General features: G+C 50.8%; 4 protein-coding genes across 8 annotated transcripts; 1 reads left to right on the top strand and 3 right to left on the bottom strand.

Annotated features, from left to right (window-relative positions):
- Nucleotides 1-560: 560 nt before the first annotated feature.
- Nucleotides 561-38,355, bottom strand: USP22 (ubiquitin specific peptidase 22; the record flags this gene model as incomplete). The annotated part of the gene is made up of 13 exons (XM_080712184.1): nt 561-603; nt 1,205-1,354; nt 1,686-1,748; nt 2,841-2,932; nt 5,313-5,439; nt 10,465-10,623; nt 12,520-12,625; nt 15,866-16,013; nt 18,790-18,959; nt 20,248-20,349; nt 21,961-22,074; nt 32,011-32,143; nt 38,185-38,355. The coding sequence occupies 13 exons, from the start codon at nt 38,353-38,355 to the stop codon at nt 561-563; spliced, it is 1,578 nt and encodes a 525-aa protein (XP_080568310.1).
- A 23,603-nt stretch (nt 38,356-61,958) lies between these two features.
- Nucleotides 61,959-73,798, top strand: DHRS7B (dehydrogenase/reductase 7B; the record flags this gene model as incomplete). Of its 5 annotated transcripts, none has more annotated exons than XM_080713667.1 (6): nt 61,959-62,133; nt 66,586-66,695; nt 71,423-71,639; nt 71,920-72,012; nt 73,009-73,161; nt 73,593-73,798. In XM_080713667.1, 6 exons carry the CDS (start codon nt 61,980-61,982, stop codon nt 73,796-73,798), a joined length of 933 nt encoding a protein of 310 aa, XP_080569793.1. The 5 variants fall into 5 exon arrangements, with proteins under 5 accessions (XP_080569793.1, XP_080569790.1, XP_080569789.1 ...); XM_080713664.1 differs by having other exon boundaries at nt 61,980-62,133; nt 66,598-66,695; XM_080713663.1 differs by having other exon boundaries at nt 61,980-62,133; nt 71,429-71,639.
- Nucleotides 73,799-81,856: 8,058 nt separating this feature from the next.
- On the bottom strand, nt 81,857-98,476 carry TMEM11 (transmembrane protein 11; the record flags this gene model as incomplete). Its single annotated transcript, XM_080713583.1, has 2 exons — nt 81,857-82,373; nt 98,412-98,476. The coding sequence occupies 2 exons, from the start codon at nt 98,474-98,476 to the stop codon at nt 81,857-81,859; spliced, it is 582 nt and encodes a 193-aa protein (XP_080569709.1).
- Nucleotides 98,477-112,927: 14,451 nt separating this feature from the next.
- Nucleotides 112,928-121,151, bottom strand: NATD1 (N-acetyltransferase domain containing 1; the record flags this gene model as incomplete). The annotated part of the gene is made up of 3 exons (XM_080713364.1): nt 112,928-113,044; nt 113,791-113,909; nt 121,058-121,151. 3 exons carry the CDS (start codon nt 121,149-121,151, stop codon nt 112,928-112,930), a joined length of 330 nt encoding a protein of 109 aa, XP_080569490.1.
- Between the last annotated feature and the right edge of the window lie 745 nt (nt 121,152-121,896).

The following is a 121,896-nucleotide window of genomic DNA, read 5'->3' as shown; positions in this document are numbered from 1 at the left end:
TGGAAAAAGAGAAAAAAGGGGCAGGGATAAGAAAATGCCTACTTCTAGAAAACCTAGAGACAACATCTGGGCTGATGCTTCCACATGCAGTTGATGCTAAGTTATCTGCAGGACAGACGTGCGTGAGGCCCACGGGAGCGCCCTCAGGTCCTGGGCTCGGGGGCTGCTTCACAGCTGTACAGAAACAGAGGCTGGGAGTTGGTGCAGGCAGGCCGCCGCCCTTGCCCATCACCGCCGTCTGCTGAATGGACCCGGCGTTTCCACAGGGCGGGCGCATGGGGCGGCGGGAAGCAGCACCAGGCAGTGGGGGTTCCACGCCAGAGTGCGCTCTGAGCCCCACAGGGTGAGGAGCCCAGGAGACGCTGGCGAGGAATCCCCGGGCTCCCGGATGCGCGCTTGTTGTCTCCCACGTGGCTCCCAGGGTGCGTGCCGCTACGACACTGCCCAGGCGCAGAGCTGCACGTGGCACGTCACATGAGAGCGCTGGCATGGTGGCGGGGTCGTCAGGGGAGGCTTGCCAACTCGTCACCCTCCTTTTCTCTGACCAGCTGTGGGTGTGGCTACTCGTATTCCAGGAACTGCTTGTGGTAGAAGAGCAGGTACCTGAGGGCAGAGAGTGGCGCACTCACTCCAATCCCAGACACCAAAACCCAACGCGCACCGCCTGGGCTGGGAGAACAGAGCAGCCTCTGCTGGGTCTCATGATTTTCCAGGGTGGCCCAGCCACTGTTCCAGCTGCCCCAGGCCTCCGGCAGCCCTGTCACGACAGCTTTGTGGCAATCACTGCCTTTGGGGGCCTGTTTGCTAGGGCAACCATAATAGTGTGGCCAAGCCCCCCACCCTGGCGGCTGCCCTGGACACAGGTCTCCACAAGCCCTCCCAGGTGCTCAGCATGTCCTGCCTCAACCCTGGGGCCAGGTGCCCTGTAGCCCTGGCTAAGGGACTAGGGGAGCTCAAGGTGAGTGAGGGGCCCTCTTGGTCCCTGGAGTGGCCAGAGGCACAGAACTAGCAAACTGGGAGGAGCAGTGAAGAGCTCTTAGCGCGCCTGGGGTGGTAGGCTCCGGTGCACCCTGAGTTAAAGCAGGCACGGGACCTCAGGTCTCAGGCACGCTCCTGTCCACCACCTGTGGGTCTGTACCAGTCCTATCGGTGGTGACGGGCAGCCGCGGGCCCACACAGTGCTCCCTCCACTCGCCACACGCACCCCTCGCTGTCCAGCACGTCCTTGATGCTGGCCTTGGTGATGATGGCATCATCGCATTTGAACCACTGGTCTTTGTGCTGCCGAATGAAGCTGGTGTAGTGGCCGCTCTCCAGGGTCCCCTGATGGTTCACGACAGCGAACAAGGAATACCTGGAAGGAGGGAGGAGCGGGAGACCTGCTAGGAAACGTGGCTGGCCATGCCAGACCGGATCCAGGGAGCTCCAGCAGGGTACGCTTCTGCCGGGCCCGCGCGGCGAGAGTGGGGGAAGTGCAGCGGGGTCAGCAGAGGCCCAGCTCCCAGCTCATTCTGGCAAGAACAGCGGGCAAGAAATGGACTAAGGCAAGAGGAGAGCCGGGCTGGCTCTTACACGGGGAGGAAGCACGCAGAGAAGGGGAGCAGCCTCTCCTGACGGAGTGGGGGTGGGGGGCAGACGCCGGCAGCCCCAGGGCTCCCACCCCGCGCTGGAGGAGGCCCACATACTTGTTGTCGTTGTTGAGGCTGTCCGTGGGCTGCTGGTACTGCCCGTTCATCCTGCTCTCTTTGCTGAAACAAACAGTAGTGGCAGTCAGCATCACTTAAAGCAGCTCCAGAGACACGAGGAGGCACTGCGCAGGGGTCTGCTGCGCACCCTCCTCCAGTTCTTCCAACAAGTCTGCCCCAGGCAGACACCATCCCCATGCTGGGGGTGAAAACAGGCTCAGGCTGGTGAGGGACCGTCCTAGGACGCCTCTCACCAGCTACCCCAGACGCTCTGAGCAGGCTTCTCCAATGGTGAAAGTCCTTCCCCGAAAGGTAACCCAGACAGCTGCTCCCTCAAGAGAACGCTGCTGCTCCTTCATCCACCACCAGCACCTCTGCCAGGCAGGAGGGGCCCGTGTTAGAAATGAGGGGTCGGTGCTTTGCTTCTGTGCTCGCTGCTGCAGGAGGTCTGGAACCCTGTGGTCAGTGTGTCTCACTACCTCCCTGGAGGCCGTACACTCTCCCAGGTGGAGCCGTAGCTCTGAGGAGCCTGTTTTATTTAAGACACTAACTATGGACCCACAGACCAAGTCACCACAAGAATGGACACCAAGCTGGGCGTGGTGGCGCAAGGCTTGTAATCCCAGCCTTCAGGAGGCTGAGACAGGGGAATCTCGATTTGTGGACGGCCTCAGCTGCTTAGGCCCTTTGCAACTCAGTGAGATCCTGTTTCAAAATAAATAATAAAAAATAGGACTGGGGGTGTAGCTCAGAGGTAGAATGCCCCTGGGTTCCATCCCCAATACCAAAAAACAAACAAACAAACAAACAAAAAATATATAAATAAAAGAAACCCAGAACTACAAAATCTACTGCATCTGTATTCCAAAGTCAGTTCCATGAACTGAACCTCGCCTTTGCAATGACCTAGCCTTGATGAATGTCCAGCGTGAATACCCAGCTGGCCGAGGCCTGCGAGAAGAAAACTCTGGGCTCAACTGCTGGAGAAGAGCAAGGCCCTCAGCTGTGCCTTGGGAAGGAGGGTCAGGGCCAAGAGCTGGATTTGTGGGAAGTCCAGCTTCTGTGAAGTGCGACAACTGTCTTGTCCTGGAGGCCTGCTGCTGGGCAACGTTGAGAGGACCACCCCAACCCCACGGGGTGAACAAAGCCTCATACCTAGAGGCCATGAAGGGCGTCATGTCCAGCTCCAAGGGGAAGGACACGTACGTGGTGATCTTCCGCCTCAGCTTGGCAGAGTGCTCAAACCTCTACAAGAAAAGGAGAGGGAAAGAAGGCCGGGAAGGCAGACCAAGCGACAGCGGCTGGCCAGCTCACAGGGACGCCACCCACTGCCCTCCTTCAAGCCTTTCATTTCATTTTTTAAATTGCTTCTGGCTACACCTAGAGCTCATGGCTCAAACCACCACACTAATCTACACAGATCTAAGGGGTGCAAGCCTTGACACGAGAAAGCTCTGTGACAAACACCAGTAGCACAAAAAGCAACTTCACGGCAGACCCAGCAAGGAACAGAAACCCAACAATGGCAGGTAACTTGTGGCATCAGAAGGAACACACGAGCCGGGTGCAGTACTTGGGAGGGTGCGAGAGGATCGTGGGTCTGGGGCAAGCCTTGGCAACTTAATAAAAACCCGGTTTTCTTTTTTCTTGTGGTACTGGGGATGGAACTCAGGGGCATTCTACTTCCAAGCTATACTCCCAACCCTATTTTTTATTCTTTATTTTATTTTTTGGTGGTACTGGGGTTCCTGGAAGCCCTTCCACCTCCAGGCTATACTCCCACGGGCTACACTCCAAGACCTATTTTTTAATACTTTTTTATGTGGAAACAGGGTCTCTTAAGCCAGCGTGGCTGGCTTCGAACCAGCGCAATTCTCCTGTCTCCGCCTCCCAAGCACGGGGATTACAAGCGTGCGCCACCACGGCTTTTATTCCTTATTTTGAAACTGGGTCTCACTCAGTTGCGAAGGGCCTCACTAAGTAGCTGAGGCTGATGATCCTCCTGTCTTGCCCTCCCAAGCACTGGAATTACAACCCTGCACCACCACACCTAGCTCCCTGTTTTCAATTAAAAAATAAATAAATAAAGAGCGGGCGTAGTGGCACATGTTTATGATCCTAAAACTTGGGAGACTGAGACAGGAGAATCAAAGCTTTGAGACCAGCCTCAGCCACTTAGCAAGACTATATTTCAAAACCAAAACTAAGCCGGGCGTGGTGGCGCATGCTTGCAATCCTAGCATTTGGGAGGCTGAGACCTGGAGAATCGCAGTTTGTGGACAGCCTCAGCTACTTAGTGAGGCCCTCTGCAACTCAGTGAGACCCAGTTTCAAAATAAAGAATAAAAAATAGGACAGGGGCTGTAGCTCGGAGGTAGAATGCCCCTGGGTTCCATCCCCAGACCTGCAAATAAATAAATAACAAAACAAAACACCAAAACTAAAATAAAGTGAGGTGTGGCTCAGAAGTAGAATGATCCTGGGTTCAGCCCCAAGTACCAAACACACACAAACCTGAACATACAGTTACTTTTGCCAAACAACTATATACCATATCAGGAGCCACCAGGTACAGCTCTTGAGTTAAAAACCTTTAAAACTGTGCGTGCGTGCGTGTGTGCGTGTGTGTTTATGGGGGTACTGGTACTAGAGATTGAACCCAGGAGCATTCTACCCCTGAGCTCTAACCCCTTTATTTTGAAACAGGGCCTCAAAAGTTGGCTGAAGCTTGCTATGAACCTGCAATCTTCCTGTCTCAGCCTCCCAAGTACTAGGATTACAAGCATGCACCAAAATGCGCATACATACATACATACATACATACATATACTTTTTTGTGGTACTGGGGGTGGAACCCAGGGGCTTTCTACTTCTGGGTTATACTCCCAGAGACCTATTTTGTACTTTATTTGGAAACAGGGTCTCACTAAATTGCTCAGAGCCTAAGTAGCTGAGGCTGGCTTTGAACCCGTGTGATCCTCCTGTCTCAGCCTCCCAGGCTCTGGGATTACAAATGTGCGCCACCACGTCCAGATACTTTTTTTTTCTTCTTTTTAATATTTTTAAGGGGTAAGCCGGGCATGGTGGCGCACGCTTGTAATCCCAGCATTCGGGAGGCTGAGACCAGAGGATCGTGGTTCGTGGGCAGCCTCAGCTACTTAGTGAGACCCGGTTTCAAAAATAAAGAAAATAGAGCAGGGGGTATAGCTCAGAGGTGGAATGCCCTTGGGTTAAACAAAAAAATTGTTTGTATGTATGTATGTATGTATGTATGTATGTATGTATGTATATATATGTTTTTTAAGGGGTAATAAAATTGAGAACATGCAACACAGATCCTACATGGCCGCCGAAACCTCAAATGCTTCTTATATGATCCTTGCAAAGCGTGGCCTGCCAAACCCCAGGCCAGGTCACCATGCTCAGGGTCCTCAGGTAGTAAGAGCCTCGGTGAAGGGGAGGCCCGGGAAAGCGCGGAGTCGGCCTCACAGCAGCCCCCTGCTTCTCTGGCGTTCCTAAGCACGGGCTGCGGCATAACAAATTGGCTCTGCACTGAGACCACTGGCTCGCGTGGGACTGCGGCCACACGCACGGCCTGTTCCTGCTGCGCAAATGCCCAGAAACTCACTTTGAGATGAAAGCAGGCCACGATGGGCAGCTTCTTCATGGTGAGCTGCTTGGTGGACTCCTGGTAACTATGGCAGCCACTGCATTTGATCTTGGCACTGCTTCCCAAGTGCTCTGGTCTGGTAAATCTACAAGAAAAGCATTTTTTGGTTGCTACTAAGGATGGAACCCAAGGACATTGTACCTCTGAGATATGCCCCTAGCCCTAGTTTTTATTCTTTGACTTATTTATTTACTTATTCTGCGATACTGGGGATGGAACCTAGGGGTATTCTAGCTCTAAGTGGCATCCCCAGCCCTAATTTTTTTTTTTTTTTTTTTTTTTTGCGGTACTGGGGATGGAACCCCAGGGGCACTTTACCTCTGAGCTGCAACCTTAGCCCTAATTTCTTATATATTTATTTTTAGTGATACTGGGGTTCCTGGAAACCCTTCTACCTCTGGACTACACCCCCAGACCTATTTTTTTATATTTTTTAAATTTGGAAACAGGGTCTCCTAAGCGAGGCTGACTTCAAACCTGCGCGACCCTCCTGTTTCTGCCTCCCAAGCACGGGGATTACAAGTGTGCACCACCATGCCCAGCTATTTTTATTTTTTTGAAACAGGGTCTCAATGATTTTCAAGGGACCTCACTAAGTAGCTGAGGCTGTCCGCGAACCGCCATCCTCCTGTCTCAGCCTCCCAAATGCTGGGATTCCAAGTGTGTACCACCTGGCCTGGATTCCCTAACCCTATTTTTTAGACATTTTACTTGTGCGGGGATTACAAGTGTGTGTACCACGCCTGGCTTTTATTTTTATTTAGAAACAGGGTCTCTTAAGCCAGCAAGGCTGGCTTCGAACCTGCACAATCCTCCTGTCTCCACCTCCCAAGCGCAGAGATTACAAGCGTGTGCCACCACGCCTGGCTTCCGGCTCCTATTTTTTGAAACAGGGCCTCACTGAGTTGTGGAGTGCCTCGCTAAGTAGCTGAGGCTGTCCGAGAACTGTGATCCTCCGGTCTCCGCCTCCCAAATGCTTGGATTACAAGCATGTACTACCGCGTCTGGCCTAAGAAAGCATTTTTAAGATATGGTTATAGCCATGCAGAGTGACAAACACCTCTAAAGCATGCCACTTAGGAGGCTGAGGAAGAAGGACTGCAAATTTGAGGGCAGCCTGAACAACTTAGTGCCTACTTCAAAAAAAAAAAAAAAAAAAAAAAAGGGCTGGGATGTTGCTCAGTGGTAGAACACTTGCCTACCATGTGAGGCCCTGGGCTCAGTTCCCAGGATTATGAGAAAAAAAAGTGTGCATTGTTTTGTGGCACTGGAGATTAAACCAGGAGAATTCTGCCTGACTCATATCTCAGCCTTTTTTTTTTTTTTTTTGGTGGTACTGGGGTTCCTGGAAGCCCTTCTACCTCCAGGCTACACTCCCAGACCTATTTTTACATTTTCATTTTTGGAAACAGGGTCTCCTAAGCCAGCGCACGCGGCTGGCTTCGAACCTGCGCGATCCTCCTGTCTCCGCCTCCCAAGCGCGGGGATTACAAGCGTGCCCGCCATGCCCGGCATATCTCAGCCTTTTTAAAAGTTTTTCTTTTGAAACAGGGTCTCACTAGTTTGCTGAGTCTTGCTAAGTTGTGGAAGCTGGTCTCGAACTTGTGATCCTCCTATCTCAGACTCCCAAATACTAGGATTATAGGCATGTACTGCCATGCCCAAGATAAAAGGGGAAAGGTAACAGACGGGGAAAGAAAAAAGAAATGAAGGGTTGAGGTCTGGGGAGAGGCGGGCATGGTGGCGCACGCTTGCAATCCCAGTACTGGAGAGACTGAAACAGAATGGCAGGTTTTTCCTCTACATGAATTGCCACAGCAATTTCATGTAGATCTTGAGAAAGCTCGATCAGGGGATCCACAACGGTGTAGATCCCCCATGAAGTATGTCTGGCATTTCTTTCTTTCATAAAATTATTTTAGGAATATTTGGATTAATATGTATAATTGGAATTTTATGTATAAACATTATAACTAAAACTGATGGGGAGCGGCTTGTGAGAGACTCAGGCGGCAAAGATATCTTCCCAAGGATGAAGATATTGGGCCAAATATGAAGTTCAAACTGACCTTAGTTAGAGCCACTGTATATGACTAAGTTTGAGACAGCCTTGTGAAGGGAGACAAAATATACTATGTCTAGCACCCTTGCCCTAAACTTTATAACAAATAATTTTTACTGTCCTTGGCCATCCTGCTTGCATGACTATGCTCTTGCTTTTCTGCCAAAAAATAAAGTATAAAAACTGTAACAAATCCTGAATAAAATGGAGAAGATCGAATCTGAATCGTGTGTCATCTTTCTCTCATCAGCCTTGGTTTTTCCCCCTCACCTTCACACGAACCCCGACCCTGCTAGGGCTGGACCCTGGCAGGTTACACTCCCAGACCTATTTTTATACTTTTTTTATTCAGAGACAGGGTCTCTTAAGCCAGCGCGGCTGGCTTTGAACCTGCGCGATCCTCCTGTCTGCCTTCCGAGAGCAGGGATTACAAGCGTGCAACACCACGCCCGGCTTTCCCTAACTTTAAATAAAACTTTCATATTTCTTGTTTTTTTTTGTGTGTGTGTGGTACTGGGGGTGGAAACCAGGGGCTTTCTACCCCTGGGTTATACTCCCATACCTATTTTATATTTTATTTGGAAACAAGTTTTAAGAAAGCCTCACTAAGTAGCTGAGGCTGGCCTCGAACCTCTGTGATCCTCCTGTCTTAGCCTCCCAACTACCGGGATTACAAGTGTGCACCACCACTTTAAGACTTTTTAAAATTTTTATATTTCTATACCCTTTGCTAGTCCTTGGACTTCATTCATCAAGATCCAGTGGAAAAGGACCCTAATAAGAGGAAACACCCCTTTCGCCAGGATTGTTTGTAGTAGGAAGAAAATACATGATGGCCACACCGCCCAGACAACCTCCAGGGACCTGAGTGGGGAGAGCTGTCTCCAAGGCCACGTGGCACATAGCTCCATTCACACAGCACTAGCATAACAGCCGTCCTCCTCGCTCGGGTGACAAGAGCAGCCGTGCGTAGGCTCATGGCTAGGAGCGACCCCATGAGCACAGAGATGCTGTGCGCCTGCCGGTGCCAGGGCCAGTGTCCTGGCTGTGCACTGGTATTGGGCTTGCTTCACACTATTTCTTGGACCTGTAGGAAAATCGACACTCATCTCAATGTTAAAAGGTTTAGTTTGGCTGGGCACGGTGGTACACACCTGTAATATCAGTAACTGGGAGGTGGAGACAGGACAATCGTAGGTTCAAAGCCAGACCCATTAATTTAGTGAGACACCATTTCCAAATCAAAAATGAAATAGACCAGGAGTGGTGATGCATGCGTGTACTCTCAGTACCTGGGAGGCTGAGACAGGAGGATGGCAGGTTCACGGCTACTTGCAGCAACTTGTAAGACCTTTTGAACTTAGTGAGATCCTGTTTCAAAGTAAAAAATTAAAAATCACAAGCCAGGCGTGGTGGTGCACGTTTGTAATCCAGCATTCGAGAGGCTGAGACCGGTGGATTGCAGTTCACGGACAGCTTCAGCCACTTAGTGAGGTCCTCTGCAACTTAATGAGACCCTGTCTCAAAGAATAAAAATATGGCAGGGGGTGTAGCTCGGAGGTCAAATGCCCCTGAGAATGCTCCTGAGTTCAATTCCAAAATTAGGTTTACTTTAAGAACTTGAGGTAGGTGAGCCGGGCGTGGTGGCACGCGCTTGTAATGCGGAGACAGGAGGATCGCACGGGTTCAAAGCCAGCCTCAGCTACTTATTGAGGCTCTCAGCAACTTAGTGAGACCCTGTTTCCAAATAAAATATAAAAAAAGGTCTGGGAGTATAGCCCGGAGGTAGAAAGCCTCTGGGTTCCACCTCCAGTACCACCAAAGAACTTGAGGGAGGTGAGGAATGGTGATTTCTTACATTCAGCAAGGGCCTGTAGGATGGGCAGAAAGCTGGGTAGGGTGCATCAGTGGGCAATGAAACCTGATGCCCCATTAATATTTGGACCTATCAGTCCAACAGTGTTGATGGCCTGTTATGCAGGCTTTGGATGAGCAGCGGGATGACCATCAGAACCATCCCTCCTCTTTTTTATTTTTTTTGTGATACTGTGGATGGAACCCAGGGGTATTCTACCTCCAAGCCCCATTTTCTATTCTACATTTTGAAACAGAGTCTCACCGAGTTGCAAAGGGCCTCACTAAGTAGCTGAGGCTGTCCGCAAACCTGATCCTCCTGTCTCAGTCTCCCAAATGCTAGGATTATAAGTGTGCGTCACCACGCCTGGCTTGAACCATCCCTCTTCTGAGGAGGACTTCCTCTTGGCAAGGACCCTCCGCACAGACCACTAACCAATGCAGGCAAAGACACCCTCAATCTTACTACTTGACCCAAGCCTTGAAGTAGTAAAGGGCAATTTAAAAAGACGGTCTAGCTGGGTATGGTGGCACAAGCTTGTAATCCCAGCATTCAGGAGACTGAGACCGGAGGCCCGGTTCACACACAGCCTCAGCTATTTAGTGAGACCCTGTTTCAAAATAAATAAAAAACAGGCTGGGGGTGTAGCTCAGAGGAAGAATGCCTCTGGGTTCCATCCCCAGTACTGCAAAGAGAGAGAGAGAGAGAGAGAGAGAGAGAGAGACAGACAGACAGACAGACAGACAGACAGACAGACAGACATTGATTGAGATTGTTTAAGTGCAGACTACAAGTATGTCTCAGTTACTGTGAGAAGGGGCCGTGGGAGGGGCAGGGCTAGCTGCTAGCTCATGCTGTCGTGCAGATTAACAGCCACACAGGCGAGGGACGTCCAGTTTTCTCTGGCTGTAGGTTCATTCACCAGGTGGGTAGGGATCAGTGCTACCAGGCAAAGCTGGTGGACAGAAATATCTAGTTGTCTTGCAAAAAAAGAGATCAACTGGTAAGAGCCCTGGGGTCCTCTGCAGCCCACCGCAGGCCAACGCTGTGTCTTCTTCCAATATTCCACTATGGACAGGGTAGGAAAATGCCACCCAGCCGGCCCTGAAGTAGGGCTTCCTAGGCCCGCTGCAGCTCCTGATGGCCTTCTTGTGGAAGATGCTGACGCTCCTGCCAGGGCTGTGTGGCCTTACCTCCGCAAGCAGTCCGTGAGCGTGGTGGTGCCCGATGGGTGGCTCTCCCCATTCACCACGCTGCCCTCGCTCCCCGGGCTCAGGGGCCAGAACGGAGTGGAGGATCCGGGCAGGTCCAGGCTGATGTCCCAGAAGGGGTCGATGGTGGTAGAGACGCCGCTGTGGGGAAGAGCAATGCTGAGGACCGAGCCTGCCTGGCTCCAGAGGCAGCTCCACTGCCCACACTCCACCCTTCTGTCCCCAGGGCTCTCAGGCTGGACAAAGCAGTGCCCTGCCCACAAACCCTGGGTTCCCGGCTGGCCTGACGGGAGGACATGTGCAGGCAGGGTATGGCAGGGGCTGGCCCTGAGAGACTTGCCCTGGGAGAGCATCGCCTCACCCAGGGAATCCTCAAGAGCATCAAGTCCTGGGGCTCCAGGCTCAGAGGCGCTGGAGCCACCCTGACCACATGAACTAGAGCAGCAGCGCTACCCAGACGGGCGCTGCCAGCCTAGCTAGTAACGAAATTCCTGCGTGTACCCTGGAAGTGAAGCAATCAGGCTCAGCAGCCCCCATGGAGCAAGCACTGGATTTAACAAGGCCAGCTCCTGCCTGGAGAATTAATTTATAATACTGAAAAAGTAGAACTCAGCTGGGTGTGGTGGCACATGCTTATAATCCCAATACTTGGGAGGCCGAGACAGGAAGATTGCAAGTTTGTAACCAGGCTCAGCAATTTAGTGAGACCCTGTTTCAAAATAAAGAATATAAAATAGGGCAGGGGATGTAGCTCGGAGGTTGAATGCCCCAAGGTTCCACCCCCAAACCCGCAAAAAAAGAGCTGGGGTGTCATTTAGAGGTAGAATGTTCTGGATTCCATTCTCAGTACCGCAAAAAAGAAAAAGAAAAACACCACCAGAGTGCACTGAGGTTGGGGAAAGAGGGCTCTGCTAATTTGAAGAAAAGGGATCCTCTTTCTGGCTCTTAAACTTGAAGTGCTAAGCAGAGACTAAGACCACACCTGGAATGGATCAGGAACACTACCTTGGAGCAAATGGAAAAGAGAACCATAGAAAATTAGAACTTAAGCCAGGTGTGGTGGTGCACGCTTGTAATCCCAGCATTCGGGAGGCTGAGACAGGAGGATCGCGGTTCGCGGACAGCCTCGGCTACCTAGTGAGGCCCTTTGTAAGTCAGTGAGACCCTGTTACAAAATTTAGAAAAACAAAATAAAATAAAATAAAATAAGGCTGGGAGGGGTGTGTGTGTGTGGCTCAGAGGTAGAATGCCCCGGGGTTCCATCCCCAGTACTGCCAAAAAAAGAAGAAAATTAAAACTCACATATTTTGGAGCACTATATATCAAAAATATGCTAGGGGTGACTTAGCCCTCCTTGAAGGAGCTGTTTTATCTGGTTCTGGGTGTCAAGGACTGTAAAGAAAGCAAAGAAGCTGGGCGTGGTGGCGCACGCTTGTAATCCCAGCATTCGGGAGGCTGAGACCTGGAGGATCGCGGTTCGGGGACAGCCTCAGCTACTTAGTGAGGCCCTCTGCAACTCAGTGAGACCCGGTTTCAAAATAAAGAATAAAAAATAGGGCAGGGGGTGTAGCTCAGAGGTAGAATGCCCCTGGGTTCCATCCCCAGACCCGCAAAAAAAAAAAAAAAAAAAAAGACAAAGAAATGCGGGGAGAAACCACAACACACCCTGCTGGGTGTGAGCAGTGAACACATGCTCTGCTCCCCTCTTGAGGGGAGGAGGCCCTGCCCCACAACCCCTAGTGCTCAGGTACCCGATTTCGTCTCCTGTGTTTTCCATCAGAGCTGTATCATATCAACAAATGACCAGAGCATGGCTGTTTAAATAAACCTTTGTTTCTAATCTGGTGGCTGGTGTGGCGCCGCACCCAGAGAGCCAACTGACCCGGCGCCCCTTCCCCAAGCAGGCGACACGGGCAGTGCTCACTACGCTTTAGCCTCAAGCTCGCTGTGTCGACTCTCAGTCACAAGGTCCTGCTGGTGGAGACACCGACGGGCTCTGATGCTGCCGGCAACCGTGCCCGCCACAGCCACACTTACTGGCAGACCTGGCAGGTGACATCGGACTGCAGCCCCCCCGTGAAGATCTGGTCGATGATGCAGTTGCAGTGGTTGGGGTTGTTGGCCTTCTTCCCATTGTCGTCACCTGAGACAGAGCCGGCTTTCTGTTAGCACTTGTGGGCCACCAGACGGCACAGAGGTTCCCACGCTGCCCAGCAGAGAAGGCAGGCACAAGAAACACCCAGCACTGGGGTTCCCAATGCTCCCCTCCTGCTGAAGATCTCCTTGGCTTCTGCCTTGGTAACAAAGTATACCTGATGCCCAAGACCTTAGGGGAGTGGCTAATGCCTTTTATAATATACAGAAGAAGAAGCACTTTCCCAGCAAGTTAGCCCCTTGTATTCTGGGGCAGACATGCCAAGAACGCACGTCCCTCGTCTCCATTGGGTGAGCAGAGCTGGGGCGCTCCGCAGCACCCCCCGGATCTGCCTCTCTTACTGGGAAACAGCTGTGCCTTCCAGAAGTTTTAGCTACAAGTCCGTCCCCACCCTCTCTGTTCAATACATGTTCTACTCACATATTTGTCTCCCCAACCTCATGCGTGTCAGGTAAGGTCTCCACTGAGCTATACCCCCAGGCCATGCATCATTTTAAGAGAACAGCTATTCCAAACAGAAGTGTCCGGAGTCGATGCCAGCGCCTGTGATCCCAGTACTTGGGAGGCTGAGATAGGAGGGTCGCAGGTTAGAGGGCAGCTGCAACAACCAAGTGAGACCTTACTTCAAAATAAAAACAAAACAGGGCTGGGGTATGATTCAGGTGGAATGGTCTTGGGTTCAATACAAACATAAATAAAAGATGACACTGCTTCCAGGGTTTTTGTTCTATGAACATCTTAATAGCAATTTATCTCTTTTTTTTTGCAGGTCTGGTGATGGAACCCAGAGGCATTTGACCTCCGATCTACACCCCCTGCCCAATTTTTTATTCTTTTTTTTTTTTTTTTTGGTGGTACTGGGGTTCCTGGAAACCTTTCTACCTCCTGGCTACACTCCCAGACACCCTTTTTTAAAATATATTTTTATTAGGAAACAGGGTCTCTCTCTCTCTCTCTCTCTTTTTTTTTTTGGTGGTACTGGGGTTCCTGGAAGCCCTTCTACCTCCGGGCTACACTCCCAGACCTATTTTATTTTTGGAAACAGGGTCTCTTAAGTCAGCGTGGCTGGCTTCGAATCTGCGGGATCCTCCTGTCCCAGCCTCCCAAGCGTGGGGATTACAAGCGTGCGCCACCACGCCCGGCAAACAGGGTCTCTTATGCCAGCGAGGCTGCCTTCGAACCTGCGCGATCCTCCTGTCCCAGCCTCCCAAGCGCGGGGATTACAAGTGTGCGCCACCACGCCCGGCCAATTTTTTATTTTTATTTTTTTAATTTTTTATTCTTTATTTGAAACAGGGTCTCACTGAGTTGTAGAGAGCCTCACTTAGCAGCTGAGGCTGTCTGTGAACCATGATCCTCCGGTCTCAGCCTCCCAAATGCTGCGATTACAAGCGTGTGCCACCACACCCAGCTCAGAAATTTATTTTGATACGGTTTTTAAAAAAAATTTTCCTTGGTTAGAGGCTTCATTCTCATCAGATGTTTGGAGTAATTTTTTGTTGGCTACTAGGGATTAAATATATAGGCATTCTACCTCCATGCTACACTCTCAGCCCTATTTTATTTTTATTTGGAAACTTGATCCGATCCTCTTGTCACAGCCTCCCAAGTGTTGGGATTCTAAGCACATGTCACCACTCTCAGCTTGGAGTTTTTTCATTCATTCATTCATTCATTTTTTGGTACTAACCCAGGGACATTTCTACTTCTGAACTAGACCCCCAGTGCTATTTTATTTTCCATTTTGTAAGAGGGTCTCACCAAGTTGCTGAGGTTGGCTGTGAACCTGTGATTTTCCTGACTCACTTACTCAAGTACTGAGATTATAGGCATGTGCCACCACTCCTGGCTTAAATAGTTAGTAATTTTTCTATTTGTTTGGTATACATTACACTAAAAAAAAAAAAAAAAAAAAAAAAACAACCAGCCAGGTATAGTGGCACACACTAACAATCCCCAGTACTTAGGAGGCTGAGACAGGAGCACCAGGGTTCGGGCCAGCCTCAGCTACTTAGTGAGGCCCTTTACAACTCAGTGATACCCTGCTTCAAAATAAAAAATAGGGCGAGGGACATAGTTTGGAGGTAGAATGCCCCTGGGTTCTATCCCCAGTACTGCAAAAAAAAAAAAAAAAAAAAAAAAAAGGGCTGGAGGTGGAATGCCCCTTGGTTCAATCTCTGGCACCACAAAACAAAACCAAAAAACAACCTTACCTAAGCTAGTCAACAACTTATTTGGGTCATACAGCAAGCATGAAAAGGCACAGGCTTTCAGAAAACAAAAATCAAATATTCAGGAAACAAAACCCTGATCCTAAGCCAGTGGTGCCTGGGCCAGAAGCTTGAAGCTCCAAGGAACTGCTGGGAGGTGCAGCCACACCCTAGCAAAGCCCTACCCTGAGGGCACAGGAAAGCCAATACACTCAGGCACGGGGGTCCAATCCCCTGTCTGTCTGTCTGTCTGTCTGTCTGTCTGTCTGTCTCACACACACACACACACACACACACACACACACACACGCACGCACGAACTATTTAACTGGGTGAACACCAGCTAGAACCATGTGCCAGCCGAGAGCTCAGGTAGCCCACAGGTGGCCAAGTCCCCTCATGCCACACAGTGTTCTTAGGTGCAAGATCTGAGCCTGTCCTTCGCCTGCGGGTCCTCAAACCAGGAACCACTGTGAGGCGGGAAGAGGGATCTGATCCCTGTTCAAGCCACTCTGTACAGACCGCCTACCTCCGGACCAAGCTGTTACAGTGTGCCTTGCTCTGGGGCCAGGCTGTGGGGTGATGCTAAGGGGAAGTCACATCCCTGAAACATCCGGAGAGACGTCAAAAAAGAAGGCTGTCAGTCAGAATCCGAAGAGGCTCGACTCCAAGCCCGGCACAACCAGCAGCATGGTGAGTGGCCCTCGCAGGGACCCCCACCCCGGGTGAGGGTGTTGATGACGACTGGTACTCACGCCTCAGAGTAACCCCAGCGGATTCTGCTGTTTGCAGTGACAGGTCAGGAGGACATTCCCCCCACAGTGCTGTGCCTCCTCAAGGAGGCAAAACTACTCACGTAGCCATGAGAGACCTCGCTGAGATAATCATGGCATTTTTGTTACTGGAAGGAAATATGACTACGGAGTCCATACAGTACAAATCAAGCCCGTTGCCATGGCTTCCCATGAGCGCACACTCCCTGGGTCTGTGCTCTCCTGGGGAAAGGGGCGCCATATACCTTTGCAGTGGCGGTGGAGGACATCTAGGGCCGCAATGAGGAACTCGTGCGCATCTTGCTGCTCGTAGCCCGCAAGGTGGCGTGCGTGGGTCCACACCAGGTGCAGCAGCTTGTATGGGATGTGAGGGGACCGGTGCCCGGAGTAGAACTGCACAGAGGGGAGGAAGGGAAACACATGGAAACAACACTGGACCTGAGCAGCAGCGCGTGCGCACACACAAGTGCTGACCAGGTGCCTGGGCTAGACGATGCTTGTCTGACGAGAGAGAGAGAGAGGAGAGAGAGAGAGAGAGAGAGAGAGAGAGAAGAGAAGAGAAGAGGAGGGGAGGGGAGGGAGAGAGAGGGGGGGGGGAAGAGAGAGACAGACAGACAGACAGACACAGAGAGACAGACAGACATGCGCGATCCTCCTGTCTCAGCCTCCCAAGCGCGGGGATTACAAGCATGCACCACCACACCCGGTTTAGTCTTTTTATTTTTGAAACAGGGTCTCACTGAGTTGCAAAGGGCCTCGCTAAGTAGCTGAGGCTGACTGTGAACCACGCTCTTTTGGTCTCAGCCTCTTGAATGCTGGGATTACAAGTGTGCCCTACCACACATGGCTTTTTATCCTTATTTTGAAACAGGGTCTCACTAAGTTGTGGAGGGCCTAAGTAGCTGAGGTTTTCCACAAACAGCGATCCTCCAGTCTCTGCCACCCAAATGTGTGCCACCACGCCCAGAAGAACCTCAGTTTTATTTAACACTGAAAACTGAATGGGACCCAAACGCCTCTGAGCCAGTAGGTGGCCAGCCACATGGCAGTTACCACCTGATGGAATCAAAGCACTGGCACAGGTGGGGTGGGGCGAGCCTCAGGACCCTGCCCTATGGAGGCTCGCCAGGCCCAGCCAGCCCAGGAAGGACTGATTCTGCAGCACTCACACACACGTGTTGAGGTATCCCAGGGTAACATGCTGCACTCCCGCCCACCTGGCACAAGTACTGAGAGGAGGCCGAAGGGACAAGAGATTGGAGCAGCCAGGGCTGTTACTTGGAAAAGGGATTTTCAAAGGTGATGTAACTATTCCTTCAACGCTGGCAGTGGTTACACAACTATACATTTGTCAGAATTCACAGATCTACATACTAAATGGTGAATACTGTATCTGAACTATACTTTAATACACCCGTGTAAAAAAAAAATCTAAAACAGAAGCATTTACCACAGTAGCCCTCCAGTTAAAACAAGTGACACACGGCACGCACATCTCTGAATCACACCCTCATTCCTTCTACTTTGCTCAGCAATACAATCTCACAGTTACCAGCATGTTGCAGGTGTCAAAACTATGTTAGGAGCCGGGCGTGATGGCGTTCACTTGTAATCCCAGCACTTGGGAGGATGAGACAGGAGGATCACACAGGTTCGAAGCCAGCCTCAGCTACTTAGTGAGGCTCTCTGCAACTCAGTGAGACCCTGTTTCCAAATAAAGTATAAAGTAGGTCTGGGAGTATAGCCCAGAGGTAGAAAAGCCCCTGGGTTGCCCCAGTACCACCACACACACACACACACACACACACACACACACACACACACAAAAAAAAAAAAAAACTATGTTAGGTCAGGATGGGGCAACAGTAAGTAGCTTCAGCTCTGCAGGCCACAGGGTCTCTGTCCAACTCCTCACCCCGTGGCAGTGTCCCGAGACGGCAGGGTGCCTGACACCGGAGCACACCTGGAGTGAAGGGGCAGCCCACCTCTGGGCCGGGATAACTGAGTCCTTTGCTCTGAGGACCTGGTCTGGGGCTGAGCTGATGGGTCCTGAGGCCCCAGCTCCGTCTCGCACTCATCTCTGGTTAAGGACAGGCACACGGCGAGTGCAACTACAATGAGACCGAGGAGCAGAGGCTCCCACCTGGAGACAACCGAGTCCCTTGAGTGAAGCAGCAAAGAGGGTGCAGGCCGTTCTGAGGCCACGCAGCGCACAACATTGACAAATGTCTCCACAACAGAGACAAATGCCTCCACCTGCTGGCTCTGCAATGGCTCCTTTCTGAGTCTGCACTAGCAACGATGTTTCCAAAACTCATGCCCACAATCTCTTGTCTTGTGATCTATTAGGAAAAATATTAAGTATTCCTCTATTAACTATTTACTTACTACATAAAGTCCTTGAAATTTGCCTTTTACTACTATGGTCAGCCTTTTACAATTTTTTACTTAGCCGGGCGTGGTGGCACACGCTTGTAATCCCAGCATTCGGGAGGCTGAGATCGGAGGATCACGGTTCACAGACAGCCTCAGCTACTTAGTGAGGCCCTCTGCAACTCAGTGAGACCCGGTTTCAAAATAAAGAACAACAAAAAAGTAGAGCAGGAGGTGTAGCTCAGAGGTTGAATGCCCCTGGGTTCCATCCCCAGACCCGCAAAAAGGTAAAAAAAAAAATTTACTTTATTATTATTTTTTGATGGTACTGGGGATTGAAACCAAGAGCATTCTACCTGTGAGCAGTACCTCCAGCTGTTTTTAGTTTTTGTTTTGAAACAGTGTCTCATTAGGTTTCTGCAAGTCTTGCTAAACTGCTAGGCCTGCTCTTAAACCTGTGATCTTGCCGGGCGTGGTGGCGCACGCTTGAGACAGGAGGATCGCGCAGGTTCGAAGCTAGCCCCGCGCGCTGGCTTAGGAGACCCTGTTTCCAAATAAAAAAATGCAAAAATAGGTCTGGGAGTGTAGCCCGGAGGTAGAAGGGCTTCCAGGAACCCCAGTACCACCAAAAAAAAAAAAAAAACAACAAAAAAAACCAAAAAAAAAAAACCTGTGATCTTCCCAATTTAGCCTCCTAAGTCGTGGGGTACAAGCATACACCCCGTGCCTGGCTCCTATTTTTTAAACACAGAGAGGAAGCAGCTGCAGAAACGTTCGCAGCAGCAGCCGCGCTCACCTCCTGGAAGAGCGAGGACATCTCACAGACCAGGCAGGAGCTGGGGCTCTGCATTTCGCACCGGTGCCGGTCGGACAGGAAGAAGTCGCGCAGGAGTGGCGTGTGGGTGAGAGCCTGGACGATGCAGTTCATGAAGCACGTGTTCCCGAGGTTGATGAGCCCGCGCAGGCCTGCATGGGAAGACAGAGCGCGTGAGTGACGCATGCGCGGCATCAGGACGCTCACCACTGGATCCCAGAGGGAGGCTTCCGTTAGATCTGTATCATGTCTTTTTCTCTTATTCATTCTTTCAAGAAATGTCTTCTTTTGTGGCACTGGAAATTCAACCCAGGGGCACTCTACCTTCGAGTTACATCCCCAGCCCTATTTTTTAACTCTTAATTTTGAAACAGGGTCTCATGAAGTTGTGGAGGCCCTCACTAAGTAGCTGAGGCTAGGCTCGAACTGCGCTCCTCCTGACTCAGCCTCCCCGGAATGCTGGGATTACAAGCGTGCGCCGACATGCCCAACTAGAAAAAGACTTTTTAGCCAGGCATGATGGTGCGCGCTTGTAATTTCAATACTTGGGAAGCTGAGACAGGAAGACTGCAGTTCGTGGACAGCCTCAGCTACTTAGTGAGGCCGTCTGCAATTTAGTGAGACCCTGTTTCAAAATAAAGAATAAAGAATAGGGTGGGGATGTTGCTCAGAGGTCAAACGCCCCTGGGTTCCATCCCCAGACCCCCCCCCAAAAAGTCTTTTCCTAATTTTATATCAACTGTATTGAGAATTCATCACCACCTCCCTCCCTCTATGGCCATTATATTTTCAAAGAATTACTCAAATTCTTTTCTTTTCTTTTCTTTTTTTTTTTGGTGGTACTGGGGGTGGAACCCAGAGGCTTTCTACCTCCGGGCTATACTCCCAGACCCATTTTATATTTTATTTGGAAACAGGGTCTCACTAAGTTGCTTAGAGCCTCACTAAGTAAAGTAGCTGAGGCTGGCTTCAAACCTGTGCGATCCTCCTGTCTCAGCCTCCCAAGCGCGGGGATTACAAGCGTACGCCACCACGCCCGGCTTACTCAAATTATTTTCAAAAAATAAAATAAAATAAAATAAAATAAAAAAGACATAAAAAAATCAGAGCCCCTAATAAACCAAACTTTTTTTAAAAAAAATGTTTTAAAAGGCATTCCACGTCTTCAAGCACCCAGTGAACACACTCACAGACACACATCATCCCTCTCCCTGGAGGTCAGTACCCAGGACCCTCAGCACAGGCAGAGGCCACAGGGCACTGGCTGGGACCATCTCCACGTGTTCCTCTGGACCTCAAGCCCCGGGTGGCACCTACAGAGCACAGGTGCTCCAGACCCAGAGGCTAAGTGAGCCGCGCGGGAAACCTGGGCAGGCTAACAGAACCCACTGGCTGAGAAGCCCCAGAACAAGGCTGGCTCGCTCGGCGCTGCGCACCCACCGATGGTGCAGTTGGAGGTGATCTTCCTCCTCTTCGGGTTGTGCTTCAACAGCTCCAGCTCCCTTTTGGTTGGTTCCCAAGTGGAAAACTTCTCTCCAGCGCCTGAAGAGACGTAAGACGGTTTCAGCTCAACTTTCATCATGGATGTTTATAAACAAAAGCTGTAGTGTTATTACTCAGCAGGTATTTCAAAGAGGGGCATGCTGTGGATACAGCATGGAGGCTTGCCCATGTGTGTGGTGTAGTGGGGACTGAACCAGGGGCATTCTACCTCTGAGCTTCACCCTCAGCGTGTTGTTTCCTGCAACATGGAAAGCAGCACTGCCTGCTAAAGCTGCCCTATCTCCACCTCCTACATCCTGGGTTTACAAGTGTGTGCCACCATACCCGGCTCTACCAACACACTTAACATCACCAACTGGTTCAGAGCTTTAAGACATTCTAGCTAATTTATGGTTTTGTTTTTGTTTTTTTGTTGGTACTGGGATTCCTGGAAACCCTTCTACCGCCGGGCTATACTCCCAGACCTATATTTTTATTTGGAAACAAGATCTCTTGAGGCAGCGAGGTTGGCTTCAAACCTGCACCATCCTCCTGTCTCCACCTCCCAAGCGCGGGATTACAAGCATGCGCCACCATGCCCAGCATCATTCTAGCTAATTTAATCAGGAAAATACTCAATCTTTCAGGAAGGAACTGGGTATGTTTACTTTTTATTTTTTTGTAATATTGGGGATTGAACCCAAAGGCATTCTACTTCCAAGCCACACCCCCAGCCCATTTTTTTTTTAATTCTTTATTTTGAAACAGGGTCTCACTGAGTTGCAAAGGGCTTCACTAAGTAGCTGAGGCTGTCTGTGAACCACGATCCTCCTATTTCAGCATCCCAAATGCTGGGATTACAAGCCTGTGCTATCATGACGTGTGTGTGTTTTATTGTTTTCTGGTGGTACTGGGGTTCCTGGAAGCCCTTCTACCTCCCAGGCCTATTGTTTTTATATTTTTTATTTGGAAACAGGATCTCTTAAGCCAGTGCGGCTGGCTTCGAATCTTTGCGATCCTCCTGTCTCCACCTCCCAAGCGCAGGGATTACAAGTGTGCGCCACCACGCCTGGCTTTGTGTATTTTCGGTACTGGGGATGGAACCCAGGGGCATTCTACCTCCAAGCTACACTTCCAGCCTTTTTTTATTCTTTATTTTTAAACAGGGTCTCACTGAGTTGCAAAGGGCCTCACTAAGTACCTGAGGCTGCCGGCAAACCACAATCCTCCTGTCTCAGCCTCCCAAACGCTGGGATTACAAGCTTGTACCACCACATACTTATTTTTAATGCTAATGCAAAGATCTTGTAGAATACCACAGAGCTGAGGGCAAAGTACTCCTGAGGGTTTTTGGGTGTCGAGGCCCAGGTGAGATGGAGCGTGGCCCTGCTGGTGCTGGACAAGGCACAGCTACAGTTCTGCAACATGCCCTTCACTGCAAGAGCGACCGTTTCTGTTGTGTGCGCTTCCTTCCTGGCCTCGCACACTGCGGCTGCAGACTCTGGCTGATGGCCAGGGCTCTCCATCAAACCCCACCTGAGCAGCGTGGGTGGGCCGCAGCGCCAACTCTCATTCACCCCGGGGATTTCCACCCTCACTCAACAGACCTGAGAGGACTGCAGGACGAATAGAGCAGATAGAGCAGTTAGGTAAACGCCGGCAAAACCCAACCTTGCATCTTCCAAGCCTTCCGTTGCTCCTCCTTGGCAATGATCTCCATGTCTTTGTCGTAGATGTAGTCCTGACACAAAAAGCAGTATATACCGCCATAGGTGAGGTCGATGGCTGCAAAGAAAACGGAGAAAAGAGACTTAAAATCCAACAGCACGAAAAGGCAATGCTTACAGGCTCAGTTAAACATGCAAATTTTTCAGACAAAGTGTGAATTTTTTTGGTAGCACTGGGGATTGAACCGACAGGTATCTACCTTTGAGCTGCATCCCTGACATTTGTGTGTGTGGTACTGAGGATTCTTACACTCCCAGCCCTATCTTATTATTTTTTTGAATCAAGGTTTCACTAAGTTGGGGAGGGTCTCACGAGGTCGCTGAGGCTAGCCTTGAACCTGCGACCCCCTGATCCTCTATCCCAGCCTCCCAAGTACTGGGACTGCCTTGCACCACCACGCCCGGCTGAGCTGCTCGCTCGCTCCCTCCCTCCCTTTTCTTTCTTTCCTTCTTCCTTTCTTTTTCTTTCTCTCTCTCTTTCTTTCTCTATTCCTTTCCTTCCTTCTTTCTGTACTAGGGATTGAACTCAGGGACATTTTATTTATGAACTAATCCCCCAGTCCTTTTATTTCTTTTTTGTTGTTGTTGTTTGGAAATGAGGTCTTCGCTAGGTTGCTGAGAGTCTTGCTAAGTTGCTGAGGCTGGCTTTGAACCCGCAACCCTCCTGGTCCTAGTCTCCCAAGTACTGGGATTACAGGTGTGCACCATCATGCCTAGCTCAAGATCCTGTTTCAAAAACAAAAACTAGAGCCAGGCGTGGTGGCGCACACTTGTAATCCCAGCACTCGGGAGGCTGACACAGGAGGATCCCAGTTCGTGAACAGCCTCATCTATTGGGCGAGACCCTGTTTCAAAATAAAGAATAAAAAAATAGGGCAGGGGATGTGGCTTGGAGGTCAAATGCCCCTGGGTTCCATCCCCAGACCTAAAAAAAAAAAAAAAAAAAAAAAAAAGCCAAGCATGGTGGTAGACACTTGTAATCCCAGTATTTGGGAGGTTGAAACAAAAGGATTGCAGGTTTGCAGCCTGCTGCAGCTACTTAGTAAAGCGTCCTGCAATTTAGTGAGGCCATGTTTCAAAATAGGGCTGGGGATGTAGTTTGGAGGTTGAATGTTCCATCCCCAGTACCACACACACACACACACACACAGAAAAAAAAAAAAAAAAAAAAAGGACAGAGTAAAAAGAAGGACTGGGGGTATAGCTCAGAAGTAGAGTGCCCCTGATCAAATCCCAGTACCCCAAAATACAAAAATAAAGCTGGGGGTTGGCTGAGAGGTACAGTGCCCCTGGGTTCAACCTTTAAAACCAAAAAAAGAAAAGTAAGTCAAATCATCGATCTGATATATCAAATAAACAGAAGGTGGAAAACCCACATCACCATCTCAATTGATACAGGAAAGCATATGACCAAATTTCTTTGACTAGAACAATGGGCATACTAGAATGGAAGGGAAGTCATTCAACATGGATACCCAGCTCAACGCACTCATTCAGGACGGACAGCAAACTGTTCCTGAAGAGCAAGAGGAGACAAGGCCATGCTGTGCTGTCATGGGCCCAGGCCGTAGCTGGACCCTGAGCCTGTGGCTCAGCCAGCAGGTGGCTTATCTTACAAGCTGTCTTAGCGTGATGGTCCACGCTGTAATCCCAGTACTGGGAGGAGGAGACAGGAGGATCACAGGTTCTGTTCAGCTACTTAGTGAGGCCCTCCAAAACTTAGACTGTAAAGAATAAAAAAAATAGGGCTAGGGGTATAGCTTGGAGGTAGAATGTTCCTGTGTTCAACCTCCAGTACCACACACACACACAAAATAAAACAAACAATTAAAAACTGACTTTTAGCTGGACGTGGTGGCACAAGTTTAGAATCCCAGCATTTGGGAGACTGAGACAGGAAGATCGCAGTTCACGGCCAGCCTCGGCTACTAAGTGAGACCCCATTTCAAAATAAAGAATAAAAACCAAGGCTGGGCATGTAGATCGGAGGTAGAATGGCCCTGGGTTCCATCCCCAGTACCACCCCAAAAAAATAAAATAAACAAAAACTGACTTAAAGCGGGTGTGGTAGTACATACTTGTAATCCCACTACTTGGGAGGCTGAGATAGGAGCAGCAGGTTCACAGGCAGACTCAGCCAACTTAGTGAGGCCTTCTGCAACTTATTGAGACTCTGTTTCAAAGCGTGGTGCCACATGCTTGTAATCTCAGCATTTAGGAGGCTGAGACAGGAGAATCGCACAGGTTCAAAGCCAGCCTCAGCTACTTAGTGAGACCTTTCCAAAGAAAGTATAAAATAGTTCTGGGAGTATAGCCCAGAGGTAGAAAAGCCCCCAGGTTCCACCCCCAGTACCACCAAAAAAATAAATAAATAAATAAAAATAAAAAATAGGGTTGCTGGTGTAGCTCAGAGGTAGAATGCCCCAAGTTTCATCCTCAGCACCCCTGTCTCAAAAAAACCCTGAATTTTAGCCAGGCATGGTGGTGCATGTCTGCAATCCCAGTACTTGGGAGGCTGAGACAAGAGGATTGCTGGTTTGAGGACAGCCTCAGCAATGTAACAAGGCCTGAGCAATATAATGAGGCTGTCAGCAACCTAGCGAGACTGTTTCAAAAAATAAAAATAAAATAGGGCTGGAGGTGTAATTTGGAAGTAGAACACCCTTAGGTTCAACCTCCAGTATCACATATACACCCCCAAAACTTTTTTCTTCTACTCTCCCCCTTAGCAAGTAGCATCTTCTCAGTTTACTGGTTTCAGGAGTGAAGAACTGGCAAGTTCAAGGAGCCTCAAGGACACCATGTGCACATGGATTCCTAAGCCTTAGAAGAGCCACTCTTCCTCTGAACTTTGAAAAATGAGCCACTGCTCCCTGGAGTTTTCCTCTGCTAGCAAATCAACGGAAGCTTTCCCTGCTTTCTAAGCCTTGTCTGTGAGTATTTAACCACTCAGATAAGAACCGTGACCACAATACCACTGCTACCCAACATTGCACTGCAAGGTCTAGTCGCAGCAATTAGGTAAGAAATGAACATTAAAGGCACCCACATAATAGGGATATCCGCATTGGCAGAAGGCTTGACATCTGTAGAAAATGCTAAAGATCCCACCCTTCCTAAAGAAAAACCTGTTAGAGCTAATGCAAGAATTCAGCAAAGCAGCAGGGCACAGAAAACACAAAAATCAGCTGTATTTCTATGTAGCAGCAACTAACAATTTGTAGAAGTTAAGGAAACAGTTTCACTTAAAATAGTATCAAGGCAAATTAAACACTCTGAAACAAACTTAGCCAGGAGGAGAAAAGACTTGCACACTTATTGCTGAGGTAACAATACTACAGGAGGACAGCTGGAGACCAGGAGCTCCAGGCCAGCCTGGCAATATGGCAAGACCTCAAACAGCACAAAACAAAACTACTCAAAGGGATGCATTCAAGGCAATCAAGGCACAGCTCCAAACGATGTTTGCGGAAAGAGAAAATCCGCCTAAAATTTATAGGGAATCTCAAATACCCAGGTTTTGTAAAACAAAAGAAAACAATGTTGGAGGACTCATGCTTACTGACTTGAAAATTTACTACCCAGCTACAGAAATCAAAACTGTAACGCTGGTAAAGGCAGCAATACAGACCCGTGGAAGAGAGTCCAGATATAAGGCCTCACACACACAGCCAGGTGACTTTCCAACAAGGGTATCAAGACCTCCTGGGGAAAGAACAGAACTTTTTTTTTTTTTGGTGGTTCTGGGGTTCCTGGAAGCCCTTCTACCTCCAGGCTACACTCCCAGACCTTTTTAAATTTGGAAACAGGGTCTCTTATGCCAGCACGGCTGGCTTCGAAACTGCACGATCCTCCTGTCTCTGCCTCCCAAGCGCAGGGATTACAAGCGTGCGCCACCACGCCCGGCTAGAAGAGAACTTTATAAAAAAAAAAAAAAAGGCATCAAAGACCATCAAAATCAGCAGGAAGAAGAGCTAAAATTATAAAATGCTTAAACGGAAAGCCTTTCTGACTCTGGACTTGACAATGATTTCTGGCTATGACACCAATAGCACAGGCAAAAGACAAGAGAAAATTTTGCTAAATTTTCTTCTCTGTGGGTACTGGGAATTGAATGCAGGGTCCCTCGTGTGCTAGGGAAGTGCTGTGCCACTGACTTACATCTCCCGCCTTATCAAGTTGCAGTCCACAGTACTCTTGTCAGGTGCAGGATCATACCCACAATCCCAGCCATTGAGGAGGACAGGCAGGGAGACCACAAGTTCAAGGCAAGCCTGGGCAACTTAGTGAGATCCTGTCTCAAAAAGGGCTGAGCTGGGCGTGGTGGCACACCCTTGTAATCCCAGTGCTTAGGAGGCTTGCACAGGTTCGAAGCCAGCCTCAGCTACTTAGTGAGGCTCTCAGCAACTTAGTGAGACTCTCTTTCCAAATAACATAGTAACATATATATTATAGGTCTGGGAGTTAGCCCGGAGGTAGAAAATCCCTGGGTTCCACCCCCCTGTACCACCAAAAATAAATACATACATAAATAAATAAATAAATAGATGGATAGATAGACAGATAGGGCTGGAGATGTGGTTCAGTGATAGTGTGCCCATGGATTCAATTCCCCAGTGCCAGAAAAGAAAAACAACATTAAAAAAAACAAAGTACTAAGTTCTTCCTTTCTCACATAAATGTTGACACTGAAAAGTGACTGAAAATTTGGTTTTAGAACCAATAATTTTTTTTTTTGGTGGTACTGGGGGATGGAACCCAGGGGCCTTCTACCTCCGGGCTACACTCCCAGACCTATTTTATATTTTGTTTGAAAACAGGATCTCTTAAGCCAGCTGAGGTTAGCTTTGAACCTGTGCAATCCTCTTGTCTCAGCCTCCCAAGTGCGTGGATTACAAGTGTGCGCCACCACGCCCGGCTTTAGAACCAATAATTATATATTCTATAAAATGGAAACTAACAGCCAGGCAGCCAGGCATGGTGGCGCACATCTGTAATCCCAGTGCATGGGAAGCTGAGACAGGAAGACCATAAGGGAGCCGACCTCTGCAATTTACCAAGACCCTGTTTCAAAATTAAAAAAAAGCTTGGAGGTAGAATGTCCCTAGATTCAATCCCCAGTCTCCGCCCACACACACTAAAAAGGAGACTAATGTGGTTGTTAACTGGAAGAAAAATTTATTCAACATAAATAAAGTTGCAGGTAGCTGGGCGTGGTGAAGCACACTTGTAATCCCAGCACTTGGGAGGCTGAGATAGGAGGATCACACAGGTTCAAAGCCAGCCTCAGATATTTAGTGAGGCTCTCAGCAACTAAGTGAGACCCTGTTACCAAATAAAATATAAAATAGAGCTGGGCATGGTGGCACACGCTTGTAATCCCAGTATTTGGGAGGCTGAGATCGGAGGATCACGGTTCGTGGACGGCCTCAGCTATTTAGTGAGGCCCTCTGCAACTCAGTGAGACCCGGTTTCAAAATAAATAAAAAATAGGGCAGGGGGTGTAGCTCGGAGGTCAAAAACCCCTGGGTTCCACCCCCAGATCTGGGATGTATATATGTATATATATATGTGTGTATGTGTGTGTGTGTATATATATACATACATATATATATACATACATATATATACACATACATATATGTATGTATGTATGTATGTATGTATGTATGTATGTATGTATATATATATATATATAATAAATAGGTCTGGGGAATGTAGCCTGGAGATAGAAAGCCCCTGGGTTTCGTTCCAAGTACTACCCCCACCCCCAAAAAAGGTTGCAGGTGAGCCAGGCATGGTGGCACACACTTGTAATCCCAATACTTGGGAAGCAGGAACAGGAGGATCACAGGTTCGCGGTCAGGCTCAACTACTTAGCGAGGGCCTTTGCAACTTAGTAAGACCCTGTCACAAAATAAAGAATAAAATAAGGGCTGGGGGCATAACTTGGGAGATAAAATGTCCCTGTGTTTTGTCCTCAGTCTCACAAAAATAAATTAATTTTAAAAATTGAACTGGGGGCCGGGTGTGGTGGCGCACACTTGTAATCCCCGTGATTGGGAGACTGAAACAGGAGGATCGCACGGGTTCGAAGCCAGCCTCAGCTACTTAGTGAGGCTCTCAGCAAATTACTGAGACCCTGTTTCCAAATAAAATATAAAAAAGGTCTGGGAGTATAGCCTGGAGGTAGAAAGCCTCTAGGTTCCAACCCCAGTACCACCACCAAAAAAAAAAAAAAAAAAAAAAAAAAAAAAAAAAAAAAAATTGGGCTGGGGATGTAGTTAGGAGTTAGGCCACCTCTGGGTTCAATCCCAAGTATAGATAGACCCTAAAAAGAGGCCTAGAGTCAAAAGATGCAGGTAAAGCCAGGCGTGGTGGCGCACGCTTGTAATGCCAGCATTTGGGAGGCTGAGACTGGAGGATCGTGGTTCGCGGACAGCCTCAGCTGCTTAGTGAGGCCCTCTGCAACTAAGTGAGACCCTGTTTCAAAATAAAGAATAAAAATGGGGCTGGGAGTGTAGCTCAGAGGTAGAATGCCCCTAGGTTCCATCCCCAGTACCACAAAAGATTCAGGTACAGCTAAGTAGCCTACTTATTTATTATTATTATTATTATTATTATTATTATTTTATTTATATATTTTTTGGTGGTACTGGGGTTCCTGGAAGCCCTTCTACCTCCGGGCTACACTCCCAGACCTATTTTGTATTTTTTTATTTGGAAACAGGGTCTCTTAAGCCAGTGCGGCTGGCTCCGAACCTGCGCAATCCTCCTGTCTCCACCTCCCAAGCACAGGGATTAAAACCGTGTGCCACCACACCCAGCCCTAAGTAGCCTAACTAATTTTCTGGGATGCTCTCTTTTATTTTTTTTTTTTTGTATCAATGTGGTGTTCTACCTCTGAGCTACATTTCAACCCTTCTTATTATTGTTATTATTATTATTTATTAATTAATTTTTAGTGGTACTGAGGATTGAACTCAGTGGAGTTCTACCTCCAAGTCATAACCCCAACCCAATTTTATTTTTATTTATTTATTTATTATTATTATTATTATTATTATTATTATTATTATTATTTTATTTATTTATATTTTTTTGGTGGTACTGGGGTTCCTGGAAGCCCTTCTACCTCCCAGCCACACTCCCAGATCTATTTTATACTTTTTATTTTGAAACAGGATCTGACTTCGAACCTGCACGGTCCTCCCGTCTCCACCTCCCAAGTGCGGGGATTACAAGTGTGTGCCACCACTCCCGGCCCAATTTTATTTTTATTTTGAAACAGGGTCTCACTAGGTTGCCGTTAAGTCTTGTTACTGTGTTGAGGCTATCCTTGAACCTGTGATCCTCTTAACTCAGCCTTCCCAGTACTGGGATTACAAGTGTGCACCACCACGCCAGGCTTTTCTTATTTTTTAAGACAGGGCCTATGCTGCTGAAATTGGCCTGGAACTTGCAATCCTCCTGCTTCAGCCTCCCAAGTCACTGGGATTACAGGCACACACCACTGTGCTTGACTTAACTTCTAGTTTTAACACCTGTAGATGTTCTTACTCTAATTTAAGGGCAGAGTTTACTAATCAGGTTACTAAAATGAATTAACAAGACAAATTCATAAAGTGATTCTATCTCTAAGCTACACCTCCAGCCCTATTTTTAGCCTTTATTTTGAAACAGGGTCTCAATGAGTTACAAAGGGTCTAAGTAGAAGAGGCTGTCTGTAAACCATGATACTCCTGGTCTCAGCCCTCCAAAACCACCACACCCAGCTTATTTATTAGTACTGGGGATGGAACCCAGGGGCATTCTACCTCAGAGCTACAACCCCAGCCCTATTTTTTATTCTTTATTTTGAAACAGGGTCTCACCAAGTTGCAAAGGGCTTCAAGCCACTATCCTCTGGTCTCAGCCTCCCAAATACTGGGATTATAAGCATGCACCACAATGCCCGGCTTTTATTCTTTATTTTGAATCAAGGCCTCACTAAGTAGCTGAGGCTGTCTGCAAACCGTGATCCTCTAGTCTCAGCCTCCCAAATGTTGGGATTACAAGTGTGCGCCACTACGACCAACTTCCATATACTTAAAATTATTTCTAGATTTTTTTTTTTGTTTCAGCTGATAGGTCAGGTTCCTTCTGCCTCCCCTCATGGGACCCAGCAGCTGGGACAGGAGGCGGAGCCCCGGAAGCCAGGAGCAGAATGGGCAGACTCTGGATGTCGTGAGAGGACCAGCATTCTCCCGCGCCTCTCTAGCTCCTACCCCAAGAACCCAACTACCTAAATACCCTCACTTCCTCTCTCGGGTGCGACTCTGCTGACCGAGAGACCCCCAACTCCCCACAATATCAGTCTACCTTGTCTGGGAGAGACAATTAAAGGGGCCTGGTCTCACACGCCTTTGCTGGATTTTGCCTCCTTTGCGACTCCCAACTCAATCTCAATGTTACATCAGCCTCCCAAGCCCTGGGATTATAGATGTGCACCACCAAACCTGGCTTCTAGATTATAATGCTTAACACAATGTATATAGTATGTAAATAGTCATTTTACTATTACTTAGGGAATGTAAAGAGAAAAAAATCTGCATTGCTTAGTACCAAAAAATAATTAACTAACTAATTAATTTGCAGTACTGGAGATGGAACCCAGGGGCATTCTATCTCTGAGTTACACCCCAGCCATATATTATTATTATTATTATTATTATTATTATTATTATCATTTGGTGGTACTGGGAGTGGAACCCAGAGGCTTTTCTACCTCCAGGCTATACTCCCCGACCTATTTTATTTATTTATTTATTTTGGTGGTACTGGGGGTGGAACCCAGGGGCTTTCTACCTCCGGGCTATACTCCCAGCCCTATTTTTATATTTTATTTGGAAACAGGGTCTCACTAGATTGCTGAGAGCCTCACTAAGTAGCTGAGGCTGGCTTCAAACCTGTGCGATCCTCCTGTCTCAGACTCCCAAGCGCGGGGATTACAAATGTGTGCCACCACGCCCGGCTTCCAGACCTATTTTATACTTTATTTAGAAACAGGGTCTCACTGAGTTGAGAGCCTCATTAAGTAGCTGAGGCTGGCTTTGAACCTGTGCAATCCTCCTGTCTCAGCCTCCCAAGTGCTGGGATTACAAGCGTGCGACACCACACCCGGTTCTTACTCTTTATTTTAAAAGGGTCTCACTGAGTTGCAAAGGAACTCATTAAGTAGCTGAAGCTGTCGGCGAACGGCAATCCTCCTGTCTCAGCCTCCCAAGTACTGGGATTATGAGCGTGTGCCACCACACCTGGCTTCTAATTTTTCTTTTTTAAATATGCTTTTATCGGTACATTACAGTCTCACATCATAATCTAAATCATGTTGACAGTGACATAAATGCACATAGCATTTGGTACCCCCTCCTTTTCTGGGTGTTTCTATCCAAACAGTACTAAATTTAGGATCTCTCTTTCCAAATTTTTGCTTACTCTAGTTCGCATGTGTTTCAAACAGAAAGATGAAAGTCTTTAGCAGAGAAAGCACTGAAGATTTCACATCAGCATTTCAATGAAAAGGTAGCTGATCACAACATCAGGTTAGCTGTCTGCGTGTGTTTGTGTGTGTGTGTGTGTGGGGGGGGTTGCTGTGGAATAAACCCAGGGGCATACTCTATCTCCAAGCTATACCTTAGCCTTATTTTATATTTTTGTTTTGAAACAGTCTCACTAGGTTACTGAGAGTCTGGCTACGTTTCTCAGGCTAGCCTTGAAGTTGTGATCCTCCTGTCTCAGCCTCCCAAGTACTGAGATTACAGGCATACACCACACCTTGCCTAACTAGAAGCTGTCACTTACCACTTAAGGTTGTACAAAATGATAGTAACTTAAAAAAGCTTTAAGGCAAACAGCACTTAATGGACTTGGTTCATCCCCTTCATTCCCTACAATGTCTCTCTCACAAGGAGGACACACACAACTGCCGTGCCCACCTCTGGGGGCGCCTTACCCAGGTTGTGCCGCTTCGACTTGGCATGCTCATGGATGTGTTTCTTTGTGAAACAGCCGAAGAAGACGCAGTACAGGCAAGAGTGCAGCCGGTTCAGGTGGACACCACACACGTGGCAGACGCATGACTTGGCCTGAAATTCAGGGAAGAGAATTAGTGAGCAGAGTGGATGCAGCCACCTTCTCAAAATGCCCAAGTCACACAGCCCCAGCGAAAGGCAATTTCACCTTCGAGACCTAGGACTCCAAAAGCCCACTCTGCTCATTCTTTCCATTTTCTAAAATAGACTTACTTCACGTAGCTCAAAACTACCACCATAAGCAGTCCACGCCAGGCGTGGTGGCGCACACTTGTAATCCTAGCATTTGGGAGGCTGAGACTGGAGGATTGTTGATTCGCTGCCAGCATCAGCTACTTAGTGAGGCCTTGTTTCAAAATAAAGAATAAAAAATAGGGTTAGGGGGTAGCTCAAAGGTAGAATGCCCTTGGGTTCCATCCCCAGTACTGGGGGGAAAAAAACAGGGCTGGGGGTGTAGCTTGGAGGTAGAATGCCCTTGGGCTCCATCCCCAGTGCTACAAACAAAAGAAAACAAAACAAAACTGGATTAGTAGGTCAGGCTTGGTAGCAGACACATATAACCCTAGAAGGAAGCTGAGATTGGACTGCAGGTTCGTAGCCAGCCTTAGCTACTTAGGGAGTTCCTCTGCAACTTAATGAGACCCTATTTCAATATAAAGAATAAAACAGGGCTGGGGTTTATCTCAGAAAAATATCCCTGGGTTCAAAATCCAGTACCAAAAAACAAAACAATGGATCTACCATATGATCTGGGTATCATCCTTCCACAGGACCGAAACCAGAGAACTACAGTGATGTATGTACATCCATGTTCCTAGCAGCACAATTCAGAATTGCCAAATGACAGAACCAACCTCGGTGTCTCTCAATAGATGAATAGATTACAAAATTATGGGATAGCCACATAATGGAATTCTACTCAGCAATAAAGAACAAGATTAGGCAGGGCGTGGTGGCGGCATGTGGGAGGCCAAGATAGGAGGACTGCAGTTCGTGGACAGCCTCAGCTATGTAGTGAGGCCCTTGCAACTCAGTGAAACCCTGTTTCAAAATAAAGGGCTGGGGTGTAGCTCGGAGGTAGAATGTTCCTGAGCTCCACCACCAGTACCCCCACAATAATAATAATAAGGAGGCCGGGGGTGTAGCTCTGAGGTAGAATACCCCTGGGTTCCCTCTCTAGTACCAAAAAAAAAAAAAAAAAAAAAAAAGGAACAAAATCATATCATTTCCAGGAAAATGGAAGGACCTGGAGAACATTATGTTAAGTGAGATTAGTCATGCACAGAAAGTGAAGGGTTGTAAGTGTTCTCTCGTGTGCAGAAGCTAGGACTCAATTCAGACTCCAGAGGGACTCCAGCTAATGGAGAAACCTCAGTGGAGCTAGGAAGGCGGTCCAGGGGAAGAGGGAGGCGGAGGATCACTGAAGGAATTGCTGCCAGCAGCTGTGTGTACATATGAGAAAACAGCAACGTTAATCTCAGTATTATGTTCAGAGAAGGGGAGATGGGGAGGGAGGGACACTAAGTGCCGTGTGCATGTATACCACTGAACATGATTTACATTATGATGTGAGACTATAACGCACCAATTAAAGTATATTTTTTAAAAAATGAATTTTTACCTAAAGAGTTAATTTAGGCCCCAAATTTTGTGCTTTAGAAACATTCCTGCTGCCAGGCGTGGTGGCACACACTTGTAATCCCTGTGCTTGGGAGGCGGAGACAGGAGGATCACACAGGTTCAAAGACAGCCGTGCTGGCTTAAGAGACCCCGTTTCCAAATAAAAAATATATATATAAAAAAATAGGCCTGGAAGTATAGCCCAGAGGTAGAAAGGTTCCATCCCTAGTACCACCAAAAATTTCTCCTGAAGAAAGCTGCCATAAAATTAAGAGGCAAAGAAGAGTGGGCGTGGTGGTACACACCTATAATTCCAGTACTTGAGAATTTCAGAGGATCTCAGGTTTAAGGCTTGTCTCTGCAATTTATGCAGACCCTGTTTAAAATAAAAATAGCAGAGTGTGGTGGCACAAGCTTGTAATCCCAGTACTTGGGAGACTGAGACAGGAGGATTGCAGGTTCAAAACCGGCCTCAGCAACCTACAGAGAGCCTGTTTTAAAGTTTTTTTTTTAAAAAGCTGGAGCCGGGCATGACGGTGCATGCTTGTAAATCCCAGTGCTTAGGAGGCTCTCAGCAACTTAGTGAGACCCTGTTTCCAAATAAAGTATAAAATAGGTCTGAGCGTATAGCCCGGAGGTAGAAAAGCTCTGAGTTCCACCCCAATTATCACAAAATAAATAAATAAATAAAATAAAAAATTAGAAAACTGGGCATAGTGGCACATGTTTGTAATCCCAGTACTTGGGAGGCTGAGTCAGGAGGATCACAGGTTTGGGACCAGCCTCAGCTACTGAGGCCTTCCACAACTTAGTAAAAACCTGTTTCAGAATAAAGAATAAAAAATAGGGCTGGAAGTATAGCTAGGAGGTAGAATGCCCCTGGATTCAACCCCCAGTTCCACAAAAATAAATAACTAAAGCCAGGTATGGTGGCAACCGTGTAATCCCAGTACTTGGGAGGCGGAGACAGGAGGATTCCATGTTCAAGACCAGCCTCAGCAATTTAGCAACACTTTCAGCAACCTAGAGACCCTGTTTCAAAACAAAGTAAGTAAATGAGCCAGGTGTGGTGGCCCATGCTTGTAATCCTAGCATTTGGGAGGCTGAGACTGGAGGATCAAGGTTCGCAGACAGCCTCAACTACTCAGTAAGGCCCTCTGCAACTTAGTGAGACCCTGGTTTTTTTTTTGGTTTTTTTTTGGGGGGTGGTACTGGGGTTCCTGGAAGCCCTTCTACCTCCGGGCTACACACCCGGCAAGTGAGACCCTGTTTTAAAAAAAGAATAAAAAATTGGGCAGGGGGTATAGCTCGGAGGTCAAATGTCCCTGGGTTCCATCCCCTGATCCGCCAAAAAAAAAAAAAAAAAAAAAAAAAAAGGTAAAAATAAGGCCAAAGATATAGCTCAGAGATAGAATGCCTGAATTCAATTCCCAGTACCAAAAGAAATAAAAATATAAATTGATATAAGGGCTAGGGGTGTAGCTTGGAGGTAGAATAGCCCTGTGTTCAACATCCAGTACACCAAAATAATAAAAATAATAAGCTATAAATAGAAAAAAAAAAATCCTAAACCCATCTTTTAGAAAATTAGGTAAAATTAGCCAGGTGTGGTGTGGTCCCTCTAAGGTGTGGTCTCACTAAGTAGCTGAGGCTGGCTTTAAACCTCCAATCATCTGGTCTCAGCCTCCCAAATACTGGGACTACAAGTGTGCACCACCATACCCAATGTAGAAATTATTATTTTTGCAGAAGTAGAGATTGAACCCAGGGCCATTCTACCTCTGAGCTACAACCTCAGCCCTATTTTTTTAATTCTTTGTTTTGAAACAGGGTCTCGCTAAGTTGCTGAGGGCCTCATTAAGCCTCAGCTACTACTTAGTGAGACCCTGTTTCAAAAATAAAGAATAAAAAATTGGGCTGGGGGTGTAGATTGGAGGTAGAATTTCCCTGGGTTCAATCCCCAGTACCCCCCCCACACACACCTGTTCATCTGACTTTAGTTCATCCTAAAAGATAATGATGCTCAGCAACATAAAAACAAAAAGAAAATGGACATTTAACATGGCCTACAAACTCAGTGGATATTACTTTTCCCATTAAGAAATGTTACTCAAGGGCCAGGCATGGTGGTGCAAGTTTGTAATCCCAGTATTCGGGAGGCAGAGACTGGAGGATGGCGGTTCGCAGACAGCGACTCAGTGAGACCATGTTTCAAAATAAAGAATAAAAAATAGGGTTAGGGGTGTATCTCAGAGGTAGAACGTCCCTGGGTTACAACCCTAGTACCACACAAAAAAATAAAAAATAAATAAATAAATAAATAAATAAATCTGGGAGTGTAGCTTGGAGGAAGAATGCCCTTGGGTTCTATCCCTAGTACCACAAAAAAGAAAAAAGAAATGTTACTCAAGGTGGAAACTCTTTACTCTCAGATTCCTCTGTGTGTTGTTTCTAAGGATTGAACCCAGGGACATTCTACCTGAGATACACCCCCAAACCTATTTTTTTTGGTACCATGCCGGGCTCCCCAACTGTGTATGAGGAGTGTGTGTGTGTGTGTTGGTGCTGGAGATGGAAGCCAGGGACATTTTACCTGCAAGCTACACACGGAGGCCCTATTTTATTCTTTTATTTACTTATATTGCTGTACTGGGGATTAAATCCAGGAGCATTCTCCTTCTGAACTACACCATCAGCCCTATTTTTATTCACTATTATATCTATATCTATATCTATCTCTCTCTCTATATATATATATATATATTTTTTTTTTTGCGGAACTAGGGATTAAATGCAGGTGCATTCTACCTCTGAGCTACACCCCCAACCTTATTTTTTATTCTTAATTAAAAAAAATTTTTTTTGCAGGTCTGGGGATGGAACCCAGGGGCATTCAACCTCCAAGCTACACCCCCTGACCTATTTTTGATTCTTTATTTTGAAACAGGGTCTCACTAAGTTGCGGAGGTCCTCACTAAGTAATTGAGGCTGTCCGGGAAACGCGACCCTCCAGTCTCAGCCTCCCAAATGCTGGGATTACAAGCCTGTGCCACCATGCCCGGCTTAGTCTTATTTTTTCAAAACAGAGTCTCACTAAATTGCAGAGGGTCTAAGTAGCTGAGGCTGGCCACAAATTTGTAATCACAAGTACTGAGATTACAAACGTGTGCCACTATGCCCGGTTTTTAACTCCCCATTTCAAATTACCATCCGCAAAATCGCGCTGAACTGTAAAAACTAAGTTCATTAAGAGGAAAGAATAAAGGTATAACCTTATTTCCAAATTAATAAACCAAAGTGCCTGGATAGACGTAGGACTGGAAAACGTAACACCAAGTATTTTTGGAGCCTTGGTTGAAGACTCCGGATCACCTCCCCCTCCTCTCCTCCTTGCCTCAGAGCAGAAGGCATAAACCCCGCCTTCCACCAGCACAATCTTTTCTTCTCAATCCACTCCTCCGTAGCTACAGCACAAAGAGGTGGTAGTAGAGGTGGTAGTGACTGCGCCTCTCCACGGCAACCATACTGTTTCCACCAGCCCGCCTTGCTCTTCCCCACTCTGTCCTGTCCACAACAATTATTTTTCTATTTTTGCCTTTATATTTTGCAACTGGGGATTGAACCCAGGGATATTCTACCTCTGAGCTACTCCCCAGCCCTTTTCCTTCTGCTTTGAAACGGTCTCACTAAATTGTCCGGGCTGGCCTCAAATCTGCGATCCTCCAGTCTCACCTTCCCAAATCCTGGAATCAAGGCGTGTGCTACCATAGCCGGCTCACACCCTATTTATTTATTTATTTATTTATTTATTTAGCGGTTCTGAGGATGAAATCCAGGGGCATTCGATCTCCGAGTTGCACCCCCAGCCCTATTATTATTATTATTATTATTATTAATTTTGAAACAAGGTCTCCATGAGTTGCAAAAGGCCTCGCTAAGTAGCCGAGGCTCTCCGCGAACTTTGATCCTCCTGTCTCAGCCTCCCAAATGCTGGGATTACCAGCGTGCGCCACCACGCCCGGCTTCTCACACCCCATTTAAACCAACCAAAGAAAGGGCTGACGTCCTTGGGCCTGTCCTAGCCGACCCTGACTCAGGGGACGCTCTGTCCAGCACCCCAGGAACACCCTAACCACCCCGGCCTCCGCGCAGGCTCTGCGCCCGACCTTCACGGATGGACACTCGGTGCAATGGACCCCCCGACCGCAAACGACCCCCGGGGCCGGGAAGCCGCTCCGGTTCTTTTTCTCAGAGCCCCACCCCCACTCGGTTCTGCAAGGGTCCTGCGGGGACCGGGGCTGAGACCCTCCCCCGCAGGCCGAGGCTTCCCACGCACACCACCCTCAGCGCTGGCACCCGCTCCGCGAACCCCGCCCGGCTCGGTGCCCACCCCAGGGCCCGGGGGAGGGGGCGGGGGTGCGGGCCCCTCCCCCACCGCCGGCCCCCACCCCGCGGGGCCCCGCCGAGGGTCGCACCTTGCGCTTGCGGGCCTCGGCCGAGCCGCTCCACACGAAGCACTGGTAGATGGCGCGCAGGTTCTGCTTCCAGTTGTCCACCTTGAAGCTGCCCAGGTGCGAGCAGCCCGCCGGCGCCACCGCCAGCTCGGCGTCCATGGCCTCGCCCTCGGGCTCGGGCCGGGACACCATGGCGGGCAAGGCCCGGCCGCGCGCGGGGGCCGGCGGCGACGGGGGCGAGGACGACGCCAGCGCGGCGGCGGCTCGGCGGGGGCGCCGGGAACAAAGCGGCGGCCGCGACGCCCGCGGACAAAGGCTGCTGCGCGGACTGCGAGGGAGGCGGCGGCGACGCAGGCACCGCCCCCGAGCCCGGCCGCCGCGGGCCGCGCGCCAGCGCTCTCCCGGCTCGCGGAGGGCGGCGCGGGCGCGGGCGGAGATTACGTCACCCCTGGCCGGCGCACCGCGCATGCTCCGGCCGGCGGCAGGCTCCGCCCCCGCCGCCCCAGCTGCTCGCGCTGCTACTGGCCACCGGGCGCTGGAGGGGGTGGAGCCTACAAAGGCCCGCCCTAGGTCCTACGCCATTGGTTGTTGTCCAGACCGCGGCAGCGCCGGCCTCTCTCATAGGCTGGCAGGCCTGTCCGTCTGGCTCAGATCCACCCCCGGAGACTGGGCGACTTGACAGTCTCTGTCTTCCCAGGAGAACTGGGAAGCCGGGGGCGGGGCGGGTTGAGGATGGAGTATCGCGGGATGTCCGTCGGGTCGCGGAACTGGTTTGCACCGGTCTGAGAATTGCCGCAGAGAGGCGGAGCGAGGATCCGGGGCGGGCGGGCGCTGAGCCCGCGCTTTCCTCCCCGGTGCGCTTTCTCCAGGTTCCCTAGGTTGGCTGTGGGAGCTCCTCTGGTGCCACTTTTGCAGGCTCCTACCACCTTCGTAGCCGAGGCTGGCAAAGGCGCGGGTTGGAATGCTTTCCTGCTGCCTGGTGCTAGGGGCCCTCCCCGCCAGGAGCCCGCAGTCCTGGGAGAGCCTGACTGGTGCTGTGCATTTGAAACGCGTGCCGAATTTTAAATTTTATAGTAGCTACTTTTTTGTTTTGGGGGGGTTCTGGGGATGGAACCCAGGGATATTCTACCTCCGATGCACACCCCCCCAGCCCTATTTTTTATTCCTTATTTTGAAACAGGGTCTCACTGAGTTGCAAAGGGCCTCACTAAATAGCTGAGGCCGGCTTCGAGCCTGTGATCCTCCTGTCTCAGCCTCCGGGATGCTGGGATTACAAGCATGCACCACCATGCCTGCCTGTAATCCCAGTATTTGGGAGGCTGAGATATCATTAGAAGTAAAATTGGGCTGGGGGTATAACATGCAGGTAGAATGCCTCTGGGTTCAATTCCCAGTATCCCAATAAAAAATAATAGAATAACAGGCTCAGGGTATAGCTCAGAGGTAGAATACCCCTGGGTTCCACACCCGGTACCCCCCACACACACACACACAAATAAATAATGATGATGATGACATCTGATGGCTGCAGATTAGCTCAGAGGTGGATCTTAGTCCTGGAAAAATGAAAGACAGAGTGAAATGTTATAGGGTGAACCAGAGGAGACCACTCAGGCTTGGTTTAAGCTGAATAGAAAGTCTTCATTAGCTGGCTGCAGCTACATTGCAGGGTGTTTGGCCTTTTCTCAGGGCTCCCCCCACCTTTGGTACTGGGGTGGGGATGGAACCCGGGGTCATTCTACCTCCTCATTTCATACCCCCAGCCCTATTTTTTACTCTCTATTTTGAAATAGGGTCTCACTTAGTTGCAAAGAACCTCGCTAAGTAGCTGAGACTGGCCTCGAACCCGTGATCCTCCTGTCTCAGCCTCCCAAGTACTGGGATTAGAAGCGCGTACCACCACGCCTGGCTCTGGAGAGGTCTTGCGAGGGGATCTGCACTTAGTAGCTTCTGCAGTGAGGAGATTAGGCTTTGGCCCTTAGGTAAATATTTAAGGAATTTGACTTAGGGCTGAGTCCAGTTTCTACATGTTTAGGGACATGTTTGATGTTTCAGTGTTTGGAGCAAGGATTTAAGCTGTTTTATCAGTGCTTGGAAATGTTCAAGGCCTGGCTTGAGCTTTGGCCTGAGGGGAAAACCTGCAGCCTGTAGGGTCACCTGGCACTCAAGCCTGTTTTTCCATCAGGACTGAGAGAAAGGGGGTGGAGAGGCAGGCACTAGGGGATCCTAAACATATATATGCTCACCATCCTCTTTGCTTGCATTTTAATTAATTAATTAATTAATTAGATACTGGGGGGTGTAACCCAGGGGCATTCTATCCCCAAGCTATATCCTCATACCTATTTTTTTTTTTTTTTTTTTTTTGCGGTACTGAGGATGGAACCCAGGGACATTCTACCTCCGAACTACACCCCCAGCCCTATTTTTTTTTTATTCTTTATTTTGAAACAGGGTCTCACAGAGTTGCAAAGAGCCTCACTAAGTAGCTGAGGCTGGCTTCGAACCTGTGCAATCCTCCTGTCTCAGCCTCCCAAGCGCAGGGATTACAAGCGTGCGCCACCGCGCTGGCTTGCTCTCCGCACCCTGGTAGCCAGGCCAGGTCAGTGTTGCCTATAGGAAGCTGGAGATGCACCAGGACAGGTGCTCCTTGGGATGCCCGGCAGGCCGGCAGGCTGATGACGTCACTGCCTTGCAGTCCAGCAGGTCCCACCCCTCTCTGAGTGGGACAAGAGAGGAACGGAACCGGGTTCACTGTGGAGAGGTTAGTGTCGTTTGTCCAGCCAGCCACCATGGGGAAAAGCACCGTGCGGGTGAGCAGGCCGGGCAAGGCAAACTCCGGGAGCGACTGAGGACTATCAGCCTGTTGCTACTGGCCCTTTTTCATAAGCATCTTTCAGTAAAGCTTTCTGCCTTGTATGCTGCCTCTAGGAATTTTTCTTGTTGTCTTTTGTTTTGTTTTGGTGTCTCAGCAACCAATCCTACTGCCCTGGAACAACTAGACTGTAGACATTATGCTTTGAAGTATGTATATATCTCCCTTGTAGAATGGCTAATCTGGGGAATAAACACGTATTATCTCACGTTTTTGTGCTGAGAACACTTACAAACTTATTTCTGGTATTTTCCAAGAATGCAATATAAAGCCGGGCGTGGTGGCACTCCCTTGTAAGCCAAGCATTCTGGAGGCTGAGACAGGAGGATAGAGGTTTGCGGACAGCTTCAACTACTTAGTGAGACCTCCACAATTCAGTGAGACCCTGTTTCAAAATAAAGAATAAGCCGGGCCTGGTGGTGTATGCTGACCGTCTCAGCCTCCCAAGTGCTGGGATTACAGGACTGTGCCACCACACTTCATTCCTGTTTCCTCCAGTGCCCTGAGCATAGTAACTGCTCCCTAAGCATTCGTGCAGTAAGTGAGTTTGTTAAGAACATGGTAGTAAGAAATTGAAGTGCCTCCCCCCCCCCAATACTGGGGATGGAACCCAGGGGCATTCTGCTTCTGCTACACCCCCAGCCCTTTTTGTGTGTGTGTGTGTGTGTGGGTCTGAGGATGGAACCCAGGGGCATTCTACCTCTGAGCTCCACTGCCAGTCCTATTTTTTATTCTTTGTTTTGAAACAGGGTCTCACTAAGTTACAGAGGGGCTCACTAAGTAGCTGAGGCGGTCCACAAACTGTGATCCTCCTGTTTCAGCCTCCCAAGTACTAGACTTACAAGTGTGTGCCACAATGCCCAGCTGAAGTGTGGTTTTCTTTCTTTCTTTCTTTTTTTTTTTTTGGTACTGGGGGTGGGACCCAGAGGCTTCTACCTCCGGGCTATACTCCCAGACCTTTTTTATATTTTTTTTGGAAACAGGGTCTCACTAAGTTGCTGAGAGCCTCACTAAGTAGCTGAGGCTGTCTTCGAACCTGTGCGATCCTCCTGTCTCAGCCTCCCAAGCGCAGGGATTACAAGTGTGCGCTGCCATGCCCAGCTGAAGTGCATTTTTTTCACAAAAAAACTGAAACACTGTATGGTCACTGAACCAACCAAGGTTTGAAGTTGCCCCGAAAAAATTGGCAGGGCAGTATTCCAATCAAAGCCCAAACTGTCCTGAGAGGGGCGAGGTGGGACTCGAAGGATCGCCGTTTGCTGACAGCCTCAGCTACTTGTGAGGCCCTCTGCAACTTAGTGAGACCCTGTTTCAAAACAAAGAATAAAAAATAGGGCAGGGGGTGTAGCTTGGAAGTCAAACGTCCCTGGATTCCATCCCCAGACACCCACCCCCCCACAAACACAAATAGGGCTGGGGGTGTAGCTCAGAAGTAGAATGCCCCTAGGTTCAATCCCTAGTACTGAAAAAAGAAAGAAAGATAGATAGATATTCAGGTGTGACGGCACTCACCTGTAATCCCCAGTACTTCGGAGGCTGAGACAGAAATTGCAGATTTGTGGCCAGCCTCAGCTACTAGTGAGGCTCCCAGCAACTTAGCAAGATCCTAATTCCATATAAAAAATAAAATAGGGCTGGGATGCGGCTTAGAGGTAGAATGTTCTTGGGTTAAATCCCCAGTAACACACACACAAAAACAAAACAAAAACAAAGCAACATAAAATAGGGCTCGAGTGTAGGTAGGAAGAAGAATGCTCCGGGGTTCAATTCCCAGTACCCCACACACACACACACACAGAAAAGGAGGGGGGAAAAATCCAGTTTCATAGAAGTGTTTGTACACAATTTTTTTATTTATTTATTTACTTATTCATTCATTTATTGCGGACCTGGGGATGGAAACCAGTGACATTTGACTTCTGAGCTACACCCCCTGCCCTATTTTTTTTTTTTTATTCTTTATTTGGAAACAGGGTCTCACCAAATTGCAAAGGGCCTCACTAAGTCGCTGAGGCTGGCCGCGAACCTGCATTCTCCTGTCTCAGCCTCCCAAACGCTGGGAGTAGAAGTGTGCGCCACCACCGCCCGGCTTCCTCTCAACCTTTGATAACCATTGGGCAAATTCCGTGGTAAGAGTACGGAACCCAAACCCCGACCTCCTGAATTTCCTTCGGAAGATGAACACAAGTGCTCCGGAAGTAGGGCAATAAGGGCCGTACGCTTCGACGCGTCCGATGCGCACGCGCAGTACCTTCGCCGGGATTGGACAAAGCAGTGTCGCGGTTATTGCGTCACTTCCGAGGCGGGAGGATGAAGTTGATTGACCATGGTCTCTGCGGCCACTAGGTAGGATCCCGAGAGGAAGGAGCCTTGGGGGTGAGGGTGCTGGGGTGGGGCTTTGAACTCAGGCGGGCGGTGTATCCAGAAAAGAGCGAATCCTAGCGGGGCGAGCGGGAGGATGCAGTGTGGACGCTGAGCCGAGGCACTGAATGGGAGACGCCGAGTCCCGGAAGGCTTCTCAATTTCTTTCCTTTTTTCGGTACTGGAATTGTAACTCGGGCATTCTACCTCCAAGCTACACCCGCGGCTCTATTTGTTATTCTTTATTTTGAAACAGGGTCTCCCTGAGTTGCAGAGGGCCTCACAGAGTCGCTGAGATGTCCGCAAGCCTGCGATCCTCCTGTCTCAGCCTCCCAAGTACTAGGAGGAGAACGTGCGCCATCACGCCCGGCTAGCTCTCAGTTTTGAAGGCAGGCTCAGCTCCTACGCCGAGACGAGGGTCTCGGCCTTGGCGTGTTCCCTCTGGGGGTACCCAGGCCTGTCGCTGAGGTGGCAGTCCCAGTCTCTGCCTGCTGGCCGGGCAGTGAGGGGGCGGACCCGCCTGCTCCTCAGCCCCGAGGTGTGTGTCAAAGGCCACAGCGTCTAAAGTGCGCTGGCCGCCGCCTCTTCTCCCAGTTGTGCACCGACGCGCGTGGAGGTGGTGTGACACAGGGCTGGAGCACCGGAGGCCAGTGGCGCTTCAGCTTGGTGATGGAGAATTCGGACTAGCAAAGGAGATTCGGTTTTTCAGAAAGTAGGGAAAGGTAGCCGGGCGTGGTGGCTCACATTTGTAATCCCCGCACTTGGGAGGCTGAGACAGGAGGATCGCACGGGTTCGAAGCCAGCCTCAGTTACTTAGTGAGGCTCTCAGCAACTCAGTGAGACCCTGTTTCCAAATAAAAAATATAAAATAGGTCTGGGAATATAGCCCGGAGATAGAAAGCCTCTGGATTCCACCCCCAGTACCACCAAAAATAAATAAATAAATAATAACAAATAGAAGAAAAAATAGGGAAAGGTTCTGACTCGATCATCCACAGGAATGACTGTCTGAGGAATCGTTCTCTTACACCTTGCTGCCGGACTGCGACGGTGGGCATGGGTCTTAAGCTCTCAGCATCTGACTATAATTACCACGTGCTCAATAGCTTGCTCTGTCTTTTTTTCAAGAAGGAAGTATTGATTTAACTCCATTTTTATAGATGAAGAAATTGAAGCTTAGCCAGGTTAATCAATGTATCCATTGTGTAAATAGGTAAAAAGGAGACCAAAGCAAATTTATTTATTTATTGCGGGTCTGGGGATGGAACCCAGGGGCATCTGACCTCCGAGCTACACCCCCTGCCCTAGTTTTTATTCTTTATTTTGAAACAGGGTCTCACGGAGTTGCAGAGGGCCTCACTAAGTAGCGGAGGCTGTCCGCGAACCGGGATCCTCAGGTCTCAGCCTCCCAAGTGCTGGGGTTACAAGAGTGCACCACCACGCCCGGCTAGACCAAAGCAAATTTAAAGGGGTGGACTGGGATATGGAGACTGTACCAGGAAGTGGGATAGGGGATTAGGGTGTGGACACTGAGAAGCTGAAGAACTTCAGAACAAAGGGACATATTTTCCTTTCCCTCCTTCCTTCCGTTCTTGTTTAACCTAGGGGCATTCTACCTCCAAACTAAACCCCTAGTCCTATTTATTTTTTTCTTGAAACAAAGTCCTAGGTTAGGTTGCTCAGAGCCTCACTAAGTGATCACCTGTGATCCTCCTGTCTCAGCCTCCCAAGTACTGAGATTCCAGGTGTGCACCATCTTACTTGGCCAACATAATCTTATTGAAACATGGAATTGCCTGCAGGGTAGTTGTCTTAAAGTCAGAGCCTTATCTGAGTAAGCCATGCCCTGTGCCAAGGGCAACACAGCTGAATTTAGGTCCTGTAGATTGTGAGGACCAGGTTTGGAACCCTTCTGCCTGAATTAGGAATTCTTTTTTTTTTTTTTTTTTTTTTTTTGCGGGTCTGGGGATGGAACCCAGGGGCATTTGACCTCCAAGCTACACCCCCTGCCCTATTTTTTATTCTTTATTTTGAAACCGGGTCTCACTGAGTTGCAGAGGGCCTCACTAAGTAGCTGAGGCTGTCTGCGAACTGCGATCCTCCAGGTCTCAGCCTCCCAAATGCTGGGATTACAAGCGTGCGCCACCACGCCCGGCCTAGGAATTCTTGATGTACTTTGCTTGGAAAGAATCTGACACCACACACAAAAGTGTGCAAGCCAAATAAATTAGTACATGATCACTTGATAAGCCAGAAATATTTTTCACTTTATTCTATTTATTTATTTATTTATTTATTTTATTTTTGCAGTACTGGGGATGGAACCCAGGGGCATTCCACCTCCAAGCTACACTCCCAGCCCTATTTTATTCTTTATTTTGAAACAGGGTCTCACTGAGTTGCAACCAGCTTCTCTAAGTTGCCGAGGCTGTCCCCGAACCGTGATCCTTTTGTCTCAGCCTCCTGAATGCTGGGATTACAAGCTTGTGCCACCACGCCTTTCTTATTTATTTTTGTGGTGCTGGGGATTGAACCCAGGGGCATCTGTCTCTGAGCTACACCCCCAGCTCTATTTTATTTTATTTTTTTTGGGGGGGAAACAGTGTCACTAAATTGCTGGCAGCCTCACTAAGTTGCTGAGGCTGGCCATGAACCAGTGATCCTTCTTTCTCAGCCTCTGAAGTACAGGGACTACAGGAATGTCCCACCACACCCAGCTGATTTTTGGCTTTATAAGCAGATCTGTTTCAGACCCCGTTTCAAAATAAAGAATAAAAAACAGGGCTGGGGATGTAGCTCGGAAGTAGAGTGCCCATGGGTTTCATCCCCAGTACTGCAAAAAAATACAAAAAATATACTAAAAAATATATGTGTGTGTACTTCAAATTGATAGCTGTGTGTTTTCATAAAGGGGGCTATGTTTGTACCTCGTCAAGAGCGTGGATATTTATTAGTAGGTTTTTCTTTGTCTTTCACTTTGATACAGGAGATTGAACCCAGAGGCATTGTGCCTCTGAGCTATACCCCCAGGCCTATTTTTTTTTTAATTTTGTAATGGGGTCTTGCTAAGTTGTTGAGGGTCTTGCTAAGTTGCTGAGGCTGGCCTCAAATCTGCAATCCTGTGCGATCCTCCTGTCTCAGCCTCCCAAGCGCGGGGATTACAAGTGTGCGCCAACACGCCTGGCCCAATTTTTTTTGTGTGTGTGTGGTACTGGGGTTCCTGGAAGCCCTTCTACCTCCAGGCTACACTCCCAGACCTATTTTATATTTTTGAAACAGGGTCTCTTACGCCAGCGCGGCTGGCTTCGAACCTGCGCGATCCTCCTGTCCGCCTCCCAAGCGCGAGGATTACAAGCGTGCGCCACCACGCCTGGCCCAATTTTTTTCTTCTTTATTTTGAAGCAGGGTCTCACTAAGTTGCAGAGGGCCTCACTAAGTAGCTGAGGCTGTCCGCGAACCACGATCCTCCTGTTTCAGCCTCCCAAATGCTGGGATTACAAACATGTACGCACCACCACGCCCGGCTGAGGATTTGGGGATATTTGCATGTACATAATGCTTGGGCACACAGTGGTGACCAGAAGAGATAAAGCTCTTGTCCTCAAGTTGTTGAAACATCTAGTCAGGGAGGTAGATGGTAAATAATTAGGATTACTTGTTTTGGAAGACAGTAGAAGGTGCGGTGAGGATATATAATGGGGTCACTGGCATGGGAGAAAGGATGGCAAACACAGGTTAGGCTTCTGTGAGAAAATAATATTTAGCTGAGTCCATGGGAAACGGGCTGGGATTAAATTGGGCAAAGAGCTACAGGGGTGAGGGAAGGTCGTTTGGGAAGCTTTGAGACAAGGGGAAGCTTGCATGTTACGGTTACTGGAAGATATGGGTGGCCAAAGGGTAGGAAAGGGGCAGGTCAGAGGCCACGCCTGGGCAGGGGTCTTATCCCGAGAGCAGTAATGCTCCCCAGTCTTGGTTTATCTGCTCTTCAGAACATAGAATCCACTACACAAACCATACCTATTTTCAGGTTCTGTCTTGGAGCCCAGTCTTCTCTTTTAAGTAATGTGATTAGAGCCAGGCATGGCGGCACACGCTTGTGATCCCAGCACTCGGGAGTCTGACACACGAGGATCGCACAGGTTCGAAGCCAGCCTCAGCTACTCAGTGAGGCCCTTTGCGACTCAGTGAGACCCTGTTTCAAAATAAAGAATAAAAACTATGGCTGGGAGTATAGCTTGGGGATAGAATGCCCTGGATTCCATCCCCAGCACAGAAAAAAAAAAAAAAAAAGTTGAACTGTAGTAGTGTCCAAAATTAGGAATAGTATGGGGGTTATTCTGGTAATGGCTTGTAAATTCTATATAGTTGTTTGTGGTTAGGGTGCCCTCATGTGGTTAAATCTAGCCCACAATTTCTTTCTTTCTTTTTTTTTAAATGGTAGTGGGGAGGGGTGGTGGAACCCAAGAGCATTCTACCTCCGAACTACACCCTCATCCCTATTTTTTTTTAATTTATTTTTATTGGTGCATTGTAATCATATATCACATTGGAAAACAAGACTTGAGAGGATATACAAGCACACATCATCCAATCAGCCCTCATCCAGCCCCCATCCCATTCCCTCCCCCTCCCTGGATCCCATGCTTGTTTGGTGATTAACTTTGATACAATTGTTTATGTACCTCCTGCATTTTAAAGAGACTCCATCCTCCCCTATTCCATACCCTCTGATTGGTCACCTTAATTGCTTTGCTATAGGGCCCTTTCTATAGCTCGACCACTTTTTGTTGCCCCTTTCCTCCTAGTTATTGCTGATTAGGGGAAGCATCTGGCTTTTATTTTCTGCGATATTTCTCTGTGCATGATGCGTTGCAAGTACCGATCTCACTCTTGACAGCCCCAGTAGTGGCCTGGCTACCCGGTGGACTGATCCAGACCTCGCTGGCTCAAGCAGCGGCCTTGCCTCATGGGAGGCCCCCATTCTGGACTTGCTGGCCCCCACACCAGCCTAACCCCTTGGCAGGCTCCGATCCCAGCCTCGGAGGCACCAGCACCGGCCTTGCCTCACAGCAGGCTTCGATGCTGCCCGTTGGTCCCGGCACCAGCCTAACCCCTCGGTAGGCTCCGATCCCGGCCTCGGAGGCCCCAGCACCGGCCTTGCCTCATGGCAGGCTCCGATCCCGGCCTTGCTGGCCCCGGCACCGGCCTAACCCCTCGGCAGGCTCCGATGCCGGCCCCCCATCCCTAATTTTTTTTAGTCTTTATTTTAAAACAAGTTCTTACTAAGTCGCGGAGGGCCTCACTAAGTAGTTGAAGTTGTTCAAAAACGGATCCTCCTGTGTCAGCCTCCCAAGTACTGAGATTACAAGTGTCACCAGGATACCTGGCCTACAATTTCTTCTTTCTTTTTTAAAATTTATTTATTTATTTATTTAGTGCTACTGGGGGTGGAACCCAGGGGCTTTTCAACCTCCGGGCTGTACTCCCATACCTATTTTATACTTTATTTGGAAACTAAGTTGCTGAGGGCCTCACTAAGTAACTGAGGCTGGCTTCAAACCTGTGTGATCCTCCTGTCTCAGCCTCCCAAGAGCAGAGATTATAAGCATGTGCCACCACATCCAGCTCCAGAATTTAAAAAAAAAATTGTTTTTTCCTTTCTAACCAGAATTTTATCCCTAGTAGTTAACCTGTCCAGGATATGTCTTATCAATACTGCCATTAATGGGAGCCAGGCATTTTGGCGCACCATTCTTTGGGAGGCTGAGACAGGAGGTTCAGGGTTCAAGGACAGCCTCAGCTACTTAGGCCTTTCGCAACTCAGTGAGACTTGGTTTCAAAATAAAGAATAAAGCCAGGCGTGGTGGCACAGGCTTGTAATCCAAGTGCTGGTATGTAAAATGATAATTTTCATGCAGATATAAATGAACTCTCAATCTCTTTGGAAGGACATAACCCTGGCTGGGAAAACAGACTGAATGGCATAGAAACGGAGCTTGAACTCTCGCTCCCCGCTACCGTGAGAGAGAGATTCCTTTGGGTCCCACCTGAGCTCTCCCTCCCGTGTCTTAACGTTCACAGTGACCTGAGGCGCGGCTGCTAAACTGCTCCGTGGAGGGACAGCTCTGCTGAATGCAGCAGGATTGCTGGGACGCTGCTTACCAGGAGCTTGAGCTCGCTTGCTGCACTCGGCTCTTGTTTTATGAAGTAAGATTGTGTTTGTACTGGAAACGCTGAGTTTTACAGGGAGACATATTTTTTTTTCCAGGTTCATGGAACAGTACTTACCAGGGGTTAAGTCAGATGCTACCTTAGGAAACTACTGTAGTTTAGAAATTCTCTGTATGGTAGTATAATCTAGATTGGCTTAAAATGTTAGCTAAACTGAATCAAGGAAATTTGTGTGTGTGTGTGTGTTATTGGGCAATGAACCCAGGGTCATTCTACCTGTGAGCTGTATCAACAGCCTTTTTGCTTCTTTTTATTTTTTGGGGGGGTACTGGGGGTTGAACCCAGGGACATTTTACCTTTGAGCTACACCCCCAGCCATATTTTTTATTCTTTATTTTTAAGCAGGGTCTCACTAAATTGCAGAGGGCCTTACTAAGTAGCTGAGTCTGGCCTTGAATCTAAGATCCTCCGGTCTTAGCCTCCCAAGTACTGGGTTTACAAGTGTGCATCACCACGGCTGACTCCCAGCCCTATTTTCAATTCTTTATTTTGAAATAGGGTCTCTCCAAGTCGTGCAGGGATTCACAAAGTAGCTGAGGCTGCCTGCTAAACTGTGATCCTCCTGTCTCAGCCTCTTAAGTACTGGAATTACAAGTGTGCGCCACCATGCCTGGCTCTGTTTTATTTTTTATCTGGAAACAGGATCTTGCTGAGTTGCTGAGAGCCTCACTAAGTTGCTGATGCTGGCAGGAACCTGCAATTCTTCTGTCTCAGTCTATGAAGTATTGGGATTACAAGTGTATGCCACCATGCTTGGGTGGCAAATTAAGAAAATTGTAGCCGGGTGTGGTAGCGCATGCTTGTAATCCCCGCGTTTGGGAGACAGAGAAAGGAGGATCACGCAGGTTCAAAGCCAGACTCGCTGGCTTAAGATACCCTGTTTCCAAACAAAAATACAAAAATAGGTCTGGGAGTGTAGCCCGAAGATAGAAGGGTTTCCATGAACCCCAGTACCACCAAAGAGAGAGAGAGAGGAGAGAGGAGAGAGAGAGAGAGAGAGAGAGAGAGAGAAAGAAAGAAAAGAAAAGAAAAAAGAAAAGAAAATTGTATTAAGCTGGGCATGGTGGTGCACACTTGTAATCCCATCATTTGGGAGGCTGAGACAGGAGGACCATATAGGTTCGAAGCCGGCCCTCAGCTACTTATTGAGGCCCTTTGCAAGTCATTGAGACCCTGTTTCAGAATAAAGAATAAAAAATAGGGCTGGGGTGTCGCTCAGAGGTCGAATGCCCCTTGGGTCCCATCCCCAGCACCGCCAAAAAGATAAAATAAAATAAATTGTATGGAGCTCCTGACGAGCAGCTGGGTCATTTATATTCAGCTTTGCATAGAGGCCTTTGAATACCATTTGGTGATTAGAACTGAGTGTAGGGATCTATTAATCTAGACAGTATTAAGATCCATCTCGTCTAAGGCTTCAACTAAGGCATTACTGTTCTTACATTGCCCTTCCTTTGAGACACCTAAGAGTTAAGGGCATTGCAGGCTGACTGCCTGGGCTCCGTCTCCAGTCTGCCACTGCCGGACTGAGTGGCTTCTGGTGCTTTCTTATTTAGCAAATGGAAATCATCATCATTCCTACCTCAGAGGATTGTTATGAAGGAGGAAATGAGATCATGGGTATGAAGTATGTAGCCCAGTGTCTGCTACATTGCAAATACTAAAAAATGTTAGTAATTGGTATTAATATTTTCTCTCCACAATAGCCATATATGGTAACAGACTAAAAATTTATTTTTCCTTTTCTTTTCTTTTCTTTTCTTTTTTTTTTTTTGTACTGGGGATTGAACATAGAGGCAGTCTACTTCCAAGCTACTCCCCTATCCTGATTTTATTTCTTTATTTGGAAACAGGGTCTCACTAGGTTTCTTAGAGCCTTGCTATGTTGCTGAGGCTGGCATTGAACCTATGATCCTCCTGTCTCCTGTCTCAGCCTCCTAAGTAGAGATTACCAGGGTGCCACCATGCTCGCGCGCGCGTGTGTGTGTGTGTGTGTGTATTTTTTTTAGGTCTGGGGATGGAACCCAGGGGCATTCGACCTCTGAGCTACAGCACCTGCCCTATTTTTTATTCTTTATTTTGAAACCAGGTCTCAGTGAGTTGCAGAGGGCCTCACTAAGTACCGAGGCTGTCTGCGAACTGTGATTCTCCAGTCTCAGCCTCCCGAATGCTGGCATTACAAGCATGCACCACCACGCCCGGCCGCATATGTATATTTTGAAGGCCAAAGGCTCTAATTGCCTCTACATTCTGACTATGGGTTAAAAACAGGGCAATGAGCCGGGCATGGTGGCGCACGCTTGTAATCCCAGCATTTGGGAAGCTGAGGAGGATCTTGGTTTGAAGACAGCCTCAGCTACTTAGTGAGGCCCTTTGCAACTGAGTAAGACCCTGTTTCAAAATAAAGAATAAAATATAGGGCTGGAGGTGTCGCTCGGAAGTAGAATGCCCCTGGGTTCAGACCCCAGTATGGAAAAAAAAAAAAAAAAGGTGTGTGGTGGCGCACACCTGTGATCCCAGTATTTGAGAGGCTGAACCAGGAGGGTTGCAGGTTCAAGACCAGCCTCAGCAACTTAGGGAGGCCCTCTATAACTTAGTGAGACCCTCTTTCAAGAATATAAAAAGTAAAATAGGGCTGGGGGTGTGGCTCAGAGATAGAACCCTCCTGGATTCAATCCCCAGTACCACCCTCCCAGAAGAAAGAACAGGAGGGTGTCTATACTGCTTCTAGACATAGCCCAGTACAGGGCAAGCAAAGTTATTAGAGGTAAAGTGGGCCAGTTATAAAGATACGGGGTCAATACTCCCGCAAGACATCACAGTCTGTAACGTGTGTCCTAGCAACAAAGCATCAGACTACCCGAGGCAAAAACTGATAGGACTGCAGGGAGAAAGAGGAATCCACTGTTGTGCTTGGAGACGTCACCGTCTCTCTGTCAGAAATAGGTTCAGCGCACAGAAAACCACTATGCACATAGTTGAACTCAACAGCGCCCTCCGTCAACTGGATATGGTTAACATGTATAAGCCACTTCACCCAGCAACAATGGCACATTCTTCTCAGGCTCGCATGGGACGTTCACCAAGGTAGACCATTTTCCATGTCAGCAATACATCTTAATAAACTTAGAGGAATAGAAACTGAACACTGCTTTCAGATGACCAGTGGAATTAAACTAGATCTGGGAGGTGGTGCTGAGGCAGGAGAATCACAGGTTCAAGGACTTCTCAGCGAGTAGTAAGACTCTCACCAACCTGGCCAGGGCCAGGGGTGTAGCTCAGAGGTAGAGTGCCCCTGAGTTCAATGTCCAGTGACACACACGCATACAACTATAGAACAGTATCTCTGATAAATGTAGATACAAAAATCATCCACAAAATATTAGCAAATCCAACAGTATATAAAAAGAATTATGCCTGGGAGGCTGAGCCCGGAGGATCACAGGTTTGAGGCCAGCCTCAGCAACTTAGTGAGGTTCTTGCTGATGGCCTACAGAAGACTCCATATTAGCCCTGACCTTGCTGATGGAGGTGGCAGAAGGTCATCCAGAATCTCTACAGAGATCTTCAGAGGCTTCACAGGTCAGTTCCCATGAAAATGGCCCCAGCAGGGTATCAGGAGTCCACATTTTCAGCTCATCTTCTCTCTGGTGGTAGTGATTTCAGAGGTCAGGGTTGAGTGAGGCCCTGGATCTGCCTCTTAACAGATGCTTCCAATGTAGGAAGTGACTGGACTCCATGGAGCCACGTGGCTCTCAGCCAGCTGCTTGGGTCTGGGAAAGCTGAGGGCGCGCGCCGCCTCACCTGTCTGGGGTCCCACTTGAGGTCCAGAGAAAAGGCCGGCGTGGTGCTGTGTGTCTGGAATCCCAGGCTTTGGGAGGCTGGGACACGAGGAGCTCAGGTTTGAAGCCAGCCCCACCCAGCACTTTAGCAGTGCCTTCAGGAAATCAGCGGGACCCTGTTACAAAATAAAAAATGAAATAGGGCTGGGCTTGTAGTTTAAAGGTAGAATGCCTCTGGCTTAAATCCCCAGTAAAACACACACACACACACACACGCACGCACGCACGCACACACACACACACACACACACGAGAGGAGAGAGAGAGAGAGAGAGAGAGAGAGAGAGAGAGAGAGAGAGAGTCAGAGTCAGAGTCGCGCTTAGGTGCTTAGAGATACCCAAAACTAGAAGAGTTCATGAAACCCCATGCAACTCAGTGTCCTACCATACTGGCAGGAAAGAAACTTAAACCCTCTATTTCCTGACTCAGATATTTGATTTTTAAAAAGTATTTCCTTTTGCCTCATCCTGTGGCTAAGATTATTTATTAGTGGACTAGAAAAAGGCTTTGTTATATAACACTATATATTGACCTTCTAGTTTAAGAACAGCTTAAAAAGTTATCCCTCAGCCGGGTGTGGTGGCTTGTAATCCTAGTACTTGGAAGGCTGAAACAGGATAGCAGGTTTGATGACAGCCTTGGTAAGTAGTGAGACTCTCATCAACCTAGCAAGACCCTGTTTCAAAATAAAACTAACACTGAGACGGAAGGATCACAAGTTTGTGGCCAGGCGCAGCTACTTAATGAGGCCCTCCTCAACGTAGTGAGACCCTGTTTTAAAATAAAGAAAAAAAAACTAGGGCTTGGGGTATAGCTGGGAGGTAGATCTACATTCCCCTGGTTCAATCCCCAGTACTGCAAACAAAAAAAAAAAAACAAAAAAAAACTTAAAATAGGGTTGGGAGTATAGCTCAGAGGTAGAATGCCCCTGGTTCAATCCCCAGTACCAAAAAAAAAAAAAAAAAAAAAAAAAAAAGAAGCCCTCGACAGGCATGTTGTCTCACATCTGTCCAGTACTTAAGAGGCTGAGACAGGAGGAGTACAGGTTGAGGCCAGCCTCAGCAATGTAGTAAGGCCCTTCACAATTTAGATGCTGTTTCAAAATAAAAAATAAATAGGAGCCGGGCGTGGTGGCGCACACTTGCAATCCCAGCATTTGGGAGGCTGAGGCAGAAGGATCACAGTTCACAGACAGCCTCAGCTACTCAGTGAGGCCCTCTGCAACTTAGTGAGACCCTGTTTCAAAATAAAGAATAAAAAATTGGGCTGGGAGTGTAGCTCAGAGGTCGAATGCCCCTGGATTCCATCCTCAGACCCGCAAAAATAAATAATAAGTAAGTAAATAAATAAAGTAAAATAGCAGGAGTGTAACTCAAGATAGAACATCCCTGGGTTCAATCCCCAATGACACACACACACACAATACTACGCCTTTACACACTTTATTAAGAACTATGGTGAATGTATTTTATTAATTATTTTTATCGGCTTATGGTATTTTTCTCTTTTAATACATATTCCAGATTTGCCACATGGTTGGATTTTTTTTTTTTTGAAAACCTGTAAGGCCGGGTGAGAGAAATAGAGGTAGAACAGTTATCAAAAGTGGGAGGCCAGCCGGGCGTGGTGGCCCACGCTTGTCATCCCAGCATTCGGGAGGCTGAGACTGGAGGATCGCGGTTCGTGGACAGCCTCAACTACTTAGTGAGGCCCTCTGCAACTCAGTGAGACCCTGTTTCAAAGTAAAGAATAAAAAATAGGGCAGGGGGTATAGCTCGGAGGTCGAATGCCCCTGGGTTCCATCCCCAGACCCGCAAAACAAAGAGTGGGAGCCCTACTAGAAGGTTGAATAGATTGCTTAACTGCTCACTGTGGGCTTGTCCTGAAGGGACATGACTGTGTCCTCAGGGAAATATTTTCCAGGACACCTGGTAAAATAAAGCGGTAGAGCCGTGGCAGGGCTATTTTTAAATAAAAGTGTAGATGTTGGCAGTGGCAGAGCCCTCTGTGTTTATTCTGCCTTCTTTCCCGATTAACGCTGTTGGTGTGTGACCTGCACGCCTGTGTGATCTCTGCCATTAAAGTTGATGCAGAATAAATTTTCATTAGAATCATAAATATATTCTTTCAAAAACTGCTTTGGAGTAAAGGGCATCTCTTGGCTAAATTTCACAATCATGTTTTTCAGTTCTAAAAATAACTTGGAATTCAGGGTGAACCATCGCCCTACATAAATTACAGTAAGGCAGACTGTCTAAGACAGACAGTGGACAGTGGAAGATGGTTTGTCTGAATTCATAAGGAAACCAAGACAGTAACTTAATAGAATTCAGAATAATAAGCCGGGCGTGGTGGCGCACGCTTGTGATTCCAGCGCTTGGGAGGCTGAGACAGGAGGATGGCACGGGTTCGAAGCCAGCCTCAGCTACTTAGTGAGGGTTTTAGTAATTTAGTGAGACCCTGTTTCCAAATAAAATATAAAAAGGAGGTCTGGGAGTATAGTCTGGAGGTAGAAAATCTCTTGGGTTCTACCTCCAGTACCACACACACACACACACACACACACACACACACACACAAGACTAAAAAATAGGGGTTAAAAAAAAAAGAGGTCTGGGAGTATAGCCTGGAGGTAGAGGGTCCCTGGGTTCTATCCCCAGTACCACCAATAAAAAAGAATACACAGGGCTGAGGGTGTAGCTCGGAGGTAGAATGCCTCTGGGTTCCATCCCCAGCGCCACACACACAAAGCACCTTAGACATCCCATTTGTATGTATGTTCAAGTGTGTAGGTAGCCGTAGTTGGTGAAAACTAGTAAGTGGGGCTTTGGACTGCAACAAGTGGCCACCTCGTGCGGTGCCCGCCTCCTTGGCGTCTCTGCGCCCTTGGCCAGCCGCACTGCTGGGCTGAGCCGTGGCTCCTCTCTTCCCGCCCTCCTGGGGCTGCTGGGAAGCATGTGCCCATGTCTCCCTGGCGAGCAGGGCACACTTCAGCGGTTGCCCTTCCCAGAGCTGATCACTCAGGGGCCTGCTCTGAAGCATTCTCCAGTCTTCCTTCTGGTTTTGTCTTCACTGGTGCCAGCCTGCCCTCCTTCAGATTAGGGCCCTCGGGCCGGCATCCCCAAAACCACCGTCTCCAGCCTGTTTGGGCATCCCAGGGGGTCCTGCCGCCGAAGGTAGCTGCTGGCCTCTGGTCTCAGTCAGTCCATCACAGCTCAAAAGACCAGAAAAGACACTGGTGCCAGGACCCGCCACTGGCCAAGCAGCTGTACAAGGTAGGATGTCGTTCTTTCTTCCCGTCGAAAACAGCCTTGGCTGCTGCTTCTCAGGTGCTTGAAGCCAGAAAAGATCAGCTTCTACTTTCCCTAAATAGATAGGAATTTTCAGGTATATTTTCAGATATAGGTCATAAGCACGTCACTTTAAATAGACCTGCTGATTGAAACCAGCCGGCAGTTATGAAACACAAGAGTAGGTGCAGGTCTGTGGGAACCGGATCCCGCCTGCTTTTGGTGAGACCCAGGCGCTCCTTGCCGCCTGCCTTCTGCGTCATGCCTTCCACTTGGAACCCCTCTCTGCCCTTTAGCCCGGCTTTTTTGGCACCCGGCAAATTATTTCAATGATCCAACTGTCTCACAGACTTGAAATGATTCTTTTTAAAGCTTTGGTGGGTTTTAGATTCTTCCCTTGAATTTCAGATGTAGTTGTTTAATTCCTTCCTTCCTCCTCTTCCTCTTCCTCCTCCTCCTCCTCCTCCTCCTCCTCTTCCTCTTCTTCTTCTCTCTCTTTCTTTCTCTCTCTCTCTCTCTCTCTCTCTCTCTCTCTCTTTTTGCGGTTCTAGGGATGGAACCCAGGGGCATTCAACCTCCAAGCTACACCCCTGCCCTACTTTTTATTCTTTATTTTGAAACAGGGTCTCACTAAGTTGTGGAAGGCTTCACTAAGTAGCTGAGGCTGTCCGCGAACCGCGATCCTCCTGTCTTTGCCTCCCAAATGCTGGGATTATAAGTGTGTGCCACCATGCCTGGCTTTAGTTGTTTAATTTCTATGTGTGGTTTCTGAGTAGATCCAACTGCCTGCTTTTATTGACAGTTCTTTGAGGCTGTCTGTGAAACGCGATCCTCCGGTCTCAGCCTCCCAAATGCTGGGATTACAAGCGTGTGCCACCACTCCCGGCTATTCTTTATTTTGAAACAGGGTCTTACTGGGTTGCAAAGGGCCTCACTAAGTAGCTGAGGCTGTCCTTGAACCGCATTTGTCCTGTCTCAGCCTCCCAAATGCTGGGATTACAAGCATGTGGCACCATGCCCGGCTTTTCTTTTTAATTTTGAAACAGGGTCTTGCTAGGTTGATGATAATCTCACTACTTGCTGAGGCTGTCCTTGAGCCTGCAACCCTCCTGTCTAAGCCTCTCAAGTTGGGATTACAGGCATGTGCCACCATGTCCAGCTTTTGTGCCATAAGAAAAGAAAATTCCTCCTGTTTGACTTTGCTGTATAAAGGGTATTTCTTTCCTACTCTGGAATGTGGCCAGCCAGGTCACAATTCCTTTCTTTCCCCTTTCAGCTGTCCCCTTTGCTGGGAGAAGCCCAGAGGCCACAAGACATCGAGGCTGCCCACGTAACTCTCTTGACTGTCTTGGTAAACTGTTTCTGAGGTCCCAGGAGGCCGAGCAGCACGGAGGCCCATGATGTGGCTGTGTTCACTGTGGTGAAATAAAAGTTGGAAGGTCTTTAAGAATTTAAATCTCAGTGGGCATAGTGGCACACACCTGAATCCCAGTATTTGGGAGGCTGAGACAGGAGGATCGCAGGTTTGAGATCAGCTTCAGGAATTTAGCAAGACCCTCTCTCTCTCACAAAGAAAAAATCAACAGGGCTGAGGGTGTAGCTCAGAGGGGGCCCTTGGGTTCAATCCCTAGTACCTCCAAAAAAAGGGGGGAGGGAATTTACCCACCACCCTCATCCTGTGTCCCGTGGGGAGCGCTGGTCCTGGTTTTAGTTTCCTGGCATTCTGGCCTCGCCGGAGACCGTGGCTGTGGGCCGGTGGTGGGTCCCATTGACCTGCACCATGTGTGCCCCGGGCAGCGTGGGACTGGGGCTGGGCGGGGATCGGGGCCGGCTGCGTTCTGCGGCGTCATGTCTGTGTCCGGGGAATCCCAGACGCGTCTACACAACATGTAGCCTTGTCTCTTCTTCACGTCCTGGCTTGAGCGGCCGTTAGGGCGCATGAGTACGCGATTTGTTGGGAGCTGAAGCCTCTTCTCTCGCTGTTTCCTGGGCACAGCTGAGCGCCCGTGTGCGCTCTCCTTGCTGTTCTGACCTTGGCAACATTTCCTGACACAAAAGTTGGGTCATGGGATGCTCATTTGTTCTGACCAGTTGTTTTCTCCTGTTTGCTAATTTAACTCAACTTAAGGATTTATGAAGGTTTAAAAGCTAAAGTACATCAAATGCTATGTTTAATGAGGTTATTTTGTTTGGGAAGATAACTGTTCATGCACCAAGGACTCCCTCAGAAGCTGTGACTCTGGTTGCTGAGAAGCAACTTCCTTGCCAGGCGTGGTGGCGCATGCTTGTAATCCCAGTACTTGGGAGGCTGAAACGGGAGGATCGGGAATTCGTGGCCAGCCTCAGCAACTTAGTGAGACCCTGTTTCAAAATAAAGAATACAAACTAGGGCTAAAGCCGGGCATGGTGGCGCGCGCTTGTAATCCCAGCATTTGGGAGGCTGAGACTGGTGGATCGCGGTTTGCAGACAGCCTCAGCTACTTAGTGAGGCCCTTCACAACTTAGTGAGACCCAGTTTCAAACTAAAGAATAAAAACTAGGGCAGAGGGTGTAGCTTAGAGGTCTAATGCCTCCGGTTCCATCCTCAGACCTGCACACACATACACGCACACACAAAAAACTAGGGCTGGGGTGTAACTGGGAGGTAGAATGCCCCTGGGTTCAATCCCCAGATTCCCCAGTACCACCCACTGTCTCCCACACATGCACACGCGCACACACACACGTGCACACGCACGCACACGCAGCTTCCTGGGTGGGAGCTCTGAGCTCCTGCTCAAGGCCCTGCACTGTGCCTGAGCGCCTGCAGGTAGTGTTTTTCCAGTGGTCTCTGGATCCCCGAGAATTGGGGAGGCGGCAGGCATGTACCTGGTGCTCCCCCGTGGCTGGCCCCTGGTGGCATGGTGACTCGGCCCACATTTGCTGTAGTTTTCTGGTAAAGCTCCACCAACAAACTGGTGATCCTTTCTGTCCCTGGCATTCCCTCCTGGGAATCATCCCACATCCTTGTGTGCCCAGGGCTGGGCGTATGACGGACCCCAGATAGCATCTGCTGAAACACAGCTGGGCCTAGGCCTGGGCTCTCAGCTGGCTGAGCACATCCCAGAAGGTGCCAGACGAAGGGTCCCGGGTCCTGGCCTCTGCCCGGCAGGAAGCCCAGGCCTGCGGGCATGCCAGCAGCACCCCGTGCACCGCGCGGTGCTTCGCTGCCGTCTAATCCCCAGGCGGCCAGTGCAGGGTAGCCACCCTAACTGTGAACTTCAGAACTGGGATGCCAGGTGTGTGCCACCATGCCTGATGCCTGGCTAGAACGTTATTTTTTTTTTTGTGTGTGTGTGGTACCAGGGATAGAACCCAGGGGCATTCTACCTCTGAGCTCCACTTCCAGGCCTATTTTTTATTCTTTATTTTGAAACAGGGTCTCCTAAGGTATGGAGGGCCTCACAGGTTATTAAGTTATTGAGGCTGACTATGAACCTGCAATCCTCCTGTCTCAGCCTCCCAAAAACTAGGATTATAAGAATGTGCAACCGCACCTGGCATAGAACTGTTTTTAAGCATGTGGGCTGGAGGAGTTTGACTGCTTAGGTCAGTGAGGGTTTTACAGTCACCCCGTAGCTGATGAATAAGGTTTCGGCTGTTTGGCCAGAATTCTGTTCTTGGTTTCCAGCCACCTCTTTCCTGCAAAGGATTTCTGTGCTCAGTGGCACCCTGAGGTTGTCCCTTGGGGCGCCTTTGTCCAGTGGGCTTCCAAAATCTCAGAACAGGCTGCGTCCTCCCAGCTCATCCGTGGCCTCTCTAGCTTAGCTGCCGCCTGGGCACAGGTGCCTGGTGAGAGCAGGAAGTCAGGGGATGAGACTAGGGCAGGTGTGGGCACAAGGTGTGCTTCCTAATGATCGACGGCGCCAGGTCATAGTCACCCGTGTGGCCAAAACTGAGAAGGCCCATGCGCAGCAGGCAGCGTGCCCCAGTCTGAGCGTGCCCTGCTCTGCACAGGTGGCGCTGCCGCCACTCATTCCTGTTGGGTGTCCATGGGGCCTGTGGTCAGAGTACGTTGGTAGCCATAGTGGACAGCATCTGGGGGCTTCCACACCCAGAAACAGGCATCCCCGAAGAGTCTACCCAGAGGAGCAGCATGACTTCATTTTCTTTTTTTTTTTTTTCTTTTTTTTTATGTGGTACTGGGGTTCCTGGAAACCCTTCTACCTCCAGGCTACACTCCAAGACTTATTTTTATACTTTTTTATTTGGAAACAGGCTTTCTTAAGCCAGTATAGCTGGCTTCGAACCTCCTGTCTCCGCTTCCCAAGCGCGGGGATGACAAGCGTGCGTCACCACGCCCGGCATGACTTCATTTTATTAAAAAAAAAAAAAAAAAGCCAGGTGTGGTGGCGCATGCTTGTAATCCTCCCCCCAGCTTGGGAGGCGGAGACAGGAGGATAGCACAGATTCGAAGCTGGCCTCAGCTATAGCTACTTAGCGAGGCTCTCAGCAATTTAGTGAGACCGTGTTTCCAAATAAAGTATAAAATAGGTCTGGGAGTATACTTCAGAGGTAGAAAAGCCCCTGGGTTCAACCCCCAGTACCACCAAAAAAAAAAAGCTGTTGTTTTCATAAGTATTCAGTGATTTAAAATTATAAAGGGTATGAATTCAGTTCTCCAAAACAGGTTTCCACAGGAGAGTGTTGTGGGCGCCACTGTGCAGTCCCTTTGTGGCATTCCCCAGGCCCAAGCTCAGCCACACCGTCAGCTCGTTCTCAGGCCCCGTGACACTGTGTGCAGAGCGAGAGCAGGGCTTGCGCACAGCACCTGTGAGGCCCCAGGTTCCATCCCTAGCACCCAACAAAAGAAAACCCCAGGGAGGCTGAGACAGGAGGAGTGCAGGCTCAAGACCAGCCTCTGCAAGTAGTGAGACTGTCATTGACTTAGACCCTGTTTCAAAGACAAAATTAAAAGGTAGGGCTGGGGGTGTAGCTTAGAGGTAGAATACCCCTGGGTTCAATCCCCAATACCACACACACATGCACACACAATAAAAAAAAGGAGAGGGAGAGAAGGAGGCAGCGCCATGTTGGACAGCTGACTGGTGTGCGGGACGGCCCTGTGGCTCAGAGCTGAGGTCGGCAGGAGGACGATCTGGGTCCGCATGAGTCCTACTCGGTCACCAGTTTCCTGGCTTTGCTTCTTCCAGGAAGAGTCCACTGAAGGGGCGGGTCATGGACTACATCACCTCGACGGCCGCCCTGTCCCTGCTGCTCGGCGGCCTGGGCGTCTTCGGCCTGTTCCGGCTGCTGCAGTGGATGCGCATGAAGGCCTACCTGCGCAGCGCCGTGGTGGTGATCACGGGCGCCACCTCGGGGCTGGGGAGAGGTGGGTCGAGGGGCAGGGCTGGGGCGGCCAGGCTGAGCACAGCTGCTGCACAGGGACCTCTGGGCATGCAAATGAGATGTCAGGGTCTGTGGGCCGGTGAGGAAAAGCAGGGCCTTGCACACGGTGGGTCTAAAGCAAGCAGAGGGCTCCCAGCCGCTTCTACCGGGATTTCAGTGAGTCGTCCATTCTCAACTGTGGACGGCTAACTGCACAGGCGTCTCTGCCTCAGGGAGGGCCAAGCGCAGCATGCCTCTTGCTGGGTCTCCCCGGCTCCCTGCGAGCCTTCCCTTCCTCTTCCCTCCCGGCTGGCCAGGGCCAGTGAGGCCTCTGCCAGCCCTTCCCCAGGACTTCCAGTTTAGTGAGGCCCAGGGGTGGAGCGGGGCACAGGAGGAGACGAGGCGCCGTCACTGCCTCCGGAGCCTAGGTGAAGGATGGGCTGCATGGGCCCTGCCCTCTGCCCTGCCCACCACGCCAGGACCCCACACGCAAGCCTGTCCGGGGAAGGAGGCTGAGAGGCCCCGGAGCAGTGATAAGACCCCTGCCATGTTGTCTTAGTTGGTGGCATTGTGGCCAGCGTCTGCCGCTCTCGAGACTGGGTCAGACACTGCGCTGGCAGGCGAAAGAGCCCCAGGGCCAGCAGGCTCAGTGCTGAACACCTGCCTGGTGTGCACTAGCCTGCGGCATCCCTGCCGCACACTGGTAAAGGCAGAGTCTCCCCTCGAGGAGGAGGAGGTCACAGTCTGCTGGAGAAAGGCCAGGGCTCATCTTGCTATGCTGCCCTCCAGGAATGGACGCCCTGTCAGGCCTGCAGGGCAGGGGCTGCGTGCGTCGGCTTGTGCTGAGCATTTTTGGGCGTGTGATTTCACTAGATTCTCATGGCTGGGATTCAGAGAAGGTGTGTTGCCCCAAGACTTCCAGCCAGAAAGCACAGAGTCAAGCCCAAGCCTCTCAGTCTTAAAGCCTCAGCTGGGGTGGGCTGGGAGACTGTAAAAGGAAGGCCCGGGGGCGAGGCGGGAACACAGAACTTCGTGTGGGTGGGAAGCTTGCAGTGGGCCGGGGAAGCTGGGGAGGCCTTAAGGAGTGGGTTCATCTGCTCCCCCTGGCTGTTAGGTGAGGGGTGCAGGGTGCCCCCTGCGCCTGTCATTGTATCCAGACCTTGGAAAGGACACCTGTCTCCCTGCCCTGCACCGCCAGTCAGTCCTCTGACCTGACTCACTGCTATAAATAGGGCACCCAGCAGCCGCTCTCTTGATCTCAGAAGCAGGTCTTCACAGTCCTTGAAGGGCCTTCGAGAGCCCGAGGGGAATGGCGTTGCAGTGGACAGCTCAGGACATCCTCTTCAAGGTGCTGCACCTCCCCGGTCAGGTGACGAGGCTCCGGTCAGCTCTCCATTCTACCTCCAAGCTACACCCCCAGCCCTGTTTTTTTTTTTTTTTTTTTTTCTTTCTTTCTTTCTTTCTTTCTTTCTTTCTTTCTTTCTTTCTTTCTTTCTTTCTTCTTTTTTTTGGGTGGTACTGGGGTTCCTGGAAGCCCTTCTACCTCTGGGGCTACACTCCCAGATCTATTTTTTATATTTTTTTATTTGGAAACAGGGTCTCTTAAGCCAGCAAGGCTGGCTTCGAACCTGCGCGATCTTCCTGTCTCCACCTCTCAAACGCGGGGATTACAAGAGGCGCCACCACGCCTGGCCCCAGCCCTGTTTTTTATTCTTTATTTTTTTTTTTTGTTTTTTGTTTTTTTTTGGTGGTACTGGGGTTCCTGGAAGCCCTTCTACCTCCGGGCTACACTCCCAGACCTATTTTTACATTTTATATTTGGAAACAGGGTCTCCTAAGCCAGCGCGCGCAGCTGGCTTCAAACCTGCGCGATCCTCCTGTCTCTGCCTCCCAAGCGCGGGGATGACAAGCGTGCGCCACCACGCCCGGCCTTTATTCTTTATTTTGAAATAGGGTCTCACTGAGTGGCAGAGGGCCTCACTAAGTAGCTGAGGCTGCGATTCTCCTGTCTCAGCCTCCCGAATGCTGGAATAACAAGTGTGTGCCACTGCGCCCGGCTCCGTTTCTCTTGTCCTGTCTCCTTTAAGCGCCATGAGCATTTAGGCTTGCAGACCAGTAGCATCATTGAGTAAAGGGACAGAAGGTTCTGGACGCTGTTGCGCATCCTGGAACACATGGCCAGGCTCCGCAGTGAGCTGGCAGCACCGGGGCTTGGGGAACTGTCCGCAGCCCGAGCTGACGAGACCATTAGCCTTTTCTTGACCCTCCTGCCTCTCTATATCAGCTTTTTCAAGAAAGGAAAATGGAATCCTTCCAATCTGTTGTTTTCATTCCTATTTCCTACACAAACTTTAATTTCCTCCCATTTTGGCTTTACTAAGAAGCAAAGCTTAAGAATTTAGGCTTTCATTTTCCAGAAGCCTAAATCAGCATACCTCCCGACCTTTTCTTTTTTTGTACTGGGGTTAAACCCAGGGACATTCTCCCTCCACCCTTTTTATTATTTTTGCAACAGGGCCTCACTCAGTTGCTGAGGCTAGTCTTGAATCTGGGATCCTCCTGTCTCAGCCTCCCAAGCACTGGGATTACGGGTTTGTGCCTCCTCACCTGGCTTTGTATACCTCCCCACCTTTGGCCAGTCTTGAATCTGGGATCCTCCTGTCTCAGCCTCCCAAGCACTGGGATTACGGGTTTGTGCCTCCTCACCTGGCTTTGTATACCTCCCCACCTTTGGCCCTTTGTGTCTACACTCTTCGTGGCACCTCACAAAATGTCCTGTGTGTTGGGAAGGACAGGAAGAAATGGGGTAAGGAAGTAACGGGGCGCAAGGTTCCTAATGTTTGCAGATGAGTCCTTAAATCGTTCTAGCTTCAGGAATGCTGGGGTCTGGCTTAGGATGCGGCCCTGCCCCACGGTCCTCTGAGCCCTAGCTCTGGTGTGAGAAGGTGCCCTGCTGGGTGGGCAGGCTGCTGTGGCCTGGCCGCGCCAGAGGGCCAGGCGGAAGAAGTGGCCGCGGCTCGAAGGGCTTCTGCCCCTTGTCAGGATGAGCCAGAGAACAAACCAAACAGACCTTCAGAGATGTACAGGACCTCTACAGACCCAGCACCTAGGAGGCTGAGGCAGGAGGGTGGCAGGTGTGAGGCCCTATTTAAAAATAAATTAAAAAGGCTGGAGGTGTGGCTCCAAGGTAGAAGGCCCCTGGGTTCAATCCTTGGCACCACCAAAAGCAACCACAAAATTAAAGAATTAAAAACAAGAAGCATTAAAACACAACAGGCATAGAGCTCCTCAGGTACCCGGATCCCCTTAGGAAGTCATTACCTACTCTCACTCATTCCAGCCCGGTCTCCCTGAACTGGGCTCTGTTCTTATCTACATCTTAAAGAGAGGTAAGCAGGAAACACGAGGCGGCGACTTCCGCGACATCACAGAACCCGCGAGTGTGGGAGGTCAGCCTCTGAGTACAGGAAGCTGGCCCAAGCCGGTCCTCCGGCCACTGGGCAGCAGAGGCCCGGGCGCTGGACGTTTCCTGGAAGGGGAAGCAAGAGGCCTCCTTCTCGCTGCCCCCACATCCTCCCGACCGAAGCAGTTTAGCTGCCTGAGCCCTCCCCCAGCCCAGCTAGGGCTCTGGCCTCTGCTCGCTGGCCGCCTGTCCAGGGGCATCCCTGTGCTGTGAACACTGCTCCCTCCACCTTGAGAACCCTGGGAACCACCAGGGAGGTGCTCCTTACCCCTGTGCACAGTCCTCTACCCTGGTTTTCTTTTTGGTACTGGGGACTTAACCCAGGGAAGTTCTATCTCCAAGCTATGCCCCCAGCCCTTCCGCCCCCCCCCCCAGTGGTACTGGGGGTGGAACCCAGGGGCCTTCTACCTCCGGGCTACATGCCCAGACCTATTTTATATTTTATTTGGAAACGGGGTCTCTTAAACCAGTTGAGGCTGGCGTGATCCTTCTGTCTCAGCCTCCCAAGTACTGGGATTACAGGGGTGTGTCAGCATGCTCAGCATGGGTTTAATTTTTATTTTGAAACAGTCTTGCTAAGTTGCTGAGACTGGCCTCGAACCTCCTATCTTCCGTGTCTTGACCTCCCAAATAATGGGGCGTGCGCCAGCACCCCAGGCAACCTAATATTCGACCGAACTCCGCTGGTGCTCGCAGACCTGTACTGACCGCATTAGACAGGCTTGGGAGCGGCAGCATGGCGGCCTTGCCTGCCCTCGTACCGGGATGGGCCCCTGCCTGATTGTGGGACACCTCCCCGCACCAGGCCTCGTGCCAGTCTTCTTTGTCTGGGAAATGGGGGCAGCGCTCCCAGCGTTGTGGAGGGCCAGGTAGGCCTGCAGGGCTTCCTAAGTCCCACCCCATCCCACCTTCCTGCTGCATGCTCCGCAGCGCGAGGTGCTCTGCCATGACCACACGCGGCCTCAGCTGACCAGACTCTCTCTTCTTTCTTAGAATGTGCCAAAGCCTTCCATGCCGCGGGCGCCAAGCTGGTGCTCTGTGGCCGGAATGTGGAGGCCCTGGAGGAGCTGACCCGGGAGCTCGCCGCTTCTCCCGCCTCCCAGGTGAGTGGGGTGTGCACATCAACTGGTTTGCACCTCCAGCGGGACTTGGGGTTAAGGAAGGTCCCTGTGCAGGGATGCCCTTCGCCACCCATCTGGTGGGGTTGGGAAGGTGTTGGTGATATCTTCAAGATGCATAATAGCCAGGTGTGATGGCGCACGCTTGTAATCCCAGTACTTGGGAGGCTGAGACAGGAGGATCCAGGTCTGAGGCCAGCCTCAGGAACTTAGTGATATTCTCTACAACTTTTACCCTGTTGGAAAATAAGACAATAAAATAGGGCTGAGAGCGTAGCTTGGAGGTAGAATGCCCCTGGGTTCCATCCCCAGTATACACACACAAAAAAATGTGTAGTTGAGTCAGGTGTGGTGGTGCACGCTTGAAATCCCAGCATTTGGGAGGCTGAGACAGCCTCAGCTACTTAGTGAGGCCCTTTGCAACTCACGGAGATCCTGAAAGCCGGGCATGGTGATTCATGCTTGTAATCCCAGCATTTGGGAGGCTAAGACCAGAAGATCGTGGTTCGCAGACAGCCTTAGCTATTTAGTGAGGCCCTCTGCAACTTAGTGAGACCCTGTTTCAAAACAGAGAATAAAAAATAGGCCAGGGGGTGTAGCTTGGAGATCAAATGCCCCTGGGTTCCATCCCCAGACCCACAAAATAAATAAGTAAATTAATTAATTTAAAAAAATAAAAATACTGAGCCGGGCCTGGTGGCACATACTTGTAATTCCAGCATTCAGGAGGCTGAGACAGGAGAATCATGGTTCACAGACAGCCTCAGCTACTTAGTGAGGCTCTTTGCAACTCAGTGAGACCCTGTTTCAAAATAAAAAATAGGGGTTGGGGATTTGGCTCAGTGGCAGAGCGCTTGCCTAGCACGCACAAAGCTCTGGGTTCGATCCTTGGCCCCATAAAAAACAATCAAAAAAAGTATAAAAAAATACAAAATCAAAATAAAAAATTAAAATAGGGCTGGGGGTGTAGCTTGGAGGTAGAATACCCCTGGGTTCCATCCCCAGTACTGGGGGGGGGAATATATATATATATATATATATATATATATATATATATATATATAATTGTCTAATATTTACCATTTTAGCTACTTGTTTCTCTGGGTTTTTTTGTTTTGTTTTTTGGCCCTGGGATTGAACCCAGAGACATTCTACCTCCAATCTACAGCCTAGTCCGATTTTTTTTATTTGGAAACAGGGTCTCACTGAGTCACTGAGAGCCTTGCTAAGTTGCTGAGGCTGGCTTTGAACCTGCAATCCTCCTGTCTAAGCCTCCTAAGTACTGGGATTACAAGTGTGCACCACCATATCCTGCTCTAATTACTTGGTTTTGGTTTTGGTATTTGTGTTACGGAATTGAAACCAGGGGCATTCTGCCTTTGAGCTACACCCTAAACTTTCTTTTCTTTTCTTTTTTCTTTTTTTTACTTTGAAACAGGGTCTTGCTAGGTTGTTGAGCTTTCCAGTGTTGCTGAGGCTGGCCTAAAACCTGTAATCCTCCTGTCTCAGCCTCCCAAGTATGGGTTTCCAGACATGTGCCACCATGCCCGATTTGAATAATCCTTTAGTATGTTGAATTCAGTTTGCTAGTGTGTGTGTGTGTGTGTGTGTGTGGGTGTGGGGGGTACTTGGGGGTGCAACCCAGGGGCTTTTCTACCTCCGGGCTATACTCCCAGACCTATTTTATACTTCATTTTGAAACAGGGTCTCACTAAGTTTCAAGCCTCACTAAGTAGCTGAGGCTGGCTTTGAACCCGTGCAATCCTCCTGTCTCAGCCTCCCAAGCACGGGGATTACAAGTGTGCGTCACCACGCCCCACCAGTTTGCCAGTATTTTGTTGAGGATTTTTGTATCTACTCATAAAGGATATTGGTCTTGTGATATTTCTATCTGGCTTGGAAATCAAAGTAATGCTGGGCTTATAGAATGAGTCGGGAAGCGTTTTCTCTGGAAGAGTGAGAGGCATTGGTGCAAGTGGTGCTTCAGACATTTGGTAGGACTCATCAGTGCAGCCAGCTCGTTCAGGACTTTCTTTCTGGGAGTCATGGTCCCTGATTCCCTCTCTCTGCCTGGTTTAGGTTTCCTGAGATTTTCTGTTTCTTCTTGAGTCAGTATAGGTCATTTGTGTCTCAAGGAGTCTGTCCTCTTTTCCAGATTATGTATTTGTTTATTTATTTTGGTGGTACTGGGGTTCCTGGAAGCCCTTCTACCCCTGGGCTACACTCCCAGACCTATTTTATACTTTTTTATTTGGAAACAGGGTCTCTTAAACCAGCGCGGCTGGCGATCCTCCTGTCTCCGCCTCCCAAGCGCAGGGGTTACAAGCGTGCGCCACCACGTCGGGCTCCAGGTTATTTAACTTGTTGTATGGCTAATATTGATTACCTAAAGTATTGTCTTATAATGATTTTTAACTGTGGAAGGTCAGTAGTAATGACCGCACTTTCATTTCTGTCTTAGTTATTTGTGTCCTCTCTCTCTCTCTCTCTCTCTCTCTCTTGTCAAACTCACGATTTTCTCAGTTTTGTTGGTCTTTTTCAAAGAACCAGCTTTTGGTTTAATTGATTGTCTCTACCCTTTGTTTTGTTTATTTCTACCTAATGTTTATTTCCTTCCTCTGGTGGAATGGTCTATGTACCAGGCGCGGTGGTCCACATCTGTAATCCCAGTATTTGGGAGGCTAAGACAAGAGGATCTCAAGTTCAAGGACAGCCTCAGCAAGTAGTGAGACTCTCATTAACCTAGTGAGACCTTGTTTCAAAATAAAAAATAAGCTAGGCGTGGTGGCACACTCTTTTAATCCCCACACTTGGGAGGCTGAGACAGGAGGATCACAGGTTCGAAGCCAGCCTCAGCCACTTAGTGAGGCTCTCAGCAACTTAGTGAGACCCTGTTTCCAAATAAAGTATAAAAAATAAGTCTGGGAGTATAGCCAGGAGGTAGAAAGCCTCTGGGTTCCACCCCAGAACCACCAAAAAAAAAAAAAAAAAGGAATCCCAGGATTCAGGAGACTGAGACCGGAGGATTGCAGTGGCGGATAGCCTCAGCTACTTAGTGAGGCCCTCCACAATTTAGTGAGACCCTGTTTCAAAATAAAGAATAAAAAAATACAGCCAGGCGTGGTGGCGCACGCTTGTAATCCCCAAGTTTAGGAGGCTGAGACAGAGGATCCCACAGGTTCAAAGCCAGCCTTAGCTACTTAGTGAGGCTCTCAGCAACTTAGTGAGACCCTGTTTCCAAATAAAATATAAAATAGGTCTAGGAGTAGAGCCCGGATGTAGAAAGTCCCAGTACCCCCCACACACACACACACAAAATAAAAGAATTTATTTATTATTTATTTATTTTTTTTTTTGGTGGTACTGGGGTTCCTGGAAGCCCTTCTACCTCCGGGCTACACTCCCAGACCTATTTTTTATACTTTTTAATTTGGAAACAGGGTCTCCTAAGCCAGCGCGCGCGGCTGGCTTCGAACCTGCGCGATCCTCCTGTCTCTGCCTCCCAAGCGCGGGGATTACAAGCGTGTGCCACCACGCCCAGCAAAATAAAAGAATTTTTAAAAAAGAATAAAAAAAAAATAGGGCAGCGAGTATAGCTCAGAGGTCAAATGCCCCTGGGTTTCACCCCCAGACCCACACACAAAAAAAATAAATAAATAAAAATTAAAAGCTTGGAAAATTTTCAGCCATTATTCTATTCTTCTTTTTTTTTTTTTTTTGGTGGTACTGGGGTTCCTGGAAACCCTTCTACCTCCGGGCTACACTCCCAGACACCTATTTTATATTTTTATTTGGAAACAGGGTCTCTTAAGCCAGTGCAGCTGGCTTCGAACCTGCGCGATCCTCCTGTCTCTGCCTCCTAAGTGCGGGGATTACAAGCGTGCGCCACCACGCCCGGCTCTTTAAATATTTTTAAATAAAGACTATGTCTCTGCCTCTGCCTCTCTCCTTCCGCCTTTTCAGATCCCCACAATGTGTTTGGTGGCCGTGCCATAAATCTCTTAAGCTCTCTGTTCACTTTTCATTTTTCTTCCTCAATCCTCTTGTTTGGGCCTCCCGAGTACTGGGATTACAGGTGTGCGCCACTCTACCCAGCTCATTTATTTATTTATTTTTTTTAATTTGTGGTATTGGGAATGAAACCGAGGAGGTTCCAAGCTACACCCTCAGCCTTAAGTTTTTATTTTGAGGTAGAGCTTCACAAAGTAGCTGAGGCTGTCCCTGAACCTGTGGTCCTCCTGTCTCGGCTTCTCAAATTCTGGGATTACAGGCTTGCGCCACCACACCCCACGCTTAAACTCTCTTCTACTGTCCAGCTCAAGTTAACATTGCCGAGTTGCCCGCAATCTACAGCACTCTCTACTTCTTCATGGCATTTGTAGAATTTACCCGTAATTACAGAATGTATGCTTCAGGGGAACATTTCTCGGCTAGGTTCTGCCGTGTCCCCGGTGCCCGCACAGGATGGCTATGTAAATAACACCTCATTAACAAATGGCAGAGTGACTCGCCCCAGGATAGTGCATTAGGCCACATCTCTCGCTCCCCACGAGATGCCCCCGGCTCAGGAGCAGAGTTATCCTGGTTGGGGTGACCCCGCAGGCAGGGACCCCGTAGGCCACAGCTCATTCCACACCTGTCGGGCCGAGCCTGGGACTCTGCGCAGTAGGGACGCTGAGCAGGTGCGTTTGGTGTCTGCTGTGTTTACCCAGGGGAAGACACACAGGCCTCTCACGGTGGCCTTCGACCTCGCAGACCCTGAGTCCATCGCTCCCGCAGCGGCCAGGATTCTGCAGTGCTTCGGCCACGTGGACATCCTGGTCAACAACGCAGGGATCAGCTACCGTGGAACCATCGCAGACACCAAGGTGGACGTGGACAGGAGGGTCATGGAGATCAACTACTTCGGCCCTGTTGCTCTAACGAAAGGTAGCGGCTCGGGTTAAGAGCGCAGAGCTTGCCGTGGGGGCCCCTGACTGTGGCTAGCTGCCACCTGTCCCCACCTGCTCCGGGCTGGGGATGCCACTGTTGCCGTCTGCACCTTCAGTGACAGCCTCGTATTCCTCCCGTGTCTACGGCCCCACGGCGGGGCACGTCTCGGTGTCCAAACGACTTCAGTCCGGGGGCAGCTCCCCAAGGCCCCGCGCGGTGCCTGCCGCCCTCACTCACTTGGTGGGGAGTCTGGCCTAAGTCCCGCCTCTCCCCCCAGCACTCCTGCCGTCCATGGTGACTCGAAGGCAAGGCCATATCGTCGCCATCAGCAGCGTCCAGGGCAAGATCAGCATTCCTTTTCGGTCTGCCTGTGAGTACCTCTTCCTCTCCCAACACTTTGTCGTCATTTGTTTGTTTGGTTTGCAGTACTGGGGATGGGACCCAGGGGGATTTGACCTCCGAGCACCCTATTTTTAAAATTTTTTAATCTTTTCTTTTGAAACAGGGTCTCACTAAGTTGCTGAGAGCCTCACTAAGTAGCTGAGGCTTCGAACCCGTGCGATCCTCCTGCCTCAGCCTCCCAAGCACGGGGATTACAAGCGTGCGCCACTGCGCCAGGCTATTTTTATTTTAAAACAAGGTATTAGCCGGGCGTGGTGGCGCACACTGACAGGAGGCTGAGACAGGAGGATCGCAGTTCGAGGCCAGCCTTAGCTACATAGTGAGTTTCTTCACAACTCAGTGAGACCCTGTTTCAAAATGAAGTATAAAAAATAGGGCTGGGGGTGTAGCTCGGAGGTAGTATGCCCCTGTGTTCCACTCCCAGTACTCTTAAAAAAAAAAAAAAAACACTAAAAAAGTAAAAAACAAGGTCTCGCTAGGTTGATGAGCATCTCAGTATTTGCTGAGGCTGTCCTCACACCTGTGATCCTCCTGTCTCTATTGGGATTACCAATATACCACGCCTGCCTTTTTTTTTTTTTTTTTGCAGTGCTATAGATGGAACCCAGGGGCATTATACCTCCGAGCGACACCCCCAGCCCTATTTTTTAGTCCTTTTATTTTTGAAAGAGGGTCTCACTGAGTTGTGAAGGGCCTTGCTAAGTAGCTGAGGCTGTCTTTGAACCTGTGTAATTCTCCTGTCTCAGCCTCCCAAATGCTGGGATTACAAGCATGCGCCACCATGCCCAGCTACTTTGGTGTTTTCTAAGAACAAAGACAACGTACAGCTCAAAATCAGGAAATGAGTATTGCTTTTTAGTGCTGTAATGCTGCCGTCAGGAGCCAGCTCTGGTGGTTCAGGTGGGCGTGCATGGGGGCTTTTGCCTCACCCACCCGCACACTCACTGCGTCCGTCCACTCGCAGACGCGGCCTCCAAGCACGCGACCCAGGCCTTCTTTGACTGCCTGCGCGCCGAGATGGAGCAGGAGGAGATTGCGGTGACTGTGATCAGCCCTGGCTACATCCGCACCAACCTGTCGGTCAACGCCATCACCGCTGACGGGTCGCAGTACGGAGGTGAGGTCTGCTTGCTGTTTTCCAGTACGGAAGCTCTTGGTCAGCCCCTAGTGACCGCCAGGAGCGGGGGCATCTGTGTGTTTCTGACTCTGTGGGCGGTGCTCCAGAAGATGGTCCCTTCAGCTCCTGTGTGGCAGCCCTGAAGCCGAGCTGACCTGGGCATGTTAGATGGCATAGCGCCCCCAAGCCCCTGCCCAGGAAGCTTCTGGGGCAGGGTGGGGCTCCCCCGTCTGTTGACCTCCATGTTGTCCTGCCCTTCTCCCTCACCCCCACTCGCAGCTTTGAACCATGGAATGGTTCCTGTTCCCTGTGACTGTGACCTCCAGGATGGGTGCAGCTGCGGACTAAAGACCCAGGAAAGTGGGGCAAGCACCCAAGTCCCCAGAAAGGGGCCTCGGCCGCCAGCTCACGCGGCTCCCTGTCTCTTTCAGATATGGACAAGAACACAGCCCAGGGCCGCAGCCCCGCGGAGGTGGCCCAGGAGGTGCTTGCTGCCGTGAGGAAGAAGAAGAAAGATGTGGTCGTGGCTGACTTGGTGCCGTCCTTGGCCATTTATCTTCGGACTCTGGCCCCCAGGGTCTTCTTCAGCATCATGGCCTCCAGGGCCAGAAAGGAGCGAAAACCCAAGAACTCCTAACTCAGCCGGGGCCCGGCCGGGCTCTCCCTGGCACCCACCTGTCCCCGTGAGACTTCAGCGCAGCTTTGCCTCGCAGGTGGGAAAGACCCAGGAAGCCCCCGCGCTGCGCCACTGCTGGCTCGGCCCGCTGGCAGAGGCGGGGACCCGCCGGGAGCACTCCTCCAGGGTGAGGGCACACATGTGAGGCATAAGGAGCTGGGCTTTAACTCTGGAAATATGAAATAAATGACTGGAACGGTAAGAGTCTTAGTCCTCAGAGACGAGAGGAACCGTGTGTCCTTCGATCCTGGCCCCAGCAGCTCCCAGAAATTGTCTTAGACTCAGACGTCAGGATGGTGCCTGACCTAGCTGTTCTGTTTGACTTGGCCAAGACCTCTTGACCTCTGTGTTTCGGCAGCAGGTCCCTTCGGCGCTCTAGGGAGGAGGCTGGAGTTTTGGGGTGCCATTTTCATAGCCGTCTCAGGGCCCTGTGATGGCCTGTTCAACATGGAAAACGGGCAAGTGTGTGATGGAAGAGTGGCAAATCCCAGGTGAAGCTAGCTTTACCATCAAAAGGATTCCCCATATGCTTGCTGACTCTCACCGTAACCCTGTAGGATGCTAGATACCACTCCAAGCAAATGAATTTCCTAAAGAGATGGCAGCCAGCTGGGCGTGGTGGCACAAGCCTGTAATCCCAACACTTGTAAGGCTGAGACAGGATCCCAGGTTTGAGGCCAGCCTCAGCAACTTAGACCATTTTCCAAAAAAAGGGGAAGGGGCTGGGGTATAGTTCAAAAGTAGAACACCTAAGTTCTGAGTTCAATATCTAGTACCACCAAAAAAGAAAAAGAGGAGCCAGGCGTGGTGGTGCACACTTGTAATCCCAGCATTTGGGAGGCTGAGACCGGAGGATTGCAGTTCGCAGACAGCCTCAGCTACTTAGCGAGGCCCTTCGCAACTCTGTGAGACCCCATTTAAAAAAAATTTAAAAAAACCGGGCGCGGTGGTGCACACTTGTCATCCCAGCATTCCAGAGGCTGAGACTGGAGGATCACGGTTCGCGGGCAGCCTTAGCTACTTAGTGAGGCCCTCTGCAACTCAGTGAGACCCTGTTTCAAAATAAAGAATAAAAAAATAGGGCTTTGGGTGTGGCTTGGAGGTCGAATACCCCTGGGTTCCATCCCCAGACCCGCAATAAATAAATAAATAAATAAATAAATAAATAAATAAAATAAAAAGACAAAAAAGAACAACAAAGTAAAGAATAAAAAGTAGAGCTGGGGGTGTAGCTCAGAGGTAGAATGTTTCTGGGTTCCATCCCTAGTACCACAAAAAAGGGGGGGAGCACACAGGGAGCCCCTGCGTGGGCCTACGCCTTAGAGAGTGCAGCCTCCCAGACTGGCCATGACGGTCAGGCTCCTGGCAGGAGGGCTTCACGGAAGCTACTTGTCAGTTGTATCTTGGCCAGAAAGACCTGTGTCCACTGATTTATTAAGCATACACAGGCTCACTGATTGGGGCACCTTCACTTCTAAAGCTCAGGGAAAATTTTTCCCATTACTGAAACTTAAAGTTGAAATAGTAGGGGTCTGTATAGACTCCCCTGAATTGGAATAAAAATCTGGCCCGTTACGCCGGGCGTGGTGGTGCACGCTTGTAATCTCATCATTTGGGAGGCTAAGACAGGAGGATCGCAGTTTGAGAACAGCGTTGGCTACTTAGGCCCTTTGCAGCTCAGTGAGACCCTGTTTCAAAATAAGAGAATAAAAAATAGGGCTAGGGGTGTAGCTCGGAGGTAGAATTTCCCTGGGTTCCATCCCCAGTACTGCAAAACAAAAAACAAAACAACAACAAAAATCTGGCCCGTTGCCAGGCGTGGTGGTGCACGCTTTTAATCCCCATGCTCGGGAGGCTGAGACAGGAGGATTGCACAGGTTCAAAGCCAGCTTCAGCTACTTAGTGAGGCTCTCAGCAACTTAGTGAGACCCTGTTTCCAAACAAAATATAAACTAGGTCTGAGAGTGTAGCTCAGAAGTAGAAAGCCCCTGGGTTCCACCCCCAGTTCCACCAAAAAAAATTTCTGGCCTGTCATGCTGATGTCCAACACTGTATCCCAGCTCTGGCCATGTTGAGCTATTTCAAACAGCTGCTCTGCAGATGATCAGGAGGGCCTCTGGGGCAGAGGGGCCGGTCTCCGGGGAGTAGGAGTGGGTGGGTGGCGACCTGCCGTAACTTGCAGCACGCCCTGGACATCCCGGGAGCCTGTGGTGAAACGTGGCTACAGACATGACGGGTGGTTCTTCAGCCTCCTGTGTCATCAGCCACCGTCCTACTCCCGACGGGAGCGAGGGCCCTCAGTGTCCGCAGTAGGCCGGAGCCAGATGGCAGTAGCAGCCCCTGCCCGGCGAGCCATGCCCAGCGAAGCTGTTAGCATGGCACGTGCCCGTGCAGGGCAGAGATGCTCCCGGCCTGGAGCCAGAGGACGCGTCTCCTCTGTCTCCATTGACCGACACATTCAGAAGGGCCTGTGTCCAGCTGCTGTCCCCTCCACTAAACCAGTGATCAGCACAGCAACAGCTGCCCTTAGACTTCTTTCTGGCACAGGATTGAAGGCCTTGGGAATGCAAGTTCATCAATGGCAGACTGCGCCGTCCAAAGACAAGAGCCGGCAGGATGGCACAGCCCGCAAGCCCAGTCCATGGGGGGCTGAGACAGGGTATCAGGTTTGAAGTCAGCCTCAGCAACTGAGCAAGATCCCAGGGGCATTCTACCTCTGAACTACATCATCAGCTCTATTTTGTATTCTTGTTTTGTTTTTGGAACCCTTCTACCTCCGGGCTATACTCCCAGACCTATTTTTTTAATATTTTATTTGGCAACAGGGTCTCACTAAGTTGCTGAGAGCCTCGCTAAGTAGCTGAGGCTGGCTTCGAACCCGTGTGATTCCCCCTGTCTCAGCCTCCCAAGCGCTGGAATTACAAGTGTGCGCCACCATGCCCGGCTTTTTTTTTTTTTTTTGGTGGTACTTGGGTTGGAACCCAGGGGCATTATACCTCTGAGCTACCCTTGTTATGTTATGTTGAAGTTAGTCTCGAACCTGCCATCCTCCTGTCCCAGCTTCCCAGGTACTGGGATTACGAGTGTGTGCCACCACACCTGGCTAAAACTTTTCTCTTTCGTCACTGGCTGGTTTACCCACTTCCAACCTATGTTCCTAGCCCTTGATTATTTTTGCGAAACAGGGCCTGCCTCGAACCTGTGATCCTTCCGTCTCAGCCTCTCGAGTACTGGGATTACAGACGTGCACCACCACCATTGCCTGGGTGAGAAACTCTATCATATAGATAGAAAATAATACAGTGTAGAATAGAGTAACTGAAATCTAGGTAGATTAACTGGGCATGGTGGCACACACTTGTGATTCCAGTACTTGGGAAGCTAGCGAGACCACAAAAAAGTAGGGCTGAGGGTGTAGCTCAGAGGTAGAATGCCCCTGGATCCAACCTTCAATACTGCAAAAAATAAATAAATAAATAAAACCCGAAGGCAAAATGCACCAGGGTTCAATCCTCACTCACACACACACACACACACACACACACACACACACACACACCTGGACAACAGCTGCTTGCCAGAGGCAGAGCATGCAGGCCGCTGCTCTAGAGGAGGTGGACAAGTTCCAGGGAGATGCAGGAAGCACAAGCTGAGACAGATGCGCCTGCCTAGAGCCCAGCGGCCCGTAGGCCCTGCTGTCAGCGCTCCCGAGTGTCCCTGCCAGGGCAGGCCGGCCTCCGGACTGTGAACAGGCCCAGCCTGGACAGCAGCTGCCGCACCTGTGCTCAAGCCCCACCATCGAGCCAGAGGCCGCCCACAGGGCAGCTGGTTTCAGCCCTTGACCTCTGAACACCATTTATTTTCATGTGGGATTTCCCCCCCCCCTTCTTTTTGTATTACTGGAGATTGAACCTAGAGGCATTCTACTACCAAGCTATACCTTCAGCCCTATTTTATTTTTTGCAGTCCTGGGGATGGAACCCGGGGGCATTCTACCTCTGAGCTACCCCCCCAGCCTGGTTTTTTATTCTTTATTTTTAAATAGTTGCAAAGGGCCTCACTCAGTAGCTGAGGCTGCTGCAACCCTGCGATCCTCCTGTCTCAGCCTCCCAAGCTGGGATCACAAGCGTGTGCCGCCATGTTGGCTTCGTCTGGGATGTTGCTGCCCTTCAGTTTTTCTGTCCTCAGTTTGTTTTTGTTTTTTGCCCTTTCATCCCTGAATTCTGCTAAGAAGCCTGAAAAGCTCGGTTTTTAAGTAATTCTGCCCTCGGGCGTCTGGTAATGTTCAACTTTCAAGCCTCCTGGGGTTTTCCTTGATGCGGGCAGGCGTAGGCCATCTTGTGCTTCCTGTCCAAAGCTCAGACTGCAAACTGAAACCAAGTGAGCTTTTCCTTGCAGACAGCAGCCCCTCGGCGCCGCGGAGGGGAAACAAAGGCTCAGCTGTGCGCCCTGAGGAGTGGGGCTGAAGAGGAGTCATCTGCTCTCCACGGCTCCTGCTGAGCTGCCCATTTACCCAGCGGCTCTTTGCTCCTCTCAAATCACAGTGGAGGTGGGTAGTTTAAAAACGAGGCTGAAGGCTGGGCGTGGTGGCACACAACTGTAACCCTAGTACTGGGGAGGATCATAGCTTCAAAGCCAGCCCTGGCAATTTAGCGAGGCTCTCAGCAACCTAGTGAGGCCGTTTACAATTAAAAAATAAAAATTGAAGCCAGGCGTGGTGGCGCACGCTTGTCATCCCCGCGCTCGGGAGGCAGAGGCAGGAGGATCACACAAGTTCGAAGCCAGCCGCACGCGCTGGCTTAGGAGACCCTGTTTCCAAATAAAAATGTAAAAATAGGTCTGGGAGTGTAGCCCGGAGGTAGAAGGGCTTCCAGGAACCCCAGTACCACCATAAATTAATTAATTAATTAATTAATTGAGCTATGAGTGGTGACGTATGCTTAGTACTTGGGAGGCCAAGGCAGCAGGACCGCAGTTCGCGGCCAGCCTCAGCTACTTAAGCCCTCCGCAACTTAGTGAGATCCTGACTCAAAGAATAAAAAATAGGACTGGAGCCAGGCATGGTGGTGTACACTTGTAATCCCAGCATTTGGGAGGCTGAGCCTCAGCTACTTAGGCCCTTTACAATTCAGTGAGACCCTGTTTCAAAATAAAGAATAAAAAATAGGGTTAGGGGTGTAGTTCGGAGGTAGAATGTCCCTGGGTTCCATCCCCAGTACCACAAAAATAAAAATGAGGGCTAATTTAGCTTGGTGGTACAAAACCCCTAGATTCAATACCCAGTATCAAAAATTAACAAAATTAAGCTGGGCGTGGTGGCGCACACTTGTAATCCCAGCATTTGGGAGGATGAGAACCAGAGGACCGCGGTTTGCGGACAGCCTCAGCTACTTAGTGAGGCCTTCCGCAACTCAGTGAGACCCTGTTTCGAAATAAAGAATAAAAAAACAGGGCTGTGGGTGTAGCTCAGAGGTAGAATGCTCCTGGGTTCCATCCCAAGTACTACAAAAAAAAGTAAGTGAAAACAAAATTAGTTACATGAGCCAGTCCCGAGGCCTCGCCGGGGGGTGTTGCAGCGGGTCCAGCACCGGAGTCTTGGTGTCCTCGCACATCGCTGTGGCAGTCACAGGTGAGCGCAGCCAGTGGGCAGGGCCCTTGCCGACTACCGGCTGGCGGAGGGACAAGGAGGTTGCGCCTGCCCCGAGTGGCCTGGCCTGGCGCACACCCCGCCCTGCTGCCTGCGATGGCACCGGGGCCTCTCGCGCCTGGCCAGAAGCCACGTAACCTAAGATGGCATTTCAGAATCTGGGTTAGTCCCCAACAAAAGTCGCTTTGTTCCGTACGGCCTAGGAAGCGGCAGAGGAGCCGCTGTTCGCACCTGGCTTCTATTTGGGGTGAGGATGCCTGCTCGGCTGACCCGAGGTCCCCAGGCCACGAACCAGCAGGGCCAGGCGCTCCCCACACCCAAACCTGTGCCTGCACCCTAGGGCTGCGCCGCTGTGGCCAGGCAGTGCCCTCCCTGTGCTGCACCCTAGGGCTCTACCCGCTTCCCCTGGGGCAGAGGCCAGGTCAACAGCCCTGGGCCCTGACTGCCACGCCACGGCACTCAACCACGCAGGAGTATTTCCAGGCCCCTACTCTAGATTTCTTAAGCTTTCTGTGGACCACAGGTCCTTCCCAAAGCCGGGAGCTCCCTTACCACACAGGGCGCCCTCACGCCTGCCTGGCTCCCTTACTACACAGGGCGCCCTCACGCCTGCCTGGCCGTGTCTTAACTACCCTCCAGGAGCAGCACTGTGGCTCTTCCAGATGCCCGCGCCCCGCCCGGCCTCCGTGAGCGGATCATTCCTCACTTACTCAAGGCCCGGAGGATCCACAGGTGGCAGGAGTGGCGGCACCTGCCTATAATCCTAGTACTTAGGAGGCCGAGACAGGAGGATTCGGTTCGCGGCCAGCCTCAGCTACTTAGGCCCTCTGCAACCTAGTGAGACCTTGTTTCAACATAAAGAATAAAAAAATAGAATGCCCCTAGGTTCCACCCCCAGTACTGCAAAACTAAACAAACAAACAAATAAATAAATGAAGCCGGGCGTGGTGGCGCACGCTTGTAATCCCTGCACTTGGGAGGCGGAGACAGGAGGATCGCACAGGTTCGAAGCCAGCCTCAGCTGGCTTAAGAGACCCTGTTTCCAAATAAAATATAAAAAATAGGTCTGGGAGTGTAGCCCGAAGATAGAAGGGTTCCATCCCCAGTACCACCAAAATAAATAAATAAACAAACAAAAGGAAAATATGAGAAAGGGGTAGGGCGTGGCTAGGGGATAGACACTGCCTTTGGGTTCAATACCCAGTAACTTCCCCCCTTACACACACACACACACACACACACCCCACACACATCCATCTGGGCATGGTGGGCCAAGTCTGTAATCACAATACTTTTAGGTTGAGACAGGAGGATCACAGGTTTGAGGCCAATCTCCACAACTTAGTGAGACCTTCTGTTAACTTAATGAGATAGTTTCAAAATAAAAAATAGAAGCTGGGCGTGGTGGTGCACGCTTGTAATCCCAGCGCTTAGCGAGGCTCTCAGCAACTTAGTGAGACCCTGTTTCCAAATAAAATATAAGTTTGGGAGTATAGCCCGGAGGTAGAAAAGCACCTGGGTTCCACCCCCAGTACCACCACCAAAAAAAAAAAAAAAAAAAGGGCTGGGGTGTAGCTCTGTGGTAGAATGCCTGTGTCTAATCCCCAGTACCACGGGCAGCGAGGCGCAGTGGTGCATACCTGAAGCAGGAGGATCACAAGTTTGAGAGCAGTGCGTGCTTAGTGGGACCGTTTCAACATAAAAAGGGCTGAAGGTGTAGCTCAAAGGAAGAACGCCCCTGAGTTTAACCCCAGCGCCACAGCAAATTAAAGAAAAACAAACTCATAGATGTTCACATTTCTGTCTTAAGTCTCTGGAAGATTCCTGGGCCCCACACTTCCCCAGAAGTTCAGAGGGAAGCCTGTGACCTCGAGGCCGGTCCGGCACCCCAGCCTGCCCCCGAGCAGCCTGTCAGCAGCGCGGCCCCGGCTGAGCGGTGCCGGCCACAGGAGGGCGGCACCCTGCGTCTCCTGTGCAGCAGCACCCCTGGGCACCGTGGCAGACAGAAAGAACAGCAGGAGTTGAAATTGTCATAATTTTAATGGTCAGTAGCTTCTGCTCGGCTCTGAATGGTACAGCTGAACAATATACGTAGAGACCCCCAGGCGCCCGCACGCCCTCGCGGCCTCGGCTCCAAGCGCACTCCCCCGCCCCACCAGACTGCAGTGGCCTCGGACCCCCCCTGGGGCCCGGAAGTCCACACCTTAGTGTGATGAGCTGAAAAACCCCTCGGTACACCCATGATCTGTGTTCTTTTTTAAAAATAAGTATTAAAGCGAACGCCCCCGCAGCCACCCGCCTCTCGGGGCACCTGGCCGCGGCAACCCGACCCCGCTCGGCTGTGTGGCTCAGCTCCTCCTGCTCCTCCGAAGTCATACGGCGTAGAGCTCGTAAACCTTCTTTACACAGTACACCAGGGCGGCCAGGGCTATCGTGTTGTGCAGTCTCTTTCTGTGCAGGTCGTCCTTGCGGACCAGCACCACCGGGGTGGAGGAGGTGAGTGTGTGCAGGGGCAGGCGCGACAGTTTGTAGGCGTCGTACTCCACCTGGTACTTGCAGCAGGGGTCAAACTGCCAGGAGATGCCGTACAGGGTGCAGCAGGCCAGGCTCAGCACGCCGGCGGGCAGGGAGATGTAGTGGGAGTAATCCAGGGGCAGCGCCAGCGGGGTGAAGAGGCAGGCGGTGCCCGCCAGCACGGCCGTCTTGTGCAGGCAGTTGCCCACGGTGATCCAGCGCGCCGTCTCGTCGCCGATGCGGGTGGGCTCGATCACGATGTACTTGTACTGCGCCTCCAGGGCCTGCTCCAGCTCGTACTCGAACTGGTCCTGGGCATTCTCCCCATTGTAGATCTCGTGCACGATGTAGCAGTCCGTGGCCGACAGGCTCACCCTTGGTGGAGAGAGACAGGCGGTTAGGCTGGGGGCGGCCGCAGCATGTGGATGGGTGTCTGCTTTACAACCCAACACCCAAGAGCAGTGGTAAAGATCTGCTCTGCTTGCCTGAAAGAATGCAAGTCAAAGGAACGGTGTGCCCCAGCGTGGGTGCCAAGGTGCCACCTGGTATGAGGCCCGCTGGGCGGCCCAGGGCGCCAGCAGGCCTGCTAGTCAGTGCAGAGCCCAGCAGGAGAGGAGGAGCAGCGCAGGCCACCGTGACAGGCCGACGCACGCCACACAGCCCGGGCAACTGCAGGATGAAGGCGTTCCACGCCCTGCCCTGTGCTTGGCTGAGAAGCCAGCATCCCGGGCCCAAGAGATGAAAGGTAAAAAGGAACACTTCACCTTGGGTGCCCTGAACCGCACTCCCCACCCCGGGACAGGAGCGCCAGGGCCGCTGGCTGCAGACCGCCCCTCAGCTGAACCCACGGCGGCCGCCAGCACAGGCCCCTCGCCTAGTCCTGTGCTCTGCTCTGACAAGGAAGATGCCCTGGGTGTCCCGGCGACTCGGCGGCAATATTGGACTAGCTCTTGAAGGTGCACAGAGCTTTGTAGACCATGGATGTTACCACCCAGTTGTGATATTGGTCCCCAAAACAGACAACCGCTAGGGAGGCGCGGCCCGGGGCCTGCTGGACACTGCCCCTGCCCAAGTCCACGCCTCTGCACGTGGGGGTCGGGCCACCATGGCCATCTGACTGTCCCTCACAGAAGTAGGACCCTGTGCTCAGAGCTACCTGCTGGGCGGGACACGGCAGTGACTAGTGAACACGGGCAAGGCCAGTTCTGCAGCACATGCCCCCCCCCCCCCCGGAAGCGGAACCGGAGGGCTCGGGGCAAACACCAAAACCCCATGGCCACCCAGGCCCCGAGAGACCCCAGGTGCCTAGCTGTCACACCTCGGAAACACCCAGCACTCCACTACTTTACTTCTTTTGGAGACCGGCAACGGAACCCAGGCCTCACACATGCTCAGCATGTCTCTCCCACGGAACCACACCCCAGCCAAGAGCTGGCACTTAAAACCCAAGTCTAACCTGGGCGTGGTAGCACCTGCCTGTAACCCCACATTTGGGAGCCTGAGACAGGACTGCAGGTTCAAGGCTAGCCTCAACAATTTAGTATAACAACCCTCACCAACTTCACGAGACCCTGTTTCAAAATAAAAAGTAAAAGGGCGGGAGGTGTAGTTCTGAGGTAAAATGCCCAGGGTTCATTTAATCCCCAGTACAGAGAGCGGGCGCTGTAAGTAATGGGCTATGCTCCCAGTGCTGAGGGAGGGACCCCTTTGTCTGCTTGGATTCAGACAAGGGGCACTCTATCCTGAAAAAGTAACTAATTAAGCAGGGCAGAGGCAATGCCACCTAATTAAATCACGGGCCTGATTAGGCCCTGTGCACAGGGGAAACCGATTCCCTGGGGCCAAATAAGGAGCCGTGACCTGGGGAGCTGATGGAAAGGCTGGGGAGGCCTTTGTGAAATTTCACCCTTTGGAGAAAATCTGCAGAATCCAGGAGAGGGAGAGGTGGCCCCACAGCTGCTTCTCCCAGGCAGGAGTCGGCACCAGCAAGCGGGCAGCTGGCCTAGCGGCCCGGGGCCCCAGGAAATGAGTCCCTGCTAAGGTGAGTGACTGTGGCCCTGCACGGGGTGGGAGGGGGGTTCCACCCAGGGGGAGCCGCCCAGCCCAGAGCATCCATCAGCCAGGGGCTGCAGGGCCCAGACAGACAGAACGAGGGACCCCGTAACTGCCACTTTCTAGCCGGCAGCCCAGGACACCTCCCTGCGGGCAGCAGAGGAAGGGCCGACCTTCTGGACAGTTGGGGTCACAGTGTTCTCTCCGAACCCCAACCCTCCGTGAGGCGTGCCCTCTCCACCCCCAGCCTCCCAGGGCAGCGCGGACTGCCCCACCTCCAAAACACCAGTAGGCAGATGCCACCGCCCCGACCCACAAGTCCCCAGCTGCTGCTGCGACCCAGCCGGCACCCACTTGCCCTCAGGCAGGCATGGTGGCCAAGCCACCTCCTGCCATTTGTCAAGACACATTTGTGGGCACGTCCACAAGCCCCAACATGCCCGAGAGTGAGGCCAGCAATGCCCAAGCCCCCACAGGGTGGGGCCATCAGTGGACCCCACCCCGCTGCAGGCAGTCTTGTGTACCCACAGTTTGCAGCTAGCGTGTGTCCACAAAGGTGGCCTCTGATGCTCAGTCCCCAAGATACGGTTCCTCAGGTGGGCCCCACCCCACCAAGCACCAGTGTCACCTGTGAGTGGCTCAGCACCCACCCAGGAAGGCCGATCCTCAGGGTGAGCTCAGGAGTGCCCGCTGCCCTCTGCAGAGAGCCCGCGGGGCACACCACCCCGAAGTCCACCCAAGTGACCAAGCACCCCACCTCCCCAGGTCTCCTGCCGCACACACAGAGTGCAGGGCTCAGGTCCACAGCAGATCCAGACCCTGGACCCTCTCCTTCAGGAACCAGTGGCTGAGCTCTGCAGGTGCGCCATGCCCAGCCACGGCCCAGCCTCCCAGTGCCCGCCCCGCCTGGGACCCTTGCTGCTGCCTCTGGGTCAGGCGAGATGGCCAAGAACCCAGCTGGAAGAAAAGTTGCCATGCGCTACCCACAGCACCAGGACCAACCCCAACTTGTAAACCACAGGACCCGAGTGGCCTGACCTTTAAAAAGCAACAGAAAAGAAGCCAGACCCTCTGCAACTCAGTGAGACCCTATTTCAAAATAAAGAATAGCCGGGCGTGGTGGCGCACGCTTGTAATCCCAGCGCTGGGGAGGCTGAGGCAGGAGGATCACACAGGTTCGAAGCCAGCCTTAGCTACTGAGTGAGGCTCTCAGCAAATTAGTGAGACCTTGTTTCCAAATAAAATATAAAATAGGTCTGGGAGTATCACTCAGAAGTAGAAAGCCCCTGGGTTCCATCCCCAGTAGGGCAAAACAACAAAACAAAACAAAAAACAAACAAAATAAAATAGGACTAGGGGTATAGCTACAAGGTGTAATGCCCTGGATTCAATCCCTAGTTAAAAAACAGAGGAACAGGACCCAGGCACAGTGGCACTGGCTGTAACTCCAGGACTTGGGAGACCAAGACAGGAGGATCCAAGCTCAAGGCCAGCTCAGCGCTAAGCAAGGGCCTCCGCAATTTAGCAAGATCATGCTTCAAAATAAAAAATAAGGAGCCGGGCGTGGTGGCACTCCCTTGTCATCCCAGCATCGGGAGGCTAAGACCGGAGGATCCCGGTTCGCGGACAGCCTCAGCTACTTAGTGAGGCCCTCTGCAACTCAGTGAGACCCGGTTTCAAAATAAAGAATAGAAAATAGGGCAGGGGGTGTAGCTCAGAGGTCGAATGCCCCTGGGTTCCATCCTCAGACCCGCAAAAAATAAATAAATAGCCGGGCGTGGTGGCACACGCTTATAATCCCCGCGCTTGGGAGGCTGAGACAGGAGGATCGCACGGGTTCGAAGCCAGCCTCAGGTACTTAGTGAGGCTCTCAGCAACTTAGTGAGACCCTGTTTCCAAATAAAATAGAAAAAAGGTCTGGGAGTATAGCCCGGAGATGGAAAGCCTCTGGGTTCCACTCCCAGTACCACCAAATAAATAAATAAATAAGATAGGGCTAGTGCAGCTCGGAGGTAAGTACCCCGAGTTCAACCCCTAGTACCACCACACACAAAAAGAAACAAGAGGTTTGAGTGTCCCTTACCCAAAGCACTTGACGACAGAGCTCCAGCGTGGGGACGTTCGCGCGCACAATGAGTGGGGGCGGCGGCACAGCACGGGCCCGGCTTCACCCCACTATACATCAGCCTGAGGCAGCCTCCTCAGGCAGGGTTTTGGGTACGCCTGTCCTGGCAATGCCACATCACACAGAGTCTGGTGTGGAATCTTCCACTTGCGCGTCAGGTTGGCATGGGCCATGTTTTGGGTTTTGGAGCATTTCAAACTAGGTAATCTCCGCCTGTGGGTAGCTGGCACCTTTTGAGCTCAGGACTTCCTAAAACACCGTTCCTTTGCTTTTCCTTGCACATACACAATGCCCGCCGCTAAGTCTGTGGCACTGCTTGGCGCCAGCCGCGGGGGGCCGCGGGCGAGGCTGGGCGCCGGCAGGACTGTGTTCAGCGGGCAGGAGCGCCAGGAAGGGGCCCCAGAGCCAGGCGGCCTCTGCCGGCCTGGGCCAGGCTAGTCTCCACTTGCTGGGCCAAGGGACAAGCACAAGGTTGTTCCCCACCCTGTCACTGTGCTAAGTGCACGTCATGAAGCTGACCACTTTAGTCACCTGAGGTAGAGTTCAGTAGTGTCAGAGACATTCACCACTAGACAGCCCACCTCCAGAACTGTCTCCGCACAAAACCAGCCCACTACCGCCCCCGCTGACCACCTCTCCTTTCTGTACTCCTCAGGCCGGGCGTGGTGGCGCACCCTGTAATCCCAGCATTCGGGAGGCTGAGACCTGAGGATCTGGGTTCGCCGACAGCCTCAGCTACTTAGTGAGGTACTCTGCAACTCAGTGAGACCCGGTTTCAAAATAAAGAATAAAAGTCGGGCGTGGTGGCGCACGCTTGTAATCCCTGCACTTGGGAGGCGGAGACAAGAGGATCGCGCAGGTTCGAAGCCAGACTCGCTGGCTTAAGAGGCCCTGTTTCCAAATAAAAAGTATAAAATAGGTCTGGGAGTGTAGCCCAGAGGGCTTCCAGGAAAAGCCCCAGTACCCAGTACCACCAAAAAAATAAAAATAAAATAAAAACTAGGGTAGGGGTTGTAGTTCAGAGGTCGAATGCCCCTGAGTTCCATCCCCAGACCCACAAAAACAACAACAAAAAAAAGGTCAGGCGTGGTGGCGCAAGCTTGTAATCCCAGCATGTAGGGGGCTGAGACCTGAGGATCACAGTTCGCAGACAGCCTCAGCTACTTAGCAAGGCCCTTCACAACTCAGTGAGATCCTGTTTCAAAAATAAAAAGACTTAAAAAAAAAAATAGAATAGGGCTGGGGTGCAGCTCAGAGGTACAATGCCCCTGGGTTCCATCCCCAGTACCACACACATAAAAAAAAAAAAATCAGGCTGGGGTTGGGGGGTGTAACTCAGAGGTAGAATGCCCAAATTCAATCCCCAGTACCACAATAAATAAATAAATAAACAAACAAACAAACAAATAAATAAATAAATCAGACTCCTCAGGAGACCTCATATGGTGGAATCAACGGCTTCTGTCTGTCCCTGGCTATTTACCCAGCACAGCGCCCTCAGGACTCGGCCGCACTGGCCCGTCTGCTGCCTCTTCTTCCTCCTCAGGGCCGACTAAGGTTCCATTGTCCAGCTACACCGCACTGTGTTTAACCACAAGGGGCAACTGGGTCGCTTCCCTCTGACTGCTGTGGACCGTGCTATGACGGACACAGGTGTACAAGCGCCTGTTCAAGTCGGCTTCAGTGCTTTGTCTGTACGCCATGCTTATACAATTACAGCGCACGGTAACCATCCAGTTCTTCTGAGGGTCCGCCGTGCTGCTCCCAGGGCGCCCTGCCTTGCTTCTACCAGGCCTGCAGGCTTGGGCCCCTCGTGCCCTGGCCGACATTTGCTGTGTCCTGGTTGCTTTACCCCCTCCCTTTCTTTGGGGGAGGGATTCTGGGGAGTGAGCCCAGGGCATTCTACCTCCAAGTTACACCCTAGTTCTTTTTATTTTGGGTTTTGCTAAATTGCCAAGGCTGGCCTCAAGCTTCTGATCCTCCTGTCTCAGCCTCCCACGTACTGGGATTATAGGCGTGAGCCACCACACCCGGCTTATCACAACTTTAGAAGTTTTCATCACTAAAGAGAAACCTGCTGGGGGTGTGGTGGCACAGTCCTCCTCACCAACACAACACCCACTGCCTTTCCTCTCAAAGCCTTTACTGTTCTTTCCTGTTAGAAGGAAAATAAAGAATGAAAAATAGGGCTGGGGTGTAGCTCGGAGATAGAATCTCCTGGATTCCATCCCCAGTACTGCAAAATAAATAAATAAATAAAGAAAGAAAGAAAGAAAGAAAGAAAGCCTGTACCCATTTGGGGCACGACCTCAGCCCTATGCCATCAGCATCTGCTTCCTGACTCTCTGGATTGGCAATCTGGGCATTCCGTAGAAATGGAACTGTACAAAGCCCACGCGGTGGTGCACATCTGTAATTCCAGTACCTGCGAGTCTGAGAAAGGAGGGCCAAGGTTCAAGGAGAGCTCAGCAAGTAGTGAGACTCTGATCAACCTAGTGAGACTGTTTCCAAATAAGAATAAAAGAGGGCTGGGGGTGTAGTTGGGAGTGTAAGGCCCCTGAGTGCAATACCCAGCACCACAATAAACAGACGACAGATGGATCGAGCCAAGTGGTGGCGCACCCTTGAAACCCCAGTGCTTGGGAGGCGAAATAGGAGGACTGAGAGCTCATGGGCAGGCTCAGCTACTTAGTGAGGCGCGCTGCAACTTAGTGAGACCTTGTTTCAAAAATAAAGAATAAAAAATAGAGCTAGGGGTGTAGCTCGAAGGTAGAATGCCTCTGGGTTCAACTCCTAGTACCACACACACAAAAAAGCAAAATAAATAAATGAATTCTGCTTCTCTCATTTAGCACGTTTTATTTTATTTTTTTTGTGGGGATGAAACCCAGAGGCATTGTACCTATGAGCCACACACCCAAGCCCAATATTTTTTTTTTGTGGGTCTGGGGATGAAACCCAGGGACATTCGACCTACGAGCTACACCCCCTGCCCTATTTTTTATTCTTTATTTTGAAACCGGGTCTCACTGAGTCGCAGAGGGCCTCACTAAGTAGCTGAGGCTGTCTGTGAACCGCGATCCTCCGGTCTCAGCCTCCCGAACACTGGGATTACAAGCGTGTGCCACCACGCCTGGCTTTCTTTATTTTATTTTGAAACAGGGTCTCGCTAAGTTGCTGAGGGTCTAAGTAGCTGAGGCTGTCTGCAAACCGTGATCCTCCGGTCTCAGCCTCCCAAATACTGAAATTACAGGTGTGCGCTACCACGTGCAGCTTATTTATTTTTTGAAACTGGGTCTCACTGAGTTGCGGAGGGCCTCACTAAGTAGCCGAGGCTGTCATGAACTGCGATCCTCAGGTCTCAGCTCTGGAATGCTGGGATTACAAGTGTGCGCCACCACGCCCCGCTAGCACGGTTTTAAAGGGCATCATGCTATAGAACGTTTACTATGTTTCACATGTTACAAACATATCCTGACATATTTAACATGATTTTTTTAAATGCAAGATAAGATACACAGTAGAAGTATAAAAGGTGCTTCTATACACAAAAACGGACCAATAGTCGTTTTCTTCTGGTAGTGGCCTAAGAGGCAACCTTTAAATTTTATTTTTTTCATGCTTTTTTGCTTCTTTTTTGTGTTGTCCTGGGGATTGAACTCAGGGCACTCTACCTCCAAGCTACACCCACAATCCTATTTTATTCTTTATTCTGAAGCAGGTTTCACTAAATTGTGGAGGGCCTCCCAAGTTGCTGAAGCTGGCCACGAACCTGCGATCCTCCCATCTCAGCCTCCCAAGTGCTGCGATTACAAACACGTGCCATCACACTCAGCTTGTTTTTATACAATAAATAAGTAAATAAATACATGCTACTTTTTTTTGTGGTCCTGGGGATGGAACCCAGGGACATTCTACCTCCGATCCACACCCCCAGCCCTATTTTTGATTCTTTATTTTAAACAGGGTCTCACTGAGTCGCAGAGAGCCTCACTAAGCAGCCGAGGCTGGCCGCGAACCAGCCTCCTTCCTCAGCCTCCCGCATGCTGTGCACCACTACACCTGGCTTTCCACACTGCTTTTATACTGGCAAAAACAATTATATACATTTTTTTAAAAGTCTCAACCAGCTAGATATGGTGGCTCACACTTATAATCCCAGTACTTGGGAGGCTGAGACAGGAGGATTATAAATTAGAGGACAACCTCAGCAATTAGTGAGACTCATTGACCTAGTGAGACCTTGTTTCTAAGTAAAAATAAAATAGGGATGCCTGCAATCTCAACTAGCAAGTTCAGGGACAGCCTCAGCTACTTAATGAGGCCCTGTGCAACTCAGTGAGACCCTGTTTCAAAATAAAGAATTAGGCCGGGCGTGGTGGCGCATGCTTGTAATCCCTGTGCTTGGGAGGCTGAATCAGGAGGATCGCACAAGTTCGAAGCCAGCCTCAGCTACTTAGTGAGGCTCTCAGCAACTTAGTGAGACCCTGTTTCCAAATAAAATATAAAATGGGTCTGGGAGTATAGCCCGGAGGTAGAAAGCCTCAGGGTTCCACCCCCAGTACCACCAAAAAAAACAAACAAACTAAAGAATTACCCGGGTGTGGTGATGCACAATCCGAGCATTTGTGAGGCTGAGGTAGGAACATGGTTGCAGGCAGCTTCAGCTACACAGGCCCTCTGCAACTCAGCAAGACCCTGTTTCAAAATAAAGAATAAAAAATAGGGCTGGGGATGTAGCTCAGAGGTAGAACACCCCTGGGTTCTACCCCCACACCCCTGGGTTCTACCCCCAATACCAAAAAAAAAAAAAAAAAATAATAGGGCTGGGGGTGCTGGTTGGAGGTACAATGCCCCTGGGTTCCGTCCCCAGGACTACAAAAGGGTGGGGGGATCTGGAGGTTTAGCTCAGAGAAAGAATGTCCCTGGGTTCAATCCCCAGTACCATTAAAGAAAAAAAAAAAGAAAAATCTCAGCCAGGTGAAGTGGTGCACACCTGTAATCCCAGTACCCAGAAGGCTTTAGACAGGAAGATTGCAAGTCTGAAGACAGTGAGCAGCAACTCAGCGAAAACTTATTTCAAAGTAAGAAATAAAATGGGCTGGGAGTGTAGCTCATGCGTAGAACACCCCTGGGTTCAATTCCTGTTGCTGTTGCCACAAGAGAGAGAGGAGGGAGGAGAGTCAGCCCGGCAGCCTCCCTGGCCGGCCCGTGCCGTCAGGGTGAAGAGGCAGGAGACAGGCCCGTGGGGAAGCCACGGGAGCGCTGGCATGGCCGTGTGGAGCAGGGGCTGCCGGGGCTGGCTGGCGGCGTGCTGCCAGAAGGGGACGACCTCGGGGTCCTGGCTCACTCAAGCCCTCATTGGCCAACTGCTCTGCGGACCTCCGTGGATCTCTAACTGGGGGGGGGGGGGGCTCACATGTAAACACACCTGTAAGCCCAGTACTCTAGGAGTCTGAAACAGGACAACTGCAGGTTCAAAGACAACCTTGGCAGCCCAGCAAAACCCTGTTTAAAAAAAGCCAAGTGCAGTAGCACACACCTGTAATCCCAGTATTTGGGAGACGGAGACAGGAGGATTGCGGGTTCAAAGCCAGCCGTGGCAACTTAGTGAGGCTCAAAGCAACCTAGGGAGACCTTGTTTCCAATTAAGAAATGAAGCTGGGTGTGGAGGCTCACACTTGTAATCCCATTACTCAGGAAGCTGAGACCAGAGGATTGCAGGTTTTTATTTTTTGTATTTTTTTATTTTTGGTGGTACTGGGGTTCCTGGAAACCCTTCTACCTCCGGGCTATACTCCCAGACCCATTTTTTATATTTTTATTTGGAAACAGGGTCTCTTAAGCCAGTGAGGCTGGCCTTGAACCTGCATGATCCTCCTGTCTCCGCCTCCCAAACCCAGGGATTAAGCGCAAGGATTACAAGTGTGCGCCACCATTCGGGCAGGATTGCAGGTTTGAGGCCAGCCTCAGCTACTTAGTAAAGGCCCTCTACAACTGAGTGAGACCCTGTTTCCAAATAAAGAATAAAAAATAGGGCGGGGTATATAGCTCAGAGGTAGAATGTCCCTGGGTTCAATCTCTAGTACAACAAAAGAAAATAAATAAATAAATAAATAAATGAAATTGGGCTGGGGGTGTAGCTCTGGATTCAATCCCTAGTAACACACACAATTAAATACTAGAAAAAAATGAGCCAGGCACGGTGATGCATACCTGTAAACATAGTACTTGGGAGGCCCAGACAGGAGGATTTCAGGTTTGAGGATAGCCTCAGGAAGCAGTGAGAGACTTGCTCTCATCAACTTAGAGACTCTGTTTCAAAATAAAAATAAAAATAGGACTGGGGGTATAGCTCAGAGATAGAACACCCCTGGGTTCAATCCCCAGTACCACAATAAATAAATGAACAAAACACTCCTCCCTGCCAGGTATAGTGGTACACTCTTGTAATCCCAGCATTAGGGAGGCTGAGACAGGACTGTGGTTCTGTTCCCAGACAGCCTCAGCTACTTAGAGAGGCCCTGTGCAACCCAGAGAGACACTGTTTCAAGTAAGGAAGAAAAAACAGGACTGGAGCCAGGCATGGTGGCCCACACTTGTAATCCCAGTACTTGGGAGGCTGAGACAGGAGGATCACGCAGGTTCGAAGCCAGCCTCAGCTACTTAGTTAAGCTCTCAGCAACTTAGTGAGACCCTGTTTCCAAATAAAATATAAAATAGGTCTGGACGTGTATCCCGGAGGTAGAAAGCCCCTGGGTTCCATCCCAGTACCACCAATAAATAAATAAATAAATAAATAAATAAATAAATAAAATAGAGCTGGAGGTGTCGCCTGGAGGTACAATGCCCCTGGGTTACATCCCCAGTACTACAATTAAAAAAAAAAAAAAAAAAAAAAAACCTCTGCCCCTCAGACAGGCTGCCCGGCCAACAGCCTCATGTGGCTCCAGCTGCCCTGACCTAAAGCTTAGGCCCACTCAGCAGGTCACAGGCGATCCCTTCGAACCTGTGCCCACAACACTGCTGCAGGCACCAGAGACGGGGGTCGCCTGCGCCGTGTGCTGCTCCCCGGAGAAGGGGACCTCGCCCCTACCCCCGTCTCAGGATCAGCCCTCCAATTCCGGTAAAGTCTGGTCTCCCCTGCAATGCGGCCTGAAGACCTGAACCCCCAAGGCACAGGTGCTTGGATGGACGGAGGGAAGGGGTGATGTCCAGTGTGCCGGCCTAGGGCGGCTGTGCAACCACAGACCTGCGCGTGGATCCTGTGCCTGCTGACCTCATCAGACCCGGGAAAACGGAAAACCTTCACCAGGCAAGAAAGCCGGGGTTGGGGGGCATCCAAGAGATTGTTGTTATTATTTTTGGTATTGGGAACAAAGCCCAAGAGCGCTTTACCACTCAGCTATACACCCCAGCCCTTTTGCATTTTTTATTCAGAAACAGGTTCTCACTAAATAATCGTGCTCTGGCCTCAAACCTATGATCCTCCTGTCTCAGCCTCCCAAGTACCAGAATTACAAGAGTACACTACATGTCCAGTTTACTCAAGAGAAATATCCCCAAACCACAGAGCCCTCACAATGAAATGGAAGGATCACATGAGAAAGGTCAGGGAGCTGGGCGTGGCGGCGCACGCTTGTCATCCCTGCGCTGGGGAGGCTGAGACAGCAGGATTACACAGATTTGAAGCCAGCCTCAGCTACTGAGTGAGGCTCTCAGCAACTTAGTGAGACCCTGTTTCCAAATACAGTATAAAATAGGTCTGGGAATAGAGCCTGGAGGCAGAAAGCACCTGGGTTCAACCCCTATTACCACAAAGAAAAAAAAAAAAGGTAGGTCAGGAGCTGGGTGTAGTGGTGCACACTTGTAATCCCAGTATTTGGGAAGCTGAGACAGGAGGATCGCAGGTTCATGGCCATACTTAGTGAGGCCCTCTGCAACTTAGTGGGAGCCTGTTTCAAAATAAAAAAGGAAGCCAGGAGTGGTGGTGCATGCCTGTAATCCCAGCATTTGAGAGGCTGAGACAGGAGGATTGTGGTTGGAGGACAGCCTCAGCTACTATTTAGTGAGGCCATCTGCAACTCAGTTGAGACCCTGTTTTCAAAATAAAGAATAAAAAATAGGGCTGGGGGTGTAGTTCCGAGGTAGAATGCCCCTGGGTTCCATCCCCAGTACCAGAAAAATAAAATAAAATAAATAAAGCCAGGCGTGGTGGCACATGCCTGTGATCCCAGTACACAGCGGATCTCAGCTACTTAGTGAGGCTCTCCCCAACTTAGTAAGACTGTTTCAAAATAAAGAATAAAAAATAGGAATGGGGGTGTAGCTCAAAGGCAAAATGCCCCTGGGTTCAATTCCCAGTACTGCAAAAAAAGGGGGTGGGTGGAGCTGGGCAAGGTGGTGCCTGCCTGTCATCCCAATACTTAGGAGGCTGAGATAGGAGGATCCCAGGTTCAAAGCCAGTCTCAGCAACTTAGCAAGGCTGTCCCCAGCTTATGAGAGCCTGTTTCCAAATAAAAATAGCTGGGGGTGTAGCTTGGAGGTAGAATGTCCCTGGGTTCCATCCAGGCCAGGGAAGCCTACAGAAAACCGCCAAACTCTGAAAGCGGCCCAGGCGTGGTGATCGGACGCAGACCCAGCACATCCTCACGTGGTTATGAGAACAGGAGCACAGAGCGCACGGCTATACTCACATCCAACCACCTCGGAGAACTCAGGGATGCTCAGGCCCTGGAGGGCAGCACCCGGTGCCTGAGCGAGACAGGCGGGCTGTCTGCAAGCTGGTCCAGGCGGGCACACAGGTGGCAGAACACACAGATGCCTGCTCTGTGCTTTTCTAGGTGGGCAAGAGGGCCTCAAAGACGCCAGCAGGACAAGTGGCAATCTGACCCGCTCGCTGCCAGTATGCTGAATTTTGGACAAGAATTCAGGTTACAGCTCAGAGCCTGATGTTCTTCAGTACAAATACTGTTGATTCCCTAGATTTAATGGAATGGAGAGAAAAATCAACATGCAGGCAGCTATCATTTGCTATTCCAGCCCTTCCATTTTAATCGAGACCAGCGGCATCCACAGCTGGAGGACTGCAGCGATGGCAATGCTCGCTCGCTCTGTGCTGCCCGACAGGGCGACCACTGGCCAGAGGTGGCTCCTGAGACCCGAGGGGCTGGCGACACTGAGGGGCTCAAGTTTTTACTGCATTTGATTTTCACTAATTTAAATGCATTATCACATGTGGCCAGTGACTATGGAATTGCTATGACAGTTCAGTAATTCAGCTCTAATTCAAAACTGGGTTTTTAGACACAAGAGGCAGGTAAAACAAGAACCCGTACAGGGCAAGCTCCATGCTGGTTTCGTGGCACCAGGCAGGGTCTTTCTTTTTTTTTTGCAGGCCTGGGGATGGAACCCAAGGGCATTCTACCTCTAAGCTACACCCCCGGCCATATTTTTATTCTTTATTTTGGAACAGGGTCTCACTGAGTTGCAGAGGGCCTCACTAAGTGGCCTGAGGCTGTCCGTGAACCACGATCCTCCTTATCTCAGCCTCCCAAAGCTGGATGACAAACGTGCACCACCACACCCAGCTTGGGCAAGGCCTTTATTATCTCCTCCTCCTCCTTCTTCTTCTTAATTTTTTTTTTTTTTTTTTTTGCGGGTCTGGGGATGGAACCCAGGGCATTCGACCTCTGAGCTACACCCCCTGCCTGACTTTTTATTCTTTATTTTGAACAGGGTCTCACTGAGTTGCAGAGGGCCTCACTAAGTGGCCGAGACTGTCTGTGAACCGCGATCCTCCTGTCTCAGCCTCCCGAATGCTGGGATGACAAGTGTGCGCCACCACTCCCAGCTTAGGCAGGGCCTTTAAACACAGAGCAGCCTCCAGAGTCCGAAGCCACTGGCAGCCTGGCATGCTGGTCCAAAGCGGTGTTCTGCCCCAGCCCCTGCCCAATAACCAGAAGTTTCCTTCTGTTTCAGCACAAAGCAGATGCCAAATAGTGAAGGCAGTGATTTGGAGACAGTGCTCTGAAATGTAAGAAAGCCTGAAGGTGACATGGAAAAAAGTCACTTAGTTCCAAACTGCCCGCTCTAAGTCCTGAGAGTCAGTAAGTAGCAGTCAGGACCCCTGCTCGGCGGTGCCGGGCAGCTCATCTGGCCGGCTCCACCAGAGTCTTGCCACCAACTGAGCAGGAATGGAGGTGTGCCCAGAAGTCAGCGCACTAGCCCTGGATAGGTTATGTTTCCAAGCCCTGCTGGGCGTGGGAGGATCTTTGGGGCTGCGGGAACCTGCTAGGACCTTACCGCACAGAGGGGAGCCTCCAGGCACGCCCCATTACCTGGGAAGGCAGCTGGCAACTCTCAAACCAAAAACCCAGACGTTCCATTCCTGACAACTGTACAACACGAGCATCTGTGAGCAGCACCTTCCGTTCCTGGCCAAAGGTCGCAGCCAGAACACCTACAGACAGGTAACTGCAATGAGTCAAGCTGCCAGCTGAGGAATGACAGCCAGAGAACAGGCGCCCTGACCAAGACAGCTACTACCCAGCTTTGCAGGGAGTTTCATGTGAAATCTGCCGGCAGCTAATTTAAGTTCTCATAAAAGCTGCTGAGGCTCAACCATCAAGAATCGGATTCAACTAAGCTGGGTGTGGTGACGCACACATGTGGAACTGCACGCACACACGCGGAGTTGCAAGCACACCTGTAATTCCAGTATGTGGGAGGCTGAGACAGGAGGATCATCACAAGTTAGAGGCCAGCCTCCAATATAGTGAAACCTTGTTTCAAAATAAAAAGGGCTGGGGGTGTAGCTCAGAGATAGAATGCCCCTTATCCTCAGTACCAATTAAAAAAAAATCGAATTCAGCTTATGGAGTTGCTAGTTGACAACTCTGTTTTGAATTGCCACTTATCTCAATCTGTTTTTTCTTAGGTCAATACAGACTTAACCTTTGCTGACAAGCCTCCTGTACCATTTTTAAGGGCATCCATTTTTAGCCCTTTCATTTGTTTTTATTCAGTGAGGAAGAACACATCTCTGATGCTGAGTTTTTAAAGCATGTTATGTCCTGTTACTAAAGAATTGTTTGCATTAACAATCTTGAAAGGGCTAGTTTTTAAGAGCATCTGGAAATCAGAGAAATAACTTTTGAGGGTCCAACCTAAGAACTGCCACGTGGTAGTTAGAAAAAACAAAAACAAAAACAAAAAACAAGTTCACTGTCACAACTTCTCCAGAAGCCACAATGTTGGATAACTTTGAGCTCAAAGAATAAATTGTAAGTAACTGCCAGGTAGGCTGGTGCATGCCTATAACCCTAGTACCTGAGAGGCTGAGACAGGAGGATGGCGGCTTTGAGGCTAAACTAAAAAACGGGCTGAAGGTGTAACTCTGAGGCAGAACAGCTCTTGGGTTCAATCCCGAGTATCTCTTCTCCCAAATCAAAACGGTTAAGACATCACAACTACCAGACAGCTCTGTGGGCAGAGAATGTCATCTGTAGGCAACAGCAATCAACATGGAATGGACTCACAGGAACAACACGGACACAACTTTTCTACTTGACAGCCCTCCCCCCAAACCCCCAAAGAGACCAAACCTAAAACCTCCCTTTCTTCTGACCTCCTCCACCGACCAAAGCCACCGCAAAACGGAGAGGGCAGTTTTCGGATCACCCAGACCCCAACTTCCACAGGCTGGACGGCTTCTGGTAGCTTCGGCCTCGCTGCACACGCTTCCCCGAAGCAAACGCCCGGCGCGTGCAACTCGAAACGCGGACACCGCGGCAGGCTCCTCTGCTGGAGCTCGGCTCTCCGCCCCGGGACCCTCCGCCCAGAACCGCGCTCCACGCACCATTCATCGGGGAAGGTCACCCTAAAGGACTCGCGGGGCGCCCGGGGCCGGCGCGGGCTCACCCGCGGGGCGAGCAGGCAGGCGCGGCGGCCCGGCCCGGCGATCGCCGCCCCTCCCTCCCTCCCCGCGGCCTCCGCCCGCCCCGCGAGCCCGTGCGGGCCGCGGCCCCGGCGCCACGTGCGCGGCCTCAGGGCGGGCGCTCGGGGCCGCGGGCCTGGGCGGCGGCGGAGGCCCGGGCGCTGGGCTCGGCCGCTCTCCCGCGCCGGGCCGGCCGACCCCGGCCCCGCCGCTGCCCGCCGCGCGGCGCCCGCGCCCGAGCCCAGCGCGCGAGCCCGGCCCGCGGCCCCGAGCGCCCCGCCCCGGCGCCCGGCCTCACCTCTCCCGGGAGCCGCCGCCGCCGCTGCCGCCCGGGCCCAGGCGCCTCCTTCCCCAAGCGGCCATCTTGGAGACTCGCGGCTCGCGCCCGCGCCTGGCGCCGAGGGGCCGCGGCGGGCCGAGGGGAAATGTAGTCCGGCCGCACGCGGGGCGGCGCGGGCCGCGGCGCGCGGGACTACAGCGCCCACAATGCCGCGCGCGCTCCGGAAGTCGCCGCGGCCGGAAGTCGCCGCGGCCGGAAGTCGCCGCCGCCGCGGCCGTCCGAGGCTCGCGGACGTCCTTGGGCCCCCGAAGGCCGCGCGCGCCGGGCGAGTGCGAGGGGGACGGCGCCTCCGGGGCCCGGCGTGCCGCGCCGACCCCGCCACGGCCCGTGACCGCGGCCAGCCGGGAGAGAGAGGGGTCGGCCGCCCAGGAAAGCCTGCACGGGATTCGCCGGGCTTTGCGCACCCACACGTGGGCGCGGGTGGGCAGCACTGGAGATGGAACCCCGGAGTATTCTACCTATAGCCCTCGGCTGGCCTCGAACCCGGGATCCTCTGATCTCAGCCTCCCAAATACTGGGATGACAGGTGTGCGTCATCGCCCGGCAGGAAGGTCTCATGGCGCACTCCTGTCGTCCCAGTACTTGGGAGGCTGAGACAGGAGGACAGCCTCAGCAAGTAGAGAGACTCTCATCAGTCTACCGAGACCCTTTTTCAAAATATAGAGCGGAGCGTGGTGGTGCACACTTGTAATTCCAGGACTTGGGAGGCTAAGACAGGAGGATCGCGGTTTATGACCATCCTCAGCTACTTAGGCTTTCCGCAGCTTAGTAAGACCCTGTTTCAAAATAAGTAAATCGGGCTGGGGATGTGGCTCAGAAGTAATATGCTCCTGGGTTCAATCTTCAGTACCGCAAAAATAAAATAAAATAATAAAAATAGAATAGGGCTGAGAGTGTAGCTTGGAGGAAGAATGCCCCTGGGTTCAAACCCCAGTACCACACACAAAGGTGACCTTTCTGAAGACTAGGAGTGGGTATGAGATAGGGGCCTGGCTGAATCTTTGGAGCTATTTTTGGCTAGAAGCTTAAAAACTAAAGGAATAAGGCTTCTTCACCACCCCTTCTCAGATAGTCACAAGCAGACGGCTCTAGAGGTAAGACACAGAACAGGCTGGGCCTCCCTGGACTGCTCAAGGTATAAACCAGTACCAGCCCCCACCCCCATATAAACAAGGTAGAGAGTGTCTCCCTAAGTCATCTGTGAGGTAAGACACAAGATGGTAGAGAGATAATACATGGCTTAAGGGCTATTGTGCTTTTTGTATCTTGCTTACACTAGTTGTAATCTCTTTTAAAAATTTTTGCGGTACTGGAGGGGGAACCCTGGGCGTTCTACTTTTGAGCTACACCCCCCAGTCCTATTTTTTATTCTTTATTTTGAAACAGGGTCTCACTGAGTTGCAAAGGGCCTCACTAAGTAGCTGAGGCTGTCCATGAACCGCGATCCTCTCTCAGCCTCCCAAATGCTAGGATTACAAGCGTGGACCACAACACCTGGCTTGTAATAAATCTCATGCTTACCCCTTCCTCTACTCCAAAATGATGTGACCAAATGTGTAACAAAACTTATAATTTTGGTGCTGGGGCGAGACCCGAAGCTTTTGCTTTCTTAGAATTCACTAGTGAATAATGAAACCTGCCTTTCACTCTGGCCACTGCCTACTGTCCCACCTGACCAGGGGTCCCAGTTCTCTTGGAACATTTTGGCGAGCCAGCCAGGAGCCACTGGAAGGAGCATTTTACCTCCTTCCATCTGTGTCTTGGGAGTCATCCTTCTCCAGCTCAGACATCGATTCACTGAGTATACTGGAGGCCTCTTTGACACCCTGTGGTGGGGGCACTCCTGGAGGTGGTCAACTCTGGAGTTAACAGCCTCTGAGATCTTAGCAGTACATAACCCATCCACTGCTGACATCTGAATCACAGTAGGCTGTCCTAGGGGTCATTCAGGTCCCACTATTGGTTTAACAGAAGAGGGGTCTTATCACTCCCTTTAAGGAATTTTCCGGAGTAGGGCCGGAGGGACACAAAACAGGAATTCACTTCAGGGTTTGGGTTGGGTGTGTGTGAATGGTGCGTGCAAATGTTTGAATGAGACAAACATCAGAGTCAGACTCTGGTTTGCACCCTACAGGCCCGAAACAAGTGTGGAGTCCCCTGCCTGGATCCAAGGCCATCTCATAATGGCTACGTGGCGGTACAGCAAGGACCCTAAAAGGTCCTTGATCTGACCAGAGTGAGGGTGTATACACTCTGACTACTGCCAAGGGATGGCTGAAATACCTTTGTGAGGAGAATGGTTGGGCATAAATGAAGCAAGGGCTGTCTGATATGTGTTTTAGGTGCCCCAGCACTAGTCTGGGCTTTTTTTTTTTTTTGTGGTACTAGGGATGGAACCCAGGGGCATTCTACCTCCAAGCTATACCCCCAGCCCAACTTTTTTATTATTCATTTTGAAACAGGGTCTCACTGAGTTGCAAAGGGCCTAGGTAGCTGAGGTGGTCCTTGAACCCAGATCCTCTTGTCTCAGCCTCCCAAATGCTGGGATTACAAGCGTGCGCCACCACGCCCGGCTTTAGTCTGGGCTCTTTAGGCAGGAATGGGAGGGGAGCGGAGTAAGCCCACTGTTTTAGGCCTCAGGATTAGGAAGTTTAGAAGGGCTTATACAGGTGATTACGGATAAAAGCTAACTCCAGAATAGTTGTGTACTTTGTGCGACCCTTGGAGAAGTCTGACCATTGGGAGTCTCATTAGATTCAGATGTCACACAGAGGTCGAGTCACAGTCAGTACAGGAGGTTCAGATCAATTTCCCTACATTGGCCCCTAGTTCAAACCCCGACTAGTTCCAATGCCTCCCTCTCCATGGTTAAAATGTCTGGTGTTCCAGATCTTACTTTCCAAGAGACTGGGAGCTAATAGGCAGACAGAAAATCTGAAGAGGCACGCAGGTAAAACCCAGCTGCCACTACGCTGAAGGCCCCACTGGGACCTTTAGTTTCTTGTTGGCACGGGGCACAACACTGAGTGGTAACCAGTGCAATAACCCCCCCCCCCCAATAACCAACATGCAGACATAGTGGAGCAACAGGAGAAGCTTCCCGGCAGACTTTTTCACCCTTCTGCAAAGGCAACCTAAGGGGAAGAGAAGTTATGCGCCAATTCTTATACATTCCAGACTGTGCAGCTCCACTGCTGGGTTGGGAACTGCTCGGAGCCGCTGTCACCTTTCCAGATGAGGTAAACTGAAGTTGTCGGTGCCAACCCCTCAGCTTATTTGTTTCCTGCAAGTGCCCCCCAAAAAGAAGGGCAGAGACCGAGGGCAAAAAGAGGGGAGATAAAGAATCCTTTGTGTGGGAAGAAGAACAACAGGCCTTACAACAACTCAAAGGGCAACTGGTGACCACCTTTCTCCTGACCCTGATATGAAAATGTTCATGGATGGAATCAGTTCCATAATTCAACAGGCAAAACAGAAAGCCGGTAATGATGATGTAATCTTCGACAGAATCTTAGTGGCAGAGCCCTTCCTGGATGATATGTCTGCCCAAAGGCTGAGTTAATTGCCCCCACCTGAGCATTAGCGTTGGGAAGCAAATTAAGTAGTTAACATTTACATTGACTGTAAATATGCCTTTTAATTCCACATATCCACGGAGCTTCTGTTCTACATGACTGAATATCCCATAGAGAAAAAGAAAGATGAGAACAAAAATAAGATAGTTAAGCAAGTCATAGAGGGTTTGAGAAAATGATTTGTAAAGGATGAAACAAAAATTGATCTTTCTTTCTATTTTGCAGTACTGAGGATAGAACCCAGGGACATTCTGCCCTATTTCTTTTCTTTCTTTCTTTTTTTTTTTTTTGATACAGGGTCTCACTGAGTTGCAAAGAGCCTCACTAAGTAGATGAGGCTGTCTACAAACTGGGATCCTCCTGTCTCAGCCTCCCAAACGCTGGGATTACAAGCATGTGCCACCACACCTGGCTTTTTATTCTTTATTTTGAAACAGGGTCTCACTGAGTTGCAAAGGGCCTCACTAAGTAGTAGCTGAGCTGTCCTTGAACTGCGATCCTTCTTTTTTATTTCTTTTTCTTTTTTTGGTGGTACTGGGGTTTCTGGAAGCCCTTCTACCTCTGGGCCACACTCCCAGACCTATTTTATATTTTTTGAAACAGGGTCTCTTAAACCAGCACGGCTGGCTACAAACCTGCGCAATCCTCCTGTCTCTGCCTCCCGAGCGTGGGGATTACAAGCGTGCGCCACCACGCCCGGCGAACTGTGATCCTTCTGTCTCAGCCTCGCAAATGCTGGGATTATAAGCATGTGTCACCACATCCAGTTATTCTTTTTTTTTTTTTTTTTGGTGGTACTGGGGGTGGAACCCAGAGGCTTTCTACCTCTGGGCTATACTCCCAGATCTTTCTTTTTTTTTAAATATTTTATTTGGAAACAGGGCCTTGCTAAATTGCCGAAAGCCTCACTAAGTAGCTGAGGCTGGCTTCGAACCCATGCGATCCTCCTGTCTCAGCCTCCCAAGCGTGGGGGTTACAAGCATGCGCCACCACACCCGGCTATTCTTTATTTTTAAAATTTTTATTTATTTACTTATTTTTTGTGGTACTGGGGATGGAACCCAGGGGAATTCTACTTCTGAACTATACCCCCAGCCCTATTTTTTATTATCTATTTTGAAACAGGGTCTCACTGAGTTGCAAAGAGCCTCACTAAGTAGCTGAGGCTGTTCACAAACCACAATCCTTCTGTCTCAGCCTTCCAAATTCTAGGATTACAAGTGTGCGCCACCATGTCTGGCTTATTCTTTATTATTTTTATTTTTTATTTTTTTGATGGTACTGGGGTTCCTGGAAACCCTTCTACCTCCGGGCTACACTCCCAGACACCTATTTCTTATATTTTTATTTGGAAACAGGGTCTCTCAAGGCAGCGAGGCTAGCTTTGAACCTGCATGGTCCTCCTGTCTCTGCCTCCCAAGTGCAGGAATTACAAGGGTGTGCCACCACACCTGGCGTTTATTCTTTTTTATTAATATTAATTAATTTATTTATTTATTGCGGGTCTAGGGATGGAACTCAGGGGGATTCGACCTCCGAGCTACACCACATGCCCTATTTTTTATTTCTTTATTTTAAAACAGGGTCTCATGGGTGTATTCATTTCGAGTCACCCCTCCATGCCAGTCTGGTATGGACCTGTATTTCTGTATTCTGTATTTCTATCTTTCTAATAAACTTCTTTAAATCTTCACAAAAAAATAATAAAACAGGGTCTTACTATGTTGCAGAGGGCCTCACTAAGTAGCTGAGGCTGTCTGGGAACTGCAATCCTCTGGTCTACAGCCTCCTGAATGCTGGGATGACAAGCGTGCGCCACCACCCAGCTTATTTTTTAATTTTGAAACAGTGTCTTACTAAGTTGCAGAGGGCCTCACTAAGTAGCAGAGTCTGACTGCAAACCTGTGGTCCTCTCCTCTCAGCCCACCCTGCCCAGCTCACCCTATGTATTCTGAACAGAGGGAATTTAATACAGGGTATTGTGTACAGAAATGTTGGAAGGACAGAAGCAGCAGGAGAACAGTAAGAGCACCAGAAACTAGTGCCTGGAAACAAGTACCTCGAGTTATCTGCAGGTTTTCCTCACTCTGGAGAGACAAGAAAGAATACTATTTCCAGCAACCGTGATTCCTAAGCCACCGAGCCAGGTCTAGGCGCAACATCCGCTAGGGGGCGCTACTGGCTTGTGGCTGAGACCATAATTAAATGGGCTTTTCTTTCTAAACTCCCATCAATGGCCCCCATTGGCCTAATCAACTAACAGGGGAGTCTGGGGAAATCTTTTTCTTTTCTTTTCTTTCTTTCTTTCTTTCTTTCTTTCTTTCTTTCTTTCTTTCTCTTCCTTCCTTCCTTCCTTTCTTTTCTTTCTTTCTTCTTTCTTGGGATTGAACCTTTGAGCTACACTCCCAGCCCTATTTTTATTCTCTCTCTCTCTCTCTTTTTTTTTTTTTTTTGGTGGTACTGGGGGTGGAACCCAGGGGCATTCGATCTCCAAGCTACACCCCCTACCCTATATTTTTTTTTTGGTGGTACTGGGGGGTGGAACCCAGAGGCTTTCTACCTCTGGGCTATACTCCCAGACCTTTTTTATATTTTATTTGGAAACAGGGTCTCACTAAGTTGCTGAGAGCCTCACTAAGTAGCTGAGGCTGGCTTTGAACCTGCACGATCCTCCTGTCTCAGCCTCCCAAGCGTGGGGATTTCAAGCGTGCGCCACCACGCCCGGCTTACCCTATTTTTTAAAAATTCTTTATTTTGAAATAGGGTCTCACTGAGTTGTGGAGAGCCTCACTAAGTAGCTGAGGCTGGCCGCGAATTGTATCCTGCAGTCTCAGCCTCCTGAATCCTAGGATTACAAGTGTGTGCCACCACAGCTGGCTTTTCTTTCTTTCTCTGTTTCTTTCCTACTTTCTTTCCTTCTTTCTTTCTTATTATTTTTGTGGGTATGGGTATGGGACCCAGGGGCATTCGACCTCCGAGCTATACTCCCTGCCCTATTTTTTATTATTTATTTTGAAACAGGGTCTCACTGAGTTGCAAAGGGCCTCACTAAGTAGCTGACGCTGTCTGCGAACTGCAATCCTCTGGTCTCAGCCTCCCAAATGCTGGGATTACAAGCGTGCACCACCATGCCTGGCTTTTTTTTTTTTTTTTTTTTTTTTGAGGTACTGGGGTTCCTGGAAACCCTTCTACCTCCGGGCTACACTCCAAGACCTATTTTATATTTTTTAAATTTGGAAACAGGATCTCTTAAGCCAGCGGAGCCTGGCTTCGAACCTACGCAATCCTCCTGTCTCTGCCTCCCAAGCGTGGGGATTACAAGTGTGCGCCACCATGCCCGGCGTTATTCTTTATTTTGAAACAGGGTTGAGTTGCAATGTGCCTCACAAAGTAGCTGAGGCTGGCCACAAACCTCGATCTTCCTGTGTCAGCCTCCCAAATGCTGGGATTTGCAAGCGTGTGCCACCACACCTGGCTCCTTTTTTTCTTTCTTTCTTTCTTTTTTTTTTGTGGTATTCTACCTCTGAGCTACACCCAAACCCCTTTTTATTTTTTATTTTGAAATAGGTCTTACTGAGGCCGGGTGTGGTGGTGCACGCTTGTAATCCCTGCGCTTGGGAAGCAGAGACAGGAGGATCGCGCAGGTCCGAAGCCAGCCGCGCACGCTGGCTTAGGAGACCCTGTTTCCAAATAAAAATGTAAAAATAGGTCTGGGAGTGTAGCCCGGAGGTAGAAGGGCTTCCAGGAACCCAAGTACCACCAAAAAAAAAAAAAAAAAAAAAAAAAAGAAAAGGAAAGGAAAAAAGAAAAGAAATAGGTCTTACTGAGTTCCTGAGGGTCTAAGTCGTTGGGTTTCCCTCAAACCTGCGATCCTTCTTCTGTATACTGCGATGACAAGCATGCTCCCCCATGCCTGACTGCGACTCCACATCTTAAAGGTTCACCCCTCCCATTAGTAATACAGGCTGGTGACCAAGCCTTCAACACATGGGCCTTTGGGGGCCATTAAAGATCCAGAGACAACCCTCCCTTTTCCAGATTCCAGAATAACTGTGGGGAGGCTGTCTCCTTCTTCAGTCTCAGCGTCATCTCAAATCCACTGTGTGCTTCCTCGCCAAGTTTCTCCCAATAAGAACCACCTTCGGGGGTGACCCTCTCCAGAAGCCTTGTGGGGCTCATGGGCTTCAACCCCTCCCTAATTCAGAAAAATGTGAAATCTCAACTAGGCATGGAGGCACACACCTGCCATCCCAGGTACTTGGGAGGCTGAGATGGGAGGATCACAGGTTCAAAGCCAGCCTCAGCAAGTAGTGACTCTCATCAATCTTGCAGGACACTATTACTATTCCCAAATTTAAAAATAAAAGAGTTCTGGGGGTGTAGCTTGGAGGTAGAATTCCCCTGAGTTTAATCCCCCCTAAAGAAAGAAAATCAGAATCAGTATCCAGCTGGGGATCTTCCCTTTCTCTCTCTCTCTCGGGGCCTAGTGCAAGCTTGGCACGGCACGTGTTGGCACCACTGATGTGATCTGCACCCCAGCCCTATTGTTCTCTATTATCCTTTGTCTGCATATTGATGAATTGACATGACCTCATGGGCCGTACCCAAGCAAGCCCCTGTCCTGGTGATTTGTCCTGAGGCTGCTCCTCTGTATCGCAGGCTAGAAGCCTGCAAGCTACACTTGCCAGCACCCTTGCCAGCGGACTTTCTATTTCTGCTGGCCAGAAGCACTGACAGAGGATTGGAAGCAATAAGACACCTCTGTATTTGTCTTTTTTTTATGGTTGGTATGTGTGCCTTTGTGTGTGTGTGTGTGTGTGTGAGAGAGAGAGAGAGAGACAGACAGACAGACAGACAGACAGACTAGGGATTGAACCCACGGATGCTCTACCACTGAACTACATCCCCAATTCTGTGTTATTTCAAAACAGGGCCTAAGTTACAGAAGGCCTCTGCTAAATTGCTGAAGCTGGCCTTGAACCTGTGATCCTCCCATCTCTGCCTCCCAAGTACTGGGATTACAAACGTGCTCCACCATACTCAGCTGTCTTTTTTTTTTTTTTTTTTGTGGTACTGGGGTTCCTGGAAGCCCTTCTACCTCCGGGCTACACTCCCAGACCTCTTTTTTACATTTTATATTTGGAAACAGGGTCTCCTAAGCCAGCAAGCGCGGCTGGCTTCGAACCTGCACGATCCTCCTGTCTCTGCCTCCCAAGCGCGGGGATTACAAGCGTGCACCACCACGCCCGGCTCAGCTGTCTTTCTTCTTTGGGGATACTGGGGATTAAACCAATGACATTCTTCCTCTGAGCTATACTCCCAGCCCTTTTTATTTTTTTATTTGGAAACAGAGTTTCACGAAGTGGCAGAGGGCCTTGCTAAATTGTTGAGACTGGCTTCAATCCTGTCATCCTCCTGTCTCACTCTCCCGTGTGCTGGGATTATAGGTGTGCGCCACCATGTCTGATTTGGAATTCATTTTAGTGAGGTGGCAGGAGTGAGGGTTTTCCCTAACCATTACCCTGCATTAAATTCCTTCTATCTGAAGCACCTGGGTGGTTTCCATTTTTCTGACTTTGCACTGGATGATATGGTTCCCGGTAGCAGAAATGACTGCCTGGGAAATAGTCCCTCAGCCCTGGAAACCTGGGATTGCTTACCTGTCCGCATTAGATGGAATGCAGAGATGACCTCACTGTTAGAAGGAAAACAGTCCCTGGAAGCTCAAAGCCTTAGTGCTGCCGTGGTTTGATAGAGGATGAGCTTGGGCCTCCTCTCTCTTGCTCTCCCACCTCCAGCCCGGGGAAGAGGCAGCAGGAAGGCCCTTGCCATGTTGGCCTCCACCCCAGAGGCCTCCGGGACTTCAAGAGCTGGATGGCTTTCATCTCTCTCTACCCCCCTCCCACCCTTTGTCTTTCTTCCTTGGTACTGGGAGTTAAACCCAAAGGTGCTCTATCTACCTCAGAGCGACACCCCCAGCTCTTCAAAGAATGTGTGCGTGTAGCCGGGTGTGGTGGCGCACACCTGTAATCCCAGTACTTAGGAGGCTGAGAAAGGAGGATCACAGGTTCGCAGCCAGCCTCAGCTACTTAGTGAGACCCTGTTTACAAATAAAAACTAGAATAGGGCTGGGAGTGTAGCTCAGAGGTAGAGGCCCTCTGGGTTCAATTCCCAGTTCCACATTCACATATATAAAACAAAGTGTGTGTGTTGCTGAGTATTGAATCCAGGGGCATCGTACCTCCAAGGTACATTCCTATCCCTATTTTATTTTTATTTATTTTTTTAATTTATTCTGGTACTGGAGATTGAACCCAGGGGCATTCTACCCCTGAGATACACCTCCAGCCCTATTTTAGTTTTTATTCACTTTATTTATTATGGTACTGGAAATTGAAACCAAGGGAGTCACACTCCAGCCCTATTTTATTTTTTGCAGTACTGGGGATTGAACCCAGGGGTATTCTACCACTGAACTATTGGCCCAGCCCTATTTTTTATTCTTTATTTTGAAACAGGATCTCACTTGGCTTCTTAGAGGCTTGCTATGTTGCCAAGTCTGGCTTTGAACCTGTGATCCTCCTATCACAGCCTCCCAAGTACTGGGATTACAAGTGTTCACCACCATACATGGCTCTTATTTTATTTTTTGTGGTCCTGGGGATGGAAACCAGGGGCATTCTACCTCCAAGTTACACCTCCAGCTCTATTTTTTATTCTTTATTTTCAAACAGGACCCGAGTTGCAAAGGGCCTTACTAAATAGCTGAGGCTATCCTTAAACCACGATCCTCCTGTCTCAGTCTCCCAAATGCTGGGATTACAAGCATGTGCCTGGCTTATTTTCTATTTTGAAACAGCGTCTCCTATATACCTGGCTGGTCCAGAACCTGTGATCCTCTTAACTCAGCCTCCCAAGTACTAGGATTGCAGGTGTGTGCCACCGCGCCCAGCTCAGTATCACTTATTTAAGTCCCTTAGCGAAGTGTCCTTTGAAGGAAGAGGCTGGGAGACCAAACAGCTGTAGCCCTTAGTCATAATCATGGGGGCAACACCCAGCAAGCTGCAGTGGCTTCTCACCCACACTAGAGATTCAGCAGGAGGCGCCAGGAGAAACTCAGAGCAGCTTCAACAACCTGGAAAGTATCTTTATTGTCTTGTAGCCATCAGACGGACACAACTGAAAACATCACCCTAAACCTGATCCTGCAGGCTGCGGAGTTCCAAAGTAGAAGCCACAGCCCTGCCGGATCTCTTACACGTGAAATTTATTTAGGGCACGGATCTGGAAGGATTAGGACCCTGAGAATAGTACAATGATAAAATGATGTCCGGGAGGACTTGAAGAAATCGGAGAATCCTGAATTGAGAAGGGTGGCGTGGGCGCAGGGCCAGGCGCTCCAGGAACCTTCCTGCAGTCGACTTCCGCTGCGGGTACAACCCACCTTCTGCAGACTGGTGGGAGACTCTGGATGGGCCATACATCTCGTGGCTTGAGACAGAGCCCGGCTCAGCTCTGGAGGAGCAAGGAAGTTTTATCTGGGTATTGCTTTCTGAGACCATCTGTCACGTAGCCAGGCCTGTCACCCAGAGGATGGGAACTGGGTTGGCACGCTGCCCCTCTCTATGGGCTACAGGCTAGGGACTCCCCACCCTGGCCCTCCGTCTTTGTCGACTAAGCCCAATAACTGGTATCTCCTGGGATGGTTGAGAATTAAGTGGGGTAAGAGTGAAGGGTTTGGTGACCGCTGTGCCTCTTCTTTTGCTGGGTAGACAGCATACGGAGTGGGGACCAGGAGGAAAAAAATGGCAGTTCAGGAACCGGCCACCTCCCCGGGGCCGCCCTGCGGGTGAGCTCACAGCTGCCTCCAGGGGCAGGCCTGTGTTCACCCGATGCTGGACCCACCTCCTTGTTCTGACCAGAAATCCCCTAAGGAAAAGCTGATGGGATATCACAATTTTTCCCCAGGAAATCCTCAAAGGCTGTTTCTCAGGCAACTGAGAACCTGGTGGTGTAGCTGGACCATGACCCGGGGGAGGCTGGATCCTGATATGGAACACACCTACCAGCAATCAGATCAGGTGGTGTGTTGTGTATGTATGTGTGTGTGCATGGGGTGGGGGGTAATGCCACGCATGCGTGGTGGCTTTCCACCTGGAAAGGGTGGTGCTGGTGAGTCAAGAGGCTGACCTCGGGGCTGTGGGGATGGAGGGCCGTGTGGCTCTCCTGGGAGCAGGCCGCGGCACCAGGTAGGCCGGGCTGTCATTGAAATGCATGTCTAATGTGCAGTGTATTCAGGAATCTGAAAAGTGACCAAGGAGCGGGTGTAGACGCTGCCTTGACCCAGATACCATGGGGGACAGGTCCTGAGTAGGAAAGGCACGTACGTACATTACCGCCTGTGGGGACCGGGCACGAGAGAGAGAGAGACACAACAAGGTTAAACCCAGCAAGACGACGGTGGACCTTTGGGGTCTGCTGGGGGAGAGGGGCCGGTGTCCCTCAGCCCCTGGGCTCCCGGAGGCCCCGAGTGACCAGCGCCTGACTGAGGGCTTCTGGAACGACGTGGGTCAGCAGGGGGTGCGGGCGGACGGGGTAGCACCAGAGGGGGTGACCCGGGGTTGTGGTTATTGCTGCTGCAATCTGTGTGCTTTGCCCCGGAGCGGGGTCAGCGGTGCATTAAGGCAGCCCGAGGAGGGGGCTTGCACGGGTCACCTGAGACCCGGGACAGGCCCACCCGGGGCCTGGGCCGCCTCTTCAAGTACTGGACATTTTGTGGGTCCACAGCTGTTGTGGCCATGGGGTGGCCCACTGTCGGGACGGTGTGTGGGATCTCTGAGCAGGGCCAGGCCTGTGCTGGTCCGCTGGAGCCTCCCATGGGGGTCTCAGGCTGCTGCCATGGCGACCCTCCTGTGGGCAGGCTCAGGGGCACGGGGACCTTCCTCTGTGGTCCAGGGATGTGTGGGTGTGGAGGGTGACCCTAGGCACCGAGGGCATGAATGGGCAGCCCAGGTCCTGCCCAGGTGGATAGGAAGGGAGGAGGCACCTGTGTCTTCTCTGGGGGCTACAACCAGCTTTTTTTCCCTTGGTACTGGGTGTTGAACCCAGGGGTGTTCTACCTCTGAGCTCTACCCCCAGCCCTTTATTTGTTTTGAAACACGGTCTCGCTAAGTTTTTGAGAATCTCACTTCGTTGCTGAGGTTGGCCTCAAACCTGCAATCCTCCTGCCTCACCCTCCCAAGCACTGGGATTATAGGTGTGCCCCACAGATGGCTGGCTTTCTTGACCTGACCCGGGGCGCGGGCACCGCAGCTGCACTTTTTTCTGGGAGACCCAAGGGTCTGTTTGGCCCCTCGGAGGGGCCCTTTGCGAACAGAGCTGACAAGGCTGGCAGGAAGGGCTGGAGTTGACCTGGGCTTCCCCAGGAACTCCTGGAGGCCAGAGTGGGAGTACCCAGCACTGGGCCAAGGACTGGGATGCAGGAGTGAGGATGCTTAGAGCAGTGACCAGGGCTGGTCCAGGCCTGTGAGTCACCATGGTGGGGACCGGGGGCCCTGAACACAGGGACCCTCACAGGCAGCTGCCAGGCCTCCTCGTGTGTGCAGAGGCCTGGGACAAACTCCTGCGCACTGTGGCCGGGGCAGGAGAGCTGGGGTCTAGGTTCTAAAGAGGAGAGTTGAAAAGATAGATACCCACAGGCCAGTGCGGCAGGATGGGAGGAGCTGCCATGGCAACCGGCACTCTGAGCCCAACCAGCACCAGAGGGAAGTATGGGACGTCCCAGCCAGCCCCTCCCTGAGCAGCGGGCCCAGCCCCGGCCACCCCTAGAGGCCTAGAAAGGGGAGTCACTGTCGGCTGATGTCCCTCAACCCAAAACGGGGCCACCCACCAGCTCCACAGAGGCGCAGGGACAGAATTGACCTTTACAGGAAAACAGGACTCAGGAGGTCACACCCCGGAGCCCTCACCAGCCCGGAAAGGCGAGTCGCACAGAAGTGAGGTGCAGGTGCGTGTTCCCAGACTGTCACCGGAAAAGGTGGCGGGGGCAGGGCCCAGGGACTCCAAGAATGTGCCTGGCCCCAGCCAGACACGGCCGAGGAAAACGCGCTGTGCAGAGACAATCCCTGCGGCCCTATCCTTCCTGTCGGGTGACGGCACGCCTCCCCCACCTCTGAGTTGAACTCTGCAGGGCTGACCAGAGGGTTGGAGTCCTTCCTGGGATGGGCCTTCAGGTCTGAGAAAGCCCAGGCAGGTGGCCCGGAGCCCCTCGAGAGCCCGCGCCAGCCCTGGAGCGGTCTCCCAGCAGACAAACGTAGAGGCCTGGCTGCGGGGACCTTGATTTCCTGCAGAGCCAACGTAAGAGAGGCATAAGGAGAGGAAGACCTGCCGCCCTTGGCGCACCGGTCCACTTCCCACACCCGAGCGCGCTGCCGTGCCCACGCGCGCACAGCTGAGTCTGGGCCAGGGCCTGGCCGCTCTCCTCTGTCACATCAGGGATCCCTGCCCGCCAACGGGGCTCCTCCATCTCCCGCACCAGGGCACCCTGGTCGGAGCATGGGGTCACACGGGTGGAGCTGAGGCTTGCACCACACCCCCGGGGTTGGCACCCAGTTTCCGGCGGCTCCGCTTGCCTCCGGTGGTGGCGGTGGCAGGTGTCACGCTGGCCTCCTGCTCCCCCTAAGGGTGGGGGCCCAGCGCACCCGGGAGGCCCCTGCAAAGCTGCGGTCTCTGCAGGACGGGGTGACGACGGGCCTTCTGTGCGTCCCGGCCATCCTCCTAAGGGACCACAGGCGTGCGTCCTTACAAAAATAACTCTGCGCCCGTCCCAGCGGGCGCGGGTTCCTGAGGGCAGGCGGCGGTCCGGTGGTGGCGGCAGGAATGCTCCGCCCGCTGCCAGGGCTACGGCTGCAGCCGCTCCAGGTACTGCGGCAGGGGGTTCTCCTTGACGTATTTCTGGATGTACCAGCAAGTAAGATGCGCCTTCAGGTTCTCCTCCACCACGAAATCCAGGGCGGCCTGGGGCCAGGCAGAGGGGGAGCGCTGTCAGAGCCCGGGAAATCCCCCCGCGGATCAGCAGGCCCATAGAACTGGCGCGGGCTCCTGGGGGCCCTGAAGGCCATTCCTGCGGCTGCTCTGACCGCCCTCACCAACCCCAAACCCAGTCCAAGCAGTTTGTTTTTGTTTTTTTGCCATACTGGGGATGGAACCCAGGGGCTTTCTACCTCTGGGATGCACTCTCAGACCTATTTTATATTTTATTTGGAAACAGGGTCTCACTAAGTTGCTGAGAGCCTCACTAAGTAGCTGAGGCTGGCTTCGAACCTGCGCGATCCTCCTGTCTCAGCCTCCCAAGTGCTGGGATGACAAGCGTGCACCACCACGCCCAGCTAGCTTGGGGATGGGACCAGAGGTGGGGCGGGCGGGCGGCCGGAGCCCACCGAATTGGCCCCTCATCTATTTGCTCCACAAGGACTTAGCAAGCACTGCCGCGTGTCTGGCCCTAAGGTCAAGCACGGAACCAGGCCACGGCGTGGCTTCCCTAGAGGACGGGCTGCCCGGGGCTCTGCAGATCAGGAGCCTGGGCCCGAACTGCTGCCACCTGCCGGAGAGGGCCAAGGAGGGTGGCTACACCACCCAACACCACCCACTGCCCGCTGAGCCCCGTTGGCAGGGTGGGCCTGTGGGCCTGCACTCGGGCCACGCAAGCCAGAGCCACGCAGGCCGAGCAAGAAGGCGCCCCCCCAACCTGCCGCCCTCCCTACCTTAGCCAGGTGCTTGGCGATGCCGCGTCCACGGTAGGCGTCGGGGACCTCGGTGTGCTGAAGGTCCACGATCCTCTTGCCCACATACTCGTAGAGAAGCACTGCCCGGTCGTGACACCCTGGAGGGTTGGGATGGAGAGAGGTGAGGCGGGGCCGGCAGGGGGAAGTCCTGCAGGGCCCAGCGGAAGGACCCGGCACCCCAGCTGGCCAGAGACATGGGCCAAAGCAGGCACTGTATAAACCCCGCCACTGTTGCCCCCCTCAGCGCCCCAAAGACACCCGGCCTGTTCTCTGGGTCCTCACCTAAGCCACTGGGATTCTCAAGGTCCAATTCTGGACCCAGAGCAGGGCCCAGCAACTCTACCATAATAGCAGAGAAAGATAAGGCAGGAGCGCCGGCCGTGGCTCCGCAGTCAGCACCGCCCAGCACAGGCCCTGCTCACCCCAGCACCGCACACAAACCAAAGACTGAGAGGCAGGGCCACCGGCTGCTCCGGATGCCTGCTGGAGCCTGGCCGGATGAGCAAAGACCAGGGGCTGTGGCCCAAAGTCCATGAGAAACCGATGCTGGGCACGGCAAGCAGAATGTCACACTCTGCCGGGACAGCAGCGCTCCAGACACCCCAACTCCCTCCCGAAAACGTGGAGCTGAGATTCCGTGCATCGGTTTTTAGTTCCCGCCTGTCTGTCCACTTGACTATCCACTCATCAACCACTGTGCACTCACCCACCCATTCACCAGCTGTCCATCGAATCAGCCACCTGCCTACCCACCCGCCCATCCATCCACACACCCACCAGCCCATCCATACACACATCCATCCATACACACACACACCCATCCATCCATCCATCCACAAACCCACCGATCGATCCATCCATCTATCCATCTATCCACAAACCCATTGATTCATCCATCTATTCATCCACGATCCATCCATTCATTCATCTATCCATCCACATACCCACTGATCCATCCATCCACAAACCCATCGATCGATCAATCGATCCATCCATCCACCCACCCACAAACCCATCCATCTATCCATCCACACATCCATCCATTCATCCGTCTATCCATCCATCCACATACCCGCTGAACCATCCACTAAACCACGGATCCATCCACCCACCCACTCATCCATCGATCCATCTACATTCCCCTATCCACCTATTCATCGACTGAACCATCCAAAGTGTGTGTGTGTGTGTGTGTGTGTGTGTGTCTGGTACTGGTGATTGAACCCAGACGCATTCTACCTCTGAGCTACAGCCCCGTCCCTATGTGATTTGATATTTTAATTATTTATTTATTTTTGTGTGGGAGGGTACTTGGGATGGAACCCAGGGGCATTCTACCTCCCAGCTATACCTCCAGCCCCATTTTATTCTTTTATTTTGAAAGTTGCAGATTTATTTTATTATTATTTTGAAACAAAGTCTTTCGATGTTGCAGAGTGCCTCACTAAGTTTCTGAGGCTGAGCCCCCCTCCCCCATTGTGGCACACTTGTAATCCCAGTACTTGGGAGGCTGAGACAGGAGGATCGCTGGTTCAAGGCCAGTCTCAGCAACTTAGTGAGGCTCTCAACAACTTAGTGAGAGCTTATTTCAAAATTAAAAAAAAAAAAAAAAAAAAAGGTAGCCGGGCGTGGTGGCGCACGCTTATAATCCCAGCATGCTTATAATCCCAGCATGCTTATAATCCCAGCATGCTTATAATCCCAGCATTCGGGAGGCTGAGAGATCGGAGGATTGCAGTTCAGGGACAGCCTCAGCTACTTAGTGAGGCCCTCTGTAACTCAGTGAGACCCAGTTTCAAAATATATAATAAAAAACAGGGCAGGAGGTGTAGCTCGGAGGTCGAATGCCCCTGGGTTCCACCCCCAGACCCACTAAATAAATAAATAAATAAATAAATAAATAAATAAATAAATAAATAAAAATAAAAAAGGGCTGGGAGTGTAGCTCAGAGGTATTAGAATGCCCCTGAGTTCAATCCTCAGTACCCCACCAAAAAAAAAAAGTTTCTGAGGCTAGCCATGAACCTGCAATCCTCCAGTCTCAGCCTCCCAAGTACTGAAATTACAGGTGTGCACCACCATGCCTGGCTCATCCATCCAGTGTTTACGGGGCCAGAGGCAGTGATTCAGGTGCTGGACACACAGGCAGGATCAGGACAGACAAGGAGCCCTGCACTTGTGAAGCTGACAGGGGAGGAGACAGATAAACAAGAAAGGCAGGCGCACAGGCCGGCCTCAGAAATTACCGAGATTCTCAGCCGGGCGTGGCGGCACATACTTGGAATCCCAGTAGCTGGGAGGCTGAGACCGTCTGGGCTACTTAGTGAGGCCTTCCACAACTTAGTGAGGCCTGGTTTCAAAATACAGAATAACAAATAAGCCGGGCGTGGTGGCGCACACTTGTAATCCCAGCATTCGGGAGGCTGAGACCACCGGAGGGCTGCTGCTCACCCTGCCCCCCCCATCCCAGGTGGGCCCCTCCTCATTTTAGGTGACCCCAATACCACCTCAGCAGAGGCATTCCCTTGCCTGTCCGCGGCTTCCATCATGGAGCAGCAGGACAGGCCTGAGGGCATCCCCACCAGCCACACTGTTACTTCAGGGTGCTCGCCCGCCGGGCCAGGGCAGCCGGGCCTGTGGGTGCCACTATCTCAGCTCTAGGGGACAGGCACCGCCCTAGGCCCTTATCAGGACTGCGCTCTAAGATCCCCAAACTGGCACAGAGTGGGCGCCACCAGTCACTCACCAGGAGGCAGAGCTATTTTTTATTCTGTACTTTGAGGCAGGGTCTCACTGGGTTGCGGAGGGCCTCACTAAGTGGCTGAGGCTGGCCACGAACCTGCGATCCTCCTGCCTCAGCCTCCCGAATGCTGGGATTCCAAGTGTGCACCACCACGCCTGGTTTAATAATTTCTTCTGAAACAGAATCTTGCTAAGGTGCCGGTGCTGGCCTCAAACCTGAGATCCTCCTGACTCAGCCTCCCAACTGCTGGGATTACAGGCATGCATCACAGCACAGGCTCAGAGTCCTTGCTTTCTAGGGTAGTTTAAAACTTTTTTTTTTTCCCTGTACTACACTCATGGCCCTATTTTATTTTTTTCTTTGGAAACAGGCTCTCCCTAAGTTGCTGAGGCTGGCCTTGAACCTGTGATCCTCTTGTCTCTGCCTCCCAAGTACTGGGATGAGAGGCATACGCCACTACACTGGTTGATCCTTTACAACTTATGTTGAGCACACAGTAGGTGCTCAACAGATAACAGCGGACCATATTCCAACCATTCCACCTTGAGATGAAAGAGGCAATCCAGAGAGGCAATTTGCTTCCCTGGGCCGGGAGTAGTGGCACTCGTTTGTCATCCCACCCAGCATTCGGGAGGCTGAGACAGGAGGATCCAGGTTCGTGGCCAACCTCAGCTACTTAGCGAGTGCTTTGCAACTCAGTGCGACCCTGTTTCAAAATAAAGAATAAAAAATAGGGCATGTAGCTCAGAGGTAGAATGCCCCTGGGTTCCATCCTCGGTACCACAATTTAATAAATGAATAAATGAATAAATAAATGCAGCTGCTTAGCCCGGTACTCACAGCCTGCAAGGCACACAGCGGCCTGGCCTCCAGGGTTACTCATAGGCTTGAGGCCCAAGGAAAGCCTCAGTCAGTCCCTGCTAGGGCAGGCCTGGGTGGATCTCAGACCAGACAGTCCCTTCCCCTTGGGTACAAGCCCAGCCCCAGCCCTCTGATCAACCTGAAGGCCTGCCCTGGGCTGTGCATGAACAGGAGCTGACGGCCTCTGGCCTCAGGCCTCTGGCCTCCTTCCCCTCCTTGAGGCGTGGCTGGGAGGATTCCTGGCCAAGCCTGGTGTTAGCCACAGATTCTAGAAGGGGGCAAATTTAAGAATAAGGTCTAAACTGGGCGTGGTGGCGCATGCTTGTAATTCCAGTACTTGGGAGACTGAAACAGGAGGACCACAGGTTGCTGGCCAGCCTCGGCTACTTAGTGGGGCCCTCTGTAACTTAGTGAGACTCTGTTTCAAAATAAAGAATAAAAAATAGGCTGAGACCTGAGGATGGAGGTTCGAGGACAGCCTCCGCTACTAAGTGAAGCCCTCTGCAACTAAGTGAGACCCTGTTTCAAAATAAAGTATAAAAAACTGGGCAGGGGGTGTAGCTCGGAGGTTAAATGCCTCTGGATTCCATCCCCAGACCCACACACACACACACAAAAAAAAGAGCTGTGGGTGTAGCTTGGAGGTAGAATGCCCCTGGCTTCCATTCCCAGTACTGCCAAAAAAAAAAAAAAAAAAAATACACACACACACACACACACACACACACACACACACACGGTCTGAAGCCCCACTTGATGATACAGGTCTATAATCCCAGTACTTGGCAAACTGAGACAGGAGAATCGCAGGTTCAAGGCCAGCCTCAGCAACCTAGTGAGACCCTGTTTCAAACTAAAAAATAAGAGCCGGGCGTGGTGGGGCACCACCACGCTTGTAATCCCAGCATTCGGGAGGCTGAGACAGCTCTGCCTCCACTCGGGGGCCTCCACCTCGCCTCCTAGGAAACGGAGGATCATGGTTTGCTGGTTCGCAGCCAGCCTCAGCTACTACTTAGTGAGGCCCTTTGCAACTCAGCGAGACACTGTTTCAAAATAAAGAATACAAAAATAAAGAAAGAAGGAGGTATAGCTCAGAGGTTGAATCCTCTAGGTTCCACCCCTAGTACTGCAAATAAGTAATCAAATAAATAAATAAAAATAAAAAGTACTGGGAGTGTAAGCTCAGAGCTAGAACATTCGGGTTCAATCCTCAGTACCAAAAAGAAAAAAAGAACATGGTCCAACTGTAGGCAGCCCTGAGGGCTCGTCCTTTGGGGGTGCCCATTTCCCTTCTCTCTGTGAGCCTGACCACTGGGCCTTCCCGAGCTGCCAGGGAAAACAGACCTCCCTGGAACTCGGCAAACCTCAGAAAAGAGGATTTGAAAATCCACAAGGTCCCGCCTGGATGGCACTGGGTGCCCCACAGCAGTGGCGGCGGCCCAGCACCCACACCGGAGGCCCAGGCGCTCCTGACCGCCCGCAGGTGTGGGTTCTAGAGTCAGGTGCGGCGGATGGGATCCCAGCTCTGCCTCCACTTGGGGGCCTCCACCTCGCCTCCTAGGAAACGGCCACAGTGATGTCTAAGAGCCTGGAACATCCCAGGAGCACAGCAGGGACCTCCAGGCAGTAATTCTGTTTCCAGTCCCCTCGGGCCTCCTAGGGAGTGGGCTGGTAAAAACTTAGAAAATGAGGACTTGGATTAAATAATGCAGCCCAGTGCAGTCTTCAGGAGGTGGGACTCTCGGAGGATCACAGGTTTGAGGCCAGCCTCAGTCACTTAGCAAGACTCTGTTCAAAAAAATGGAGGTAGCCGGGCGTGGTGGCGCACGCTTGTAATCCACACGCTTGGAAGGCTGAGACAGGAGGATCGCACAGGTTCGAAGCCAGCCTCAGCTACTGAGTGAGGCTCTCAGCAACTTAGTGAGACCCTGTTTCCAAATAAAATATAAAAAAAGGTCTGGGATTATAGCCCGGAGGTAGAAAGCCTCTGGGTTTCACCCCCCAGTACCACCAAAACAAACAAACAAAAAAAGGAGGTCTGGACGCCCCTGGGGGCGCCCCAGGACAAGATCGCCTGCCTGCCAGCCAGGCATCCCAGCTACCCAGGAGGCTGGGACAGGGAGGGGGCAAGTGTGAGGCAGGCCAGCCTCCCCAGCCCCTGCTTCAAAATAAACCATCACAAGGGGTTGGAGTTGCAGCCCGGAGGTAGAATGCGGACACACACACACACACACACACACACACACACACACAACAACAAATGTTCGGTCCAAGTTTATCAGGCTTGGTAGACACAGACACACACACACACACACACACACACACACACACACGCTCAGTCCGAGTTTACCAGGCTTGCTTGACACACACACACACACAGACACAAAGAAATACACACTCAGCCTGAGTTTACCAGGCTTGATAGACACACACACACACACACACAAAGTGACAAATGTTTAGTCCGAGTTTACCAGGCTTGCTAGACATACACACAGACACACACACACTCAGTCCGAGTTTACCAGGCTTGCTAGACACACACACATATGCTTGGTTCAAGTTTATCAGCCTTGCTAGACAACAGACACACACACATACACACACGACAAATGTTTGGTCCAAGTTTATCAGGCTTGGTAGACACACAGACACACACACGCTCAGTCTGAGTTTACCAGGCTTGCTAGACACACACACACACACACACACTCAGTCCGAGTTTACCAGGCTTGCTAGACACACACACACACACACACACACACACACACGTTCAGTCCGAGTTTACCAGGCTTGCTAGACACACACACACACACATATGCTTGGTTCAAGTTTATCAGCCTTGCTAGACGACACACACACATATGCTCTGTTGGAGTTTATCAGGCTTCCTAGACACACACGCACACACACAAATGACAAATGTTTGGTCCGAGTTTACCAGGCTTGCTAGACACACACACACACACACACACACGTGCACGACAAATGTTTGGTCCAAGTTTATCAGGCTTGGTAGACACACAGACACACACACACACGCTCAGTCCGAGTTTACCAGGCTTGCTAGACACACACACAGACACACACACACAGACAGACACACACACACATGCTCAGTCCGACTTGACCAGGCTTGCTAGACACACACACAGACACACACACACGCTCAGTCCGACTTGACCAGGCTTGCTAGACACACACACAGACAGACACACACACACACACACACACACACGCTCAGTCTGAGTTGACCAGCTTGCTAGACACACACACAGACACACACACACGCTCAGTCCGAGTTGACCAGGCTTGCTAGACACACACACAGACACACACACACGCTCAGTCCGAGTTGACCAGGCTTGCTAGACACACACACAGACACACACACACGCTCAGTCCGAGTTGACCAGGCTTGCTAGACACACACACATATGCTTGGTTCAAGTTTATCAGCCTTGCTAGACAACAGACACACACGCGCGCACACACACGCACACACGCGCGCGCGCGCAGGCTGGGTCCCCTCAGGCTTGCGGGGCACAGCCCTCCCCACCGCAGGGCCCCCTCCCACCCCGCCGCACTGCACGGATGGGGAAACTGAGGCGCGGGCGGCCGCGCGCGGGGACAAAGGCGTACCGTTGAGGCGCACGGAGAACTGGCGGCGCCGGCGGTCGTGCTCCACGCGGATCGGGCCGCCGGGCTCGGGCGCGGGCGCGGCGGGCTGCGCCATGGGCGGCGGGCCCGGCGGGCGCGGGCGGCGGCGCTGACACCGGGCGGCGGGGGCGGGGCCGGAAATCAGCTGTGCGGTCACGTGGCCGCGCCGCCGCCTTTTTGTTTTGATCCCGTCGGGGCGGCTCTTAAAGGGCCCGCGCGCCTCGCCGGCCGCGTGCCACGGGGCCCGAACAAAACAGGGCGCGCCGCCGCGGCGCGGGGCCCCGACGCGCACGCGCGCGCAGGCACGCACGCCCATCCCCCCCGTGAAGCCCCCAGGGCCCGGTGCCCCTCCCCCAGGACTTGCGGAGGCTGAGACCAAGGAGAAGCACAGGGTTGAAGCCAGCCTCAGCAACTAAGGGGATAGCTTGTTTCAAAGTGAAAAATAAAAAGCCTTTCTTTTTTCTTTTCTTTTCTTTTTTTTTTTTTTTAAAGCCGGGCGTGTTGGCGCACTCTTGTCATCCCAGCATTTGGGAGACTGAGACAGGAGGACCGCGGTTCGAGGACAGCCTCGGCCGCTTCCTGAGGCCCTTGGCAACTCGGTGAGACCCTGTTTCAAAATAAAGAATAATTAAAAGCCGAGCGTGGTGCCACACGCTTGTAATACCTGCCCTTGGGAGGCTGAGACAGGAGGATCACACGGGTTCGAAGCCAGCCTCAGCTACTTAGTGAGGCTCTCAGCAACTCAGTGAGACTCTGTTTCCAAATAAAATATAAAATAGGTCTGGGAGTATAGCCTGGAGGTAGAAAGCCTCTGGGTTCCA

Source organism: Muscardinus avellanarius (genome assembly GCF_963383645.1).
Source record: "Muscardinus avellanarius genome assembly, chromosome: 16".
NCBI lineage: Eukaryota > Metazoa > Chordata > Mammalia > Rodentia > Gliridae > Muscardinus > Muscardinus avellanarius.
This window is presented reverse-complemented; position numbering and strand designations above follow the sequence as displayed.